This window comes from Gossypium hirsutum, chromosome D08 (assembly GCF_007990345.1).
Source record: "Gossypium hirsutum isolate 1008001.06 chromosome D08, Gossypium_hirsutum_v2.1, whole genome shotgun sequence".
NCBI lineage: Eukaryota > Viridiplantae > Streptophyta > Magnoliopsida > Malvales > Malvaceae > Gossypium > Gossypium hirsutum.
In genome coordinates, this window is record NC_053444.1 from 56,815,357 (window position 1) to 56,938,028 (window position 122,672).

General features: G+C 32.3%; 15 protein-coding genes and 1 long non-coding RNA gene across 32 annotated transcripts; 9 read left to right on the forward strand and 7 right to left on the reverse strand.

The window, feature by feature from the left end:
* The first annotated feature begins 31,186 nt into the window (after window positions 1-31,186).
* On the forward strand, window positions 31,187-33,827 carry LOC107886380 (vacuolar protein sorting-associated protein 55 homolog). 3 transcript variants are annotated; one of them, XM_016810315.2, is made up of 5 exons: window positions 31,187-31,641; window positions 32,259-32,388; window positions 32,493-32,532; window positions 33,204-33,288; window positions 33,402-33,827. In XM_016810315.2, the coding sequence occupies exons 2-5, from the start codon at window positions 32,287-32,289 to the stop codon at window positions 33,592-33,594; spliced, it is 420 nt and encodes a 139-aa protein (XP_016665804.1). In that variant the 5' UTR covers window positions 31,187-31,641; window positions 32,259-32,286; the 3' UTR covers window positions 33,595-33,827. The 3 variants fall into 3 exon arrangements, with proteins under 3 accessions (XP_016665804.1, XP_016665803.1, XP_040954470.1); XM_016810314.2 differs by having other exon boundaries at window positions 31,357-31,646; XM_041098536.1 differs by having other exon boundaries at window positions 31,366-31,641; window positions 32,197-32,388.
* Window positions 33,828-34,324: 497 nt separating this feature from the next.
* Window positions 34,325-34,824, reverse strand: LOC107886381 (uncharacterized). The gene has a single exon (XM_016810316.2). It carries the CDS (start codon window positions 34,717-34,719, stop codon window positions 34,441-34,443), a length of 279 nt encoding a protein of 92 aa, XP_016665805.1. The 5' UTR covers window positions 34,720-34,824; the 3' UTR covers window positions 34,325-34,440.
* Window positions 34,825-36,351: 1,527 nt separating this feature from the next.
* LOC107886383 (18.1 kDa class I heat shock protein) lies at window positions 36,352-37,151 on the forward strand. Its single transcript, XM_016810318.2, has one exon. It carries the CDS (start codon window positions 36,524-36,526, stop codon window positions 37,001-37,003), a length of 480 nt encoding a protein of 159 aa, XP_016665807.1. The 5' UTR covers window positions 36,352-36,523; the 3' UTR covers window positions 37,004-37,151.
* On the forward strand, window positions 37,122-39,602 carry LOC107886382 (pentatricopeptide repeat-containing protein At3g29230). The gene has a single exon (XM_016810317.2). It carries the CDS (start codon window positions 37,342-37,344, stop codon window positions 39,202-39,204), a length of 1,863 nt encoding a protein of 620 aa, XP_016665806.1. The 5' UTR covers window positions 37,122-37,341; the 3' UTR covers window positions 39,205-39,602.
* Window positions 39,603-41,364: 1,762 nt separating this feature from the next.
* On the forward strand, window positions 41,365-48,594 carry LOC107886386 (haloacid dehalogenase-like hydrolase domain-containing protein Sgpp). Of its 8 annotated transcripts, none has more exons than XM_016810325.2 (7): window positions 44,220-44,390; window positions 44,786-44,952; window positions 45,306-47,032; window positions 47,290-47,404; window positions 47,665-47,816; window positions 47,916-48,180; window positions 48,280-48,594. In XM_016810325.2, the coding sequence occupies exons 3-7, from the start codon at window positions 47,004-47,006 to the stop codon at window positions 48,469-48,471; spliced, it is 753 nt and encodes a 250-aa protein (XP_016665814.1). In that variant the 5' UTR covers window positions 44,220-44,390; window positions 44,786-44,952; window positions 45,306-47,003; the 3' UTR covers window positions 48,472-48,594. The 8 variants fall into 8 exon arrangements, 7 of the variants coding, with proteins under 7 accessions (XP_016665814.1, XP_016665815.1, XP_016665813.1 ...); XM_016810326.2 differs by having other exon boundaries at window positions 45,316-47,032; XR_005916892.1 differs by lacking the exons at window positions 47,290-47,404; window positions 47,665-47,816; window positions 47,916-48,180; window positions 48,280-48,594 and adding exons at window positions 41,365-41,649; window positions 41,995-42,702; window positions 43,028-43,808; window positions 47,405-47,563 and having other exon boundaries at window positions 43,913-44,390; window positions 44,786-47,032.
* LOC107886385 (expansin-like B1) lies at window positions 42,206-44,326 on the reverse strand. Its single transcript, XM_016810323.2, has 5 exons — window positions 44,126-44,326; window positions 43,934-44,040; window positions 43,619-43,800; window positions 43,307-43,439; window positions 42,206-43,160 (listed from the first exon to the last, which is right to left on the reverse strand). Exons 1-5 carry the CDS (start codon window positions 44,268-44,270, stop codon window positions 42,957-42,959), a joined length of 771 nt encoding a protein of 256 aa, XP_016665812.1. The 5' UTR covers window positions 44,271-44,326; the 3' UTR covers window positions 42,206-42,956.
* A 523-nt stretch (window positions 48,595-49,117) lies between the features above and the next one.
* LOC107886384 (uncharacterized) lies at window positions 49,118-50,709 on the forward strand. 3 transcript variants are annotated; one of them, XM_016810320.2, is made up of 3 exons: window positions 49,118-49,246; window positions 49,727-49,971; window positions 50,056-50,709. In XM_016810320.2, the coding sequence occupies exons 2-3, from the start codon at window positions 49,729-49,731 to the stop codon at window positions 50,596-50,598; spliced, it is 786 nt and encodes a 261-aa protein (XP_016665809.1). In that variant the 5' UTR covers window positions 49,118-49,246; window positions 49,727-49,728; the 3' UTR covers window positions 50,599-50,709. The 3 variants fall into 3 exon arrangements, with proteins under 3 accessions (XP_016665809.1, XP_016665811.1, XP_016665810.1); XM_016810322.2 differs by lacking the exon at window positions 49,118-49,246 and adding an exon at window positions 49,293-49,465; XM_016810321.2 differs by lacking the exon at window positions 49,118-49,246 and having other exon boundaries at window positions 49,501-49,971.
* Window positions 50,710-53,177: 2,468 nt separating this feature from the next.
* Window positions 53,178-54,561, forward strand: LOC121219881 (uncharacterized). Its single transcript, XM_041098538.1, has 3 exons — window positions 53,178-53,376; window positions 53,644-53,861; window positions 53,950-54,561. Exons 2-3 carry the CDS (start codon window positions 53,691-53,693, stop codon window positions 54,454-54,456), a joined length of 678 nt encoding a protein of 225 aa, XP_040954472.1. The 5' UTR covers window positions 53,178-53,376; window positions 53,644-53,690; the 3' UTR covers window positions 54,457-54,561.
* Window positions 54,562-55,899: 1,338 nt separating this feature from the next.
* LOC107886387 (uncharacterized) lies at window positions 55,900-57,381 on the reverse strand. Of its 3 annotated transcripts, none has more exons than XM_016810334.2 (3): window positions 57,118-57,381; window positions 56,641-56,822; window positions 55,900-56,556 (listed from the first exon to the last, which is right to left on the reverse strand). In XM_016810334.2, exons 2-3 carry the CDS (start codon window positions 56,809-56,811, stop codon window positions 56,014-56,016), a joined length of 714 nt encoding a protein of 237 aa, XP_016665823.1. In that variant the 5' UTR covers window positions 56,812-56,822; window positions 57,118-57,381; the 3' UTR covers window positions 55,900-56,013. The 3 variants fall into 3 exon arrangements, with proteins under 3 accessions (XP_016665823.1, XP_040954473.1, XP_016665822.1); XM_041098539.1 differs by having other exon boundaries at window positions 56,641-56,842; window positions 57,118-57,266; XM_016810333.2 differs by having other exon boundaries at window positions 56,641-57,269.
* A 2,097-nt stretch (window positions 57,382-59,478) lies between these two features.
* LOC107937958 (uncharacterized) lies at window positions 59,479-66,811 on the forward strand. Its single transcript, XM_041098540.1, has 9 exons — window positions 59,479-59,581; window positions 59,731-59,779; window positions 59,918-60,064; window positions 60,132-60,239; window positions 65,285-65,344; window positions 65,474-65,569; window positions 65,660-65,713; window positions 65,809-65,847; window positions 65,933-66,811. Exons 3-9 carry the CDS (start codon window positions 59,948-59,950, stop codon window positions 66,533-66,535), a joined length of 1,077 nt encoding a protein of 358 aa, XP_040954474.1. The 5' UTR covers window positions 59,479-59,581; window positions 59,731-59,779; window positions 59,918-59,947; the 3' UTR covers window positions 66,536-66,811.
* A 13,774-nt stretch (window positions 66,812-80,585) lies between these two features.
* Window positions 80,586-82,191, reverse strand: LOC107886388 (kinesin-like protein KIN-UB). 3 transcript variants are annotated; one of them, XM_041098541.1, is made up of 3 exons: window positions 82,101-82,191; window positions 81,776-81,961; window positions 80,586-81,234 (listed from the first exon to the last, which is right to left on the reverse strand). In XM_041098541.1, the coding sequence occupies exons 2-3, from the start codon at window positions 81,929-81,931 to the stop codon at window positions 81,097-81,099; spliced, it is 294 nt and encodes a 97-aa protein (XP_040954475.1). In that variant the 5' UTR covers window positions 81,932-81,961; window positions 82,101-82,191; the 3' UTR covers window positions 80,586-81,096. The 3 variants fall into 3 exon arrangements, with proteins under 3 accessions (XP_040954475.1, XP_040954476.1, XP_016665824.1); XM_041098542.1 differs by having other exon boundaries at window positions 81,776-81,963; window positions 82,083-82,184; XM_016810335.2 differs by having other exon boundaries at window positions 82,066-82,184.
* A 249-nt stretch (window positions 82,192-82,440) lies between these two features.
* LOC121219882 (uncharacterized) lies at window positions 82,441-83,652 on the reverse strand. Its single transcript, XR_005916893.1, has 4 exons — window positions 83,380-83,652; window positions 83,088-83,251; window positions 82,636-82,736; window positions 82,441-82,527 (listed from the first exon to the last, which is right to left on the reverse strand). It is a non-coding gene; the product is annotated as an uncharacterized lncRNA (long non-coding RNA).
* Window positions 83,653-84,361: 709 nt separating this feature from the next.
* Window positions 84,362-85,202, forward strand: LOC107888056 (putative cytochrome c oxidase subunit 6b-like). Its single transcript, XM_016812229.2, has 4 exons — window positions 84,362-84,659; window positions 84,749-84,819; window positions 84,890-84,971; window positions 85,045-85,202. Exons 1-4 carry the CDS (start codon window positions 84,471-84,473, stop codon window positions 85,093-85,095), a joined length of 393 nt encoding a protein of 130 aa, XP_016667718.1. The 5' UTR covers window positions 84,362-84,470; the 3' UTR covers window positions 85,096-85,202.
* A 2,229-nt stretch (window positions 85,203-87,431) lies between these two features.
* On the forward strand, window positions 87,432-98,160 carry LOC107886389 (regulator of nonsense transcripts 1 homolog). Its single transcript, XM_016810336.2, has 29 exons — window positions 87,432-88,198; window positions 89,538-89,789; window positions 89,862-90,032; window positions 90,151-90,201; window positions 90,326-90,418; window positions 90,565-90,660; window positions 90,838-90,888; window positions 90,971-91,089; window positions 91,667-91,775; window positions 91,876-91,998; window positions 92,073-92,144; window positions 92,390-92,461; window positions 92,549-92,615; window positions 92,885-93,027; window positions 93,104-93,175; window positions 93,267-93,395; window positions 93,497-93,652; window positions 93,846-93,959; window positions 94,041-94,139; window positions 94,218-94,295; window positions 94,563-94,697; window positions 94,856-94,930; window positions 95,067-95,181; window positions 95,380-95,750; window positions 95,853-95,915; window positions 96,009-96,080; window positions 96,816-96,938; window positions 97,013-97,132; window positions 97,355-98,160. The coding sequence occupies exons 1-29, from the start codon at window positions 87,683-87,685 to the stop codon at window positions 97,487-97,489; spliced, it is 3,792 nt and encodes a 1,263-aa protein (XP_016665825.1). The 5' UTR covers window positions 87,432-87,682; the 3' UTR covers window positions 97,490-98,160.
* A 226-nt stretch (window positions 98,161-98,386) lies between these two features.
* LOC107886391 (protein-lysine methyltransferase METTL21E) lies at window positions 98,387-100,242 on the reverse strand. The gene is made up of 2 exons (XM_041098543.1): window positions 99,685-100,242; window positions 98,387-99,324 (listed from the first exon to the last, which is right to left on the reverse strand). Exon 2 carries the CDS (start codon window positions 99,179-99,181, stop codon window positions 98,519-98,521), a length of 663 nt encoding a protein of 220 aa, XP_040954477.1. The 5' UTR covers window positions 99,182-99,324; window positions 99,685-100,242; the 3' UTR covers window positions 98,387-98,518.
* Window positions 100,243-101,234: 992 nt separating this feature from the next.
* On the reverse strand, window positions 101,235-111,484 carry LOC107886392 (vacuolar protein sorting-associated protein 53 A). Of its 2 annotated transcripts, none has more exons than XM_016810338.2 (25): window positions 111,058-111,484; window positions 110,610-110,685; window positions 110,380-110,474; window positions 110,147-110,203; window positions 109,772-109,922; window positions 109,498-109,568; window positions 108,612-108,736; window positions 107,876-108,036; window positions 107,635-107,776; window positions 107,220-107,283; window positions 106,525-106,707; window positions 106,375-106,416; window positions 105,701-105,805; window positions 105,553-105,612; window positions 105,227-105,304; window positions 104,559-104,666; window positions 104,399-104,464; window positions 103,767-103,844; window positions 103,558-103,691; window positions 103,381-103,474; window positions 103,172-103,249; window positions 102,787-102,849; window positions 102,071-102,139; window positions 101,888-101,983; window positions 101,235-101,806 (listed from the first exon to the last, which is right to left on the reverse strand). In XM_016810338.2, exons 2-25 carry the CDS (start codon window positions 110,656-110,658, stop codon window positions 101,501-101,503), a joined length of 2,475 nt encoding a protein of 824 aa, XP_016665827.1. In that variant the 5' UTR covers window positions 110,659-110,685; window positions 111,058-111,484; the 3' UTR covers window positions 101,235-101,500. The 2 variants fall into 2 exon arrangements, with proteins under 2 accessions (XP_016665827.1, XP_016665828.1); XM_016810339.2 differs by having other exon boundaries at window positions 110,989-111,105.
* Window positions 111,485-122,672: the final 11,188 nt, after the last annotated feature.

Sequence of the window (122,672 nt, forward strand, 5' to 3'; positions counted from 1 at the left end):
TTAAATTAATTGTTAGATGCATCTCATTCAGTATAAGTTATGAAATTTAGGTTAATATTTGTTAATATGTGATTAAATCGAATTGTTAAAATGATTTATGTTTTATTTCCATTGCTATTTCTAATAAGTTAAAGTAGAATATAAATTGTAAATCACCTTTATAAACTTGAGATTTAAAAGGAAAATTAGTTTTGATAAAGACTGAGCCACTTCAGTGGTTAATGTAATCCCCAGAATTTGGGTCTACCGTGAAACACCTCTAACCCGTATCCATCACCAGAACAGGGTTACAAAGCATTACCAAAGTTTATAGAACAAATAAACATACATTTCATATCATATAACATTTATGTTAGAAATCAATCGAAATCAAACATATTGTCCCTTACACGATCCCTTGGGGACCAAAACAAATCAGGACTAGATTAGATCTCAAAGATTTTTTCAAAAAAATTGAAAATTTTCAAAGTTGCAGGGGTCACAGGGCCGTGTGACTCACAGGTCAGGAGACACGCCCGTGTCTCAGGCCGTGTGGGCATTCGAAATAGGGACACATAGTCGTGTCCCAGCCCGTGTAACTCCCTAAATTGGGTTACACGGCCAAGCCACATGCCCGTGTGCTAGGCCGTGTGAGCATACTGACTTGCACTCTTAAAAAGATACAGGAGGCACACGACCGTGTCACCTGGCCGTGTGTCACACACGGTTGAGACACACACCTGTGTCTCTGCTCTTGTGGACGAAAATAGGTCATTTTCCAAGCCACATTTCTCACCCAATTTGACACCAACCTAACTCAACATTTTTGCACATCAACAAGCCATAACAAGGCATTCAAACAAGCTAAAATCAAGTCTTAAATATGTATTATCACCACATACAACCAATATGCCCTTAGGCACTTCAAATGACAACTTAAAAACATGTCAACCAAGCATCCAAGCTTACCTAAATAATCAAATACATATACGCATAACCCCAAATGGTATCAATATACCATTCTAACAAACATCAATATGATAAGACCACATATATATACATCAAATCACCCCAAACACAAGCCATTTAAGTGTCTAATCTCAACAAAACACTTATATGCCAACATTGGCCAAATTAACCTATACATGTCATTATAACTAGAAATCAATTTTCTGAAAGTACCAAAAGAGCCGATAGATAGTGTGATATAGCTACGACAAGCTTCCAACCAGAATGAGCTTCTGAATACTATAAAACACAAAAAATAACACAGCGTAAGCATTTAAGCTTAGTAAGTTCGTATAACAAAGAAATTAACTTACCATTTAATCACATTTAAGGTAAGCATACAAAACATATCCAAACTAATTTGGCCAAAAGTCTAAACACATATGCTCAACATGTTAGCCATGTAAAACACATAATAGCCAATAAACATGGATGAACATAATCACTAAGCAAGTTTCATATACATGTATCATCCATTTCATGTTTCAACATATCATGTAATATCATTTCCATGTATTTCATGTATATACCTGTAATAGTTCGTATCGAACTCATATTGTCTCTTATAGAACATTACCCGTTGAACCATTTAAAATATCGTCGGATACATGGGTAGTACACACAAGGTGTACTAAATTGTAATCTGTCAATTCATATACATGTATGCTCATACAAGCTATGAATCGGTATGCTCTCACGAGCTGTGAATTGGTAACCTCATACGAGCTAAGAATCGGTAAGCTCTTACAAGCTGTAAATCGGGAAACTCATACGAGTCGTGTTGTGTCCGCAACACATGCAGGACTCCAACCAAATCGGTAACCCTAATGACATGCCATTTGTATCTTACGAATTTCTAAGGTTCAAACGGGACTCGGTAATCGTCGGATATACTATCGGTATTTATACATGGAAATTATACATATCACTTACATATAATTCAATTTAAAACATATAAATATACAATTTAATTACACGAACTTACCTCGATAAGTATACGTAGATACGGAGGCAACTAATCTGATATTTTCTCTTTGCCTCGATCTAACTCTGTACAAGGTCTAACAAGGTCTATACGAATGAATTTAACTCATTTCAATTTAATTCTCATTCAATTTAATTCAACATGGAAATTTTGGCAAAATTACCATTTTACCCTATACTTTTAATTTCTTTGTAATTTGGTCCCTAGGCTCAAAAATAAATTTCATGCAATTTAATCCTTACTCAAGCCTAACCAATTTTTATACATATTAATAGCAGCCCATATAATTCACAAATTTTAACATAAATTTATCACCTTTTTCAATTTAGCCACTAATTGATGATTTCATCAAAAATCTCTTTACAAAAGTTGTTTATATAACAACAACGATTCATTTTCTATCATCAAACTTCAAAACTCAAGTATGTTCATCAATGAAAAAACTTTAATACTTTAATAGTTTTGCAAATTAATCCCCAAGCTAGCTAGATTAAGCTACTACGATCCCAGAAACATAGAAATCATAAAAAATGGATACATACCTAATTGAACAAAATAAGCTTGCCTAAATTTCAAACTTCCATGGCTAGGTTTTCCTTTTTTTTATGGAAGATGATGATAATGAATGTTAATAGTTTATTTTGTTTTATTAATTATAACTTTAATCACTAATTTCCAAAATTAACCTTAACAGTTCATTCAAATTCCAATGATGACTATTCATGCTTATTCACTAACAACTTTAATGGCTAATTACTATATAAGAACCTCCAATTTAAAATTCTATAGCTATTTAATAGCTTTAGCTATTAGAACTCAATTTTGACACTTTACGCAATTTAATCCCTTTTATCAAATTAAGTATGTAAGCGGTAAAATTTCTTAACAAAAATTTTATACGGTTTTTCTATCATACAGTAGAACATAAAATAATAATAAAATAAATTTTTTGACTTCGAATTTGTGGTCCCGAAATCACTGTTCTGATTTCACTAAAAACAGGTTGTTACATACTGTCTAGGCCGGGTTGGGGAGGTTACATATGTTCATATTGGCTCGATACATATATCGATATAACAATTTTCATTTCAATCCATTTTTCTCACATTGTACCAATTTTAGCATTCAATTTTACATTCAACATCCACAATATATAGAATTCGATAAAACATTATCAGAATACATAAAATGCTTATCATGGCCAAACAGTAGATAATAGTATCAGTGACTAGTCAACAATTTTCTCTTTTCCACGATTATCTACTGGTTCTTAATCTATACATTAATTTATTTCAATTTATTACTCCCAATTATTAAAACATATAATTTGATTCATATGATTTCCTATGAACATTTTTCACAATTTCCCTAAAGTTTTACACTTTGTTTAATTTAGCCCCTAAAATCGAAACAAGCTTGTTTTTCACATTTAAGCCCTAAAGCATAGTGCCAAATTCAATATCGTCTATACAGCCCTCAAGTACTTGAATTTAAAATAATTTCAATCAAATTTTAATATTTTATCATTTTAGTCCCTAAACATAAAACTAATCGAAATCACTTTACAAAATAGTCATATTTCATCATAAAGCTTCAAGCTCAACCATTAACAACTAAAAAGCTTCAATAACATTAATGGTAAGTTTTCAAAACTTTAATAGTATTTCAAAATAGTCCATTGGGCTAGCTAGATTAAGCTACAACGATCTCAAAAACATAAAATTCATGAAAAACAGGTGTGGAATTGACTTACATGTAAGGACATATGCAAGGTCAAACTTCCTTAGCTAATTCAATGTATTTTTGGTTGAAAAAATAAAATGAAATAGGGAAGATGACCTTGTTTCCTTATGTTTTATTATTATTTTAACATTATTTCTTAACATTTTTAATTATAAAATTCAATTAACTAAGCTTAAAACTGGCCACTAGCTTTAAAATTGGCTTAATTGCCATATAAATCCATTCAATTATGCTTTTGCACTCAATTAGCCCTTTTAAACTAATAGCGATTGATTTTTATAGTTTTTATAATTTAGTCCTTTTTCTTTATTTAACTATCCAAACACCAAAATTACCTAACCAAATTTCACTCTATTGACCTCGTAAACTCACACATCAAAATTGTGGTCCCAAAAGCACTATTTTCAACACCACTAAAAATGAGTTGTTATAGAGGTTACAATATGATGATTGAGTTGGAATTAAATCATGTATTAAACAACGAGATTCATAGCGGATTACCTTTTGGAAAGTTCCTATAGATGTAGGAAGTTTTCGAATTGCATAACCAAACTTCTATGTCTATATCGTATTGTATATTGTTAGTAAATAAGGCCTATTCTAACTAGACGTAGAACTAGAGGGAAAAACCAAAAAACTTTAAATTGTTATTAGAACTAGACACTTGACACACTAAGTGAAGATCTTTTCATTGATTTGATGTAGAGATGGAAGGTACATTGATCTCAAGACTCCCTATGTCAGATGGCAAATAATGTGCCTATTAGAAGGCAAAGATAAGGGCCTTCATCAAGTCCATGAATAAGAAAGCTTGGCATCCAATATTGACTAGTGAAGAACCTCCAACAGTTGATGTCGATGGTGTAAAGGTTGGCTTGTGTACACATGATGCAAAAGATGATGTTAAGTATTTACAGTGCCATTAGGGGAAATATGCTTTTACTAACTCTCGCTTTAGCTTTCTTAGATAGGTTCATTATGATAGTTGTCAAGTTATATATTGTAGAAATATTTCGTATGGTAGTTTTGATATAATTGAGAATCACTTCAGTATCTTTCAGGTTGTGATTGATCAGTATTAAGTCTTTTTGTACTTATTTTAAGTTATTTATTTAAACATATTATATGATACGGAAATCAACTTGCTCATTATTTGATTATCTTTGTTAAGCTTGAGGTTGGAAATGCAGGGACTTGGTGGAATCGGCTTTCTAACTTGTATTAGTTTATGATTATATCCGATAATTCTAATTTTATTCGAATGTAGTCCTTTTTTCACTTTTCATTCCAAGAAATAACTTTTTTAACCTAAGGCACCTCTTTTTTAAAAAAAATATATTTATAAGAAAGAATCGAAGGTTTTTCCTAAATTTTAAATGAATACAATGAGATTTGAAGACTCTGTTCTTTTGTCAAAATAGAGAAAAATCTTGCATAAATAAATTTAAGATATGATAAAAAGGACTTTTCTACGTACTCACAAGTCACATGTATGTACTCAAGTTAGAAAAGAATATGAACCTATTTACAACTTTTCTTCTTCATCATCGTTGTCTTCATGTTTTTGAATTTATCATCATAATCGCTAACTTGTTGGTTTATGTACTTATTTTTGATTTGTGATATTCTACAATTTCAAATTTAAGATTTATGATATTTTTTATTTCAAATTTCATCATCTTTTATATTAAAAAATTCATTTTTTATTAGTTTGTAATAACTTCTGATTTTGAAACCATGATTTCATTTATTTAGATAGTAAAAATGTGAATTTAGCTAGGCAAGCCTAACATATAAAGTGGTTTTATTTATATAGTTGTAAAACTAAAGTGGTTTTATATTCTTTCGCACTTTTTTTATATTATTAATTTTTTAATAATCCAACCATTATGTTCCATACTCCATTCACATAGATTATATATTCAAGTTTGACGTAAATTAAAATTTTGTATTTGTTTTATGTAAAATACTTTCAACAATATAAATAATATTTTAGATTGTAATGATAAAGATATTGGATTGATTCAAAAATTTGCATGCATGACAAGTATAAATATCTTGATAAATTCAACGATTGAGTTGTTAAAATATTAATCGTAAAAAGTTACGAAAAAGTGTAAAACCACATTAGTTTTATACCGATGTAAGTGGATCCCTCCCAAGCATGTTATATATATGCTATCATAGTATATAATTTATGCTTTATATGGTTAATTGAAATAAGAAAAGAGTTAATTGCACGTGACATCCCCAAACTATAATTTTCATTCTAAACCTGTTCCAAACTTCAAAATGTTCTAATTACATCCCCAAATTATGATTCTCATTCTAAACTGGCCCCCAAGCTTCAAAATATTCTAATTACAACTTCAAGCTATCAATGTTATATCAATTAGACCATTTTATTATTATAACCGTTAATCACTAAATGATACATCAAATCTTATGTGGCATAATTTAAAATGACAATATTAAAGAAGAGTAAAACTTTACCTCATAACCTTTAAAAGTTAAAACTAAAAATAAGTAAAACCGAAAAAAGAGATAGCGAACAATAAAACTTTTGTAAAAGTTTCGAAAATCTCAAAACCGAGATATTTACAACATCCATTTTTATTACAATGTTAGTTTTTCTTTTTAAACTATGCCACGGTTACATTAATGGAAGGACCTTACTGATACAATCTTGATAGTTTAGGGATATAAATAGAATATTTTATAGGTTGAGGACCAATTTAAAATGAATGTTATAATTTGAGGATGTAAGATAAAATTTAGATGATATGTTGTTTGATTAATGGTGAATAAAAGTATACTTTTTGTTTTTTTTCAAAAAGAAAATAATAATGGGTTTAAGAAAAAATCAAGTGATTAAGTAGGTGTAAGTTGGGCCACAGTGCTTTCAACCAATTTGTTGGAAGAGTCATAATTGAAAGTCACCATGCCTTAAATGCCTCACACTTTGACCACCATATTCACATTATTCTTTCTCAATGCCTTCAAATTCTATCTATATCCATTGGAGCCACATCTGTTCCAACCTCGACTTTACATTCATTTCCGTCTACATTAATTCATTTTAAGATCTTTAACAGGTTAAAGCATCACCACAACTTTTGAACCTTCACCATTACATAATATGGTTGATTTAACATTTAAATGCTTTTCTCTAAAAAAAATATATATTTAATTTTTGATTGTCTTAATTTCTATGGAACAATAGATTCATTTAACACGAATTCAAATAGTGTGACTCTCATACTCTTAATATTGTATTTAATTTCCTATTCATAACTTTATAAAATAAAATAATTTCCCTATTCACTAAATTAAGTTTGAATTGTTTTTTTTTCTTTTTTGGATATTACTATCGTATTCAATTGATGCATTAAAATATAAACTTAATTTAAGATTGCTATAAAAAGAACCATGGAAGGTTTTATGATAAGAGTCAAATTATTTTTTGCCCTCTCTATAGGGGCGAAGTTAGAGGAATTAAGTTGTATATATTTATGAGAGTTAAAATATAATTTCACAATTTCATTAACTTATATATTTGTAATTTTTAAAGGATTAAATTAAAATTTTATCATGTTGGGGAAAAAGTGTAATTTTACTTTTTACTTGATTAAGAACTTGTAAAAACTTAAAAGGCCGATAGAGAACTTTTACATTTTAGGCGGGGTTGGGGCTCCTGCCAGTCTCCTGGTTTCACCCCTACCCTTCTTAAAAAATGGGGAAGCTAGTCCTTATACATTAGATTAAAGAGCAAATTGGTCTTTTTGTTAAAAATGCATTCATTTCTACTGTTAAAAATTGATTCTTGTATGTTAAAATGAGGTACACATGGCACACCATGCCACGTGTAGTTGTCTACTTATTTTGTTAGTCAAACTAATTTTTAATAGTAAAAATAGATAAAAATTTTATTAGAAAGGATCAAAATGCAATTTAACTCTAATACAAAGCCTCCATGATATTTTAACCTCGGAAATGATTTCATAAAAGAAAATAAAACATTTCTATATATATATATTCTAAAATCTCATTATTTTCTTAGTTTGTGTAAAATGAAAATGATATCTTTAAAATAACATTATAGTCCAAGACAGATATAAAAGGTACAGTCAGATATATTACTAAAAATGTTGAATATGTTGGATGAAAGCAAATTCAAATTCTCAACAATTTTCTTGATGGAAAATTTCAATGGCTAATCGAGAAATTTCGGATTAAATTGACGCAAACTTAGCCTCAATAATTTTCAATCATAAATTATTTTTGAAAAGACACAATATAATAATATATAAAATAGGCCTCTCTTCGCCTTTAATAATAATAATAATAAAAAACAGAGAATGCTTATTATTTTGTACAAATTTTATATAGAAAAATAAATAATATAGATAATGGAAAATAAAAGAGCCCAAACAGCGGTTGCTTTCTGCTAACATTTAATCTTAAGATAGTGGGAAACCCCACAGGATCAAATGGGTAGATCTTTGTCTCCTTCTTTCAGTCTCTTTTCATTATTGTTTTTGAAACTTCAAAATTGGTTCATACCCTTTGTATTCTTTTTGCAATTTTTGGGCCAAACCTAACAATATTTCGTAAATAGTTAATTTTTGCATCAATAATGAGGGTAAATTACACGTAAAAGTCTTATTTTTTAAAAATTTACTGAAACGAGCCCGGTATTTTATTATTTATCAGAATGGGCTATTTTCCCTGAAATCACGTCCACGTCAGCGCGATGTCAGGGGATGTGTCAGCAAATCGCGTCCTCGTAGGCACGATTTGTGTCCATGTAAGCAAATCGCGCTGACGTGGACGGATTTGCTGACACGTCCCCTGACATCGCGCTGATGTGGACGCGATTTCGAAGAAAATGGCCCATTCCAGTAAATATAAAATACCGGGCCCATTTCGATAAATTTTTAAAAAATAGGGCTTTTTTGGTATTTTGTCCCAATAATGACATCTTAATTCATATGCGAAATTTTCATTTCTATTATTTACCGATTATCAACGAAAATAAATATTTTTCTACTGGAATTTATGTGTATCGGTATCGATTTGTTTTAAATTTATCAATATTTTTAAAAAAATTTAAATATATCAAATGAATTAGATTAAATAATTTTGAATATAAAATAGTAATTGATTATATAAAATACTTCTTAATAAACTTCACAAATAAAATTTTATCATTTAATAAATCTAAATTAAACAAGGGAAAAACATCCCACACATTAAACAATAAAATTATCCGCGACATCATTTTTAAAAAACTAAAATAAGATCATCACATACTAAATATATAAAATAAAAGTTTAATAAAAACATACACATAAAATTGTGTTCGTGAAATTTTTACAAATTTTGTCTTTTTTAGTTTATTTGTCATGGAAATTCTTTACTTTTTTATTATTTATTATTTTTACTTTAAATTTCAAAGCTGCTCTTTTACTTTTCTTAAAGTTTAAAGTTTAAATTTGGTTGATAAAAAAATTTAAAAGTTAGTAGAAGAAGAATAATTTATATATTTTTTAATATTATTCATGCACCGTCCAATATGTAATGTTTTTACTAACGTAACCGAAATTGATCGAAATGAGTTAATATAATCGGTACGGAAAAAAATTTACATTGGTGTAGAAAAAAAATAATCATTTTGATTTATTACTAAAATGATACACATTGATCGATATAACAAAAACCAGTGTGGAACTGACCACATTGGCGAAAACACAATCCACATCTTTTTCAAACAAATTAATGTTGAGGAAGAAAAAAAAGAACTAACATCTAATAATCAAAGATTAACTGCAATGAACATTATCCTCTATTAAAACATTTTAATTACTAAAAGCAAAAAAAAAATATGAGGATATAACCTCAAACTTTAAAATAAACAATGGGTGTTTAGTAAACAGAGTTTTAAATATTTTTTAGTTGATTTGGATAAAAATGGAGGATTGGGTAGTCAAACCCTTTAATTGTAATGTTTGGTGAATAAAGGTTTGCAAGAGTTTGTTGAGTTAAAACCTCCAAAATAAAAAAATTACTGGATGGATAACTTTTTTTCATAGCTAATTGAGAATGAGATATGTGGTATAATGTATCTGACAATGTTTGCTGAAAAATTACTCCACTTGTCACATGCTTGCTAAAAAATTACTCCTTTCGCCACATGTATCTATTTCTTGAATATTTATGTACTCTTAATTTATTTTTAATTTACTTGTTTAAAATGATTTCTTATGCAACTTTATATTGATTGAAATATGCTATTAGACAAATTTATTCAGAGTACAACATAATTATCACTAATTTATATATTAAGAACATGACATAATTATCACTAAGAATATAATTTACAATTATATTGATACACTATTAATATTTATCACTTTCTACAAGGTTAGTATTTGTAAATAAGGAACTTAAGAAATTTGTTTATTTAAATTTTCAAAAATATTCACTAATTAATTTTTAGAATGGATGTTTTAATTCATTGGTAATAGTATTTTATTTCAATAATTTCATCCAGTAAAGACTAAAGTATTATAAATAAATATTTAACAATAAAATATATCGTGCCATTATTTGTCATTTTACACATATCAACTTTTAGCTATCAACTAAATTTTACCAAACACTTTAAAATAAACAGTTAATAGAATCAGTCGGTCAAATCAGTCACCGCAATCAACAATCAACCAATTGCCAAACAAGGCCAATACATCATAATAAATAGTCTCGATAAATCTTAAGAAAACTAGTTCCCCACTGTGAAATCATAATAAATTTTTTTTAACTCTAAGTTAGGATTTGGTATTTAAATTTAAGTTTTAGGTATTATATATTTAACTTTTTTTAGTCAAAATATGTTGGCTTGTGAAAATAATAATAAGTATTTAGTAATAATAGATCTTAGTTTTCTTTTTATTATACAATGTCTAAAAATTATTTATAACGCTTTCCCAACTCTTAAATAAGAGGATAAATGCATTTTAAGACACTTAAACCTACATCCTCATACACTAACAATAATAATTAATTAAAAATTAGTAGCAAAATAATATATAAAATAAAAATTGGTGGCTTAATATTAATAATATAAATATATATGGTTAATGATTAAATTAAAAAATTGTTATTATCTTATGACAACTACTTTGATAAAATTTTAAAAATTATAATCCTAGTATTGTAATAATATTTTAAATCACAATCATATACACAAATTTATATCGCTACAAGTGACACTTCTCCCCCTTTTTTCGTATAATTTTTTAAATAATTTATTTAATTATTCATTATCCATTTGCTTTCTATAATTTTAAAAATATTTTATATTTTTCTAACCAAATTATCCTTTCAAAATATTTAATTTTAAAATATATTTATCTTTATATTTTGATATATATATATAAATTTTCCTATTAAAATTTTAATTTTTTAAATTACTCGTTAAATGTTGTTTTTAGATAAATACTCCTTTCATAGTTTATTTTATTTTATTCTTTTCTTATAATTTTTATATAATAAATTGGAAATTGGGCTAAATTTCAATTCATTATTTTTTTTTCTATTTACACAGCTATTTTTTACTTTTTCGTAGTTGACGTTTTCATACATGTATTTGAACAAGAAGAAAAATCCTAAAAAGGAAATGGTCAATTTTTTTTTAAATAGATAAAAGAGATTTTTTAAAATTTAAATGTGAATTATCTATCTTTACGAATTTGTTTTTGAATGCTTCTTTACAGCCAAACATTTTAGTTTTTAAAAAATATATATTTTTAGGGTTTTTTTCTTCTGGAAAATGATTTAGGTAATTAAAAAACATTTAGATTATTAATTGTTGAACCTAAAGTGTAAAATTAATTTATTTTATATCAATAATGCTTTTTATAAAAAAATAAAATAAACAATGATTTAAAATATTGATAATTATCACAACATATATTGATTTAAAATGATAAACTTTAGGTGATAAAACACTGATTTAAGTGATAAAATTTAAAATAGATTTCAATTAAAAGTGATAAAAAAATACGGATTTATAAAGAAATTTAGGGTTTGACATTTACCACGTTTAAGATATATAAATAGATTTATTATCATAATTTAGTGTTTAAGGTTTATATCTTACAAAATATATATAATTAATTTTATAAATACTAAATACTAAATTCGAATCTTAAAAAAAAAAAAGAAGATAAGTTCCACTAATACTTACGGATTGTGAGAGTAGAATTATGGCTCTTAGATCAATCATTTGAATCCTTGGAGTGCATCTACAATTGAAGACTTCACCACTAGCATCCAAATAGCAGCATGTAATATGGCCGTGTATAAATGGAGAGCTGCATCTCATCTTCTTCAAGCGTACTGTTTGTAAGTTCAGACGTACGTCCCTCGATGAGCCACAAATTTTGTAAAGTGGGTGCCCATATTATGCTTCTTTTTGTCTTTTCTTATTGGAGTTTGTGATTTGGTAACATGATTAGATGCATTTTCAGCTTCTGTATATTTTGTTCATTAAAGTTGATCTGCTTTGTATGTTATTATAATCATTGCAGGCACCAAACTGAGTGGGTTTTGATGTGCTTTTAGTGACCTTAAATCAAATTATGAGTGAATTAGTTTGTAACACCCTAACCTTTATTTGTGCATTGTATATAGCAAATTCGTAAATATTGCACAGTTTCCAAGTGTCGGTTCCATGTTAGAACGAGTGTGGGGGCGGAAATGTTAAAGACATATATAGATTGACATAAACGTTGGATTTTTTTCATGAACGTGGAGTCTCGATCAACCAAATACTTTGCCTACTTATTCACCACAAAATACCACACATTGCAGATGCTAGTGGACAAAGATGAACGATTTTGTTCAAAAACAAAGACTGGGAATTCCGTAAAACAGGAAACACCCTTTGAAACAGAAGAGAAGGAGCCCATAGATTAGAGAGGGTGACAGGGTTGTATTGAAATCAAAGACCACATCATTTGATGTGATCAAAATCGTGAAGGTGGAATTTTATCATAACAGTGATGTGTTGTTTGAAGACGGTGGACACCATCAGGAGTTGGGTGAGGATAACTTTTTTTCTTTCAGGACACTGCAACAATAATTTGTTCAACCTTTGTCTTTGTCTCTCCCCTTTTCTCTTGTGTCTTGTTGTATTTCTGTTGTGGAAAAGGATAGTTTAGGTTTAAAAAGATGATGAAAATTTTAATTAGTTGCATTACAGTGTAAATATTGTGAGAAGATGTTAAATTATTTTTAATGATGTATAAATATGTTATAAAAACAACTTAAGAAAAAGAAAACGAAAAAGAGTATTTCATTGGAACCACACTTTTAATAATTTTAGAATTTATAAATTTATCATAAATGCACCTTTAAAATACACTAAAAAATATAGGATATACTCGGAAATGTTTTGCAGAAACCAGATGAACTTCAAAACCGACTTTTGCATTGATTGTATGATAGATCTGTCGTGGGCTCACTGACAGCTCTGCAAGTATGTAAATGGCGAGCACAGGCTGGACATGGAGTACCCTACCAATACCATGGGCATTGAGCAACAGTGAACATTAGAAGTGAGTATCATTATCCAAATTCCAAATCATACAGGTCAAACGTGGGTGATGATGTGAATATCTTATGCATTTATGCTAGTGGGTCAATAGAGATGTCTTGTCGGCCATCCCATAGTAGATTAGTTGGGCTTAATGTTCAACACCAATTCGGCCTTAGTCTTAGGTGAAGTGCAATGTTGTTGATGGGTTTAGTCCACCACACACACATACATGCCATTATTATTGAGTAGCTACACCAACTATATTACAGTATTTTCTTCCACAATCACATCCCAAAATAATGTAACTTTTTTAATCATTAGCTGATATCACATTTTTCCATCACAAACCTACCAAATTATTTTCAGATATGGAGATTTCTTTTAAAATAATTTTTCAGTTCTATAATATCTTTGCCCCGTATCTGAAGCATGCTCTTTAGTTTTGATTTTGAAAGGTTCCAATGACAGGGGAGGTATACGTTGAATGATTTCCTAATGAAACATGGCCCCTGGGATAAAAGATGACTTTTTAGAGACCTATGTTTCTGATACAAGTTAAAGAAACCATTGGCATGAATAAGGTAGGTAGAAACATCTTCACACCTGTCACAAATAAGGATAATGTCAATTATTGTTTGTGGAGTTCATTTATGAAGTTTTCACGACTTGTATTCCATGCAAACGAGTAACCATAAAATATAATATGCATAAGGTTTTGTTTATAATTTTTTTTTGTTTTAGTTCTTTATTTATTTATTTTTGTCTCTTTTAATCTTTAAATTTGTTTAGTTTAAATGAAAATGTTAATGTTTGTTAACTTTGTTGACATGACATACATGTAGATTGTCACGTGGATGTCATGCCACATTAACAATTAACTAAATTTTAAAACTTAAAAATTTCAAAAAAATTTATAAAAACAATATTTAAAATATAAAAAAATATAAAAAATATTTTTTAAAATATTTTAAATTTTTTAAAAAAATAATTAATTGCTGATATGGTATACACGTAAATTGCCACATGGATGCCACGTTAATAAAGTTAACAAACATTAACTTTTTCATATATTTGACAAACAATACAAGTTCAATGATTAAAAGAGATAAAAAATTAAATGAAAATCTAAAATTATATTTTTAATAAAATTAGAGAGCTAAATAAAACATTATATCGATATAATATCATTGATGATTTTCAGTGCCCTCGAATTGTCACTAATTCCACATTTGCCAAAGTACTGAAGTATTTGACAATGCCTTCACCTATGTTACTTTTTATTCTCTTTCTATGATTAAAATCTATAGTAATTTATTTGACATGTCACATGTCCAATTATCATGATGATGGTGTCGGTGGTTAACAAGTTACGTAGGAAGTTATAGACCATAGAGAAGATTGCTGAGATATACCAGTCATAAGATATTCCAATTAGACCTTTTTTCATAGATAACTCCTAAGATGTTCTTGGCATTTATGGGCACAACATTCATCACCCAAGAATTTGGTGATTTAAGTCCTGTTGCAAATTGTCAGAGAATTTTTTTTTAATCGACTTTTTATTTAAAAAACGAAAAATGAGAGTTATCATTAAAGGTGTTCATGGGTCGGGTCGGGTCGGGTTTGGGTTGGGCTCAACTAAAAATTTAGGCTTATTTACTAGGCCCGAGCCATGTTCGGCCCGAAAAATGGGTCTAAAATTTGTTCAAGTCTGACTTAAATAAAAATGCTAAAACTCGGACCTAACCCGGCCCGCTCATATTAATTTTTATATTATTTTCATATAATTTTTAAATATATATAATACATCAAAAATACTAAAAGCATCAAAATAAATATTTCCAAAAAATTGAAAATAAATTTTAAAAAATATTTAGACTTAAATAACACTAAGATAAATGCAACTTAACAAGAAAATGCCTCTAAAATAATAACAAAATTAACAAACGCCTTTAATATAATAACAAAATTAACAATAAAATAAGTTTTATACAATATCTAAACAATAACAACAAAATAGTAGCAACATAATAGTAAAATGGTAGCAAAATAGGGGAAAAACAACAAGAAAATAACATTAAAAAAAGTAGTTTTTTTTTTGTTTTTTAGTGAATTTGGGCCAAAAATGCCATTTTTTAAACGGGCCTTATTTTTTTGTCCAAGCCCATCTTTCGGGCCTATATTTTTTCCAAACCCTCCCACATTTCGAGTGGGTCTTCGGGCCAGGCCAGGTGACCCAACTCATGATTAGGTCTAGTAGCCACCAATCTTTTTTATGAGGTGTGATCGGATCACCTCATAATTCAATCGTTTTAATAAAAAGTTTGATTTATTAAAACAATATTTTCGGCCTACAAAAATCCAAAAAATGGGTTCGGGAGTCGGTTACGCACGAAGAAGGATTAGCACCCTCGTTCCGCTCAAAATTGGTACCTAATTGATTACTTGATGTCTTTAGTGTCGAAAATTAAAAATTTGAAGAGAATTTAAAATACGATCCCTTATTAAGACGTTGCTTAACTAAATTAGTTTTCACGAAAAGGGGCTTATTTCAAGTTAATCAAGAAGAAAGGATCATGTCCCGTAAGTTAGGACACAATGCCTTAAATCCTTGAAAACGAGAATAAATGTCAATTAATCGCTACTTAAATCTCGTTTTTTATTTATTTTAAAGTAGATATTCGACTATGTCGGTTTTCGAAGGAAGCCATATTTCGTAAGTTAGGAACACAACTTTTCTAATTTCAAAAATAATGAACATTGCCTCGATTTAAAATTTTTCTTTTTTATGCATCGTGCCAAAACAAACATAACATTTGACATAACTTGTATTTAATTTATTCAGGTATAGTACAGAAACGAGTAAATGTATTTAAATACGGTTTGTGACATAGTTGTAGCAATAATCAAATACCAGCGTGCATAAACGAAACGATGATATACGAAAAAAAACAAAAATATCATACTAATAAATGATAATGACATATCTATAATACTAAAATACCAAATAAACAATGTCAATATTCATATTATAATTACTAATTCTAATACTAATTAAATAATAATAGGAAAATAAATAAGAATGATAAGAATAATACGAAAAATAAATGTATAAATAAAGAAAATATAAATATCATTGTACAAGCCCAATTTTTAGCACAAAACCCAATTAACCCTAAACTAAACAAAAACAATTAAACCCCAACTACCCAATTACAAACCAAAGCCCAAATCAGCAACCCAATACCCAACTAGCCTAACCCGAAGCCCAAACCTAGCCCAACTACCCAACTGGCCCAATCCCCCCAAAGTCAAACTAGGGTTTCAGAAAAGAAACCCTAGCGCCGCATCTGCTGACCAGCCGCCACCGCCACGGTCATGTCGCCCACTTGCCCTGCCACCGCCGCCTCTGACCAGCACCGCCACGGTCACGTCTCCTCACCCACTTGCGCCTGCAGCACCTGCAAAACAAAGACCAACCAGGGCAAAAAGAAGAAACAACAGAGAAATGAAAAAAGGATGAAGAAAACGATTGTAATACTCGGCTATAAAGGCCATTTTTTTCGATTTCTTTGCGGATCTCCCATTTTTTATGAATTCTAAGAAATAAAGAGCAAAGAAAACCAAGGTGATATCCTGGTTTTTGATTTGAATCTTTCGTTTTTTTCCTATTTCTTATCATTTTGCTTATTTTTATTTTTATTTCTTAAAACGAAAATAAAAAAAGAGAAAAAGAGAAACTCACCGGGGGGCTTTAAAAACCCGTTATCGCGCTTCGTCAGCCGTCGATCTGGTGGCAGTGCGGCAGATGTGAGAACGGTGGTGGGAGGCCGATCGTTGGAGAGGTTTTGAAAGGTTTCAGCTTTTCTTTTTCTGTAATGGGGAAGGAAATAAAAAAAATTAAAAATTGAGTTTAAGTGGAGGAAATAAAACGACGCCGTTTCATTTTGGCCCCCCCAGATGCCAAAACGGCGTCGTTTTGGAGGGGGCCGGTTCGACCCGACCCATTTGGCCAGGATCTGCGTGTTTTGACCTTGAAGGGTTATTTGCGCGAAGAGTCCCTCCGCTGTTGCAGCATAGCCGACCCGATCTTTTTTATCTCAGCCCGCGAATTTCGTTTATGTTTCGATTTGGTCCTTGGACCATGTGTGTGAAAACGCTGCGTTTCAGGACTGGGGATTATTTCCCTGCAGGTCCATTGCACTTTGGGCGCGTTTTACTTCAGTCCCTTATAACACTATTTCATGTATTTTCAGATTTAAACCCTGATTTTCGTTTTAATGTTGAATCTAATCCTTTTGCTATTTTGTTTATTTTCCTAATAAATTTCATATTATTATTATTACTATTATTATAATCGTTTTATATATATGTGTGTATTTTTATATACATTTTTGTACATACACTTATACACATACCTTTTTTTGTAATATATATATACACATATAAACATACCTATTTTTATAATATATTTATACATGTATATATTTATAATACATGCACATATTTCCTATTTTTATAAACCTATATGTATATATACTTACACATATTTCATAATTTTTATATATATCTATGTACATATACATATTTTAATTGGCATACGTATATATGTATGTATATGCATGTATATTATATAATAATTTTAAATATATACTTACATATATTTTTCATATTTCCATTATTTTATATATATATCTTTTTCATTTTTATAATTTTATTCATTTTCTTTATTTATTTATTTACATGTCTATTTTGATGCTTTAGTTTTTTTTATATTTGCTTATTTATTTGTTATTATGTATACATGATTCACTTGTCTTTTATATTTATTTCATTTTTTATGATTGTTCGTATTATTCATACTTACATTACCGAATTCATTATATTAACATCATGTTTTATTTTTACCATTTTGTGTTAAAATTGTCTTTGTTCAATGTATAAATTATGACTTTTTGAATAAACAAAATTTCGTGTTTAGATTTGAGAAAGTCGTGCCCTAACTTATTGGGTTTTGATTTTCACAATAAATCTAAACACGTGAATATTTTCAAACTCAAGTTTTAAACGATATCGGAAATTAAAAAAGGATCGTGTCTTAACTTACTGGTCGTGATCGCTTTTTTAATCCAAGATAGTTAAATATCTTTTAAATAAGTATTTTTCATTCGCGTATCGGGAATTCGAGACATTGTATCCTAACTTACTGGATATGATTCTCTTCCTCGATTAACGTGAAATATGCCCCTTTACTCAAACATTTTCAACATTTTAATACAAGGATCGTATTTTTAAAATTATTCAAAGTTTTCAATTTTCGACATTAAGACATTAACTAATCAACTAGGTACCAATTTTGGGCGTATCGAGGGTACTAATCCTTCCTCATGCGTAACCGACTCCCGAACCCGTTTTCTGAATTTCGTGGACTAAAATCGTTTTTTTAATAAAATTAAACCGTTTATTAAAAACAACCATGTTTTCGAGGTGATCTAATCACACCTCATAAAAAAGGATTGGTGGCGACTCCCATTTCATTTTCAAAACCCAAGTCGACCCCGTTTTCATCCAAAAAAATGGTGTCAACAGCTTGGCGACTCCACTGGGGACCTAAAATAAGAGAGTCAAGCCATGTGTTGATTACTTTATCTTTTTGTCAAAGATTGAAAACTTGACACGATCCTTATGTTGCATTTCATTCATCTTTATTTTAGTCTTTATCATTTTGCTTATAATTACTGCGTTTAGATGTATATTTTTGCATATTGCATTGCATGACCATTGGTCACACCCTTTTAAGTGGGAGTGAGAAACTACGCCTTCGTGAGGTTTTCACCTCCGCATAGGATAGTGAATCGCTTTCGGGATACATCCGTACCTATGTCTTCGTGAGATTTTCATCTCCGTATGGCCATAGGGAAATGTATTCCCCTGAACCGAACTCGGTCTGTATAAGCCTATAATGGGTGAAGATCGAGGAATCTACTGGTTCAGGTACCTTATCTCTAGAGCCATACCACATGTAGTGAACCCTAGGAGCCCACCCTAGGTAGAGCCACTCCAAATCCCTAGTGGTTACCCGACTAGGTAGTTTTGTTTCCTTGCTTGTTTATGTTTTGTACTAACCCCTCTTGTTGTGTTTTGATCGCATTCCATTTGCATATTAGGAAAGAGATATTGATTCAAGTTTGATTACTAACTTAGAAAGCTTGTCATGGAATACGAATTCTTTGATAAAGTGGAAAACAATACGACTGTCTGAATATATTCTGAGAAACACAAGAAGGATGATGGAAGAGTTCGTGACCTTGCTTCGTGGCCTGAAGATTTAAGGCGATTGTCTAAGAGCCTTCGATGTTCCAACTCCCTAAGAGAAGCTGACGAGCCTTATGAAGATGGGCAGATGATGGATCGCGATTAAGATAAAGAAAAGGAGCTAGCAGTGGCATCTATTGGAAATTGGTGAGATTATCACAAACATACGGATAAAGGAAAAGATCGATGTTGTCTCTTGGAATATAAGGGCGAGGCCGTACATGCATCTGCTTTATGTATAGGAATTTGCTTTTTAGAAAAGTTTCCTAAATGTAATTGAATCAGAATCAACGTCTCTTTAGGCATGCATTTCATACATTGCATTACATGCATTAAAATCCATTGAAAGAGTCTAAACGAGTAAATTTATTTCAGCTAACCTGGAAAACTGACCAACCAAACACCTTTACGGTACTCGTCGCAAAAAGAAATGGATCAAAGATTAGAGAAACTGGAGCAAATGCAGAAAGAAATGCAAGAACAGCTACAGAAGCAAATGAAGGAGCAAATGGAAAAGATTCAGCGAGACATGACACAAAAGGTGCTGGAATCTCAAAATGACATGATGACGAAGTTAACGCAATTATTAACTAAATGAGTAAATAAGGGGAAAAGTCCTATGGCTAATAATAAAGAAGAAAACAATGACGAATCTCTCTATCCTCCTGGCTTTACGCCACTGCATGGGCAGACCCAAACTGAGGTGCACCCGCGCAAATCCTCTGTCACGATCATGCCTCAGCAGTTTCAGGGCAGTGCCCGAATGAACTTCCAAAATAAGCAAGGTTCTAACATTGAGAAAAACTTTGTTAATCTCGCTATCCCTAATTTTGATGAAATTGCTGAAAAGGACAAAATAAATGAAGAATTGCCAAAACAGTGGGAAGATAGATGTAAATGGTTAGAGGAAAAATTCAAAGCCTTAGAAAGTGCTGATAGTTATCATAGAATCGACGCTAAAGATCTGAGCTTGGTACCAGACTTAGTACTTCCTCACAAGTTCAAAATGCCTGAATTTGAAAAATACAATGGAACTAGTTGCCCCGAGGCTCACCTCGCCATGTTCTGCAGAAAGATGACTGGCTACGTCAATAATGATCAACTGCTAGTACACTGCTTCCAAGACAGTTTGGTAGGGGCAGTGTCTAAATGGTACAATCAATTGAGCCGTACCGAGATTAGTTCATGGAAGGACCTAGCACAAGCATTCATGAGGCAATACAGTCATGTAACGGATATTACCCCTGATAGAATTACATTACAAAACATGGAAAAGAAACCGAGCGAGAGTTTCAGGCAATACGCACAAAGATGGAGGGAGGTCGCTATCCAAGTTCAGCCGCCACTCCTAGAGAAAGAAATGACGATGCTCTTCATCAACACATTGAAGGCCCCGTTCATCACGCATATGTTGGGAAGTGCTTCAAAGAGTTTTTCAGACATAATCATGAATGGCGAAATGATTGAAAATGCCATCAAAAGTGGAAGAATAGATGGTGGAGAGAGTAACAAAAAGTCAGTCTCAAGAATAAAAGAAGATGATGTGAATAACATAGGTAACTTAAGATCAGTTACTGTAAGTCATCCAGGAAAAGGAGTTGCTGGTCAACAAGGCTCAAAGATTTAGTAACAAAAATGATGCATGCTTCGTATTCTGCCATATTATTCGTACAATCAAAATCTAACTTACTAGTAAAGTAATAATGATCTCTGTTTAAGGATACCAGTTCTGCCCTGATTCTGTTACCCACAGCGTTTGAAGCTCCATCAAAATTTAATTTTCCAATGATGTCTTTCTTGAGCATCTTTCTTAGGGACGGGGACTATATTAGCTACCCACTCTGAGTATTTAACCACTTGTAGGAAACCAGCATCAAATTGTCTCTTGACCTCTTCTTTTATTTTCAACAAGACGTTGGGCCTCATTCTTCATAGTTTCTACTGAATTGGCTTGCATTCTTCCTTTATGGGGAGGTGTACCACGATATCAGTACTTAGCCCAAGCATGTCTTGATACGACCATGCGAAGACATCTTTGAATTCTTAGAGTAACTTAATGAGGTCTCGCCTTGTCTCTGCGGTGATGCCAACTCTAATCTTCACCTCTTTCTTTTCTTGTTCGTCTCCTAAGCTCACGATTTCTACTAACTATTTATGAGGTAGAATCTGTTTCTCCTTTTATTCTACCATTCTTAACAAATCAGGAGATAGGTTATAGTCTCGGTCATTTTCAAAGTCCTGAGGTTCCTCTAGACACATATCTTGCTCAAAAAGAGATTTTAAGTCAGTAGCAGTGTCGCTTATATCATTGATATCTGGAGACATGTTATAGGAACGAAGGAAAACCCAAAGAACAAATGAATCTAAGAATAATTATCTGTGTGGTATGAGTATGAATGAAATGGAAACAACAAAAGAATGTTTGCCAAAATGAGACACAAAGATGCATTTTATTGAAATAAAAATAATAGACATATGTCTTTTTCACAAAAAGATTCTTATTGCTCTCAGGTTTAGAGCCATAAGTGTGTTTTAAACATTACTCTGAATTACTCCTAAAAATTACAGGGATCTCTTTCGAAGTCCAATTGTTCAAAACACTTTCGGGGATATAAGGACGAATGCCTGACAGGTTTTCCCCAATTCATTCTTCAAATATAGCATTGATGCTCAAGTTTCCCAAGATTCCTTCCAGGCTTTATTTTTCTGCCATTCTTCGTTCAGGATAATTGATTTTTCCTAACACAAATATTTTGCATATATGGGGAAAGGTCATCGGTTCCCAATTGACCTCTCCCCCACCTAGTCACGCTCTGGTTTTACCATAGGTACTGTAACGATATTCGGTTGGTAAATTCTTGTTGGTTTCCAAGGTAACTATCATAATTTTGATTAATTAAGGTCCTTTTATGAAACTTAATGCATATGATGAAATGTAATGCTGATGAATACAAAATGAATGCAAAAAGAGGCATTAATTCTGATTCAATTCTATTAGAATAACTTTACTAGAAAGTGAATCTCTTTACATAAAACAGAACATTTTACATATACGATATTGCTCTAATACTCAAAGCAAATACATCGACCCTTTTATTCATATCCGGATGTGCCAAGATCAAATCCTGCAAACTTTTCCAAGGGATACCTTTACTATCTCCCTTTTGTTTAATCCAGGCCACAACCTATTGCTCACTTATTCCAGTGATGCTCATTAGTTTCTTTAGGAAAGTCAGGATGTTGGCAACTCTAGAACAAGCTTTGTCGGCTTAGATCCTCGGGCAACAAAGCAAAGTTATGTACTCCTCTACAATAGGCACCAAATCTACCTTCCCAAAAGTAAAACAGCTATAGGCGAGATTCCAATATTAGAAAAGAGCTCAGAACAAGTGCTTATCCACTTTGACATCGAGTAAATAAGGTAAATCACCATAGTTATAGTGGAATAACTGCTTGATTTCATCATCCCGTTGGTACCATATTTCTACAATAGGGACCGAGCAGAAAAATATCCCCAACTTCCCTATGTGCATCATCTAAAAGGACCAAAATAAAAAAAATTAAAATTAAATGGGATAAATTTAAAAAGAAAAAAAACATAAATAGGACTATAATGAAAAATGCTTAAAAAGCGAAAGGACCAAAGGCACAAATATCCCCTATTTAAAAAACATGCAGATCCTACTAGGGTTGGGTCAGGTTGGCAGTTTCAGGTCCAAAACGACGTCGTTTTGACGTCTAAAACTCGGCCCAAAACGGTGTCATTTTATATCACCTATTTAAGCCACCAAACCTTAAAAAAAATTTATTTCTGCCCTTATTTAAAAAAAACTAAAACTCTCTTCCATTTTTTAAACGTCCATTGGCCGACCTTCAATTCTGGTGATTCCACACGACGGCTATCGGTCGCCAGCAACGGCTTCGTCGTTCCCAGTGGCTGGAAAAGCCAAAAACTCCCACCTTGGGCGCTTTGACTTCCAGAATCTAGATCTAGGGTCGGTGCTCACCGGAGACTCACCGATAGCCGCAAAAAATACAAAAAAAGGCGCTTTAGTTTCTGACGGTAAAATAACGAAAGCCAGGTGAGTTTTTCCTTTTCTTTTTATTTTTTATATATAGATAATAATAGAAAGAAAAAAGGAAAAAAATAAAAAAAAAAAGAGATCACCTTTTAATTTTTTTAATTTTTTTTCAATTTCTATTTTAGAGAAAAACCATCTCTTACAATCTGCTTTTGGCTTTTTTATAGCCATTTTACAATATATTTTTTTATTATTTTTCTACTGTTCTTGCCACTATTGTTTGCGTGTTTTTCTTCTTTTTGCAGAGGTGGTTGGCGGTGGAAGGGGCTAGGGTACGGTGCTGACGTGGGAGGAGCTGCGGTGACAGGCTAGGATTAGGGTGCGACGCTAGGGTTTCTATTGAACACTATTTAGGTTTTGGGCCATTAGGTTATTTTGTTTTGGGCTATTTGTTGTAATGGACTTAGACTTCAATTATTTTCTATTTTTTTCTGTTTGGTTTTTTGGTTTGGGCCACGACGAAATTGGGCTTTCACACAAATCCTTCAAAGCTTGCTTTCATGTTTATCATGTTTCGGTATCGTATAGTACCCGTTAATTTTATTTATCCTTTTTAGGCATTTACATGCTTCTTCAACTTTCTTTTTGCCACTTCATTTGCACTACTTACTTTTGGGAAAGAAGTTAGGCACATTTCCCTTTTCATTTGCCTAAAACATGCTAAGGAAGAAAGAATTAAGAGACAACATGAAAATAAAATAATAACAACATTATAAATTGAAGATCATAAGTGAATAATAACATGACATGTCATCATTAAGTAAAACAAAAAAAATTATAAAGGACTCAAATAAATACTAAGATTTTTATTTGAACATAATCAAATATTAGTTAGATATATTATAGATAAATATTAATAACTTTTGAGTTTAGGATTTATTAGGGTTTATGGTTTATGATCTTAGATTTAGGATTTATGTTCTTGTATTTAAGGTTCAAGGTTTATTATTGTAATTTAGAGTTTAGGAGTTATGGTTCTAGGAATTAAGGTTTAAGCTTTTGGCTTTAGGGTTTATTATTTAATATTTTAAGTTTAAGGTGTAGTGTTTAAGGTTTAAAGTTTAGGGTTCATGTGTTTTGAAATTATAATTTAGCGGTTGGGTTTTGAGTTAGGATTTATGGCTTATGATCTTGGTTTTTAGGGTATAATTGCTTATGATTTTAGGGTTTAATGTTCCATGTTTAGCATTTGTTATCTCGTATCTAGGGTTAAGGCTTTGTGTTTAAGCTTCATGATTCAGAGTTTGTGGATATGATTATGATTTAGGGTTGTGTGTTTAGGGTTTATAATATTAGAATGAGGGTTTATGTTGTTTGGTTTAGTGGTTAGGGTTTTAGTTTTTGAGTTTAGAGTTTATAGTTTAATATTTATGCTTTAGGATCTTGGTTGGTTGGTCTAGTGTTTAGTGGTTTTAGGGTTTTAAGATTTGAAGGGTCATATTTTGGTTTAGGGTGTTCGGTTTCGGTTTTGGATCTCTAGTTTATGGCTTAGGGTATCAAAATTATGGTTTATGATAATGTTTATGGATTATGATCTAAGTGAGTGGTGTTTCATGTTAGGGCGTAATATTTAGTGCTTATTGTTGGAGTTTAAAGTTTAAGGTTTAGAATCTTGAGGTCAAGATTTATGGTTTCATGTTTTGGGTTTATGTTTTATTTTTTGAGTTTAAAGTTTTGGGTTAAGGTTTATTATCTTGATGGTATGGTTTAGGGTTTAAAATTTTGGTACTAGGATTTTTATTTTTTGAATTAGAGATTTGTAGGGTTATTGTTTTTTTTTGTTATTGTATTGAAGGCTTGGAGTTTTGGGCATATGGTTTTTAGATTTTTGGGTTGAGGTTGAGGAGTATGATTTTTAGGTTGGGTTTTGGATCTCATGCTTATGGTTTAAGGTTTAGTGTTGAGGGCTTATAATCTTGGTTAGTGGGGGTTAAGGTTTATATTCTTGAGTATGTTTAGGGTTTATTATTTTATATTTAAGTTTAAGGTCTCTACTTTTTAGGGTTTAGGACCTTTAGTTTAGGGTTGTACATGTTGGCATACCATTTTCTATTTTGTATGTACAATAATTCCCCATGTTTAGAAGAAATGTTTTGAAAACTCATATAATTACAAGCATGAAGCAATAATTTATGTCAAGTCAATCACAAAGTCTTGTTTTCAACATAGATCTTTTGGGACCATAAGTGTTGCTTAGTATAGTGTCCTTGAGCAATAAATTTTACCACTATGTTCTCATTTTTATAGCAAACAACCGTTAGATTACCTAAAATCCTTTTTATAAGAACTCCACCCCCAACAAATCTTTCACAAATATAGCAATATCTTGAATTGGTTTGAACTTCACACCTTACCCTACTAGGCAATGCAATTTTTTATTCTCTATTTCACCATTAATTTCTTCTAATACTCCATACTTAACAATATCATCATTGAATTTGGTTAATGAGCATTCTCCCTTTACCTTTGAACCTTTAATATCAACAATAATATTCTTTTCTTCAGTATCATAAACTAGGGTTTCCTTATGATTTTTTGTCCTTTTGTTATGTTTATCATCTTTACATTGGGCCACCCCATATCACTTTTTCGCCCTTGACCCACTTTTTTCCAATATTTTTTCCTTCCATTATAGTGAGCCATAGCTTTTATAATGTAATTAGAATTTTTTTGAATGCATTGAGACGACCAATATCCCTCACTCTTAGCTTCATCAACTTTTAAGAACCTAACAAATCCAAATCTTCTACCATAATTACTTTTAAGGTTGTACAAAACTCGGTTGAAACGACGAAATCAACCCAATTTGGTTTCTCAATTCGGTTTGGGCGATTTCAATTTAAGGTCAATTTACATAGGTGATTTATTCGTTGAACTCAGCTTGGTTTTGGTTTTCAAAACTGAATTAATCGACTTACATACCTTAATAAATATAATATATATTTAAACCTAATAACCCATTTACCAACCAAACCCAAACTCAATCTCAATACTAAGCTCAAATTAAACTCAAACTCATAATTTCAAATATCCAACCTGAACCGGCCAACCCATTACCCAAAATCACAATTCCCAAATAAGAATGTAATAATAATTAAAAATAGATACAACAATAGAAAAAAAAATCTAATAATTATAACTTGCTAAACCTAAATCCCCTAAAAAAACTATTACTTGTTGTTGTAGTTGTTCCTCCCGACCACCGCGTGTCTATGTCCGTTGACACTCCTCACCTTTGTTCTCTATCCATTGGACTTGAACTTTCCTCCTCATATTTGCCTCATCATCTTTGTCATTTGGTTGTCAACCTCTACAAGTCATCTCTGTCGGTTGGTCATCGGCATCCACAAGTCATACTTATGTGTGTGAGAGAAAGATAGAAAGAAATCTTTATTTGTAGAAATATTGCGGTTTTTATATTTTTAAGGTTTGGGCTAATCTCATTTTTTTAGGTATATACGTTAGTTTCTTCAACTGTAACTTCAATTCATGCGTTTTTTTTTATGTTTATGATTTTGAAACTCATGCAAATGAGTATGAACAAGTGTTTCAAATTTTGAAAAAATAAAAAAATATATATTTTGATTCTTTATATTGTAATTTTTATCTATTTCACAGCAATCAAGAAATTGTTTAATCGATTTGGTTTTTTTTGGATTTTCCCAAAAATTTGGTTCGATTTCGATTCCTTAAAAAGTGGAAGCCAGTTAATTCGGTTTTTAATTTTTCTACATCAAAACGCCCCTCACCCGGTCCGATCATCGGGATGCTACTACTATTATCATAGTAAAACATATAAAAATTCATAACCAAATTCATTTAAACTCCAATTCATTCATAATTTCATGTATAATATGATTTTGTAAGCAAATTCGAGACTTAATCGAGCTTACGAAAGCTCTAAAATTGATCCAAGCATGAATAAGGACCAAACTATAAACTTTTCAAATTTTGAGTATAGGTATCGATACCAAGATTTAGTATCAATACCGTTTTGGCATTCAACCAATTTTCAAAATGTAAAACAATTCACTTAGTATCGATACCAATATACCATTATCAATACCCGTCCTAAAAAATCGATACTTATACTAGTATCAATACCAAATTTGCATTCTACCATTTTAAAAATATTGTTCATTTGGTCAAGTATCGATACTTTTATTCTAAGCATCGATACTTTTTTTCAGAAAGGTCAAAATCATCACATTGTAGTACTTATACATGCTCAAATCAAATTATGCCTAAAAAAGTGTTTTAGACACAATCAAAGCTGCACAAAATCATTTATAACCTAATGCATATACTTATCAAATGATCCTAAATTCAATTAACCAATATACCATCATTTGGCATCATTTCACAACAAGATTTCAAACAATCATTCAACTAAATTATACCATTCATATGACTTGTTATTCTGTATACATTTTCATATAACATAACACTATTTATAAACATGATCAAGTTATCATTACAAAAGGTGTTCAACAAGAAGTAAATTCCAAAACAAGTTGATGTTTCCAAATAACATGATAAACCCTAATTACATGCCACATATAACTGAAATCAAACGTTTGAAAATCTATCGAATCTGAGCTAAATAGTGTGAGCTTTTTGAGATCCGATTGGCACGTTCCAAAAATTCAAAATCTATAGAAAAGGAAAACATTGGGTAAGCATTACGACATGCTTAGTAAGTTCATATGTAAATAACAATTAACTTACCTCAAATAACAAGTATGTATGCAAAACCAATATGAATAATCAAGTTTACCTAATTCATCAAAATAGAATACAACAAGGTGAGCTATACTCATATTCAAACTAATCCTAAATCATACATATGTATACATATAATCAAAATTTGTCAATTGATTTAGGATATCTTTGAGTATATACATGATACATCTCAATACATTTTACATTTCCTATTATTGTATTACCCGATGAAACTCAGTAAACAACTCGATTACATAGATATTAATCTCATCAGAGGCTTAACTAAGTTGAGCATACAATCATGTCAGGTTACCCGTTCAGGCTAAACCTTTAAAACAACAACAATTACCAGTCCAGGCTAAATCTGTGTCACATGTATCTTCAAGTCTGCAACAAATGTTGGAGCTCGGTATAATCGAAAATCAACCTGTAACCATGTGTAAGATACGTTTATGAAGTTTCATCAAGGTAAGTTTCTATCGTACAAAATCGTAGTTTTCATTTGATTCCAAATCTCACCCTTTTTTGTACTAAATTGTAAATAATTCAAAGTTTACTAATATAATATATTTTCACATTATAACATGTAAGTAAGGTTCAAAACATAAATATACCATATAAGCATATTAGATTCACATCAAGGACTAATGGACAATTTTTTCTTTTCCCCAATTATCCTCAGCATGAGTCAAATCTCGATCTAGATAGTAATTAATTTCAAACTATCACTTCAAATATCATATAACATCATTTTATAAGTATATGACAATGAATTTCATCTCACTCGACTTGATTCGAGAAAAATTCAAATTGAGTTAGGATGATAAAATAAGAATTGCCAACTCGATTAACTCAAAAATTTTTCATCCGATTCGATTCAATTCGATCGAATGCTTACCCTTACTTTTCATTGGAGGAAGAAGACACCAACCATATGGCCATGAAACTCAAACACCTTTCATAACCTTTTCCATTGCTTCTTGGGAGGGCGCCTCAACAACTTTTTGTTTTATTCAATGTTGATATGTCATGTTATTATTTATGGATGGTACACGAAACCCATACACTAGTTGTGTATCAAATATTCTCCATTTCATTAAGGCTTAATACATCGTTTGATACTTGAGTTTGACACTTTTTTAATGTGGTACCTGTATTTAGCAAAAGTTATACATTTTAGTACTTGAAGTTAACGATGTTAACTTTTTAGTGTTTAATTAGAGTTTTATGGTTTATTTGATAAAAATTCATAATTAACTAATAATATAACAATTAACTTTCATCAAATCAATATGAAAAGCTAAAAAAATCACAATCATCATGTTGTATTTAACATATTAAGTACAAAATTAAATAAATTCACAATTAATACTAAATTTATTCAACTAACAAAATAATGAGAATCCAAAGCTAATAATATTAACAATTAACTTTCATCAAATTAATCCTAAAACTTGAAGTAAATATTAAAAAAGCGAACATTATTATCTTTGAGTACAAAAACGTATAACTTCGCAAAATATAGGTACCGCATAGAACAAAAAAACAATACAAATATCACATTAATAAAGAAAATGTCAAACTCCGATACCAAATAATATAATAAACATTTCATAATCCACTTGGTAATTGATATGCAAATACTATTTTTCACCCTTTCTTAAACTCATTGCATACCCCAAGGCCCAAATTGTATTTTTCTTTTCATGAAAGTGATTAATCATCACGTGAGTATTAACTCCATTCTGGATATGAAAAATTTATTGACTGAAATGAAGTAGTTACAAACAAAGCTTTAATTATGGACGTGGAAGATCATTCAAGTCAAAACAGAAGTCGTATGGTGATTTTCACCGACATTTTAGAGTTTCAAACACAAGCATGAGAGCAGCCTGTACACCATATAGATTACTTATCTGATAACAGTGAAGATGCCAGTACCAAAATCCCAAACTTGGATTCCTATTTGTTGCTGCAACGGAAGAGGAAACAACTATGATCTGTGCAGTACAATGGTTTGCACTTCACAAGAACCATGTTGGGCATTTGGGGTTCATACAATCGACTATAGCTCTACTGTCAAGTGGTAAAACTGACCCCCCCCCCAAAGGTCAATTTTTACCAAACTGTTCCGTTTACCAGTTGGTGAACTTACCAACTGCATGTGCATGTTTCATCTGAGATTGAAGCTTACACAAACTAGTAATGATTGAATATTGAGCATTGAATTTGAGCTGCTTTAGGCTGTTATCACATGTCTAAACCCCCCCCCCCCTCTCTTTTTTCCCTTTTATTAATTCTCTTACTTAATACTATAATAATATGTAAAGGACTTCAAGGATCCATCATTTTCTTCAATGGGAAGTTTTTCTTAAACTAGTATTATGTAGAATTAATCACTAATAGAAAATTTCTCCTGAAATTAATTTTTACATTAAACATTAGCTAGAATTAAGAATTTTGAAATTTTAAATTTGAGTTTATCATAAAATATATATATCTTGTATACAGAAAAATAATTATATAAAATTGGGATACCATATTATTTCTATTTATTTCCAATAATTTAATACTAATTCAATATTTTTATTCTAAATTTCAGCACATCATGTTGGATTTTTTTTTCAAGATGAAAATGTTGAAATTTAATATCAAAATACTGAAATGACATTAAATTATTGATAATGGATATAAATGACATAAAATATCAATTTCATGTAATCCTTTTTCATTGCATATATTCTCAATTTGTATATTATTTCATTTATCGGTCTGAACATGCTTTGTAATAATTAATTGTAATAATTAATTTTTATAGTTGTTAATTTGAATATAATATAATTTTTTTAAATATATTTTTAATAAATTATTTGTGTTATGTTTTTCTGTTTATGGTTTAGTAAAATTTTATATGGTGGTAACTTCAACAAAAAAGAATCTTTTGTTTTGATTTAAAAAAATAAAATAAGAGCAACTCCCATTTGAGTCTTGATTATAAATTATTATTGTAAATTATTCTTTAGTACATGTGTAATTATCAACACACATAATTGTTTAATCTGTTATGTTCTACAGCTGCATCTATTACACACACCCAAGTTATCTGGTAGATTCCTAAAGGTTACTCCTTAAAATCCCAATTCCAGCAGAACCCTAATTTTCCCAAGATTTGATCAACTTTCTCTACCCTACATCAACCTCTCCCGGTAAGGTATTCATTCCAAAATTCTGTTTTTATTCATTTTTATCTGCAGCAATCGAGTACCTTGAATTCAACTTCATTGCTCCGTTACTGATATAAATCAATTTTAGAGAACTTTGAATGTTTCTGTGTTCGTGGTAAAATTATATTTATGGGTATTTCAGATTCTATATCATGCTTAATTTTGCTTTCTTGGGTTTTAATGAAATTTAACGAAAGGAATGTTTATATCGTAAGGGATGGGACTTAGCATGAAATTAGCGTAAGATCTACTTCCGGGGAAAAAAAAAGAGAAAAGAAGAGAAAATTGTCTCCTTTAAGTTCTTAAGCATTTAGATGCTTGAAGTCTGAAACTGATATTTGCAGTTAGTTTCACGGGTGAACTTTGAAGGTTGTATGGGAAATTGGGAACCACCAGAATCAATTTTAATTAGGTTTTAAACTACATCTTTTATTTTATGTTTTTTGGGGAGAGGGGCGGGGGATTGCCAGAAGTTTGTTGAACTAATTGATTCAAAGCGAATAATGTTGAAATATGGTTGCCACTCTTTATTTGCAGGAAGATAATGACCTACCAGTGTTATATGAGAGTAGTCTAACTTGAGAATACATTCATTTCAGGGGCTGTCTATGAGGTGAGACAAGTTGGATGATGGGAAACTTACCAGGTCATCTGCGCACCTGCTTGCACACTGGAAAACTTGCACTTTTGGCTATTTTAGTTTCAGGAGGAATTGTATTGCAAATCCTGGTTGGTGATGCATTTCTCTGTTTATTAGCTACCTTTGGATTTTCTCATCTAATATATTTTCAAACTACACCTTTGATCTGATTCTTTGTTTTACAACGTTTTAGGCGTGTGCTCTATACAATAATTGGTGGCCAATGCTGACTGGTTAGTGACCATCAAGCTTGTGATCTTAATTTTCTGTTTCTAAGAATTTACTTATTCTCAAATGAATTTTGTTGTTCTTTTTCCAAGTTTAAGATTTTTCACATTTGTAACTCACCATGGTTGCCTATTACCAATTGCGTACATGTCCCTGTCTGTCTACCTCAAAAGCTTATGTTTATAATCCAATTTGTTATTCCTGTTTACTTGAATTCACACAGTGATGTATCTTAGGATTCAGCTGTCGTTTTCTTCTAGGGACATGCATTATGCATGCAGAAAATGAATCATCCCCATGATTCTTTGGATTAATTCCTTGTTGTGTGGCTTTGCCCTGCAATTTGTTACATTTCTGAAGAGTTTGTTGGTTGCTGTGCAAATGTGCTTAGAGGTAATTGTTGCTTCAAACTGAAGCTGTCATATAGGGACATACATTGTGCATGCAGAAATGAATCGTCCTCATGATTCTTTATGTTAAGATCCTTTCTTGTCGTATGGCTTTAATGAGCACTTTGTTATATTTTTCAAAGAGTATGTTTGTATGCTGTGTAAATGTGCTTAGAGGTAATATTTATGGAGTGTGAAACTTATTCCGCGTGTGAGCAAGTGCTTGAGATTTTGGTTATGCATATTACTTCATTTCCGTATTCTGACATGCTTCATTTCTGTTGCAGTCATAATGTATGTGCTTCTTCCAATGCCTTTGTTGTTCTTTTCGGGCTCTGATGCTTCTTCTCTTTTATCTGAATCCGACAACGGGTAACATTTTTTTGTCCTAAACTTCTTCACATATAAGATTATGATCCTCTTTTTCAGTTTAAGCTTGAGATTTGGAATACTCTTGATTGTCTTCCTAATGAACAATGTAACAGTTGGGTCAATGCAACAAAGTTCTTGACTGGAGCTTCAGCAGTTGGAAGCATTGCTATACCGGCTATCCTAAAGCACGCTGGAGTTATCGGTTGGGGCGCACTGGCAATGGAACTTTCATCTTATTTTGTATTTGTACTAGCCATAATGTGTTGTATTCGAATGAATGATGATGATGATTACAGTTTCCTCTGAATCATTGATCAATTCAGTTCCCCACCTGCAATCATGTAAAGCATTTGTCAAAGTTAATTCAGATGAGGCTCTTTCATTCCTGTTTTGACGAGCTTCATTTCCATTGTTTTTGTAGATGATTGGATCCATGTAATTAGTGGGATTGTTGTGCTTGAAGTTTGAAACACTTATGTGGAGATTGAACTTGCTTTCAAATTGAAGCATCATTAGATGGAATGAAAGTGATTTACTGATATGCTTGTTTTCTTGGGAAAACCCACTTTGAGATACCAGAAATGAATTGTGTTTAATCAGGGATTAAACAGGTTCCAGTGGCAAGTAACTTTTGGTCATAGCCAGCTAATAAAACAGTACCATTTCCTCATCATTGTGCAACTCTTGTTAGGGCAAACTAGAAGAAACTAAGCAAGACGAGAAAAGGCTAATGCGTTCCAAATCCATAAAAGACTTGCACGTAAGCCATTTGGCTTTTAAGAGGCACGTTGAAAGGGAGGGTTATATGATGCAAATTTACAGACCACACAGTGAGTCAGTCTCGCAGATGCACCAAAATCTAGTTTAAGAAAATATTCACACATTAGCGAAGTGAAATGAAAGTTAATGAATCGAAAACCTAACGGACCCAATGATTAATTTTGAATTCCATTTCATGCTGTCTCATTATTGGGCGTTTTCTTCGACTCTAAATTTCCCTTCTGATAAATCTAATAAACCAATCAGTCAAAAGTCATAAGAATAACGCGTTTCACATTAACTAAAATTACAATAATCTCAGCAAAGAGTCTCGCTCAACTTCCTTGAAACCAATTTTGTTTTTACCCACTTACAATCCACTTTTTTTCGTTGTCAAAAGACGACGCGAAACTGAGGAGCATCGGATCCATTGGCAGGCAGAATTTCCCAGCGGCATGGCTCGAGGTCGTCAGACACAGGGCAGTATCCGGCTAAAGTAACCTTATCTGCAGTAGCAGCTACGGACCCGAATTCAAACACCGTAACACTCTCCGGTCGGGGCACTTCAACGGCTCCGTTCATTCCTGGAACGGGCTTTGGGGTGTCGTTGGGCTTGGGTACGGTTAGGGTTTGAGGTTTGGAGCTGCCAGTGAACCAAGAGAAAAGACCCATGGTTTGGTTTTGCGAGCTTCTAGGGTTTTACTTTTTGGAGAAAGGAAATTGAAGAAGGTTTTATTTAGATGACGGAACTGGAAAACTCAGTGAAAGTACGAGGATGACCCTCTTGAGTTCTTGGAATTTAAGACGGTGTTTGAACAGAACGCGGCGTTTTGGTTAGAAACTCTACTTGCCGAATGGACCGTCAAAAACGAGGCGCAGCCCGTTAAACGTTACCAACCATGTTGGATCCAGCCTGAATCGAGTGATAAGCATAAGGGTTGAATCATCTTTAGTTAGGAGAAGTTTGTTTTTCTTTTAAAATGTCTAATTCGATTAAATTATAAATTAAGTTTGACTCAATGTGATAATCAGACATTAAGATTTCAGGAAAATAAAAAAAAAGTCAAATTATGTTTTAATTCTTGTATTATGCATTAGTTTTTATATTCTAATTTCACTATTTTTAATCTTTATACGGGTTAATACTTTTTTTTTGTAATATAGTACCTATATTCTTTTTTTTAATTTAATACCTGTATCTAAAAAAAAGCTAAAAGTAATAATGTTAACTTTTTAGCATTTAATTCGGGTTGTAAGTTTAATTTGATAACAATTAATTGCTAATATTATTAAGTTTGAATTTTTCATAATTTTGTAAATATAATAAATTTAATATTAAAGTTGTAAATTTGTTTAATTTTACATCCAGTTTGTCAAATTCAATTTGATGGATGTGATTTAATTTGGGTTTCGGAGTTGATTTGATAAAAACCAGAATTAAACACTTAAAAGTTACACTATTATTTTTAAATACCTAAATGTATAACTTTTGTCAAATATAAATACCATACTAGACCAAAAAGTAATACAAATACCACATTTAAAAAAAATGTCTAACTCAAATACTAATCTTACATTAAGCTCAGTCTCAATCTAAATGATAATTACTAAATTTTGTTACATTAAATTCTATTATTTTAATATCTTTATGTAATAAATATATTAATACATGTTTAATTTCATATTTTTTTTTGACATGGATAATGTCATGTGAATATGAAAATTTGACATAATACTTAACAAAAAAATTAAATTAAGATTGAAAAATTAATAATTTTTTCAGATTTTTTTGAGAGAGTTTTGTAATTTTGAGATTCTTTGGACGATTGTTTATAATTTTGGCTTTGGATGCATTTTAATTTTAAAATTGTGACGTTTGACAAACAACGGTTTTACGCAAACAAATGTGTTTGAAAGTACAAGCTTGATTTTCAACTATAACGATTTACAAACTTCACCGTAAATTTACGTTTTACTTAAAAGGGCAATAAATAACGATTTCATCAAAGAGATTAATAATAACTTTTTTTCGAAAATTTGAACTCTTTTAAAACAATTAATACGAGAAGTTTAAACATGAAATTTTTATTTCAAAACCCTTCTTCGAAATATTTTCAGATTCGGCCTGACGTCTACACTTACACCCGGACATGAAGAATAAAAAAAAACATACTTATAAAGTTAAAATCTAGAATAAAAACTAAAAAAAATTGAAACCTTGTTGCATGCAAAATAGAGAAGAACAATCCAGAAGATTCTAAAACATTTTTGAATTACCACAAAAATCTAAAGTTTTCTTGAGGCCCAAAAAACATGTACGAGAAAGTACTAGATTTCTCTTCAGCTTGTTATATATACCTGACATCTTCTTCTTCCATGCATCAAGAACAAAGCAACAGAGTTAATCTAGTAAACAATCAAATTCTCAGCCACTTCGTCATCAAATCCCTGAATTTCATTGGAGAAAGTAAGAAAAATGGCAATGATCCCAAGATTCTTTGGCAATCGAAGGAGCAGCATCTTCGATGATCCCTTCTCCTTTGACATATTGGATCCTTTCAGGGGCTTCCCTCTGTCTTCTTCGTCACTCACCACCACGCCTGTCCCAGAAAGCGCTGCTTTTGCTAACACCAGAATCGACTGGAAGGAAACTCCGGAAGCTCATGTCTTCAAAGCCGACCTCCCTGGGCTTAAAAAAGAGGAAGTGAAAGTGGAGATTGAAGATGACAGGATGCTTCAAATCAGCGGAGAAAGGAAATTTGAGAAGGAAGACAAGAACGACACTTGGCACAGGGTTGAACGTAGCAGTGGGAAGTTCATGAGGAGGTTCAGGTTGCCAGAAAACGTGAAGATGGAACAGGTGAAAGCTTCCATGGAAAATGGGGTCGTTACTGTTACCGTTCCTAAAGAGGAAGTGAAGAAACCTAATCTCAAATCCATTGAGATTTCTGGTTAAAACAACTTGAAAGCCGTCAAACGTTTTGATGAACATTTTTCATTCCCTGCCTTCATATGCATAAATATTACGACTCCATGCTTGTGAAATGAAATTAGTGTTGCTAATGTAAAAGTATCTTTGCTTTAATGTATATTTCTTCTGCTTATTGCCAGTTCTAAACATGTAATTTCCAAAGGATCCGTCTTCCATTCCCATCTCGTGTGCCTTTCAAAGTTGGGTTTAGTCCTATTAATATTAATAACCAGTTCAAATATAAACTCGAAGTAAAGTAAAAATGTAATTTAGATAACTTATATATTCACAAGCTCTAACCTTAACGACTAGGAGAGAAAGAAATGATGGTCGGCTTAAACTTGTCCAAACAAGCACCAGCACACTTAACCTCACTGACCGTCGATAAATTCCTGAAATCCAAGAAAAACCTCTCTAAACCCTCACCAAAGCTATGGCCCAACGATCCACAACTTCGATTTCCACTTCCAGTAAACAACCAACAACAGCCACCATCCATTTTACAAACCTTAGAATCGTGCACCAATTTAAACCATTTCAATCAAATACACGCTCAACTCCACGTCTCTGGGCTCCTTGAACAACCTCGCGTGGCAAGCCGGGCGATAAGGAAGCTATGCAACCATTTGAACTCTCATTCTCATGCTATTTTGGTATTTGATTGTGTCAAAGAACCTGATACGTTTCTTTGTAATATTATATTGGACGGTCTTTTGAATTCTGATGACCCAGTTAGTGCTTTGAGTTTTTACTATGAAAAAATGGTGGGTAAATTTGTTGAGGAGAATCAGTATACTTTTCCATTGTTAGGGAAAATCTGTGCTGAGATTAAGTCTTTGAAAGAAGGGCAAAAGGTTCATGCCCGGGTTTTGAAACTTGGGTTCGAATCTGACGTCTTTGTTAAGAATTCTTTGATTCGTTTTTATTCGGTTTGTGGGCAGATTGAGAGTGCACGTGAGGTGTTCGATGATGGGTTTGTGTTGGATTTAGTAAGTTGGAATTTGTTGATAGATGGCCATGTGAAGAATGGGCAGGTTGGTATTGCGCGTGAGCTGTTCAATGAGATGCCTGAGAGAGATACTTTTAGTTGGAATATAATCATTGCAGGGTACGTGGGTGTTGGGAAAATGGAGGTGGCCAGAGATTTGTTTGAAAAGATGCCGTTTAGAGATGTTGTTTCTTGGAATTGTATGATCGATGGGTATGCAAAGATTGAAAATGTTTCAGAGGCTCGTAAGCTTTTTGATCAGATGCCTTTAAGGAACGTTGTTTCTTGGAACACTATGTTGGCTTTATATGTTCGGTGTAAGACGTATATCAACCAGGCTTTAACGTTGTTTGATAGGATGATGGAAAGAGGGGAGGCTAGGCCCAACAGTGCTTCTCTTGTTAGTGTCTTGACAGCGTGTGCAAATCTGGGGCGGCTTGATAAGGGCTTGTGGGTTCATTCTTTTATTGAAAATAACAACATCAAATGTGATTTATTGCTTTCGACTGCTCTCTTGACAATGTATGCAAAATGTGGGGCTATGGATTTGGCTAGAGATGTTTTCAATAACATGCCAGTAAAAAATGTGGTTTCATGGAATTCCATGATCATGGGATATGGTACACACGGCCATGTTGAGAAGGCCTTAGATATGTTTATTGATATGGAAAAGAGAGGTCAAATACCAAATGCTACTACTTTTATCAGTTGTTTATCTGCATGTAAGAACGCGGGAAAGGTTTTAGAGGGTTGGTGGTGCCTTGATATAATGTGCAGAGTTTACGAGATTGAACCCAAAGTGGAGCACTTTGGTTGCATGTTTGATCTACTTAGCCGGGTTGGTTTGATGGAACAGTCAAACGAGCTTATGCGTAAGATGCCTGCGGAATCAGGACCTGCCCTGTGGAGTGCTCTGCTTTCTACATGTAGAGCCTCCTCTAAGTTTGAGCTTGGAAAGATTATAGCCAAGAGACTAATTGACTTGGAACAAATGGATATTGGGCCCTATGTTTTATTATCTTACATATATTCAGTGGAAGGGAAGTGGGGCGAAGTAGAAAACGTCAGAAAGTTTTTCAAGGACAGGGATTTGTCTGAAAGAAGTGCTTCACCACATCGGAGAACCATCATATATTCTATGTTGATGGAGTTGGGTGTTCAGCTGAAATTGTCTTATGGAGATTCTATTGGATTTTGAGATTTTAGGACAATGAACTGAAGGAAAAACAGCAAATGGAAGTCGAAGAACAAAAACTCCAGAGAAAGCATCTCTGGAAAATGGCACAGTTAGGGCAGTGACTGAATATCACAACTTAATGGGCTTAGAATATTCAACTATGTTTAGTAGGATTAGGCCATGAGAACATAAGCTGAAGAGGTGTGTTGAACCCCTTCATGTTTCAATATTCATTTTATATTTTGCTCGTAACTGAGATATAGAACTCTATGAAGTTGGTTCAGCTACGCTATGTATTTTAAAATCTAGTTGGAGAACTCCCCTTCTTTCTCCACTTGCTTCAAGTGAAGATATTCACCAAATCATGTCATCTTACTTTGATATTATTTGCAACCATAAAAGAATTCATTTTCATTTAACTTTATTAAACCATTGATTCGTTTTTTTTTTCTATTTATGACCTTGCTCTCTTTTCATTAATATGAAATTCATAGTTTTATGTTTGTGTCTAGATACTGTCGAAACCATTTTTTTGAAAATACAAAAAGTTTAGTTGTCGACTTAAAAATAAAAATTGGAGTCGCCACCGATCCTTTATTGGGGTGTGATCGGCTCACCTTAAAATGATTTTGGTCTACGAGATTTGAGAAAACAGGTTCGGGAGTCGGTTACGCACAAGGAAGGATTAGCACCCTCATAATGCCCAAAATTGGTACCGAATCGATTGTTTAATGTCTTAATGTCGAAATTTTGAAAAGATTTAAAATACGATCCTTTGAAAAGAAATTTGAATAAAATGGATTGGAAGATGTGACTCACTTATAAATTGTCACACTCAGTAAGTTAGAGTGCAACATTTTAAATCAAAATTAAGCCTATCTTTCGACATTTAAAACCCAGTAAGTTAGAGTTCGATTTCACAGAATTCCTAAATGTCGAATATTGCCTTTATTTGTTTTGTCAAAAGAATCCTTGTCTCGAGGAAAGGCTATGTCATATCGAATAAGTTAGGACACAACATATCGACTTCCCGAGAATGGATTTATTATTTACGTTTTGAAAAGGATATCCAATTTCTTAGATGCAACGAGGAAGATTGGAATCCAGTAAGTTAGGACACAATCTTTTTGAGGATCCAAATTTCGAATGTCGCATGGCTTTGAAAGTTTTTGAATAAATTAGTTTTGATACTTAAGTAATGCTAGACACAACTTCGAATGAGTAAAAGCGCAATGGAATGACAGTGTTCGATGCGATGTGAAAATTTGTAAACCACAATACATGTTAACGAGTATAAATAAATCAATAAATACCAATAGACGAATACCATACATAAAGATAATAATCTCATGCCATGCACCATTTAAATACTAATATGAACGATTAGCAATGAATTGATTGTATAATACAAAATAAATTAAAATGAAATAATCGTGAAATAAATTTCAAGGAAGTAACCAAACGTTTTTTAAAATAAATAGGATTTAAGATAAGATACGTAAAATAATTTGAATAAATGGTAAATAAAAATTTAAATAGATAACACACGAAAACAAAATAAAATAAAAGACTAATACAAATCGATTTAAAGTTAGTGTTATGGAATAAATTTAAAATTTTAAGTATAAAGCAACTAAAAATAAAACCACATAAAATTAACTTAAAATAAATCATTTGCAAAGTAGGATAAAGTAACACCTAATAAATTAAATATGATATATGAAAGAGGGATTTTAAAATAAATAGATTTAAGGATGATCAAACTTTAAAATGGCATGTAAAACACTTCAAACTAAATAATATATATACGTACATATATTAAAAATAGGTGTTATATACAATAGTTTAAAATATGTAAATAAAGTAATTAAAGAAGGAAATGAAATCGTTTGAAATGTAAAATATATCAAAACAATTTAAATAAAGGTTAAAATCGAATTGGAACTACCACAAAATACGGGTATAAATAATAAATAAAGAAAAGAGGTCAGGGACCATATTAACGTATGCGCGAAGATAACAAGGATCCAAATAGAAAATATCCCAATAACCTCTATGCGCATAAAAATAAAATGCTTGATGCAATTCGAAAATAAAATAAAATAAGGCGAAATAGATAAAATGATTTAGAGATAAATTATAAAATTAAGGGGACCGTATGCGCAAATAGACCAAACACCTAAAGTGCGCGGATCCTTCCCTGGATCGGGTCACCACACGGGTCGAGGGCACCCAGACGACGCCGTTTTGAAGCTATCACATTAGCTACAAACGGCGACGTTTCAAAACCCACCAATAAAACAAAAATAAACCTAAGGAAAACCTAACACATTCGCCAGAAATAAAAAAAAATGAAAAAAAACTAAGCCCCTACTCCGCCGCTCTACTCATCGATCCTTCAAACTGATCTCCGAACCCCCGCTCAGGCTCCGACGGCGACAGAGAGAGCGAGGATTCGACGGTCAGGTATTTTCTTTAGACTTTTTGCTACCGCTCTACCTCTTTAAAACGCCTAATGGAATCTTAAATAAAAAGAACCACGAAAAAAAAGAAAAAAAAGAGAAGGTAGAAGGACCCAGAAATCACCTTTTGGTGCTTTTTGATATTTTTTTTGTATTCCGATCGCTTTCTTTTTTTTCAAAAGGGTACATCGATGGGGTTTTTATAACCCAAAAAGAAAAGAATATAATTTTTTTTCTGTTTCTCCTATTTTCTTTTTCTTTTTTTTCTCTGCCGATGTTTGCCCCTCTTTTCGTTCGTTGTCTGTCTTTTGCTGCTAGTTTACTCATTTCTTGCTGGTACGGAGAGCAGGGCTTGGGACGTGGCGTGTACGGAGGCAAAGCAAGCAGCGGTGGTGCACGTGTGAGGTCGCGCACGCGGGCAGAGGCTCGGCACGTGGGGACGAAGGCCTTGGTGGTTGCGGCACTGGAAGCCAAATGCTGCTAGGGTTTCAGTCTCGGTTAGGCTAGGTGTGGGCCATTGGGCCATTAGGTTTAGGTTAGTGGGTTAGGTGTACGGGACCTCTGTTTAATGGGTTTCGGGCATGTAATTTTGGGTTTTCAAATTGGGTCAATGTAATGGACATCTGGACTTTGGTTATTGGTTTTATTTATTTTAGTGGGCCCGGGTCAAAGTTGGGCATTACAGATACTTTAGCAGTACTTAAGTCTTTCCAATTAAGGATGTTCGACAATCTGTTCTGAGTTGATGGTTTGGTGCTTCTAAATATAAAAATGATAATGCAGTAGACACTGTGTTATTGTTGATATTGATTAGATTTAATCATCTCTTAGCTATTGGGAGACCAGGTCAGCTTTGTTGATTGTTGTTAGGGCCTTAAGAATTGCTGCAGCATTTGCTGCCCGGGGAAACAGGGTATGTTACGGTCATGAAAATTATGAAATTTGCTTGGTACTGCAAACTAATGGATACACTTGTGGATAAAATGAGGAACCTGGCTATAAGTGGAAATGGACGTATGCCCGTAAAACTGGAAAAATATGTCTAGAAGAAGTCAAGGTCTTTCCCTTAACTATATCTGTTTTCTATGTTCACTACTTTGAGAAATCTAAATTTCTTTTAAGAAACATAAAATTTCATTAGTTGACAAAATATTAGATTACATAAGAATCTATCTTGCTAAAGTTCGTCATCCCTCCCTTTGACACAACATAATAAAATATATACTAACCAAAATATTTGAAGAAAGCCGGGAACTTATTCTTTTAGTTATATTGCTAGAACAAAGAACTGAAAGACCCTGGTGTATATTTCTAGACATTAATTTGAACTCCTGTGTCATATGTCTCTCCACCTTTCCAATTTTCTGGTATGTTGTTTACAGGAATAATCCATGACTCATCTCCATCCTCCCCACTCAGTAACATTCTTAAAGACAATGGACCACTTGGGGGTGAATTGGTTGTCCATACTGCTCCATGACTCCTATCCAACAGCTTGCACACAAAGTTCTGAGTCTGCACACATTAGAGGTAAGCTCATTAGTTAACTACTATACTGGTTCTTGTAGATTTGACCACCAAATTTATCTTCCCTTTGCAACTCCATAGTCATACCTGCTGAAGCTAAACAGGAAATCAAGTTTGGAAAGAGCAAATAATACCTCACATAGCTGCACGGCTGTGATATCCTTGTCACCTTGTTGATACCATAAAACAAATGCAAAATAATGAGGGTAGTTGCTGTTCTCATCAATCTTGATTGTAATATTTTTGTTCGGATAGCTGCATGAAACACTGTATAAAAGGAATGAGGTAAGAGACCATGATCTTGTCCAGTCAATATGTGGTATATTTCTACTATCTTGCGATTATGTGGGGATAAAAGTAAACAACAGAATAATGAAGGAAATTTATTTCTCTTCTTGGAGTTGCTTTCTATCTCCTACATGCACCTCAAGATATTGGAATCTTACCGCCTATATTCAATGTCGACCACTCCAAGGGCTAATAGAGATGCAGCTGCATCTTTTGTCTGAGCCATCCTACCAAAGGCTCGTTGACTCAGGATGAAGTCAGTGTCATGACTTGAACCTTGATCAGTTATAACTACAGTCACACCTGTGTCTGAGCAATAGTTGCTGTTGGTGCACCTCACCTTGCATGGTAATAATTTATTTAATGTAATTTGAAGGTGTCAGTGGCATCACGTAAAGAGCATTTTTGGTATTATTCAAGTATAAACCTAAAAAATTTAATGGCATGGGCAGGGGTAAGTCTTTCTTTAATACCTGGTAGCAAGCACCACAACCAACACCATTGCGGTAGAGGTCAGATACTGCCGATACATCTCCACCATTTATTGTTGCTCCAAAAGAACCAAAACAGCATGCGCCAACTGAATTCAATTTAAAGATGTTAGCCAAGTATTTATGTTGGTGCTATGCACAAGAAAAGGTATGTGCATTCCCTCTATCCCTTACCATCTGTTCCCTGTTCATCAGAGTTTGGGTAGTATGCTGCTCGTGAATGAGTGAAACAGTTGCTGCATGTTTCTGCCACAACCAGAGTTTCTTTGAGAAGCAAAGTTGTGAAAAGGATCAAAAGGGATTGAATAGAAAGAGCCATAGATGCGCTAATGAGCAAAGATTACAAAGAAAGCAATTGATATAAGGTGGTAGTGCATGCAATATCGGGGTCTGCAGCTGGAATTTATAGTGAAGCAAGCAGCCACAATATCTTAATTTGGTAAAACTTTTGCCAACTTTGACATTCTGTAAATAATATTTAGTGGAATTCTGTTAGGATATTTTCTTTCCGAGCTATTTTTTAGACTTAGAATTACTCGTTAAGGAATTATGTTGAGACACCCCTTTGACTTCTCAATTGTATAAATCACTTTCCTTCCCCTACTGTATCTCTTACCAATATTCAGACAATAGTCATTCAACTATATTGTAGTGTGAAAATTAGTAGATCAAATCCAAGGTTTCCTCGTTATTTCGCCCTAATCTGTGTTTTGGATGAAGATTTTGTTTTGTTTGCAATCTTTACTAATATCTTTCGTTCACATCAAAAAGAAATATTACATAAGATTAATGTGGAAACTTTGATTCTCAATACATTCTCTCTCTGATTTGCAGATTCAAGCTACTTGAACATGACAGGTTATTGTCAGAGGGGGGGGCCTCAAGGTTGAAACTATAAGCTAAGTACTTTGAATGAGAATCATATAACAAATGGTTTGTCTGCGTCTACATGGAAATCAGAATGATGAGAGTTTGGTAGTTTCCCACTAAACCAACCCCAGGTCAGTCATTTTTCTTGGTCCCCCCTTTGGCTATGATCATAGGGCCTGCGATATCCATGTTTGAACAGCTTGTTGCTGAAACTATGAAGGGTTGTCTAAAGAAAGAATTATATTTATACAATCAATACAAATACATATCATGTTTAGAAAACACACCACAATGGAGTCTAGTTTATTGATGATATTATTAGATTTGGATGATCACTCTTTTGTCAATAAAGTTCATTTTAAACATGACCTTTCTTGACATCATTCAAGAGCTGATTTTTACGTAAAAGGGTTGGCTTAATTAATCCCAAATAGACGTTTGAACCCAGAATCCAGTTAGGTGTACTAACCCCAGAAATTCATAGGATGCTGCAGAACTGAGTGGGGAAATTTTCTTCAAGAGGGGTCAAAGAAATGACACTTACACAGCACGCCGATGTAGACCGACATGAAAAGAAATCCATTGAACCACATCAGCTGTGACATGGAAACCATTTAGGCTTAGGGACCCGCCATGCCCTAGTTGGCATCAATTTCAGTGGAAATAGCGTGGTAATAAAATAACCTGTGCTTTAAAGACAACTTGCAGTTCCTGTTCTATTGACCATAAGTCATACAAATGAAGTTACAGGTCTAAAAGTTCTTTGATGATACCAATATTTTATATTCTAATCTCTTCCTTTCATTAAGAAGAAAGAAAACATGCATGGCGTTGTTTCCTTCCATTGCACCCAGTACTCTCTATATATGTACGTATACAGTGTTAGATATTTGAATGGTCTTGTGGTGATATCTTGTTGGTTCCTAGAACTGGTATTACTTTTAGGTAAATGCAAAGGGCAGACAAAGAGAATTTTTCTTATTGGTACTTGTTAGATTCTCCCACGTTTCCGTTTTATGCTAAAGTTTGCAGAAAGCAATCAGTCAGTTGAAGCGAAAGCAACAACCCTGGAAGTGCTCCACTTACTTTTATGCATTCCCCATTTGATTTCTAGCTTTTTTTGTTATCCTTTTCCCTTCTAAATCTCACAAAGAGAATGACATACCCAAACTACTTTTAATTTCTCCTTCCATTTTTCTGTTTTTGATTGTTATATCGTCAATTAAACACCTGCATTGGATTATCTAAGGGGAGTATCTGGTATTATATATGAATTCTTTGTTATCAATTATTGAGATATGATTTGATGGCAAGGTTAAGGTTTTAGAAACTTTGATATTTCATCTTGTTTGAAGTTGATCTGTGTGGGTTATTTTTAAATTTATTTTAATTAATTTTTCAGTTAAGTATTTGTAATGTTTGATTCTGATTAGAAATGTTGAAAAAAAGGTTTTAAAAGCTTTTCAAAATATCTTTGGGAGTAGAACTATATGTCTAAATATTATCTTGTATAAACACCCATCAACTTTTTGGATTAGTTTGAAAAGTTGACATGAATTGATATCACGGTTTTTGTATAGTGTTTTGTCCGTCCTCATGTCATTGTTAGTTGAATGTATTTTGTCACAATCAAATCCGGAAAATATTTTTTAAATTTATTAATTCAAATAGTTCATTCACAATCTGGTGCATTAATATTCCTAAAATTTTTAAATAAAAAATAACAAAAATAAAGAATAACATTTATTCACAAGGAGGTTGAAAAATGTCGTATGCCTCACTATTATGTTATTCATAAGGATATGTTTATTGATTTTTTTTAAAATGCAATTGGAAATTGAAAATTGAGATATTATCACTATCAACATATTGATGCTCACTATTTTAGACCATAATTTAATAATAAATCATTTCATTTTTTCAAATCACATCTTTAATTCAATTTTAATTACAATGTCGGCCGGGTCCTATTTGAAAATTTGTACAACATTGGCGGTCCCAAGTAATAAATAAATTGCTGACACTCGAAAAGGAAGTAGAGAACGGACATTTGAGGCCCTGTTTCGGTATCTGGATCTGGATTCTTTGCTACATTCCTTCTCTCAGACTTCCATTTTTCTTTGCTCTTAAACTCAATAACCATACTTGGAAACCAGATTTTGCTGAAGAAATTTCTTTCACAATGACGGCTGGTGAAAACTCTGTTCAGATGTGGGTAATTCCTTGTGCTTTAATTCGATATATGTGGGAGCATTTGTGTTGGATTTGAGATGGGTTGTTCCAGATATATATATATATATATTCCAAGTTTTCAAACATGAGTTATCGTTGATACAATGTAACAATTAGGGTTTTTTTTTTCTTGCTTCTCTTATTTCGTTCATGCATAGCTAGCAGCGAATTGGTTTCTTTCTGGATAAGTAAATCGTTTACTTTTTTTTTGGTTTTTTTTTGCGTTTGGAAATCAGCAAGAAGTCTGTTCCTGATCTTGCTCCTTTAGAAGCAGTATTATTTGATGTTGATGGAACTTTATGTGATTCTGATCCTCTTCATTATCATGTCTTTCGTGAAATGCTCCCACAGGTACTTGTAGATTTCTTCACTTTCTTGTTCGACTCCCAAATAAACAATCTTTTATAACTTAGGAACTAAACCATCATCTTCTGACTCGGGAGGGAGGGAGGGAATGTTGGACACGAGTCGGTTTCCTATTTATTTAGAGACTCATATCTCCATTCCTATGTCTAAGTATGTTTAATTCACAACATGATACCTATTTGTACTTGCAAAACTAAGAGCAATTTGGGGTTTCATTTTTTAATGATGCTAATATAGTTTAACAGATTGGTTTCAATAATGGAGTTCCAATCGATGAAGAATACTTTATCAAAAATATTGCTGGGAAGCACAATTCTGATATTGCTGTTCTTCTCTACCCTGATGATATACCAAGGGGGATAAAGTTCATGGAAGATAAGGAAGCCATGTTTCGTAGGTAAAGAAACTAAGAATGTTTGATCCATTTTACAAATTATTGAAGTTTCCGATTGATATGTACATACCATTATATAATAACTATTTTGTTTGGATGAAGTAGGTTGGCCTTAGAAAACTTACCACCAATAAAGGGTCTATACAAATTAACGAAATGGATCGATGATCGTGGGTTAAAACGAGCAGCTGTTACTAATGCTCCAAAACCGAATGCTGAACTCATGATCTCAAAACTCGGCCTCAAAGATTTTTTCGATGTTGTTATTTTAGGAAGTGATTGCGAGCGCGCCAAACCGTATCCAGACCCTTACTTGAAGGCACTTGAAGTGCTGCAGGTGTCAAAGGATCACACATTTGTTTGTGAGGTATGCCTTGTCCCCCCCCCCCCCCAAATAGTTTCTACATGAAGAAGTCATTAGTTGAACATTATTTTGAAAGCTTGATCTGGTTTTTCAATTGTCTAGGACTCTGTATCAGGGATAAAAGCAGGAGTTGCTGCAGGGATGCCTGTTGTGGGGCTAACTACCAGAAACCCTGAAAGTGTACTTATGGAAGCTAATCCAACTATTCTCATAAAAGATTATGAAGACCCAAAGTTATGGGAGGCCCTGGAGGAGCTTGATAAGAGAATAGGCTCTTCTAAAACATCAGCTTGAACTCTAAAGCTATGTAGGAGATGATCTGACAGTTTGTGTATTCATGCCATATTTTATGTGTGGTATCCAAATGTACCCACAAGATAATCATCAGTCAATGACGAGATTAATTATTTCCATTTAGATCATTGGATTCAAACCAAGGCAAACAATGTAGCTAGTAATGGAAGCACGATCATTTAGATCGTTGGCCCAGTCACCTTGTGCATAAGTTCAAAGATTGATCTCTTTGTTCTTATTAATATGCAAATCATATCGAGTTGTGTTCTTGGGACAAAGTAGAGTTTAGCTTTTGCTTATTATTCTTAGAACTTGAATAATGTTGGGAAAAATTCAACCAGTCAAATCGATTTTGACATCACTATTTTTAACTCTCTACATTAAACATATTTTTTAATTTTTTTTCAATTAACTACAATTTTCTAGATGGATAAATTTGAGTATTGCATCAATGAACTTGAAACTCATAAAAGACGGTCTCTGAATGGGTAGCTTGTTAACACTTACGTCTTTGTAGTATAATTAAATTAGGTTTGAATTATAACAGAATTATTAAAAAGATTCTAAAGTTATATTTGCAGTAATGACTCTATATGTATTCGTGTAAATAAATTTATTTATATGATACACTAGCTGAGCGTAAAATTATAAATTATTTTTGGTGGTATTATGGAATCATTTACGTTGGGTTTAATTCTCGCGCTTCACGGTGGTCGTAGGTAGGCAGGCAGTAAGCAGAAAGAATTATTTTGAGTCGCGCGGTTCCCCATCAAAGGTCCTCAGGCTTTAAGCTCTTTCTCTCACCCAAGAATAAATAAATATATTTGCTACAGTTTTAGATGTTATGTGTAACAGTTGTCGCGCGCTACCTTTTTTTATATTTTTTCTTTCCAACGATCATCTATATAAACAAGTGTGGGAATGTTATTGATTCAGTAGTAGTCTTAAGTTTGTTCTCCAAATTCATCTTGGCCTTGCTTATTTTGCAGTAATGGTAATTATATTCTTACAAAATTAGCTAATTCATTATTTATGATTTCTGCTTCACTGATTGATTTTTTTTTTTAGTTTGTTATGAATCAATCATGGCTTGGTTGGTTGCTTTTTTGTTTAAATTTTGATTAATTGAATCTGTTTCTGTGAGTGAGTCTACAAAGATTCAAACTGGTGATTGAAGCTGGGTTGGCAAAATGGTGTTCAATCTGGCTGTTTTTGTTTTTAAATTTGTGTTATGATTTATTTTTGGCAACAATAGATATGGTGAGATCTGGCTGTGCTGCGGTAGATAGTAGAAGAATGACGGAAAAAAATCCAAATCATAAAGAAAAGAAACCAAAATTGGCAGCAGAACAGAGAAGAAGAATGAGAGAAGAACATGAAAAGCTTACAGTGACAGAACAACCCAAAAAACAGATGAAGGCAGCCAATTCGAACACAAAGAATACAATAATAATGGAAGAAGGAGACGCAAGTATATCTTCTGCTTCAAAACATGGAAAGGTGTTGTTCAAATCTCTTTTCATGCTTCTTATTGGTGGGTTTAGACTTTAGAATTGATGTGCATCTCCATGACTTAAACTGCAGGTTGATGATGAGTGCGTAGAAAGTTTTATGGAGCAACTTAAAGCCAAAGTGAAGAGTGAAGTAGATTATTCAGACTTCCAAATCTTAGAAGAGGATTTAGGGAAGGATTTGAGAATGGTTGGGAGATTTAGTGTTCCGCTACGCCTGGCTATTATTGCAAACAGAATAAAAGATGGGTTTGGTGATATTACTTCACGCAGTTCACAAAGTGACTGTGCAGCTAAGCCTACCTATCTTCTCTTCTGTGCTGCCATCAAAGAGATGGATGATCTCAAACTAGACCAGGTCAACGAGACTAAATTATTGTTGTGGCGAGATGCAATTAACAATGCCCTCAACCTTCAATTCAATGTGGATTTCGCCATTAAGCACCTCTTTAAAATTGCGCGTGCATATTTTGGTTTCAAAGTAATGGAAGGGAAAAGTGGTGAAGAGATGCTCAAGCTCAAGAATGTAGATGGGAATATGGAGGTCCCCGAAGCTTGTTTACGTGAAGCTGAATATTTTTGCGGCAAGCCTCTTAGCACCGGTCTGCTCCGTTAGTAATTTTCTACCTAAAGCCATTACCTATGCCACTTATCACTATCAGCTACTACCTTTTTCTTTTGTCATATTTTAAGTCTTTCTATGTTTAATAAACTATCATTTATTCAATGTGTGCATCATATATAGCTGGGAACTTTGAAAACCAAGAGTGATGATCATATTGCTATCTTAATACTCATGGTTTCGGTGACACAGATTTTTTTCATATAAACCTCAACTTCCAAGACAAGATTCATCAGGGTAGGGTAGAGAAGAACAGCAATATATTTTTTATAAAGAATTCTTTATCCATTGGAACTTCATTATTGAAACCAATATCTTAAAAGCCAGTTTAACATTTCTTCTAAGAAATAATTTTAGGATAAAAAAGCACGTTATTGTTTACAAGATGCTTTTTAGCTTTTCAAAAGTATTTTTGGAGAAAAAAAAACTTTACAAAAACAATTTTATTTAGCCAAAAGTAGAAGTAAAAAAAATTTAGCTTTTGTTTAAAAGTGCTTTTTAATCCAAAAGCACTCTTGAGAAGTAATATTAAATTAAGCCTAAATTATATTAGTTTTATTAAAAATGTAACCCCAAATTATACTGTGGTTTAGACCGCACTTCTAACTTGGATTTGGATTCTCTAATTGGCCCAACTTGAACTTGCATTTGGATTCTCAAAATAAATATCAATTTAAAAATTAATGGGATAAATCTTAAAATTATACATGAATTTTAGTTTAATGTGCAATTATATATATGAACTTTAATTTAGTGCAATTATATACACGAAAATTTGATTGTAGTTCAAATGTATGCATGCAACTTTAGTTTTGATTCAATCATAAACATTTAAAAAATAAATACTTCAATTTATTTTTATATTGGATAAATATAATTATTTCTGTAATATTATAAACATAAAATGATGTTATATCAATAATTGTGTTAATACTATGTGAGAATTTGATTAAATCAAAATTTCATATATAAAATTACACAAAATCAAAGTTCATGTATACAAATGCATATTAAATAAAAATTCATATATAGTTTTGAAATTTATCCCAAAATTAATCTAAAACAAAACCATATTTTCATTTCAAAAATTTGATTTTATTTTGGAAATCAATTTCTATCTTTTCTAGACTTAAAATACATATTTAAATATTCTAAAGTTAAAATTTCACCAAAATATCAGTCAATTAAATCAAAATTATTTTTCAACCGGTTCTAAAATAAATAAATTTTAATTTAATCTAAATAAGTTTAACTATTTTATTCGGGCTTTTTTAAATGAAAAATCAATTAAACTTCAACTATAATTCAAAATTAAATAAAACATTCAATCTGGTCCTAAATTTAAACATGAGATTCTAGTTTAAACCTTAAAATTAAATCAAGATTTAATTAAATCTAAAACCTCTCAAAATTTATTCTCAGCTAATTCAATCACCCCGTAATTTGAATAAAAAAATCCAGACAAAATTAAGGGTCTACACCCGAATGCTTTTTGTTCATCTATTCATGTTTTGTTTGTATATATTTATGATTCATTACATAAGATTCTTCAAATGAAAATATCAAAATTTGTTTTGAATGATATGTGTTTTGTAATATAAATAAGTCTTACTTAGTATAATTACTAATTGGACAATTCGAAATATATGTATTGCTTTACTTCATAGTATTACTATGCTTTGATGCTATTAACATGAGTTAAATGTTGGTTATGTTGACATATTAATTGTGATGGTAATATGTTGAGTCAAGTAACTAACAAAGAGGAGAAGACACGAGAGAAAAGTATTTGTTCATGCGAAGAATGAAAGTAAAGAGAGGGAGAAAGAGACTCCTAAAGTTGATGTGAAGCACTTTTAGAGTAAGGTTGCTAGGTTGAAATAAGATTGTTGTGTCGATTCTTTAGATTGGCTCAGGCAAAATATAAGGGAGTTATTTGCGGACCTCTCCCAATGAAAGGCCATCTACAGGCTGCCCTATATCTTATCACGTGCCATGCTAAGTTGGAGGTATAACAAAATCGATTTCAATTTATGCTACCAGTTTAGCGAGGAAGGTTTATATATATTGAGATGCAGAATCATGAGTTGCCTTTGATATATTTCTGACCCATTATAATTAAGATTAATTGTGATTTTCATTCTAAATAAATTTCACTAAAGTTAATTGTGGTTTTTGTTTTAACCCACTGTTGTTGAGATTATTTGTGATTTAGACCTATGCCACTGGAATTAATTGTGACTGGAAGATCAATAATATAAATAGTTTTGAGGCCACAAATGGTTTTCTTTAGATGTCATACATATAATGAGAAATTTTTATTAGGTTATTTTATGAGAATATCTTATTCAAGATTTTTAGAATCGGATCGGTGGTCAAACAAATTCAATTAGTTTGATTAAAATGAATGAACTATGTAACATGAGTGCTTAAGTTGTAAGATTTTTATTTTAGATGCTTAAAATGAAAAAAATTTATAGTTGAGGGACTATTTATGGAATTTCCCCTTAATAGAAAGAGTAGAGAGGGGGAATGCATTATCATTTGAAAACGTGCACCATCTTGTATTCCATTGTGGGCTGGAAGTGTTGGCTCGCACGTGTGGATCCTTTAATACCAGCTCGCGTTGTAATAAGAATAGATGAATAGGAAATTTAGCGCGCGAATAGGAGTATGGCGATTACTTTCGAATGGTTTTGGTATATAAGCAGTGTAAATCTTAGACTTCCACAGCCACTTCCTCCATCTTCCTCCAAATTGCTATTGCCCAAGGTAATTTCATTCTTAGAAATTTCAATCATCTGTGGCTCATTAAATCCTGGGATTTTTCTTTATTTTTCACTTTCCCATCAATCATCGTTGGCTAAGCTAAATTTCAGTTTGCTGCTGGTCATGTTGACTTGGGTTCTCAAATTGTTTCTTTCCATCTACAAGATTCCAACTGCTTATTCAAAGTTATAAAATCATGTTATGTTAGTCCTTGGGTCTGATTGCTTTTATTTTCAGTTTGTGTTATATCTTGTGCTTAATTTTCTGCAGCAATAGATCAATGGAATGTGATACTAGTGGAAGCAGAGAACATAACAATGGCAGAAGAAAATGCAAATCATAAAGAAAAGGAAGCAACGCCTAGAAGAATGAGTGAAGAATATAGAAAGCCTAATGTGACAGAACAACACAAAAAGCTCAAAGCAGAATTAGAAGAAGAAAACGCAACGGTGTTTGAAGAGATATCTTCTGCTTCAGAACAAGGAAAGGTGCTGGGTCTCTTCTTCCCTATCTTTTAAATTTTCAACACCGGAATAAACTGTTTTATTTGGATAATTTATTCCTCTTAAACTGCAGGTTGTAGAAAAATTTATGGAGCAACTAAATGCTAATGTTAAGAGTGAAGTAGACAATTCCCACTTTGAAATCTTAGAAAAGGGTTTAGGAAAGGACCTGATAATGGTTGGGAGATTCAATGTTCCACTTCGTCTGGCTCCCATTGCACACCGAATCTATGATATTTATGGTGATATTACTGCTAGCAGTACGCAAAGTGATTGTGCAGCTAAACCTAGCTATATTCTGTTCTGTGCTGCAATCAAAGAGATGGATGATCTCAAACTAGACCAGGTCAACGAGACTAAAATATTGTTGTGGCGAGATGCAATCAACAATGCCCACAACCTTCAATTCGGAGTGGGTTTCGCCATTGAACACCTGAAACGAATTGCTCGTGCATATATTGGTTTTAAAGCAATACTAAAGACATGCTCAACAACAAAGATGGATTCGTCGAGGATTGTTTCCGTGCAGCTAAATATTTCTTGGGCATCGGTCTGTTCCATTAGTATTATTCTAGCATAAGCCATTAGCCAGGCCGCCTTTCTCTTCAATTCTCTTTTTATGTTTTTGCCTTTGTAACATCTTAGTGTCTTTCTATGTTTAATCAAATAGCATTTACGATCTTCAATTTATTCCCAAAATAACTTGTAGTATTTCTTCTTCTTACCCTAAGCTGCATGTAGATTCAGGCACTACGATGAAAATGCCAGCGTTGTTGCCCAAGGAGAGCATACAAAAATGGCTGCCCTTCCAAAAACATAACACCGTCTTTTTAGTTTATTGAGTGTGACTCTTTCTAGATCTCATTGCTATTTAACTTGAAACATACTCACAACATATTTACTTCTCATGGAGGAAAAAGGTTGATTTTCATTTAAAATTTAATTTAAAACAAAACCATATATTCACTTCAAAATTTTGATTTTATTTTGAAATTCAATTTCTGTCTTTTCTAAACTTAATAGACATATTTAAATATAAGTCAAAATTTCGCCATTCAATTAAATTAAAATTATTTTAAAATTGGATCTAAAATAAAATAAATTCTAATTTAATCTGAACAAATTTAGTTATTTTATTCTGTCTTTTAAAATAAAAAATTAATTAAACTTTAACCAAAATCCAAAATTAAATAAAAATTTCAATTTGGTCCTAAATTTAAACATGAAATTCCAAATTAACCTTAAAACTAAATCAAAATTTAATTTAGTGATTTTAAGATTAAATAAATTTTCAATTAGGTCTGAAAACTCTCAAAATCCATTCTCAGCTGATTTAAAGCTCAATCACCCCATAATTTGGATCAAGGGATCTGAAGAAAATTTGGCATCTATACCTGATTATGTTTTTTGTTCATCTATACATGTTTTGTTTGCATATATTTATATATATTGAGCCACAAAAGCATAGTTGTCGTTAATATTTTTCTGACTCATTGCAGTTAAGGTTAAATGTAATCTTCGTTCTAAATAATTGTCACTAAAGTTAATTATGTTCTAACCCATTGTTGCTGAGATTATTTATGATATAGAACAATGCAACGGAAATGAAGTGTGACTGGAAGATCAATAAAATCAATAATTTTAAGAAATTTTACTTAATTTTGTTATTTGAAATATCAATTTAGTGGAATGTCAAATTATCCAATTTTGTGTGTAAATAATTATTGTGTGGCTTACTTTTATCCTAAATTTCGATACATGTATCTTTGTTTATTCTGTAATATAAATTTTATAGAGATATAAGATTAGTGAAGTTTGGTAATTTGGATTTTGGTTTACGACGACATGCCTTGCATTGTCGTGGGATTTGTCCCAAATGGGCAGCAAGCCAACAACGGCAACATCTAAGGGTTTTCTTTTTGATAAAAAAAAGAAGGTGAGATTATGAGAAAAAGCAGTGCCTGAATCTACATGCAGCTTGGGGTAAGAAAAAGAAATACTACAACTACAAGTTGTTTAGGAATAACTTTAAGATCATAATTGCTATTTCATTAAACATAGAAAGACATTACAATGTAACAAAGACAAAGACGAAAGGCAGAAACATAAAGGTGGCATGGCTTAAGGTAGAAAATCACTAAAGGAGCAGACCGGTGCTAAGAGGCTTGCCTCTAAAATATTCAGCTTCACGTAGACAATCTTCGAGGACCTCCATATTCCCATCTACATTCTTGAGCTTGAGCATCTCTTCACCGCTTTTCCCTTCCATTGCTATGAAACCAAAATATGCACGCGCAATTTTAAAGAGGTGCTCAATGGCAAAATCCACATTGAATTGAAGGTTGAGGGCATTGTTAATTGCATCTCGCCACAACAAGAATTTAGTCTCGTTGACCTGGTCTAGTTCGAGATCATCCATCTCTTTGATGGCAGCACAGAACAGAATATAGGTAGGCTCAGCTGCAAAGTTACTTTGTGAACTGCCTGAAGTAATGTCACCAAAACCATCCTCGATTCTGTTTGCAATAGGAGCCAGGCGTAGCGGAACACTAAATTTCCCAACCGTTGTCACATCCTTCTTTAAATCCTCTTCTAAGATTTGGAAGTCTGAATAATGTACTTCACTCTTCACTTTGGCTTTAAGTTGCTCCATAAAACTTTCTACGTACTCATCATCAACCTGCAGTTTAAATCATGGAGATGCACATCAATTCTAAAGTCTAAACCCACCAAGAAGAAGCATGAAAAGAGATTTGAACAACACCTTTCCATGTTTTGAAGCAGAAGATATATTTGTGTTCGATTTGGCTGCCTTCATCTGTTTTTTGGGCTGTTCTGTCACTGTAAGCTTTTCATATTCTTCTCTTATTCTTCTTCTCTGTTCTGCATCCGATTTTGCTTTCTTTTCTTTATGGTTTAGATTTTCTTCCGTCATTCTTCTATTATCTGCCGCAGCACAGCCAGATCTCACCATATATATGATTGCCAAAAAGAAATCATAAGACAAATTTAAAAACAAAAACAGCCAGATTGAACACCATTTTACCAACCCATCTTCAATCACCAGTTTGAATCTTTGTAGACTCACTCACAGAAACAGATTCAATTAATCAAAATTTAAACAAAAAAGCAACCAACCAAGCCATGATTGATTCATAACAAACTAAAAAAATAAAAAAAAAATCAATCACTGAAGCAGAAATCATAAAAAAAGACAGGTAATTTGTAAGAATAGAATTACCTATTACTGCAAAATAAGCAAGGCCAAGATGAATTTTGAGAACAAACTTAAGACTACTACTGAATCAATAATATTCCCACACTTGTTTATATAATGGTGGATCTAAGTCTAAGTCTTGACTGAAGGAGTCGTTGGAAAGAAAAGCGCGCGCCAACAAAGAAAGAAACGCGAGAGGTGTTAAAGGGCGAGCGTGCGCTGTAAACATTTGTCCCACCAAAGATTTTATTATTGTTTTATAAAACTCTCGCGCTGCATGTTGATTGGTAGGCAGTGGGCGAAAAGTTTAATGGCTTCTTTTAACTTTCTCACTTTCAATTATTTGTTCCCTGTAAGATTTAGATGCTCGAACTCACTTTATCCTCAACTATTAATATTTAGTATAATTATAAATTTAACCCCTTATACTTGACATTTTTATCATTTTGATCTATTTTTTTGGGCATTTAAATTTAATCAAATTATATTTTAGAGAAAAGTTGACTGGACACGATACTTATGTGGTATTAATATGGATATATGTTTTAAAATAAATTTTTTTAAAATTTTAATAGTTTTATGTATTTTTTTAAACTTTTATGAACTATTAAATTTTAACTACAAACAGACAAATATATGATCCATCTTTTTATGACTTCAGCTATAAAAAACTTCAACATGGATAGGTATGATGTATTTTTTTCACGGGTCATCATTAAGTGGTTAAAGTGATATTAGAGGAAAGAAATATACAAGTAATAAACTTTTTTTTCTTGAATTCAATGATAATAATACATTAAATACAAATTTGGCGAATGCATAGTGTAACTAAAACAGTGTCTGCATGTTTTAATCTCTTTATTGGCTTGCACCTGATCGTGATTCGTGAACATAATGGAAGTCCACTATAACATGCTTTATATGACTATGAAATACTGCGTTTTGGCACAAGTTGGTGACACCAACATTGTCATAATAAATTGTAGGAGGTCTTGGTATAGGAATGTGTAGCTTAAGAAGAAGGTTTGTTTTACCCATATAGTCCCTGCAAGTTCGTTGGCAACTGCTTGATACTTGACTTAGGTCGAAGGTCGGAGTCAGACAATGGTGGGTTTCTTCTTTGAGGACCAACTTATTGGATTCAAACCAAAGTAAACAATGTAGCCAGTAATGGAGACACGATCATTTAGATTGTCGACCTAGTTAGCGTCTCTATGTGTTTAAAGATTGGTTTCTTTGTTCTTATAGTTATACGCAAACCATATTGTGTTGTGTTTTTCAGATAACGTAAAACCCTCTTAATAGCTTTCTAATGTATTTGGGATGGGGGGTGCATAAACTATGAGAGCTTATTCACAAAAAAGTAGACGTCAGGTTGCAAAAAGACAAATATTGCAATTTGCCAATCACCTGTCAATAGTGAGTAGCATCTATAAGCGATGTTCCATCATTTGTTTGAAGTGCTTATGATACTCTTATGGGTGTTTGAACTCCTTCGCTTACATTCATACCCTGTTAACCAAAAATGTAATTTGATTGTAATAAAATGAGACCATCTGAATTCTTTAATACCTTTGAGGAAATAGTGCAACTGATCGACATCTTTAATGGAAAATTGTTTAGAAATTGAGGAAATGACCTATGAGAGCTTTACATCAATTATGTCATACCATGATATAAATTGTTGTATTGGTAGAATGATATATGAAGAGCGATGTGTCAAATTTAGATTTTAAAAAAACCAAGAGAAGCAAATAGTAATATTTCCAACTCTAAATCAATCGCTGTGATTATGGAAAGGGGCACCTACAAAATTTGGACTCTAATATTACAAAATCAAAATTGCCAACTCTTAAAAAAACAAACAAACAAACAAAAAAAACCCTGATGCACCTACAAAACTTGTGGCAAATGTAAACAGTTTATAAGTGTAATTTCCCTTGAAAAGGTAAGCCATTTAAGAATATTGTGAGAAGTGAGGGAGTATTTTTAACGACTAATGATTGAATTCATCAAACAACTATTTTTTAGAATGACCTAGTTCAAAGTTAAACCGGTTAAATCAATTTTAACTCGCTAGTTTAAATATATTCTTGATTTTTTTTCAATTAATTACTTTAATTGTCAAATTTGGACACAAACAGTTAGAATTCTGAATATAGCATCATACAAGACATGATCTCTAAATTGGTAATTTGTTAACACTAATTTCTTACTAGTACATTTAAATTATAACAAATAAAAATTATTTAAAAAATTAAATTTATATTTGTGGTAATAACTCTATATGTATTTGTGTAAAATAAATTTACTTTTAGAGATAATATCATGTGTTCATAAAATTATAAATTATTTTTGGCAGTATTATGGAACCATTTATGTTGGGTTGATTTATTGGGATTAACTCTCGCGCTTCACGGTGGTCGTAGGTAGGCAGGCAGGCAGTAAGCAGGAAAAATTATTTTGAGTCGCGCGGTTCCTATCAAAGGTCCTCAAGCTTTAAGCTTTTAATCTTTTCCTTCTCTCGCGCAAGAATAAATAAATAAATATATTGCTACAGTATAGTCGTTTTAGATGTTATGTGTAGCATTGTTCTCTATATATAGATATTAATTTACATTTTGTGATTCCTAGCAGCTAAAGCTAAAGGATAAGGTGTAGTCCTAAAGCTTCTGGGTGCATCCTTGTATGTTCCTCATTCAGCTAAAGGCTAAACCCTCTTCTTGATTATTTAAGGAGGATTTCTGCTTCTTCCCTAGTTATGATCATGACGTAAAATTCCCAAACAAACTTGAAGGTCATTTATATATCCTCACTTTTGCAGCATCTACTTCGACTGCATTCCATCCAAAGCATGTCTGGAGAATCTTCTGAGCAGCCGAAGCAAAGAGGTAGACCAAGTCATTTTCTAACCGACAACCAAAAGAAGAACAAGAGAGTCACCGATCAAAAAGCTCGACAGGAAAACAGGGTTAGAGCCTTTTGCTTTCAGGTTTCAGCTTTGAATAAATGTATGACTAAAAAATCTTTACTCTCAGGACATTGTAGTGGAACTTACAAAAGCAGCCCCGATTCTCAAGCAGCTCTTGGAAGCCTTTAGCAGCATCAATGAAGGCAACTTGCTGCAGACACTTACAGATATACGGGTAAGTCATGATGCCTTATTGGTAATATATTAATACATGATAATAAATCTAAGGCTTTAACTAGTAATCAAGTTGGGTTAAAGCTTCAGTAACTGATAATACACAATCATTTTTCTTATTTACTATACTAGTATTTAAATTAAAATTATTTAAATGTATATAAATTTAAAAAAAAAGTACTTACTAATTTACGTAATAGTTTGCTCTTCTTTTTTATTTTTTATTTTTTGTTTTTGAAAGAAGTTACGTACATAGTATACATAGTTGAAAGAGACGAGTGAAGTTTGTTTGTATAAGTACCCGTGAGTGTAATTAATGAATAGTTATTTATTTATATATTTTTATAAAAATAATTAATTAATTAAAAGAAAAGTATAAAATAGTAAAAAAAACGATGTTTATTTATATAATTTATTTAAATATTTTTATTAAAAAGTAAAAATATATTTTATTTTCTTAAAAATAAAATTATAAATATATAAATATTTTTTTCTTCTTTCCTAATTAAACAGGTATCACCAAGTCCAAATAACTGAAATTTTACAATAGTATAGATAAAGATACAAAGCACAAAAAGATGACTTCAGATCCATAATTGCCCCCATAACATAAAAATTAAATATTTTTTCTAACTTTACTTATAATATTAAAAATGTCATCATCGGTTTGTATTAAAATGAAGATCCATTTGAAGACTAATTCATTTATTCATAAAATAAGATTAAATGTTGAACAAATTATGTAGGTACAAGTATCATTGAGGGAGTTAGATTGCATTTGTCACTCTTTACTTAAAAAATTGACAAAATAATTTCTGTACGTTAAATAAAAGAGTAAACTGGTCTTTTAGTTAAAAGTTTCGTCTATTTCTACTATTAAAAACTGGCCTTTATATATTACTGTTTAGTTATTCCGTCAATCATATCAATTGTAACACCCCTTACCCGAGACCGTCTCCGGAATCGAGTACGAGATGTCATCCAATTTAACTTACCGATTCGGAGCATAAAAATTTGCTTTTAAAATTAAATTCACTGTTCATAACAACACTGTCCACTTGCGCAACTGTCACTAATTTAATTATAACTTGAGTTACGAAACTCAAAATTTAAATCCGTAAATTTTACGTAAAACTAGACTCATATTCCTACTTACCATAAAATTTTCAGAATTTTTGACTTAGCACATTAGTACAGTTTATTCATTAAAGTATCCCCTGTTTCACAGCTCGACAGATCTGACCTCTTGGCGCTAAAAATCAAATATCTAATTGTACAGAATTCATATAAGGTTACCATTAATTTATTTTGAAAATAGACTCACTAAGGAATCTAAACATATAAATTATGACCTATAATTATTTCTGTACAATTTATAATGATTTTCTAAAGTTAGAACAGGGGACTTCAAAAACCATTCTGACCCTGTCTCACTAAAATTTAAATATCTCAAAATCTAAAATTCCTTTGCCTACACCGTTTCTTTCATGTAAAAATAGACTTGATAAGCTTTAATTCTATATATCATTCACCCTCTAATTCCATTTCTACTATTTATGGTGATTTTTCATATTCACATCACTGCTGCTGTAAAAGAAACTGCTTCTTTGAATTAGTTACCATTTAAACATACATAACTCCAAAACATATTCTTTAATAACTACTTCAATAGCTAACATTAGCCATATCATTTGGACATGCCCAAAATGATTAAGACTCTATACATGCCATAGTTTAAACATTTTGAAAAGCACATAATACCGAGATGGTTATGATAGTGTGATACGAGCTCCGACGGTCCACTATTCGATCAAGTTCAAATCACTATAAAACAAAGGAAAGAAAGAGATGTGTAAGCTATAAATAGCTTAGTAAGTTACATGTAAACAATAATTACTCATTTAATAATTAACACTTTTAACATATAACTAATCAAAACATTTCTTAGCAATTTCAATCACTTACACATACACAATCTTACCAATTCACTTGCATATACATTTTCACACTTAACATTTCATATTCACTTTAATTCATTATTAATCCCGTTGAACACTTGGAATATACACGGATACGTAGAGATTTAGCACATAAGTGCCACACTGATATGTAGCCGAAGCTACCACTGATATGTAGCCGAAGCTACCACTGAATGTAGCCAAAGCTACCACTGAAATGTAGCCGAAGCTACCACTGATCAATAACACTGGAAATGTCCACGGGCCTGCTCACACAAGCTGTCAGGTGTCTGCAACACATGCTAGATCACCCAGCACCCGGGACTCACTGTAACACTGTAACACTGTAACACTGGTCTCTAGTGACATGTCACTTGTATCCAATTCTATTCCTAAGTTCAACCGGGAATTTACACTTAACACTTTATTTTCAACACTTTATCACTTGAATAATTCATGAACAACTTTCCTTCCACATTCAATATTAATTCACATATCAAATATAATTCACAATTTATACAAATATAACTATTATTTACATATAACTTACCTCGGATGCAAAACGACTATTTTTGTAATTTAGTCGATAACTTTCTCTTTTCCCCGATCACTTGCACTATTTCTTCTTTCTTGATCTATATTAACACAATTTAATACATTTTATCAATATTCCATTCAAATACAATTCATACACAACATTTTGACACATTTACATTTTTCCCCATAACTTTTCAAAAATTCCACTTTTGTCCCTAAGCTCGTAAAAATAAAATTCACTAAATTCTTAAATTTCAAACTTCACTAAATCATATTTCATGCTCATAACAGGCCTCAATTTCACAAAATCACAACTTTATGCACACTTTACCATCTTTCACAATTTAGCCCTTTTTCAACATTTTTCATTGAAATTCATCTAGTAAAACTTATAATTAACACTTCAAACATTCATTATCTAACATCACTAATCAATTTACAATTATATCATGAATGGGTCAATTTTTAAACTTTAATTTCATTTAAATTAAATGGTAGAAACATGAAATTCAAGCTTCAATAAGCATAAAAATACGAAAATAATTAAAAACGGGGCAAGAAATCACTTACAATTGAGCTTAGGAAAATCAAAACCCTTAACTATGGTAACCTGAAACTTTCGGCAGCAAGCTTCTGATTTTTGAAGAAGATGGACACTTATTTTCTCTTTATTTTGTCTTTTACCCAATTTGGACAAAAATGCCCTTGACCCATTACTTAGATATTTTTCTAGAAATACCCTTTTGTGTCCATAACACTAATTTATGGTCTAATTGCCACATAAACACTTCCAATTTCATGCAATAATTCAATTAAATCATTTAATCACTAATTAGACACACTTTGCATTTTTCTCAATTTAGTCCTAAAAATTCAATTAAGCACTAAAGCATTAAAATTTCCTATCCATATTTTCACACAATATTTCAATCAATCAGTAACTAATAAAAATTTATAAAATTAAACTATTTCACTTTGGATTTGTGGTTACGAAACTACTATTCCGATTAGGCCCTATTTCAGGCTATCACATCAATTTTTAACAGAAAGGATCCGAAACTAATTTATCGATGTTTTGAATAAATAAAATAAAATGCAACTTGATTTTTGGTACACCTATCTCCATCAACTTTTTATGAATTTATGTACAAAAAATTGTGTGTTTTTGGTTGAAAACATGTGCCCTTATTTTTTAACTGCTCAACTTCCACTAAAAGTTTTTGTCCATTTTATCTCTATAGATGAAATTTTATTGTTTAAGAACATTTCTTCTTCTTTTTTTCCTTAAGAAAAAGAGAGACTTGGGGTTGACTTTTGACTTTGTGAAGGTAACATTTTTGCTTTGGATCTAACAAAGTTTTGTCATGGTGAAATAAATATGTAGCAGTACATACGTGTCCTTTTCTACCTAACCATAATTCAATTTATAAGTTCTCAAATGGTTAGAATTAAAATTGAATCAACATTTTCAATATAATTTATTAATGGTTTAATTCATGATTTAGTATATTCGTTTTCTCATTTTCATATTTAAACTATTTTTTTTGTTCTATTTATTAGATTTTTTTAATCCATTTATTTACAGACGTTTAAAAAGAATTCTTATAGCCAATCACAAAATGTCACGTGGCTTCTTTATGTAAAATAAATAATTATTTAGAAAATATATATAATCTAGAAATAAATTATAAAAATAAAATTTATAAAAAAATACGGTAATTGAAAAGAAATTAGTTGAAATAAATAATATTATTAAAAAAATGTAAAAACAAATTTGTAAAAAATGTTCAAAAAAAAGGTTTGTAAATAATTTTTTTATAAAAGTCTAAAATATAAAATTTTAAAAAGTATTTAAATTTCAATTTTTTTTCAATTACTTGAAATTTAAATACCTTTTTAAATTTTATATATTTTATTTTGAATTTTTAAAATTTATATAAAAAATATTTTTAAACTTTTCCTTAAAATTTTTTATATTTTTTATCAATATAATATGTATAATATTTTTTAAAATGACACGTGGCGTGTTCTAATAGCGCCACATGGATGTTCAAAATTAAAAGTGTTCTTTAATATCTAAATATTTAATATATTTAAATTTAATTTTTTTTATTTTAAATAAACCTAATTGTCACGTGGCATTTTTTTTATTGGCCAAAACATGTCACGTGACGTTTTTTCATTAGTCAAAGTTGTCTAATAGTGTTCTTTTCTAGCATAGACCAAAAATGGAGAAAATTGATACTTTAGATATCAAAATGAGAAAATAAGTATACTTTAGATGCTTAATCGTGAATTTAGTTAAAATAATTATAGAGGTAATCAAGATGTAACTTTTGAATTGCCTAAATAGTTTAATGAAATTGAAATAACTAAAATTATTTTAGTCCAATTTTCTAGTTATCTAATTATTATTTTTATTATTTGAAGGGCGCAACCTAATGAAAATTTACAAATATTATTAAATGGAATAGCAACAAAAAATAAATTAATTATTTCGATGTCTATGTGATTATAAAATATTGAAAAATCTTTCCTCATTTACATAAAGGATACAATAGCGAGATGGAATGAAGGGGGAAATAGTATGCGGTGCATTCAGGAGGTTAAAGTACGTATACTGCAATTTCCACATTTATAATCACTTTTATTGTACTGTAATGAAAAGATACTTAAATAAAAAAATAGAATCCAAGACTATGGCAGTAATATTTCTTTTCTCCCTGATTTATATGTGAAGGACGCAATACGCGAGGCAGTAAGCGCAGCAGTAAGCAAGGCAGTAAGCGAGGCATCGCCTCTTCGAAATGACTTGCGGAACGTTATGCAGACTGTGGTAGGAGAAAGATTTTTCATATTTTGTCCTGATTTTTATATTTCCTTCCCAAATCCCAGTGTTAATTTGTTTTCTATTCTATAAGCGAAGCCCTCGTTTGAATGGGATGATCCATACAATCAGAATCTTGTGCTTGCTGGCCAGGTAACCAAACGTTTTCACCATTATCATTTGTTAATGCATTTTTTCAAACTTCATTTGTTTATTTCTTTTAACTAAATTTGCAACAAAATATTCAGGACGACGTCCCTATTGATTTCGATCTACTTAACGGGCCGGTATGAAATCCTTTTCCTTTAGCCTGCAATATTCACTGATTATTATTTAAATAGAATCCTAATTTGAACCCACCATCATGTTCAGATTCTAAACTCCCCGGCCGGGACTAACATTATGTTTTCAACAAGTGATGAGAATGGAGAAAAGTTTGATGCTGAGCAAGTGACAATATTTCTCCAGGAATGTGATGGTAATACTAAAAGAAATGTACAATATTCAAACTTCAATGGGTTGGAAGAGGAATTGAACAAAGTGGAGCACGGTTGCTTTCCTTCTTTTCTGGATCCTATAATTCAGAAAATAAAGGATACACATGGGAATATTACAGAAAATAGCAAACTCAGCGACTGTGCAGCTCATCCTACGCTTGTCATGTTCTATACCACGATAAAGGAGATGAATGAGGTGAAAGAGGTAAAGGATTTTGACATAACTAAGTTGAAAGTTTGGAGAGATGCAATCTGTGATGCTCTGCAGATCAATATGGAGGTTGAATTTGCAAAAAAGCACTTGATCAACATTGCTTATGCTTATTTTGCTTCAAAGACAATTGATTATGATGAAAAAAAGCAATTAGAGGAGAAGTTGGGGCGGATATCTACGATGATTGAACTGCATAACAAGTGTCAATCTGAAGCCAAATCATTTTTCAGTGACAAGCCTCTTAACACGGCTCTTTTCGAATAGTCTTTACTTGCTATATATGTAATAATCTTAGCATTAGGCATTGTCTTTGGCTTTCGTTGAGAAAGGATGATATGAAACTGTGATCTCGCGTTATCCCTATCCCTTACAAAATTAGATTTTTTTTCCTGATTTTCAACTTTTTTTCTTTTGAAAAAATTCAAATCCAACAAAAAATACTAAAAATCAGGAAGAAAAATCCAATTTGTCGTGTTTCTATTAAAAATGGATAAAGAGGGCATGGAATAATAGTTTCATACAATCATTTCTCGGCTTTCATTTTAGTCTACTTAATACCAATAACTTCTAACATCATTTTAGTTATTATTATTATTTTGTTTTGTTACTTAAGCCTCATTATCTTATTCCTATCTGATTTTTCAGTTCCATCCGAATTAGTTATGCAGCCTCTTTATTTTTTAAATGGATTGATATACACATACATAAGCAAAATGCTAATAACACAAACACATGCTCTTTATTGTCTAAAATGTATTAATTCTCTCAAAATGCTTTTTATGCTCCAACTCAATAGCAATTTCTTGAGCAAGTTTCACATCGCTGTAAGAGGGCAGTGTCCGTACAGTCTCAAAAGTTCCAAGACGATTCGAAATTTGTTTCAAAAGAGAAGACTGAGTTAACTCGATTACTCTAGATCGAATCCTAATATAATGCAGAGCAAACAAATTCCATATTGAAAATATTTTCGTCTCTTTACTAATAGCTTTCGTTCACATCAAAAAGAAATATTACATAAGATTAATGTGGAAACTTTGATTCTCAATACATTCTCTCTCTGATTTGCTGATTCAAGCTACTTGGACATGACAGGTTATTGTTAGAGAGGGAGGGGCACAAGGTTGAAACTATAAGCTAAGTACTTTGAATGAGAATCATGTGACAAATGGTTTGTCTGCGTCTACATGGAAATCAGAATGGTGAGAGTTTGGTAGTTTCCCACTAAACCAACCCTAGGTCAGTCATTTTTCTTTGTCCCCCCTTTGGCTATGATCTTAAGGCCTGCGATATCCATGTTTGAACAGCTTGTTGCTGAAACTATGAAGAGTTGTCTAAAGAAAGAATTATATTTATACAATCAATACATAAACATATCATGTTTAGAAAACACACCACAATGGAGTCTAGTTTATTGATGATATATTATTAGATTTGGATGATCACTCTTTTGTCAATAAAGTTCATTTTAAACATGACCTTTCTTGACATCATTCAAGAGCTTGATTTTTACGTAAAAGGGTTGACTTAATTCATCCCACATAGACGTTTGAACCTTGAGTCCAATTAGGTGTGCTAACCCCAGAAATTCATAGATTGCTGCAGAACTGAGTGGGGAAATTTTCTTCAAGAGGGGTCAAAGAAATGACACTTACACAGCACGCCGATGTAGACCGACATGAAAAGAAACCCATTGAACCACATCAGCTGTGACATGGAAACCATTTAGGCTTAGGGACCCGCCACGCACTAGTTGGCATCAATTTTAGTGGAAATAGCATGGTAATAAAATAACCTTTGCGTTAAAGACAACTTGCAGTTCCTGTTCTATTGACCATAAGTCATACAAATGAAGTTACAGGTGTAAAAGTTGTTTAATGATACCAATATTTTATGTTCTAATCTCTTCCTTTCATTAAGAAGAAAGAAACATGCATAGTGTTGTTTCCTTGCACTGCACCCAGTACTCTATATATATATATGTACGTATAGTGTTAGACATATGAATGGTCTTGTGGTGATATCTTGTTGGTTCCTAGAACTGGTATTACTTTTAGGTAAATGCAAAGGGCAGACAAAGAGAATTTTTCTTATTGGTACTTGTTAGATTCTCCCACATTTCAGTTTCATGCTAAAGTTTGTAGAAAGCAATCAGTCAGTTGAAGCGAAAGCAACAACTCTGGAAGTGCTCCACTTACTTTTATGTATTCCCCGTTTGATTTCTAGCTTTTGTTGTTATCTCACTAAGAGAATGACATACCCAAACTACTTTCAATTTCTCCTTCCATTTTTCAGTTTTTGATTGTTATATCGTCAATTAAACACCTTTGGATCATCTAAGGGGAGTATCTAAATTCTTGAATTTGACATTAATTAATCATATTAAGCCTTGGGTTTTATGAATTCTTTATTATTAATTATTAAGATATGATTTGATGGGAAGATTAAGGTTTTAGAAACTTTGAAATTTCATCATGTTTGAGTCTGATCTTATGTAAATATGGAGGTTATCTGTGGGGCGTGCCTTGCACTTTTGTGTAAACCAAAGACAAAACAAAATCAACGTCACGATAAGGAGGAGCACAACGTCGCGACGACAAGACGAACGACTTCCTGACGAGGTGATATATGTCACGACGTGGCGACGTTTATTCAACTTAAACCGGGTTTTTTCTCCTAGTTAAACTCTAATATCTTTTCTCAACTGAACTCTGATTATTCTAGGGATATCTTAGTCATAAATTCACATGAATTTCGACCTATAAAAAGGCCTTAGTAACCTTAGAATTGACATATTCATCACATTAAGATTAAGAGAATATTAAGAGAGCTTTTAAGGGAATTTCGTGTTTTAGCTAGAGAGCTTTGTTTTTCCGAGGTTCAGGGTATTTTTGTTTTGGTTATCTCCATATTGTACAATTTCAAATTATTTGCTCATTTAGTGAAATCTACTTTGCTCATGGTTTTTATCCTCTTCGAAGGAGTTTTCCACGTGTAAAATATTTGTGTTCGATCTTCTCTACTTTTCTTGTTCGTCGTTGATAGAGGTTGATCCCAACATTATTTCTAAATTTATTTTAATTAATTTTTTGGTTAAGTATTTGTAATGTTTGATTCTTATTGAAAATGTTGGTATAGCTTTAAATTTAAAAGAAAAAAAAGAAAGAATTATTACTCTAAAGAATTTAAAATATTTCAAAATATCTTTGTAAGTAGAATTATATTAATTTTTCTTGTGAAATATTCTCTTCTATGGTAATTGTAACAATAATCTCAAATAATTTCTTTCTTCTTCTTACTTGTCGATGTATAACCACATATCATACGCTATAGAAAATTCTTGGAGGTGTTGGGTTTGGCCTAGGAACGGAAGATTAGGTGACTCGTGAATCCAACAAATTAGTTTATAATAATTTATGGAGGAAATTATCACATTTTCGCAAGTCAATTAGATGCGAAATCTAAAAATTGACTTTTGCTCATACTTGCACAACAAGTTTTGTTTTTTGTTGGAAGCCCTTTCTTTTTTTTTAAGGATTTGCTTAGCTGTCTAGTAGCAAGTAAGAGTATTTGTGATATAGATTAAAAAAGAGAGAGCAAGAAATAAAAAAAAATTCTACTAATCAGTATTTGTGAGCCGGACTTTCTTGTATTCTTGTATTAGATCTAAAGGTATTTTCTTGACCTAACTACAAAGAAGATGAATCGACTTCTTTTTCTTTTCTATTCTTGTTTTGCCACTCTATTTTTGTAAATAATGTTTATAATGATTGATATGAATCAAAAAAATTCAATTGTTATTTTTGCTTAGCCCCTCTCATTTAAAAATTGAAACTTAGGTAACTACTCTACAAACATATGTATATAAAGAGCATATTTCAGTTAGCTCTTTCATGCTTAAAATAACTAGTTATTTTAGTTTTTTACTAGTGACTTTAGCTATAACTTCAACTTTATTTATTAGTCTGAGTAAAATAAGACTTATTTGAAAATTAATTGAATGAACGAACAATTCATAAAAACAAAACTTTAGATCATATTTCATATATTTTATAGCTCCTTAACGTGTTAATTATCAATTATTAGTTATTGATATTCATGAGTAATAGAAATTAATATTTAGGGATAAATATTAACTTTCTTTTTCTCATTTCAAATAAATTGATTTGATTGAAGTTTTTCTATTTGGAATCATCTTAGGTCTAATTCCTTTTCCTTTAAATGGATTATTCATAACCGCATATTTACAATATAGACATGGTGATGAGTTAGTGTAACAGCCCGATTTTGACTCTAATTGGACATAGTGGTTTCGGGACCACAAATCCGAGTCTGAAAAATATTTTAATATTATTTTGTGTGTTTATGATGTGTGAATTTAAATGTGTGTGAAAGTTTCGTGAATTAATTTTGTTGTTTATGTGTTTAATTGACAAAAGTATCAAATTGCATAAAATGTGAAGTTTGATTATTAAGGTGTAAAGTGCTTATTTGATGGTGGCTTTTAAATATGAGGTTCTTAAAGGGCAATTAGCCATTTTAAAAGATAGTGGACGGCAATAATAGTTAATATATACTTTTTATATATTAAATATAAAGTTATAATAGTAATAGTATAATATTATATTATTATATCATTAAAACATAAAAGAAATAAGTTTTCTTTCTTTCTTCATTGTTTGTATCACCGAAACAAAAGAAAGAAACTTTGTTCTTCAAGCTTTAGCATTCGGCCATCTTAGGGATTTCAATTCAAGGTTAATTTGATTTTAGTTTTTGATAATTTTTACGTTTTTGAGATCGTTGCTTTGAATACTTCAAAACCCATGTCTTAATTTTGTGAATTGATGAATATTTTGAATTATGCCATTGATGAATATTTGTGTTTTGGGATGTTTGATGATGAATAATGGAAGATATGTCTTAGATTAACATGTTTTGTCTTGGGATTTTGATGAATTTGAGTATTTAGGGCTAAATTGTGAAAATAAATTTTTGAGGGACTAAAATGTGAAATAAATGCAATATGTGGACTTGTATGAGAACCATGAATATTCGGCCCTTGTGTGTTATGGGCAAATTTTGTGTATTTGGTGTTTTGTGCAAAAAGGACTAAATTGCAAAAAGTGCAAAATATTAGGGGCAAAATGGTAATTTTCCCATTTATGTATTGTTGGACTCAAATGAATGTTTTGATGAATAAAAAGGTTAAATTTGACTATGTTTAGATCAAGGAACGAAGAAAACGAATTTGGATCGGGGGAAGTCGAAGGTAATCGAATAGTCGATCGTGTTTGCTGATATCCGAGGTAAGTCTATTAGCAACTAAAAGTTATTAAGTTAATATTTATACATGCATACTAATTTTATCTTATGATTGAGCTATAATTTAAAGTATAATAGTTGAATAAACTTTGGACTATAGATATTGTATATAACATGTTCGAATATACAAGTATGATCTTGTATAAATTATTGGATTAAACAAAGGTATGTATAAGATATAGGTATATATATATATATATGGTTTGAATGATTATATAAGTATGTATATATATATATAAAGTCGAATAAGCATGCAAATATACATGTATGCGTTGTGTATTGAATTTAGTTATGTCATTATATAAGTATGCGAGGATTGATTGTGCATTTATATATGTACAAGTTTTTGTTTTGAAATTGAGTATGAAATTATATATTCATATGGTAGATTCGAATATGTATAAATGCACATGTATAAATTCTTGAATCGAAATTTGGTATGGAATTATATATGTATGTGAAAGTTTCGATTTTGTATGTATATTCACGTAAAAGTTTTTGAATGGTAGTGAAGATATGAAATTGTTAGTTTGAATTATTATAAAGTGATTGAATATAATACAGACGTTACGTCTAGCAGGCTAAATGCCGGTGATACATTTCAGACTATATGTCTAGCAGGCTTAATGCCGGTGATACATTTCAGACTATATGTCTAGCAGGCTAAGTGCCGGTGTACTGAATCAGGCTTTAAGCCTAGCAGGCAAAATGCCGGTGAATCTGTTTAAATTGTGTTAGAATATGCAATGGATATATCTATGATTTGTGATTATATGAAATCGATGAATACATATGTACATTAGATATATGTGATTGCTGAATTTATAAATGCATATGGTGATATGTGGTAGTTAAACATATATATATTGAGCCTATGTGTTTGATAATTAATCATGTATGCATTTGAGATATATATATATATGTGTGTATTTCGAATGTATGTGTTACCTAGGTATTCAGGTATAAATTCATAGTGGGTATATTTATATATAAACAAATATAAGATGTGATTGATGTATATATATTTGTGTTAGATTTGAATTGATTTAGAACATACCATGAGTGTACATATACAATCGGTTTGATATGTATATAATATGTATATATATGCTCGGTGGTATACATTCAATTGTAATGTTGTTTTGTATAATATATATATTAAACTGAATTCATCCGACAGGTATACATATCTGACTATAAATGAAATGGTCTGAGTAGAATAATGTATGAATGTTAGTTGGTTGTGTTAGTTGAAATTTCAGTAGAATAGATTAAAAAGGTTATAATAATTATGTGTTTATAATTATACATTTAGTTATGCTGGAGACTTACTAAGCTATAAAAGCTTACTTCGTTTGCTTTCGTTCATTCGTTTTTATAGATTTGGAGACGCGTTACGAGCTCGAGGATCATCAACACAGTCCATCACACTATCGACTTCTTTTGGTATTTTGTTAAATATTTGAACTCGATCTTATGGCATGTATAGGCTTGATAATGTTTTGGTTAGTTTTGAATCCTATATTGTAAATAGCAATGGGAAAAGAGTTTAGTTTCCATGCTGGAATTTGATTATATATGTTCATGAATTGGACTTGCATTTGGAATTAGATATTAAAGTTATGTTTATGTGAGCTTGGTTTCGTAATGCCTCGTAACCCTGATTAGGCGACGGAGACGGGTTAGGGGTGTTACAGTTAGACCTTTGATTAATTAACATACTTTTTTTTGGATTAGTTAACGTCTCTCTTTTGACTGACCCCTTTAATTTTATAATTTTAATTTAATTAATTTAATAATTTAATTCAAAGAGGTCAATTTTGAATTGTTGTTCAATTTTTTTTTCAATTCAGTGTAATTTTTGACCTAATAAGAGCTGAATAGAGGTGATCATGGGCCGGGCGGCCCGCCCGAAATATGAGAGGGTTTGGGTAAAAATATAGGCCCGAAATATGAGTTTGGGCAAAAAATGAGGCCCGTTTAGAAAATGGGTCGGGCCTCGGGCACCACTTTTTTGGCCCGGGCCCGGCCCAGCCCGAATATATAATAAATATTTATTTTTTATTTTTTAAATTTTAAAATATTTTTAAAATACTTTTCATTTTTTTATTTTTAAAATAATTTTTTTGGTGTTTATTAAAAAAATGAGTCAGGCCGGGTCGGGCTTGGACAAAATTTTAGACCCATATTTCGAGCCGGGTCGGGCTCGGGCCTAGGACGCGGGCCGAAATTTTTTCCTGGGCCTGACCCGGCCCATGATCACCTCTAGAGCTGAATCACGCTCTGTAGGATTTGAACCTACAAAATTGAGTTTTGGAAACCCATATTCTACCTGACTAAACTAGAGCGATTCCTTATCATAATAAACAAGATTGTAAAAAAGAGGTTTCTTTTATTTTATAATTAACGCCAATCTATCGCGCACACCTATAATATCATATATAAAATGATAAAATGATAGATTATGTATGCTTAATTTTAATCAATCTAAAACGACTCTCTTGTTACTATTTAAAAGAGCAGTAATAAGTAGGGATGACAGAATTTGAACCCGTGGCATTTTGTACCCAAAACAAATGCGCTACCAAGCTACGCTACATCTAAGGGTGAATCTAGGGGGCTGGCAGGGGCCCCGATCCCTCCTAAAATGGAAAATTTTTCATTTTAGCCATTTAAAATTTTAAATTAGTAAAGGTAAAATTACACTTTGGCCCCTAAAAATGATAAAATTTTGATTTAATAATTTAAAAATTACTTTTTTACTGTCGTAAAAATTACAATTTAATTTCGACCCCTGCTAAAAAAATTTTCTAGCATCACCCCTGGCTACATCCCTTTCAATTGGCCTACAATGTCATTGTAAAGAATTGCTATCTTGTTTTCCACTACCTTATTTCATCTATTGGTATATTAAAATTATCTTTCCATTTCCTCTTTTTGGTCTCATATCATATAAACAACCATATAATGAATAATAAATGAATATTTTTAGAGGGAATTCTTAGGCAGTAAGGGACCTATTTTGTTTTGTTGTTTTAAGAAAGGGAAAATATTATTTATCGAATCATTGTACATTTGAATTTTGAATTTTGAATTAGGAATTTTGGGTAAAAATAAACAAATACAAGTGGTCTTTTTATATATGTATTACCATAATGTAATACGATAAAGGAGGATTTTAAATGTGAGATCCAAAAATATATCTTTTCGTAGCACTAGTACTAAATACTTTCTAATTCGATTCTTTAGCGGGTTTATTGATAGAGGTCAATCGTTTCTTCCCAGATGCGTTAACATTTCCTTTTTTTTTATAATTTTGGTTATTGCTACGAGACAGAGCGAAAAAGATTAGATCGAGATTCAATCAAATATTTGTGACCACTCTCTCACCCCTATTTTATTTTTATTTTAGTTTTTTTAAGAATTATATAAGAATTAGATAAAATAAATAAGGAAGGTAGAACGAAAAAAGTGAACTCAACCTCATTGAAACTTAGGTTCAAGCTCCAATTAAACTACTAGTAGAGCAAAACAGTATCCTACAAGATACTTAAGAAATAATTGTGTAACACCCCTAACCCGTATCTGTCTCCGGTACAAGGTTACAGAGCATTACTAGGGCTTACAGATCAATCAGACAAAAATTTCAAACGTTTCATTACATGTCAATATTCATAATAAAACCAATCAAAATCATATATATTGTCCCTTAAACGAGCCCTCAAGGCCCAAAATACATATTAGAAACAAGTCGAGACCAAATCGGAAACTTAGAGAATTTTTCAGAAATATTTAAAATTTTTAACACTGCAAAGGTCACACGACCGTGTGGCCAAGTTGTGTGACTCACACAATTAGGAGACACGCCCGTGTCTCAGGCCGTGTGTCGTGTGGGAATTCAAGATAGGGACACACGGCCGTGCCTCAGCCCGTGTCCGTGCCCATGTGAGTATACTAACTTGGGCCACACGGCCAAGTCACACGCCCGTGTGTTAGGCCATGTGAGCATACTGACTTGCATTCTTAAGAAGATACAGGGGACACACGGCCACGGTTGAGACACACGCCTGTGTCTCTACCCGTGTGGACGAAAATAGGTCAGTTTTTAAGCCAAATTTCTCACCTAAATTGACATCAACCTAACCTCAACAAAATGCACATCAACAAGCCATAATAATGCACTCAACACAAGCTAAAATTAAGTCTTAAACATGTATTATCACCACATACAACTAATATACCCTTAGGCACTCAATTGATAACTTAAATACATGTCAACTAAGTAACCAACCTTACTTAATTAACCTATCTAACCAAGTTACCAAAGTTCACTTTAACTCAATTATATACATACGTATATAACCTATACTAATATCACAATCATACTTTAATTTCACACCAATATGTATGTTGGTTATATAAACAAAATATTATTCATAATATTTACATAAACTGACTTTGATATATAAACAAAATATTATTCATAATATTTACATAAACTAACTTTGATGAAGTCCATACAAAAGCCTATACATGTCATATAAACCGTATTGAATGTTTCAAAAACTACCGAGATAAGCTGGATAGTGTGACTGGAGTGTTGATCCAATCGTCCAACCTTCAAAAAATCTACAAAGTCATTAAACAACACATATAAGCTTAATGAAGCTTAATAAGTTCAACGGTTTAAACAAAATCTTACCGAACCTACTATAACAAGTCAAATAAATAAAATCATTCATGTCAATTCCCTGTCATTCACTGTCAATTTCCTGTCATTCTTAACTTCTATTAATAAATACATCCGTATTCAAATCAATATATAAATAAAAATAAATAACATGTCTTTCAAATTCATTTAATAAATCACTTTACCAAAATCTTTCCATTCGAAGAACGACTTACGGATAAGAGTACATCATCCACAGAAGCTCATAAGAGCTGGTTCTCTCGAATACGCCAACAGAAGCTCGAAAGTTGAGCAGAAGCTCGTAAGCTGAACAGAAGCTCGTAAGAGCTGATTCACCCAATTATGCCAAACAGAAAGCAAAACACGAGAGTTTGCAACAAATACTGAACCCCAGTTTACTTGGGAAAAATGTCGTTGTCTCCTTCCAATTTGATATTGCACCAAATTACGAATGCACTCAAATCCTGCGTTGCATTCAAATCGAAATCCAATTCAATATTATAATTCCAACCATAATTCATTTCCAACCATAGAATAAATACATAATACCATTTATCAATTTATACAAATATTAAATTTTTTTAATCGTACGAACTTACTTGGACTGAATTATAGTAATTGTAAAAGTTTAGGGACTATTCTGCTATTTTTTTCTTTTTCTTGAGTATCTACAAGATCTTGATCTAAAATATAAAATTATTCATTTATTAGCATATATTTCATTTCCAATTCATTTTACAATTAATACCCTTTTATTTTTTGAATTTACACAATTACCCAACAATTTTTGTAATTTAATCTCATAATTAGTTAATCTATCAAATTAACTAATTTTCTCAATTAATAATCTATCCAAATACTCTACGCCTCCATTCAACACCTAATAAACCCAAAATTCACTATCAAACACTAATATTTTAACCTTTTCAGAATTTAATCCTAAAATCAATATTTAACAAAATCACTTTATAAAATCATCATACAACATAATCAAAGCTCTAAATCCATGTTATTCATCAAAAACATCTAATATTTATCAATGAAAACTTCCAAAATTTTATTAGTGTAACAATTTTAACAAATTGTTAAAATTGTAACAAAGGTATGGTTTAGTTGGACCTAATTGTAACAATCTCAAAAACATAAAAATTACAAGAAATGGGTAATAATTGAACTCACATGAAGCAAAATTTGAAGAACCAGCTTAAGCTCTCTTCTGTGTTTGTTTTGAACCGAAAATTGAAGAAGAAAATGTCTAGAAACTTTCCAATTTCAATTTGTTTTATTTTTTATTTCACCAAAATTACAATTTTGCCATTGATTGGCTTTATTTTTTTTTTCTCTTATGCCGCCTCATCCATTAAATTTAGGTACAATTATTACTTAGGCCCTTCTTTTTTATTAATCAAGCCATTTAATCTCTTAAATATTATAATTAGCAGGCTTTGCATTTTTTCAATTTAGTCTTTTTTAATTAATTAACTATAGAAACGTTAAAATTTTTCAACGAAACTTTAATACTACCTTAATAACACTCCGTAAATATTTTTATAAATATTTATGGCTCGGTTTATAGAAACGAGGTCTCGATACCTCACTTTCTAAAACCACTTAACCTAATAAATTATTATAAAACACAATTACCAATTCAAAAACTTTTTTAAAACTATATTTAACTCGCAAGTATTAAATAATAATATTTACGAACTTACTTACCGGATTTGGTGGCCTTGAACCACTGTTTTCGACACCACTAAAAAATCGAGTTGTTACAAATAGAATTGCAGTTTTTGTATCAATTTAAAATTTCAATTGTTTCGTAAGGTCTTAACAAGGGACTTCCTATAAAAAAGAAAGAAAACAATAATAAAGCCACATTTTATACAAACAACAAAACAAAGCAAAGAAAAAGACACAAGTAGGCAAATAGAATATTCAAGATTCCTGTAATGATCAATATAATGACAACTATGCCAACTTGATTTTTTGGCATTATCTCTTTTGTGTCTTCATATAAAATTGAATGGAAATATTAAAAAGTTTCAAACTTTCTATTCCATACCTATTTTAGCTATTAATTGGGTGTTTTTGTTTGAGTTGTATGAGATGAAATTCTCATATAAAGTTCTTTGGGGTCCTCTTAATTTACTTATCTCAATAAAGTCTATGATTAGTTCAAAGAGCACCTCGAAATTCAGGTGATTGCAGATGAGATAACTAGTAATATGTTTCTCCTCATGTTAACATATTTTATTGTTTAGGAGGAATTATGCTTACTTGCTTTTTTGGTACAAGTAGCTACAAAATTTGGTATGACCTTTTTTCTATCATGAAATTGTTACTAAATTTGCTTCTATTCAATACATAATGACTGAAGCTAACTTTGGTTGGTTAATTGATTAGTTCATCAATGGTCGGTAAGTATGATGACCTTAATGCTGATCCTATACGTATTTCATGTCTATCTCATTGGTGGTTTTAAAAAACCTCGTGAATTAACTTGGATTACAGTTGTAGTTCTGATTGTGTTAACCACATCTTTTGGCGTAACAGATTATTCCTTACCTCGAGAGCAAATTAAATATTAGATAATCAAAATTGTAATAAACATTTAGAAAGCTATTTCAATAATAAAATCACCTTTAGTAGAGTTATTGCGTGAAAATGCTAATACGAGACAATCCATGTTGACTTGTTTTTATAGTTTACACTTTTTTTATATTATCCCTTCTTACGGCAGGCACATGTGCCTTAGCCCATACCATATTATTTTTGGAATTTCCTAATAAACGATATTTACTTATGTTTGTCCAAATCAGAAGGATTATCATTCAATATTAATTGAATTGACAGCGATGATACCGTAAACTTCCGAAGACGGTAAACTAAAGGTGCGTTTGGTTCGCTGTATTGGATTAGAGGTGTATTGGGATTAGAGGTGTATTGGATTAGAGGTGTAATAGCTAATCCACTGTTTGGTTGAATGTAATGGAATAGAGGCGTAATAGTAATCTTGTGTTTGGTTGAATGGAATAGAGGTGTAATAGCATAATGGAAAAAACTAAAATGACTAGAATACCCTTAGCATAAATTTGTTTTGGTAAATGATTATTGTTATTGTTATTTAAATTATAATAAGATTATTATTATCAATAATAAATAATTTAATCATATTTAAACATAATTATTATTAAATATATTTTAATTAAAATATATAATTTAATAAAATTCTTAATAATTAATATTCTTATATTAATTTACTGAAATCATAATATATGATACTGTAAAATATAAATTAACATAATTATTATTAAATATATTTTAATTAAAGTATATAATTTAATAAAATTCTTAATAATTAATATTCTTATATTAATTTACTGAAATCATAATATATGATACTGTAAAATATAAATTAACATAATTATTATTAAATATATTTTAATTAAAATATATAATTTAATGAAATTCTTAATAATTAATATTCTTATATTAATTTACTGAAATCATAATATATGATACTGTAAAATATAAATTAACATAATTATTATTAAATATATTTTAATTAAACTATATAATTTAATAAAATTCTTAATAATTAATATTCTTATATTAATTTACTGAAATCATAATATATGATACTGTAAAATATAAATTAACATAATTATTATTAAATATATTTTAATTAAAATATATTTTAATTAAATATAATTTAATAATAATATATAATTTCATAAAATTCTTGATAATAAATTTTCTTATATGAATTTATATAATTTAAAATAATTAATATTAAATATAATTTAATAATGATATATAATTTCATAAAATTCTTAATAATAAATATTCTTATATAATTTACTAAAATCATAATATAATTTGAGAATTATATTCTGCATAAACATTATTAACTTATATTAAGCCACTTCACTTGTTTGATATCATAGTAAATAATTTACCTTTTTTACACTACTTATAATCATAAGTTTGTATAAATTATTAACAATAAATAAACACCATAATTAACTTGAACCCTATATTAACTTGATGGATAAAGTATTTATCACCTCAAATATGATTTGGGTAACCGCAAATGTGATTTGAGTTCAAATTAGATTCATAGTAAGCTCAAATTTTTATTAATGCCAATGCCAACACTACCACATTTGGGTTCAAATTATACTCATAGTAAGCTCAAACTTTATTAATGCCAATGCCAACACTACCAAAACCTTTTGGACAATTATTTCGAAGATTTAAACCAACAAAAAGAAAATCAATAAGTAATAAAACCATAGAAAATAAAAAAAAATTGCCTTTGAAGCACATTCAATTGAGCACTTGATTCTCTTTGATATCTACATGATTTCTTCATCTTTATTCATAATATCAAACATAGGCAAACAAAACGATAACTGTAACCCCCTACCCCTACCAACATTTTATTGTAACTATACCTAACATAGGATAACTAGTTGGCCTCTTAAAACAGTCAAAGACCAGACCCCAAACCAAACCAAACTGCTAAACAACAAAGCAGACATCATTAAAAAGACCCCATCCCCAGATTGCATCATTTTCAATTCTTAGAAAGGAGGAGCATAGAGCTGGAGAACCTTCTGCCAGGACGGTCTGCTGCTAATGTCATCCCACCAAGCACTCACATGCTTACTGTTGGTTGTCATGTATTCCTTTCCCATTTGACCCACCAAGTACTGCGTAAATGGTAGGTGGCTCAGGTCAACAAGGCTGAAGAAATCACCAGCCAAGTACTTGTTCTTTGACAGCCTCAGAAAGTAAGCAAGCAAAATAGCTAAGCCACCATATATCTCAAATTAGCTAAGCCACAATTTAAATCTCTGGTTGCGGTAAATTGGCTGATGCAAGAATCTAACAAGGTCTTGTGCAGCTCTGAGAGGTAATGGTTGCATCGTGAACGTCTTACCACTACCTAAAATCACAAACATATAACCATCAATTATTAGTGCAGAAAATAGCAACAATGCAGGACAACATTAAACTGGAAAGACAAGAAATGTAGAGCAAGAATAAGGACAAGGAAAATGAGAAAATGAACAATCATGTCTTAGGTTTATGTGATCTAGTTCAGAACAGAGTGCTGCTTCTCTTTTTCCAGCACTAGTTGTTCTCCTAGCAGTAATTCATTAATCTAATCAAACCTTGTGATATCTAAATTACAAAGCCTAATCATCTGCATTAATTAAAGCATACAAAGTAGAATGCAAAAATATAGCACATGGCCCATTCAGGAAGAATGCAGAAACTTTGGAGAAAATTTAAAATTTTCAATGAACAGAGCTATTAGGCACATTAAAATTTAAAATTCTTGTAACTTTGGAGAAAATGATAAAAAAAATTCTAAAAGAAAAGTAAGCTTAGACCAATTAGCACAATTCATGACAATATCAGAAATCAAACACCAAGATCTGCAGTAATATGTATCTCCTAGAAAAGAATATCTAATATGCAACCTGCAAATAGGAGACCAAAACAGAATCAATTTCTGGTGAAACTTCTGCCAAAATGTCCTCCATAGCACGGACCATTGTTCCACGATTAGCTGTATCTTCCTCCCCAAGTCGACCAAGAGTATATGTTTTGCCAGTACCAGTCTGACCATAAGCCATGATTGTCCCATTGTAACCATCCAAAACACCCTATGAACACAAATACACAATGACCTTGTTAATAAAATGAATAACTAATAACAAGTAAAATTCTAACAAATTCTGGTACAATTAGAAAAGCCCTGTACTCAAACCTCAACAACTGGCTTTGCAACAACTTCATACACACGTTTTTACGATGCAAACTTTGTCAGCGCTTCATCAAACTCATAGGTGTCTGTGTCCCAGTTGTTTTTGCGAAGCTTTAACCTTTTAAGTTGAAAGAGAAAAGTTGAAGCATTGGTGAGAACTTTACCAAAATCAAGTAATAAACACTTACAGAAACTGGATGGGAGTTAATTTCAATAAATCTAAAAGCTAGTTAGGTGAGCTACGTGAACAAGTACAGGCATGTCGACTTCACTTTTTCTTAGGTGGTTAGAAACTAAATCCTTCTTGACTAATTGAAATGAAGTGATAATTATTCAAGAATTTGCTACTTTTCTCCATTTTCATTTGAATAAACTCACTTTTAGGCTGATGCATCCCTCAAGATGCCAACCCTGACAAAATATAATCGATATGCCCTTCTCTTAGCTTTTCCTCAATCATTTGTACTTCAAGATCAAACAGATAAAAGAAAGTAGATAAAGACATCTAACAAAATTAAGGTCACTGAGAATTGTATTCCCTGCATATCCAACTGTCAGATAGCAACATAATACCTCTGGTTGAAGTTCTACACAATCAGCAAAATCAGCATCTGCTACTAACTCTTCTACATTATGTGGACGTAATCTCACAGCCACTCAAACTCTTCCAGGAACTGAAGAGAAACATAAAGGCTTCAAATTAACAAATAAAATATACAGAAAAAGCAAAATAATAGAGTTTCTTTTCCCAAAGATACAACTTCTGCAATGTAGAGGAAAGGTTTCTCTGTTTCTTGGCCAATTCTTCATTGAAGTCTAGAAAAGCCGGATCAGTATTTTTAGCCGATGAATCAGTCTTAGAAGTAGATGGATGAGATGATACTAATGATAACGAATGAGTAACTACTTGCAACATCTTCGAAGCTGTTGCAGAAAAGTTACCAAACCCCGCAGCTAGTATTACTATTAGAGCAAATAGATAAAATAACACAACAATCCAGTAAAATAATGATGAAAATCATTACCATGTTTACGGTGATAGGAAAGTGTTCCCACCGCAAGCAACTTTACAATTTCACTCCCTGACTCAGAAGCTTTAACAAACTGAACCTGTATCTCTCTAATCACCTCAAAAACATTCCTTGGAGGGCCTTTTGATCCTCTAACTTCGAACTAGAACATCCCATCACTGACGAAAACCAAAAAAAAAAAAGACCCAGCAAAGTATAGCAACTGCTTTACATGAAGGAAACGAAAAACATGATAAGAGTGATTGTTTCTGGAGAAAAGTTCAGGGTAGGAGAAATAAAGGCTTACCAATAGTGCTTTCCTTGTGCGTCGGTGTGTATATTGCTGGAGAGTATTATAGGCAGAGGGACAGAGGGAGCAAATAGGCAGAAACCCCAAGCTAGAAGGAAGGACCAGAAGGCGAAAAAGGGATGTGTCGATTGGGAGGGTAAACAGGGTATAAAACTTGAAGCAGCACCTAAACTGAGCTAAAGGCAGGGATTAGAAATCGGTGGATTTCACCGATTAGGTCAGTAATGGTTTAGCCCCGTAATAACAATACATTGAACCAAACAACGGATTAGAGGCATAATAGGTGGGGCCCTCTAATTAGGAGTGTATTGGCTATGCCAATACACCCAACCAAACATAGTGTAAGTGCTTAATGTTTTCTTTATTTAAGTATAAATAATTTGACTAATATTTAATGTATCGATGATATATAATTTTATACATTAACACGTTATTTGAAATGAAATTAATTGAATTTACTTTTAAAAACTTTACAAAATATATCATTATCTAATTTATTGATCACAATGCATAAATATTATACTGCATCAAATATAATATAATATTAATTAAAGTTTTAAAGGGTTTAAGAACAATTTTTTTTAAATATAGAATTCACTACCATTTTTAAAACGTTTTGAGATAGTTTCGGATTAAGCCCAAGGTTTTTGGTATATATGATGGGGCATTGTGCTATAGTCCGAATGTATGCGACCTTTATCCCTCCCGAGCTGTCCATATTTGAGCTTGTAGGCCGATTCCCCAAATGTTCACCCAATATCAAATTAAGCATAAGTATTAACGAGCTTCCCTAAAGTCTAACAAAAAAGAATTACCAGTTGGGTTATGGCGGCGAGCGGCAGCTATCCACTGCATGCAAAGGCAAAGACACATCAGTAACCTACCAATAGCACAAGTGTCTCCTTTTACTACTACGTGTCTCCATTCCATGTATACTCCAATCAAAATGCTAATCATTTATCTAACCTCATTCTTGAAGGGAAAAAAAAGAAGAAAAAAAGGGTACGAGAGAAGTGTTTCTCTGTGTTTGAGATAACAAACTGAAGTAACATATTTTCCAGCAAAAAAAGTGAAGTGATCAAATAGCCATGTCGAGTACGGGCGCCGCTGTAGATCCCCGCGATAAGATGAGGGCAAGAGACGTGAGCAGGGTGGCCAGAGGTGAGCAAGCTCCTAGGCCTGTCCACGAATATGGCACCGTTTCGGCACCGCCTAGTCCTCAATCCACCTCGCCACCTCCTGCTCGTAAAATAGCTAACAAAGACATGGCTCGCAAGGTTCATGCTTATCTTTTATGAAAACCAATATTTGTTAGTGAATAAATAAATGGGTGATGATAGGATATCGGTGTTCGATAAACATACAGGTGGCGGAGGGAGAGGAGGACGTAGCACCAAAAGCAAGCCACTGTTACGACTCTTACGTTGAATATCATAAGTAAGGTTTAATTTATACAGACGTGGTTGAAATGAGTTAAAAATTAACGAAAATTTAACTGATATCCAAGGTGCATTAAAGAAAAAGGCAAGGATGCTCCCCAATGTGACAAGTTGGCAAGGCATTTCCGGTCACTATGTCCCGTTGAATGGGTAAGTACAAGGGTTTTGTCTTTATTTTGCATAGATGATGATATGCCTAAACATAATTTGTTTATTCAATTAGATTGAAAGATGGGATGAAGCGAGAGCGGTTGGAACCTTCCCTGCCATATGAAGACGAGAATATCATTATTACTACTTGCTTTGTTTTTTTACTTGAGATGATGTGGCAAACTAATTACTATCCTGTAAGATTAGATCAATATTAAATTCGTTTCTTAATCTTAATGGTATCTTTTTAAAAAAATTCAAAAAGCATTTGGTATTTATAAATAAAAGAATATATATTAAAAATAATTCTAAATCAAATTTCCATTTTATGTAATGATCAGAATTTTGTAATAACATGATAATTATAATTTTCATTTGATGTGATATATTTACGGTATAATAGTAAGAGTCTTTTTTTCTTACCTTAACCAATGGTTGAAGGTTCAATCGTCACCTTGAGTATAAAGCAATTTTAAAACTCGCTGTCAATATTAACAAAATTTTCTAATTTAGTATCTAAATTTGATTCAATTTAGAATTTAAATTTGATAAATTTTTTAATTTGGTATTTAAATTTAATTTGATACCCAAATTTTTTAAATGATATAAAAGTTATTAAACATCAATTGTGTTAAAAAAATTATGTTATAAAAAATATCCTTAATATTAAAGGAAATTTGTGTTAAATTTTATGCATTGAATTATATTTAAAAACATAAGAGTTTTATACTTTTCAATCGAATAGTGTTTGAAATTGATTATCAACTCTATTCCCTTTCTCAATTATTAAAAAAATTAAATATGTTTTAAAGAAAGTTTAAATATTATTATGTACATAAATTTTAATTGATTTTTTATAAATACAAAAAAAAAATATGCTCATGACAATGTAATTGATTTAAAAAACATTTTAAATATTGTATTAATTTAATCAAACTTTTAAATAATAAAAAATGTAGATGAATGTATACATTTTATCTGAACATTATAATGCTGGACAAATTATTTTAAGGACTCGTTTAATATTTAAGTTTTAAACTTTTTGCAAATTCAACAAGAATTTTATGGGTCAAATTAAGTTATTAGTCCATTTAATTTACAATTATGAATTTTGTTCTTGTACTTGGAAATTTATTGTTTTTGTATTTATAAATTTTAAAATTACTGTTCCCGTAAAACGAAAATTGTTAACTTCATTTAATTAAGTTTTGATATTTTTAAAGTTTGATGTAGAAAAACATAATATCATATGTGTAATGACATGTTAGTTTGTTATTTTCACATATTATTTACTAAATTTCATTTAATGGATTGACGACGGTCATTTGCTCCAATACTAATATTTTAAAATTTGAAAAGTATAGGGATTTAGAATAATTTAATTGGAGAATATGGACAAAACTTACAATTGTGCGCATAGTATATAAATTGTAATTGAATTTAATCAAACAAATCTAATTGTTACTACTAAGCTTAGGATTAAAATTTCAAAACTCTTAGAGTATAGAGACTAATATTGATCAATTCAAAAAATATAGAGATTAATTTTAATAAAATTAAAATATAAGAATTAAATTCACAAATTTTTGTGAAGTTAGTAGGAGAGTTTAATCAATTTTTTGTTTACAACAAATTGAGAATAAGTTGTGAGTTTTTTTTTTTACTCTAGCCAATTATAGATTTAGGGTAATGTGAAGGTCTATATTGGTTTTTTTTCTAAGAAAACTATCCTCTACAAGCTGAGTTAAGAGTGTAAAAATTTACTTGTAGAGAGTTTAAAAAATTCCATATATTGTGTATAAAATAATTACCTTTATATATATTTTTATGAGAAAATATTTAGTAGATATATATATTTGGTACATAACTAATGGATATTTTAGGCTCCATAAATAGAGTTAGAATGATGACAAATGCTTAATAAAATATATTAAAATATAAAAATAAACATGTATAAGAAATGGGATGTGTGATATTTAATTTTTTTTCTAACTCTGGCTATGAAATTAAAAAATATATTGCAAAATGCAGCAAAAAAAAAATCATGAATCAATCTCATCGTCTCCGCCCCGTAGTATATTAAATATTAACTCCTTATTTATTAGTTTAACATTTTCTTCTTTTTTGTAAAAATTACCTAATTAAATTAGTAAGTTACTTACTACAAGTTGGGTTAATAAAAAAGCGCATTGCACTTTTAAAATGAGACACATGTTCGAACTTGACATGTCATAAATCTCGAATATAAATCGAAAAACGAAAACTTACCTAAAAACAAATTCACATAATAATATAAATTAAATTGGATCTTTTTATTAGATTAAGTTTATATTTTTACAATTTAAATAGAAATTTAAGATAAATCAAATTTTAATTTAAAATAAAAATAAAAAAATATTTTTGATATGCTGTTTTACGTTTTCCTTTAATATGATTTATCACTAGAGTGTTAATAAATCTGATTTTAATCAAAACTCTGAAGTGATATATGTATTTCTATTTTGGAACAAAATTGACATATGAATGTAACTTATAACTCCAAACTGAATTTTTATATAAAGGTCTAACCTCTTTCCTTCTTTCAGTTCCATTATTCTATTTTTTTATTACTATTTTTCCTAACCAAACCCTAACCATAACTCAGAAAACAAACATCAAAAACCCTAATCTCAATCTTCAACATAACGCTTCGGCATTGAAAATTTTCTTCCATGGATTCTCAATACGAGACGGCCTCGCAACCTGACCCAGCCACCGACGCTTACACCTTCCTCGAATTCAACACCCAAGGTGAGTCCGATTTCGAGTACACGGACTTCCGTGATCCGATTCGTTCATGGCCGACACCCTCCGACGCCCACTCCGCCGAACGATCCGGCTCCGACCACCACTCGGACACTGCTGCTTCCTCTTCTCCCTCTAGCGCTTCGAAAGGCGCTGGCCGTGGCGTAGCGAGCAATAACAACAGCCATAGCAGTAGTATTAGCAATAGTGCGGCCGTGGTCGATGCGTTAGCCACGGGGATCAGTGGATTGAATTTTGAGGAGACGGTCGGGGATGAGGATGGCGGGTATGACTACGGAAAAGGGGATTTCGCCGAGCATTCTTGTCGGTATTGTGGGGTTTCAAACCCGGCTTGCGTGGTTCGCTGTAATGTCCCTTCGTGTAGGAAGTGGTTTTGTAATTCAAGAGGGAATACATCCGGCTCGCATATTGTTAATCATCTCGTAAGTTTTCTCCTTTTATTTCTTATTTTAGGAAAAAATGCACTGGTTAAGTCTTAGTGGGCGTGACATTGATGTAGATTCGCATGTTTGTGATCTAGGTTGAAATATTGAAGGCATGTGTTAGGGAGAGAATGCATTAACTAGGAATGGTGCTTTTATTTTAGGGTATTGGCTTTGGATTTTGTTGAGCTTTAAAAAAAATGCATGTAGGTTGAGAAAGGGGATGATTCATGTGATTGTTTATGCTTTTAAACGGTTAAGTTTCATACTAGGTTTATAGATACAGTTTTGAAAGTTTAAAGTAGGGATTTCTGCAAAAAAATTTGCCTAAATTTTAAAAAGCAAGCTTAACCTGAAATCAACATTTATTGTGAATAAGCACATGAAGTTATGGCATTATTCATAGTCTTCCTTTTATAGGCTATCCTGAAATCAAAATTAGAGATGTTGGGTTTTGATTGAAAGCATGTTTTGACTTTCGTTTCTATTGAGACTGTTAAGAAATTCTTACAGCTAGTGTTACACTCCTGAGGCTGTTATAGAATCTGTTGTTTTTCCCCCTTAATTTAAGGAGTTTGCTTATAAGACAATCAGAAGTCAGGTGTTACTCTTAATATCTTCAGACAGAAACTTTATTATTTATTAGAAGTCAGGCCTTCATTCCAGATATTGTCTTTTGTTCCTGTTGGAATTTTAACATTGATTACCATTTTGCTTGATTATAGGAATCAGTTTTGCTTATTGTACTTTACACAGGCTGAGGACCACTGTTGATGGTTGCCAATGTTATGCGCACCATTCTATCTTGTACTTTAAGCATCGTATCTTCTTGTAGCTTGGTAACTGCCTTTCATAGTCATGCAGGTTTTGTTGCATCCACTTGTTTTGCAGGCGCATCCATGTCTGTTTTCTCTTTTCCCATCTTGCATTCTTGAACCCAGAAGATCTGACAACACAAACTGCAATCTAATAGTTTGCTTTTTCATGAACAAAGAAACAACTGTTTCTTGCTTGCTTCAGACTAATAATGCTGCAGGAAAATGGGCTTAACACAATTGGGACTACATTTAATGTTTGTGACTAAGTTTTCAGTTTGTACCTTGTCATTCAAGCCTGCCTAGGAAAGCAGTTTCACTTAACCATGTTATTCCGTTTGAAAAAGTTCCTTTTAGTTGTGTGTTTCCATATTTTGTTGAACATCATCTGAGATGCTTTTACTACATGCGTGTGTTATTAAGAACGAGATTATTGAAAGTATTAACTAGTGTGCTGGATAAAGCAGTTGGGGTATTCACTGGAAGTTGTTGATTATTGAGTTTGTTTTTTTGTTCCTTTTTAGGTGAGATCCAAACACAAGGAAGTCTGCCTTCATAAGGATAGTCCTTTGGGAGAAACAATTCTTGAATGCTACAACTGTGGATGCAGAAATGTTTTTCTTCTTGGTTTTATATCTGCTAAGACAGAGAGTGTTGTCGTTCTTCTTTGTAGAGAACCTTGTTTGAATGTCAATGCTTTGAAGGACATGAATTGGGATTTGAGTCAGTGGTGCCCCCTTATTGATGATAGGTGCTTTCTGCAGTGGTTGGTTAAGGTTGGTGTTCCTTGAATCACATGAAAATAAACTAACGGTTTGAGGACTTACTAATACATTTCACTTCCACAGATCCCTTCTGAACAAGAACAGTTAAGGGCTCGACAAATAAGTGCTCAACAAATAAACAAGGTGGAAGAGCTTTGGAAGACAAATCCTGATGCCTCCTTTGAAGATCTTGAGAAGCCTGGTGTAGATGATGAACCTCAGCCTGTGGCATTGAAGTATGAAGATGCTTATCAGGTACCCGCACTTGCAACAATTGCACTATTTGGCTTTGCATTATTTTTGTGAAATTACAGGAAGTTATATAAAGTCTATAAATGTGGTTTACTAATCATGTTGATGGTTTCTTTTGCAGTATCAAAATGTTTTCGCACCTCTTATTAAGCTTGAAGCTGACTATGATAAAGTATGGATCATCATGTTCACTCTCCTTATGTCCAACCAGCTGCCCTCAACTGTTTATGGGATATTAAATTATTTGTTAAAATTTAATCTTCATGTCTAAATCAATATTTTGCATTTTTTGCCAGATGATGAAAGAATCTCAAAGCAAGGACAATGTCACAGTTCGTTGGGATATCGGGCTAAACAAGAAACGAATTGCATATTTTGTCTTTCCAAAGGTGCGTTACTGTAGTGTTTTTTATTAATTTTCTTCTCTGAATTTATTCCATGATGTAATTGTGTTTTTGGTCAATGCCCCACTTGCCCCTAATTGACAAGGTCTCTTTTTATTTTTGAAGTTAATAGAAAAGTTGTGGTGCTGTAGGAAGACAATGAACTCCGTCTTGTACCTGGTGATGAGTTGCGACTGCGTTATTCAGGAGATGCTGCACATCCAGTGTGGCAGGCTGTTGGGCATGTGGTATGTGTCCTTAGTGAGTTTGTGGTTCAGTTCTGGTTTTGATGTGTGCTTGTACATATGTGACATCGGTTCTGTGTATTGTTTGTGGAAAACCTGATTTATCGTATTCCTCAGCAAGGTTTGTGCAGTTGGTGCACCTGAAGAGCACACTTATGAGATATCTTTCTATTGTTTCAGATCAAGCTAACGGCACAAGAGGAGGTTGCACTTGAGCTTCGTGCTAGTCAGGTAGTTCTCATGTTTCCTTGTTTTCTCGATTGATTTTGGCTTTTGGGGAGGTACTTAAAAATTTGTTCTTGTTGTGGTGTAGGGAGTTCCTATTGATGTGAACCATGGGTTTAGCGTTGATTTTGTATGGAAAAGTACAAGTTTTGACCGGATGCAGGGGGCAATGAAAACATTTGCAGTTGATGAAACAAGTGTTAGTGGGTATGTTGGCTCACTTTGTTTTCTTTGCATTTGCTTCTTGTTATTCTAGATTGTAATGTCAGATATCATCATATGTTTTCTTTGCGAGTTTTTTGTGTTAGTATTTTCCTTTTGTACATGTACCATGGTAGCAATTTTAATGGTCAATAAAAGAAATAAAATTTTTTTGGGAAAAAGGTAGGTCTATTTAATTATTTGACTTGCAATACACCAGTCACTAGATGCCTTTGAGTGTCTATGTGTACTATAACCTTCTTTATATAGTTTCTTATACATATCTTAAGATGGATTAGATACATGCCATGCATGGGTTGAAATATAGGTCTGTCTGACATTAACCTAAAAAAACTGTACTGCTCAGTTGGATGGCATGCCTTAATTGTTTTTCTGTTCTTTATTCAAGGAAAAGATGGCCACTTTTATTTCAGCTAGGTGTCTAGCATTCAAAATTTTTTTCCTATTTATTTCAAAGGTCATGCATTTGTTGAACTTGAAGTCTTTGTCCCTTCCAAGTAAGTAATTTGTTAATTTCTTGCAGATATATTTTCCAAGTAAGTAATTTGTTAATTTCTTGCAGATATATTTACCATCACCTTCTCGGCCATGAAGTTGAGGTTCAGATGGTTCGTAATACACTGCCTCGTCGTTTTGGTGCACCTGGTCTGCCAGAATTGAATGCATCTCAAGTATGGACCCATTTTTCCCACATTCTTCGCTTAGATGGATTTTGTTAAATAACATTTCTTTTTGGGTATCAAGTTGTGTTGACCTTCTTTTGTTGGAAAGGTTTTTGCAGTGAAGAGTGTTCTTCAGAAGCCTATAAGCTTGATTCAAGGCCCCCCTGGCACAGGAAAAACTGTGACTTCTGCCGCCATTGTCTATCACATGGCCAAACAGGGGCAGGGGCAGGTAGCAACTTTGAGGCTCATATATAGTTCGTATTTTGTTCTGTCTATATTTCTGATATTTGATTCTCATATCAGGTTCTGGTCTGTGCTCCAAGTAATGTGGCTGTTGATCAGCTAGCTGAAAAGATAAGCACAACTGGGTTAAAGGTAGTGAAGTTAAACTCTTCTAGTCAGATCGTGGTTATGCTAATTGTTCATTTCTTCAAAGGTGTATATTATGATGCATTAATCATATTAGATTCAAGGGAACTATGTTCTAGTATCTTGAAGGTTTAACTAATAATATGCATCAGTCTTAGTTTTCTGGGCAATTATGATTAAGTATTTTCAAGGCTTAACTTGTATTTATCTGTAAATTCATACTTGTTACTAATGTGTTTTTTGGTCCGAAGGTTGTAAGGCTTTGTGCAAAGTCTAGAGAAGCTGTCAGTTCTCCTGTTGAACATTTGACATTGCATTATCAGGTTTTTTGGTGTCTATTTCTTCCATCTGTTGCTCTTCAACAGTTTTTTGTTCATAGCATTATTCATATTTGCTATTTCTGCATGCAGGTCCGACATCTTGATACATCTGAGAAGAGTGAACTTCACAAGTTACAACAATTGAAAGATGAACAAGGTTGGGATACTTTGTCCTGTTGACAATGATGAAAAACCTTGTTTGCTGGTGCTTTTTTTCTTCTTGTTACCTTGTTTTCTGGTGTTTTTTTCTTCTTGTTGTCGAAATGTTTTTAGTTAGAGTTTACAGGGATATGACCCTGCTTATACTGAGATGAAAAGGAACCCTTCAATTAACTTGCAAAGTAATGATGAATGTGCAAGTCATTTCTTGAAATTGAAAATTTTAAAAATGCCACAATGTTTGTTATTCTAATCCCAAATTTACAGGTGAGTTGTCAAGCAGTGATGAGAAAAAGTACAAAGCATTGAAGCGAGCAACAGAGAGGGAAATATCACAAAGTGCTGATGTCATTTGTTGCACTTGTGTTGGGGCTGGAGATCCCAGACTTGCCAATTTTAGGTTCCGCCAGGTGAATACATCAGATATGTGATATTTAATAACCAATAAACAAATAAACCTACTGACACTCTTTTGCCTTTATTTAGGTACTTATTGATGAGTCTACTCAGGCAACAGAACCTGAGTGTCTCATTCCTTTAGTTCTTGGAGTGAAGCAGGTATGAATGATCAAAATTTAATGAGATAATTTTTATTGCGCTGCTTGAATGCTTCTTTTTTGTTCTTCTAATGTTATTATTTTTATTTTAGGTTGTCCTTGTTGGTGATCATTGCCAACTTGGTCCTGTTATAATGTGCAAGAAAGCAGCTCGTGCTGGGCTAGCGCAGTCTCTTTTTGAACGTCTAGTTTTACTTGGTGTTAAACCTATTAGATTGCAGGTGATGTCCTTGTATGTTTGCTGGTTTTGCCCTTCATTTCAATGTGATTTGTAGTAGAAAACGTGCATTTATCTGATGGTAAATGTTCTGTTCTATTTTAGGTTCAATACCGTATGCACCCATGTTTGTCAGAGTTTCCTTCTAACAGTTTCTATGAAGGCACATTACAAAATGGAGTGACAATCAATGAAAGGCAATCATCAGGCATTGATTTCCCTTGGCCTGTGCCTAATCGTCCCATGTTTTTCTATGTACAGGTATTGGATCTTTAAGTAACATTGTAACAATCAAAATACAATTTTTTTTCACCCCCCATTCATATTCTTCTTTATCCATCACCCTGTGGCGCTAAGTGTGGGTGCGAATGGGAAGAACATCATATATTACAAATTTTGCTAATAGTTTATTTATTTCATGGTTATGTTTTGTAATTAAATAGTTTTGTTTTAGATGGGACAAGAGGAGATTAGTGCTAGTGGAACATCATATCTCAATCGAACTGAGGCTGCAAATGTTGAAAAGATAGTTACCACATTCTTGAGGAGTGGTGTTGTTCCCAGTCAGGTGATTTTCTGGACTTCTTTTTTCCTTTTCGTTTTCAGATTGATATCAGGTTGTAAAAAAAAAAAATTTAATACTTTACAGATTGGGGTCATAACACCTTATGAGGGACAACGGGCATATATTGTGAACTATATGTCAAGAAATGGTTCTTTGAGGCAGCAGCTTTACAAGGAAATTGAGGTAATGTGTTTATTTGAACTTTAGGAATAAAAATCATAATATAGTTATTTGTTATTTAATTTGTGGGATTTACATCAGGTTGCAAGTGTTGACTCATTCCAAGGACGGGAAAAGGATTACATCATTGTGTCTTGTGTGAGAAGTAATGAACATCAGGTTAGTTAACATATTGATTCAGGATTTTGAATTAAACTTGCAGCATATGCTTGAATGACTTTTCAGTCTGACTGAATATTATCTGTCTGTCTTGTATATAACTAATGTTTTAATTTTTTGACTCCATAATTTTATTCATTTGTTTGCTGGATCAACCTTTAGTTATGATGTTCGTTATAAGCTTAATGCTTATATTTTACCCTTCTCTGACTCTCTTTGCTTTAAATATGAGAAGAACTAGTTTTAACTGTTTTATCTATTTTTTAGGGTATTGGCTTTCTAAATGACCCTCGAAGGCTTAATGTCGCCCTAACACGTGCTCGATATGGTATTGTAATTCTTGGAAACCCTAAAGTTCTTAGCAAACAGCCTCTATGGAATGGTTTATTGACACATTACAAGGTACCTTTCAATTTTTCTTCAAAAGCAGCTTATTAGCATATTATATGTTCGTTTTTTGGGTGCATAGCATATGTAAATGTTAAAGGTAGCTTAATGCTAATTGTACTACAGAGAATCTTGCTGTTCTTGTCACTGATCCTTTCTGCTAATGTTTGTAGGAAAATGAGTGTCTGGTTGAAGGACCCCTCAATAACTTGAAGCAGAGTATGGTTCAATTCCAAAAGCCCAAAAAGGTTTGTGTATGGAATACAAAGAAAGTGCTTGTTATCTGTTCAAATTTTTATCTTTTGCTCCTTGCCTCCCAATTGATATTTAGTTTTTAGAGGTTGTCAAGGATGATGTGAATATTAATGTTTGTGTTTCTTATAGATCTACAATGAACGGAGGCTGTTCTTTGGTGGTGGACCTGGCATTGTACCTAATGATAATTTTGGGGCTGCCTCATCTAGTCCAAACATTGATAGAAGAAGCAGCCGTGCCCGGGGTAAGCGCTTGAGCATCTTGAGTCTACAAATTGTATGCCATTTATATCATTTGCACTGAGACATGCCACTGATATTTCTTTTACTGAGATGCACAATAGCAATAGAGTATGCCTTTGGCACTGAATTTTTGATGTTGAAGAGGGTGATTCTTAGCTGCTTATAATATAATGTGAGCCTTCTCATGTTGGTAACTGCAGGTACTTATATGCCTCCTGGTCCACCCAATGGTACACATAAGCCTGGAGTGCATCCTACTGGGTTCCCAATGCCCCGGGTTCCTCTTCCACCATTTCCAGGCTCTCCTTCTCAGCCTTATGCTATTCCATCCCGTGGAGCTGTACATGGACCAGTGAGAGCTGTTCCTCAAGTCCCTCAACCAGGAAGTCGAGGCTTTGGGGCTGGTCGGGGTAATGCCAGTGCTCCTATTGGCCATCATCTCCCACATCAGCAAGGCACACAGCAAAATGTCGGTACTATCGGATCTCCTTTTAACTTCCCTCCTCTGGATATCCCAAACAGCCAGCCATCTGTAGGTGGTCCATTATCTCAACCTGGATTTGTTAACAACGTCAGTACTTTATCCTTTCCCTTCTATTATGGTTTTAGTTTTGTACATTTATTATGTTCTTTGATATCATGGGATTCTGACCATGCTTGTCATCTGAAATAGATGCCCGTCCAAGGGGCAAGCCAGACAATTCGTGATGGATTTTCAATGGGAGGAATGTCCCAGGTACGTTGTCTTGCATGAGTCTTCTAATTTTCTTCCATAGTTGCAATTTATGTTCTTGGTAACTTATAATTGGCTTGTTTGACCATCCCACAGGACTTCTTGGGTGAGGACTTCAAAAGCCAAGGCTCACATGTTCCTTATAACATTGCTGATTTTTCAACGCAGGTAGAGGCTGTTTACTTCTAGCATTGTCATTATATTAATATTATCATCTCAATCCTGTACGTCATACATCAGTTAGTGGGGTTGCTTGGTATTTGCTTTGAATTTTGTTGGAGATTGCTCTAGTGGCTTATTGCCAACCTGCCAAGCTCCCAAGCCTTGACCTTATGGAAAGAGAAAGAAATATCAAGGCAATTTGCTAGATGTTTCTTTGGGGCCTACCTTACAGAATGAAAGTGGTATTGAAGATGTTAAAGTCCCATATGCCTACCTCTTGTACCTAAATGTGGTTTATATACGCTATTAGATTCTCCACCTTAAAAGTTCTCTTGCTTTTGAAGTTAGGTTTGAGTTACTTTGTATCAAAGCTATGTTCTTTGCCCTTTGCTTTGGTTTGCCTGTTCTTTGTTGATTTTGTCATGTATGCTGAGAGGTGGGCTTATTGTCAAAAGCCTCACATTGCTTCCTTTATCTGTGTGTGGTTTGTATATCCTATTAAATTCTCCACCTTAAAACTTAAGATATTTAAGTTCTCTTTGAAATTTTCTGTAATTAAAAAAAGGAAGTTTCTTTTGTTGTTTGACTTCCGGTTTGATAATGTGGGTTGCTTGATGATGTATTTGCTTGAAGGTATTTAGATTTTCACATTAGTTTCCCTTTATTTTGTAATTATCTGTATATAGAAAAAAATGTTCCTTATTTCTGGCTTGATAATGTGTTTTTATGTTGGCTTCACAGGGTGGCTATGCGGTTGATTATGCTTCACAAGGAGCTCAGAGTGGGTTTCCAGGGAACTTCCTAAACCAGAATTCTCAAGCTGGGTATTCTCGTTTTGGTGCTGGAAATGATTTCATGACTCAGGTTGCTCAAAGTTCTGTGCTGTGATTAGCTAATGTTTTTCCCTTTTTTTTTTCTAATGAAGTTATGTTTTACAGGACTACATGAATCATGGATCACAAGGCCTGTTTACTCAGGCTGGCTTTAATGATCCTTCACAAGATGATGCATCACAGAGCCACTTTGGTGCGGCTAATCCCAACCAGCTTCAGTCTCAGGTTTGCAGGATTTAATAATCCTTTTCTAACCATAAAGTTTTCTGTTAATGCTTGTACATTTAAGCCACTAGTGGTAGTCTTGGTCTTGTTAATCTGTCTAAAATCTCACATTGTGATGCGGTTACATATTTTCTGACCATTTAGTTTTGGCCCATGCATTTTGTGACCTTGTTAAGTTCTTTTCTGCATTATAAATTGGAGTATTTGGCTATCTATTTGCAGGGTTTGATGAACTCTCTCTACTCCCAGCCCTTTGCACACTACAACACACAGCCACTAAACTTGCAGTCTCCTCAACAGCAGCAACCACAGCAGGGCCAGGGTTCCCAAAACCAGAATCTTCACTATAATGGTTAAGAATAAAGATGTATTTGGCTTTGATGGGTTATGGTCTTTGCAATCAGCAACTTGGTTTGTGCTGTCCTTGTATGCCCAAATATATCCTTCTCTCAAGTGCAAAATGTTTGCCAGTTTGAGGTCAGTTAACTTCCTGTTCGTAACCTGTAAGATGATTCCAGTTGATGGGGAATAAATATAATTGGAGTAAGGATTATATCATTAAGGGGCGTTGTTTGAACACGGGCGGTACATCCAGTGCTGAGAAAGAAAAGGATAACCCCAAATACCTACTTGGAAGTGTTGCATTGTTTTTGAAAAAAAAAAAGAAAGAGAGCATTTACATGATAAGGTTTTGTTGAAAGGGTTTGATGATAAAATGAGGGCAGGTGGGTTTGTTTGAATTACAGGGATGAATAAACCCATTGATGATGATGATGATGATGATGATACAGAGAAAGCAGATACAGGTGACAATTTTTGTAAAGCAGGCTGGGGAAAATCGCCTGATCCTTTCAGCTCTTCCTGACATGTAATTATACATTACTCTTTCACTACTGTTAGCAAATGATGGCGATATGTTAGTGTTTTTCTAGTGCTTGTAGACATTATTATCATATAAAATGTGAGAAATTGGGGTTTGTTTGACTTGGCGTCATTGTTAATGATATAATAGGTGTCTTTTGTCTTGATGAGATTTAGCATTCAATGTTTAATTGTAGAATATATCTTGTAGCGTGAGTTTTACTTCAATTACTTTAAATTGTTCACTTTTATTGTTTGTCTAATTTCAAGTTTTTAATTAAATTTTGTTATTTCAATGTGGTAAATATATTATTATATGTATAAAGTAGTAAGTTTGTTATTTATGTTAAGATTGAAAATTATATGAACTAAATGGGTTAATTCTACATTCAATTGAAAAACATGGATTAATTTTATTTTACAACTTTTATGTATAGTGCAGAACTAATAAGATCTAACCATAAGAACTATAGACACTACTAATAGCAGCAGAATTTGACCATGCATTTAAAACAGAGGTGCTGGTCAGGACTCAGAACTCTCTGCAAGCGTTGGCTTGATTTGAAAGATGGCAAAGAAGGTATCAGAATCTTGTACTGCTGCATGAACACTGAGTTGACTCGTTTCTTGCTCAACCACTTGGAAGCCTTGAGCCATCAACTGATCCAGGCATTCACCAGTCCATGGCCTCATTTCTGTGGCAGCCCAAACTTGCGTAGCTTCTCCACAGACTCTTCTAAGCGCCTTACCCAATCCTATCATATCTTCTGAATCAAAGAACACGTCGCTCATCAAAACTATGTCAAACGTGCTCGACTCCGTTATTCCACTGTCGTCCAATCCCCAAACCAGTTGTTTCACTTCCACTCTGTCTGTAAAGCCGTTAGCTTCAACATTCTTTAAGAGGCCTGGAAGGAGCTGTTGGACGTCAGTGAGTACAACTCGGTTGGCACCTAGCAGAGCTGCGGTCAAGCCAGGGAGACCGGCACCAGCTCCGAGTTCAAGGACAGACTTGCCTTGAAAATTGAGGTGGGTGGGAATCCAGCGGGACAAAACAAGGGCGGAGTCCCACACCCATGAGCCGGTGAGTGGGCGACCCGTGATGGAGTCAATGGCATCGTCCAATTCTTCAACCAAAACTTTGTGGGCTGCTGCTTCTGCTACTGGGATTTCTCTTATTATGCCCATGCGCCTCCTCTCTTTACATAAACAAGAGTTGGGGGTTGCGGTTTCTCACAATATCGGCTTTCTTCCACTTTCTTCTTGGATGCTTGGATGGTAACCATTACGTACCTTTATTCTTGGATGCTTGGAAATCCTTGAAACAACCACTATAGAACAGTTGATAAATTTTATAAAATGTGTTCTGAAAAATTAAAAATTAGCATAATACTATTGATTTTTGACTTTTTTAAATTTTATAATATAATTCTGATTTTCTTTCTTGGGGTGGGGCGGCCACGCTTGATTGTTCAAAAAGTTTGTTCCTCGTGGTCTCATTGACCCTAGCATGGTATGGGGAGTTTTTGTCATGAAAATCATAAAACAGCAAAATGATATGAAGCGTTGGATTAATGAATATAAACCACAACCGTCAACACATAGTGATGACCATATATTTTTCATGCAAAATATGAAGGGATGGGGCATACTTGATTCTCCACCAGCCAAAAACACACACCCACAATTACCTAATCGAATCACGTACAGGTTCATGTCCCTAACCAGGGTCTTGCTTGCGGCAAGAAAAGAAAATCTCTTTTCCTGGGCCAACAATCTAACGATTTACTAATAAAGTTAGGTTGATGGCAGGTCGCAATTGGCCAAGCTAACAATGCCCCTTCAAGTTTGGAAGAGGCAGCGCCATATTTAGAGCCTGGTTCCGATGCCCACCATTTGGCAATAAGACCTTGGTTCTTCGTTTGCAAATAGGCGTCTATGAAGTTCACCCAAAAATCCTCCCCCCCCCCACCAAGTTGACTGCCAAATCTCCATCAATTGATCCGTAACCCAGACTGATCATCCACACCTTTTTGGGTCACAAGAACAAAAAGAAAAGGCGAGACCTGCTTCATTTTGAATTCCTTTGTTGGCGACCCCTTAATAAGCACCGAGGCATTTGTCGATGAAATGCATTTCTCAATCCACGCTCACCAATAAAGCACCGAGGTTACACATATTTGTCTAATTAAATCCCTAATCCATTAATCATTAACCCAATCCATAATCTTAGCTTGCTTGGACATTTCAACACGGTTTCTATCTTGAGTAACCTCCTTCTTTTTGTTATTTCAAGACACGAAGAAAAATATAAATTTAACGAAAGACAAAAAAAAAAAAAACACGGGTAAGTACGGGACAATTCTCTTAATAAAATCAGGCTTTATAAGCTACTTTTATTGTTTAGAAATGTACAGAGTCATCTTATTATATCAGATTTAATGTACACCTGAAACATGTTTTTCTACTTTGTAATATCATTAATAAATCAAAATAGTTAACACCACTAACTACTATAGTTAAAATATTGATTTGAAAGCATTATAAATGCCGAGAATCTAATTATAATTAATTAAAATACAACTAAAAAAGCTAAAATAAAATTTTGATATCTATATTCCCTTAGCCTTATTTATCAAAATTTACCTTATTTACCTAAATAATTATTTAATTGACATTGTTCTTTTCTTTCTTTTTGAATAGAAGGGGAATATTTCGTACTTGACTCAGTACTTTGAGGACTTACTCTCTTTTCTTTTTTTTTGTTTTAATTAATATAAAAAAAATCTCAATTAAATTATCGATTGAACTTTAACACAATTGACATTGTTGCTATTACAACAATTAAGAAGACCTGTGCTTAAACACATTTTTTTGAGAGGGATTATAAGTAAAAAATAAGTTTTGTACACAAAAAAAAAGTCTCAATTTAAATTCAAAATTGATTATTTTTTAAATTAAACATCAAAATCAAATTTATTTTTACTAATTACTAAATATAAAAGATGAATAGAATTTGAACAATTTGAGCCTTGTTTTGATTTAAAATAATAATTTAAAAATAAAATTCAACCGAAATCAAAGTAGAAATTCAAATCTTTATTTTTGAGTCTTCAATTTAAAATAGAAGTTGAGCTTTTGACAACTTAACGTTACACACCTACTTAACCGTCAACACTAGAATCAACAACCACTCCGTGTCTCATAGATAGCGTACAGCGTTTAGGAATCGGCCGCGTCATAGAGAATTTTTGTTAAACCCTTTCAAATCGCTGTCCAATGTTGAAAATCTTGGAGTTAGGAATTTTTTTTACTGTTACTAAAGCTCATAACTAAAAAAAGAATAAATGCTGCTCCTGCTCCACCTTTGACATCATAATACATTTTGTTTCCTAATGCAAAATTGTATGAAAGAAAAAAAGAGGGGGGGAGGGGGAAGAAAAAAGGTTATAAAAGAAACATGCCAAAAAGAGAGAAGAGAATATAACAGAGGCATATTTGCAATACTCATGCATTGAAGAGCTTTCTGAAAGGTCCATCTTTACGGTCCTTGGCAGCTTCGGTTAAAGCAAGGAACCTCTTGAACCCTGTTGTCGCAGCACCACGTCCAAGAGCAGCCGCTCTTGTTAGCACATCTTCCCGAGAAGCAATAAATCCAGCTGAAGCGGGATTTGAAATGGCTGGAACTGTACTGGCAGGCGGGGCTGGTGCCATCGATTGCCCAACTGGTGCTGCACTAGAAGGTTGTGAGATTGCTGGCGAACCTTTGTTGAAGTCATCTAAGATACTTTGTTGGTCCGATTTCTTGAGGCCCTGCTCATGAAATTTTTAAATTTTTAAGTCATCTAAAGGTCAAGCTGACATTCAGCTAAAACTGAAATCAAAGTCAATCACCTTAAGCTCTAGAATTCGCTGAAACTCCATTGGTGTTCCCTCTGGTAGCAATGCACGGTATGTATCCGCAACCGAATCAACAGGAGATAGTATAACCTGGGTAATGATAAGGAGCAAAGGTGTATTATGATAGATGGCTATAACCTGATAGAATAAGAGCTGACCAGACTTTTTGTCACAAACCTTCAATAGTGCTTCAGCTTTGCTCATCTCTCTACTTACAAATTTTGAATAGCCAGCAGCACCAGATGTCTGCCAATAGAAGTTAAAAGTTTATCAGTTCTTTCTTTTTTGCACCCTCAGTTTCTCCTTGTCTTGCAAAAACAGGAGAAAGGATGATCATGAAAATGCAAATGGAAACAAATGCTTAAGTATATACCAGAGATAACTTCATTATTGAAATTGCAAAACAAATAGAGTACCAAAATGAAGGGGTGGAAACCAATCGAACAATAAGTTTTCAAGCATAAACCACATCTTTACAATTTGTGTACCAGAGACCAGAGGGCCCACTTCAATGGGTCCATAATACAGTAGTGTCCTTTTAAATAATAAAATATACAGTGTCACGCATCTTTCCAACATCAATTTTTTTCCGCAGTGAGAGTGGATTAATTATTGAAATTTCAAAATAGCAAATGAATTCAATAAGAGCTGTGAGAAGCGTGATTTCATGAATAGGCACACTCCACAACTAAAAGGTGATGCAGCCTTGCCGAAAACAGAGATGCAAAACCATGAGTTATGTCAGTAAGAGCTAACTGCAGCATCAAATGTGACACTCAAATGCTAAATAAGGGAAATAAAAATGCCTTAAACCTGGATAACTAGAATATTCGCACGCAACAACCAGTAGATGAACAGGAAATCATGAGTATTCATTTGAATGCATAACTCACCTGTCGACCAAGTGAAGGAATTTCCAAAAGAATTGTCTTTACAGCTTGAGTATCCAACAGCATCTGCAATACAATATACCATTAGTTTTATACATTAATATACTTCAATGCTCCGGTATCAATTATTCCAAATTCCATTTTTGTTATCAGAAGCCATTCAATCACATTCAAATGTTGATACATGGTCGTTATAAGTAATAGTAAATAAGTTAGCGCACATCACAAAGACTTAAACAACTAAGTATCAACATCTCAATTGACCTTGCCTTGCATGCTAATATTCACAAAAAGTTAATAGATATAGTAATAGAGGTAATGGCAATATTAGTATTACATAACCACAAGAACAAGAAGGAAACTGAGAGAAACAATATGTGAAAAGTACTTGTTGAGCTCCAGTTTCTGATATCTGCTTGCATTTGAAAATATTCATGTAGAACCGGGGGCCAACCGATGATGCAAGCTGCAAGAATTAGCAATAAGCAAGCTGCACAAAATATCTATCTACAAAAGGAAAGAGAGAAGAAAAGGAAAATAGTAAGAGAAAACCATGTTAAGAGACATAGTGCAAGACCCCTATTTTCTGGTATTTACCTTGTCCAAGAAGAACTGGAAGTAAATAGGTGAAAGAAGGCTCCCAAGTACAGGAATGCTACTGCTAAGGATCATATTTATGCCATTGACATATCTGCCACAAAGACAATGAGATTCCTTTTAAAAGTTGACCCTAGCCTGGGTGAAATTAAAATCTTAAAAAGGAATGCATCTTACCCTGATTGGTCCCCAACGCTTTCAAGGGTACCCCATGGAACACGGGTCATTGCAGCCATTTCAGCATCAAATTTAGTTTCCAGGCCATGCACCAAGGTTACTAAAGATTTGGTTATAACCGCTGAAAATTCATCCTGTAAAATAGCAAGACCTTGTAGAACCAACAGAAGCAATGTTGCAAAATGAATTTGTTATGAAGTATGCAATACCTGCACTTCAGACATATCCACCCGGTCTGCGAATTGAGAATCGATGATTTTGGATACACTTTCAGCCAGTTCACCAGACTGTCGAAAAATTAGATGTGGGTTACTAAAACTCTAAAATCAGTTTTCATTATCAATGTAAGCATGAATCTAAGTTCGTCTCTAAGAATAACAGCATAGTCAACAACCGCCTACTTGAAATGTTTAATATTGCTATGATGCTCCATGCAGTGAAGTTACCCTACCTCAAGCATCAGTGAGACCAAGATTCTAACTTGTTTAGGGGGAAAAAAAAGGAACTACTAGATTATAATACCATTAAATAGTTGAAGAATGAAGATGAAACAGAACTACATCAAAATTAATGACTGCTGCATAATTATTCACACATGCAGTAGCTATGCTGCAGTTTTATGATGCTTAAACTAAGCAAAACAGACATCAAAGCTGCTGGCTCTAATTCACCCATAGTAAATCACAAAGAAAGCCAATACCCTTTACTTCCTATTGTACCCATAATTCTTTGATATGAATAAATGGTATGGCATGCACAAAGAAGCAGGCACAAGGAATAAAATGGTAGTAGTACATTCCAATATTTGGTAACCAGGGAAGCCATGATTAGAGAAACTGACCGTTTTATGGCAATATTCAGCTGAATTTACAATATAGCAGATCAATCTTTCGTCCCTGTCAGATGTCTGTCAAACATTGCCAATAAATGCAAAATAAAACATTAGCATTTGGCATAGAGTTTACACAAACACCTCAAAGGTTATCACACTGAGACTATACCTTTATCTGCCCATCCATACCAGTGGCTGCAGCAACAATCCCTGTACCACCCTTCGGCAGTCTCCCAAAAAGCTTTGTAGCATAGGCTTTGAGGACTCTTTGAAACACCTGAGGATGGAGAGATTATTTAGGACTGCATTAACCAACCACCTCAAGTTTTTCCCTTGTAATTTGTTCTGATCCTTAAGATCACTTGTATATAGTTCTTGACAGGTAAGAGTTTAATCTAACCAGAAGAATCACCTACAGAACTTTCTTCTACAATAGAAATTATGCACATAATGATCTTGAATCTTTGACGGCTTTATCCATTATTTTCAAATAGACTAATCCTCACCATTCAAATGTATAGGACCCATCCATGAATTGCGGAAATCATACTTGTGAATGGTGATTAAACTTGTATTGGATAGTAATGGAGAGAAAACCAGATATGTTTGGTTCAGTAGTTCAAAAAATGATATGGTTGGCCTTCTTGATAAGTTGGGGTTTTCTTGTCAAATAAAGCAAAATGTAAGTCAAAGATCAAGGAATCAACATGTCCCATCCATCTGAATTTATGAAGCCTTCCTAGCTTTCATTATTATTGAATAAATTATTTTCATTCCAAGAAAGAATAAATGTTACTGCAATGCAAGAAAAAACAAGATTAGATTTGAGGAAAATACCTTGAACAAATTATATAAAGTTTGGCTCTTTGTCAGAGCACTGCATCGCTTTAAGCTTCTCTTGATTATAAGAAACAACTAGCACAGGAAAGACCAAGTCAATACAAAGAATATACTAAATATAACTGGCAATACATTATTAACCAACAATCTGCAAATCAATATAAGCACATAGTTGCTCTCTAAACAACAGTGTGTACCCATTGTAGGAAACTAGAAAAAGACGTAAGCAATCAACTTGAGTTGTAAAAAGAAAAATACTTAGCATTGTTTAGGAAGACATGATGGGTTAACATGCAGGTAAGTCGGAATATGCAGTTGCTTACCTGCATACTACTGGAAAGAACATTATTCTGACTTCCTTCCTCAACATCCCATGTTTCCTCCTGTCATACAATGGGTCAATGAAATATGAGCGCCAAAAATTAGCAGAAAGTGTGTACTGAAGAATGATCCTTATTATGCCTGAACTACCTGAACAAGTTTCTCGAGATTCTCCATCAGCGTCTTTTCTTCTAATTCTATATATACAATTAAGTGAGGCTCAAAGCAAGATGAAATAATCCCATGGAAGTTGAACTGCCAGAAAATGAGTTAAAGACCGTTTCAGTAGCAAAATTACGAGATGAAAGCTAAAAGCCAAACACTATGGTGTAATGCAATGGACAATGCAAAAATGCAGATGGAAAATATGTTTTCCTATATGCTAATTTAGAAAAATCATAGGCAGATACTATTTCTCAGAATGCAAGTTCAAAGTGTGAAATTAGATAACTTCTTAGATATAGCATTTTCAAACTACAATATAGAAAAACAAGAGTAGGCAATTACACTTATTCAATTTGAAATAGACGGCAACATGTTACTCCAGCATTTCAATGAGACCCATAAAGACAGTCTGAGATGACGTGCATGCCTCAGAATAAAAGCAATTTTACAGAAAAACATGTAGACATAACCAGTAAATAATCTCTTTAGGCACCAATCACCTTCCAATTTCTCAAGGAAATGCAGAAGATCTAAAGGTAAGACACGTTAAAGTAATCAAATTGTCCAACATAAAGTTTCTGCCATTAGTGCATAGACTCCGCACTTGACCATGACCGAACAATATGTAAAAATAATCTTATAGAAGATTAAAATTTTACCCCAGCTCCAGGTGCAGACAAATCTTTGTTTCCATCCTTTTCCTGTCAACACAACATCCGAAGAGAAAAAAACATGATTCTGTAATTCTCTAGCAGAAGGATTTTTCCATAACAGAGAGAAGTGATCTTTGTGTGGACTGTGAAGCATACCTCATTTTCACTTCCTTGATGTGCAGCAAGCTTTTTCTCATACTTCTTTCGAATATCTGATGCACTTTGACTATTATTCTGCCTACCAATTTCTTCAATTTCATTTCCAATCTCTCTACTCTGAGTACCACCACCAAATTTCTCTGCCAACTCATCCTCAAATTCTAAAGTTCTTTGCAATGCCTGCAAAATCCAAAGCATAAGAAACTTCAGAATTAAAACTAGCTTACAGAAACTCACGGGTAAGGAAGTATGAAATTGAAATTTGCCAAATTAAAGCATGTTATGGTTATTCCAACAACAGAAAATAAGTAAAATGAACAGAAATGTGATACTGATCATCTGAGTCCAACTATCCTAGGATGAGATTGACAATAATCAGCAGAACTGTATCAGAAAAAAGAAATATGCTAAGCTTGAGCAATAATGAGAAATAATAAAAACACTTTTTTCTCTAGTCCTCTTCCCTGTCATTAATTTTGTACTACAATTCCATGCTATAATCCACATTTGCAAGATATAATAAAAAACAGGAGCTAGTTTACTATGGCATCTATAATTAAGTTGTTTTTATTGTACCCAAACTAAAAGCAATGGGAGTCAAACACACTAAGGTAGCATACCAGTTTCTACTTATACTGAAGAGTTGATTATTTTGCAAGACTCTTGCCGAAGATCTAGAAAATATGGCTTACCATCAGCAACGTTGCAACATCAGGCTTCTCTTTCATGTTGTCAAGGATCCCCTCCAATTGTTTCCTGGAAGCAAAATCCCAAGTAAGAAAGTTTAAATCATGTATGATATATGCTGCAGTTTCCCACTCACTTTGGACAACCAATAATTCATTTGTAGTATAACTCAGCATCATCTCATTAAGTCTTTTTTCCAAAAAAAAAAAAGGTTGAAAAACTCTTTTTTTCATTACTTTACCCAGAAAATAGTTCTCTAGAATCTTTCTTGGAAAAAAATTAGAATGTTAACTTGACCATTGTTTAAAGAAAGAAAAGTTGCAAATGCTTGAAACTGTTCCTTCAATTAAATAAAAATGAAGATTATATAAGTTATTGAACCATCCTAGAAGTACTTATGCTGTCCTAGATAATACATACCTTGTCTTCTTACAGAACTGGATACAGAGACGGTACGGGACAAGCCAAGAGGTAGGGAAGATTTTCCATATTTCCTCGTTTGTTCTCATTCTACGCTTGATCCATGCATATCTTCGTTCCGTTTTATCCAGTTTAGCTAGTTCTAATTAGAGAAAAATTCAAAAATCAGTACCATGAAAACTTTGCAAAAGCGTAATGCATAGAAACCATATTAAAGATGGGAGGATGGAGCCACACAAACCAGCTCCTTCAAAGATCTGTTCATATGAAGTAAGCTCTCTGCTGCAAAAGTTATTTACTAACTCCTCTTTCACAGATGGCTCCAAGGCATCGACAACTAAACAAGCATCAGATAAGTGCTGCAGCAAATTTGTCTCTTCGGACTCTTTGCCGGTTCCTAAGCTGCAATTAAAACCTCAAATTTATAAAATACAAAAGGTATATTTAAATAATTAATTTAGCGGGAAGAACCAACAGCTGTAACCATATAAACACAGTAATAATTCTTATTTAATTGTTCAAGAACCATAAGGAGTTCTAGGTTCTCTAAAACCCCCAAAAACACCATGGCACCACCCCCTACAGCATGAGAAATTCTTCCAAAACAACATTTAAAAAGATAAGATTTAACAACATTAAAGATCACCTTTTAGTAAATTTCAGAAATAATGTAAAAAATTACCTTTAGAAGTTATAGTTCTATGCATACAGAGCCAATTTTGTTCTATTTAATTTTTTTTTATTTCATTTGCTTAATACTTATTGAGAACTTGCGGACTTTCAGATGTGTAAGTTCCATATTTTGTCATTTCTACATATATAGAACCACTTTAATTCTATTAATTAAAGTTTAATGAAATTTCTTCATGAATATTAAGATTTTGCAATGTCTCAATGAACTATATTGGCAATTAGCTTCTAAATAGCTACCTTTAGTTTCATACCAAAGGACAGCATCAAATTTATATATCACTTACCTTGAGAAATCAGAGAAGACATGAGATTTCAGTATTTGTTTAATACTCTTAAACTTCTCCCTTAGCTCTGTGATTTTTGGGATATCCCTGTAGGCTTCAAAATGGCTACATAGCTGGTTTACAGCCTGAAATGCATGATAAATTTGACTTCTTAAGATGAACCAGATTTGTTAAAGGGAATGAAAAACAAACTTCAGAAAAAGAAAACAAACAAAACGCAAAAAAGGATACCTTAAATGGATATAAATAGTATGATTAAATAAAACATTACAAAGATAGAATTTTGCGAAGTAAAAAAGACGACATAAACAAACCATAGAACAAGTAGGGACTAAAAGAACTTTTAAGAGAAAAGTAAGAAAAAAGGGAGAGGGAGAGCTTAATGGAAAAGGTAAGCATCTCTAAGCAAAGAAGATCTAGACTGATGCATTCATCTAGTGCCATCCAGAAAACTTTGGTTTTTAGGTTGTCCTTCTTTTAAGCAAAAATTCTCAACATGAGGGGTAGCTTATCCACCTTATACATTTAATAAAAGTCTGAAAACCTAAGAAAAAGTTTAACTCTTCCAAAACACCAAAGCAGAAGAGAGGACAAATGCAGTTGAACAAGCCAAAGAAAAAGTGAAGTGTTCTATCTATACTCATGATAAGGCCCTTTGTAGATTCAGCCAATGAATCAAAGCATGCCAGAATTAGTTTCACCAAAACCATAGGTATTCAGTCATCTCTAGCAGCCATCAATCTCAAATCAAAAAACAAAAGAAATGAAATAGTTTTGACGCCAGTACAAGTAGATCACCGATAAGATATTTAGTACTTTCAATGACAGAACACCATGTAGCTTCTTAAGAGATGGCGAACAAAATATATACTCAGAAATGACATACCTCTAACTGGGCAGCTGCCTCCTTATATTGTCGTTTTGATGCCATAATTTGAAGTTGTTCTACAGCGGAGACTGCCATGACAAGAAAAAGGAATTGATATTAAAAAGCAAGTTCTTTTAAATCCTAAATACCGAAGGCAGCCAAAGGTTAGAACCAACATAGTCTTATGTAAGCATATTTTATGACTGATCACAAATTACATTGCTAAGACTTGGGTGAGGTGTCAGGTGTCACACAAGCACAGATAAAGAAGACCCAAAAAGAAAAGACTGACCTAGCATGGTTAGACGATGAAGAGCTGTAATTGTAGTGGTTATATGCTTCTTAGCAAAGTCCAGCTTCTTGATATCGCGGCATATTTCTTGAACCATCATCTCACTTTGCTCAGCTTTTGTTTTTATTTCACGGATTTTATATGTTAGTTCCTGTTCAGACAAAACCATGAGTTCAGAAAGAAAGAGGAAAATGGCCCAAAGGGGGAGAGGAATTTTATATTCTTTTCCAAGTCGTGCTACTAATCAGAATAGGAACAATTATTTTCTCAATAGTACAACTGAAACCCTATAAAATTGCTTGTATGAGGAAAAAATTGATGCAAATAGTATGAAGGATCTCATCTATAGCATCTACAAAATTCAAACAAGCTAACCTCCACAGCATGTGTAGCAGCAGCAAGATCTTCCTTAGCTTTGGTTCCTGAATTACTCTGTAATCAAAATAGCTTGTCACCTTTTACAGTTACCTCAACTTTCCCAAAGGCAAACTGCAATATATCCTAGTTGAAAGATTTGATAAATTCTCTTGACATTTGATTTTCACATGAGTGAGATGCAAAACCAATAAAAAAATACACTGCATAAATGAATAAGAAATATTTATAACCTGTTGGCGAACAGCAGCCAGTATTCCAGCATCAACTCTACGGATCTCACTTTGTATCTTTTGCATTAGTGGCTCAACGCCAGATAAAGAAGCCTCTGAACATAAAAAATTCATCAATGCCAGTTACAAAATTTTGCATGACTTCGGGATCATATCTAAGGCTAAAATTATCGCAAATCCTGCTGAAATTAACCGTATTTAGATTTCCAATAATCCTTTTTATCAGTTACCTGTGGGAAACATCTGGTTGATGTACTCTAGAGTACTCATTTTGTCCATTGCTTCCAAAATTCCGATCCTATCGACCTGGAAGCCATAGAAACAGTTTTAACCCAAGCTTAAAAGATGGATCCAAATAAAGAGGGGAAAAAAACAACAAAAGCAAGTACGTGCTAAATGTTCTTTTTCTTAATTCTTTTCAAGCTAAAATTGAGAAACGAGAATAACATTACAATAATCTCCAAACTTTAGAGGAAAACATAAAGAGAGCATACAAATTATAATGAAAATCAGATGCAATTCGTTAGATCAAGATTGCTAATGATCTACAAATCACTAATTCTTCCTTAAAAATCAAATTTAAAAAAATTCGTGTCATCAAGTCGATACCTGAGTGAAACTTCTCTAGAGATAAAATAAAATTGAAGAAAGGAAAGAAAATTATTATTTCGTTCTTACCGCTGAAAATTTTTATCGCCGATCTCCGACACCAAGTGGAGCAAGTCTTTTCTGTTTTGGGTAGCTATGGGCTGGATTTTAAATATATTTTGGGTTTCCCGTTACACGTCGGCCTATTAATACATTCATTTTAGTCTAGTAATAGACCCCATTTACATCGGATGAAGTTTAACTTCAAAAGATTGCAAAAATTGAAACACATTCATAAAATCAAACTGCCTAATCATATCCTTCCTTATCTTCTTTCACCATCAAAAATCAATTCTGGTCATGCTATCAACTTCCTCACCAATTTCCCTGGGCAGTTGAGTTGCTCCAATTTTAGCATTTAGTTTAAGGTAAGTCAATTTGATAGGTTTGGTTTGAGAAAGTCGGATTCTTGATCTGGCGAATTTGGTTCATGGATTATTAAATTCATATATGTTCGGTTATGGCTGCATTGGTTAGGTTTATGGATTCAATTTATAGGTGCAGTTCATGGGTCTATTCATGGATTTGATTTATAAATTAACAATTATTATATTTATTTGACATCGGTATTATTATTAGTGTAAAAAAAATTAAATTTGAACGCGTTAAAATACGTATATATTCTTATTTCAGAGTCCGTATTTATAAACATTATTTTTTAAAAATCATTCTAGTTTTTTTAATTTCATTATTTTGTTTTTATCCATTTTAATATTAAATTTGATCTAAATTTTCAATTTTCAAATTCATCTTCTTTTCAATTTTCATCTCTAAAAATTGAAAATTATCTCAAGGTTTAAACCATCAGTTCTTTTTTGTGCCAATTACAATGTCGATTGCATATCTCTAATTCCGACAGGGACTATAACTGGTCTAGAATAAAGTAAGTTCATGATGGAAAGATCATTCATGGCCAAACCATATGTGAATGTTTTCTGGCAAGTGGTATGTTTGTAGGAGTGTTCTTAGCCAATTGGCATGTGTTTTGGCTTTGATTTTGGTTGTAATCTGTAAATTTTGTGTGGCTATTGAGATGAAAGTTTTGTGGAACATAAATCTATGATGAATGACTATTTAAAAAGAGCAAAAAAAATTATAGGAGTTTTATTCGACTTGATGCTTGTTGAGTAATTTTTCGTTATGTCTCATTAAAGAAAACAATCAAATATTTATATACGTGGTAAACTCTACACATGCAGGACAGGTGTACTACTCTAGGCTGCTTGTTGGACCTCGTTGCCCCCACATGCAAACTCATTTGATACATACAAGCTGAGACAACGAGCTCTTGTTGTTGACTTCTCTCTATAAAGCTTGCGTGTATCCATCTAGTAGGGTTTAGCCGGGTTGCGAGTGAGCAACCTAAATCTATCTGATTCTCAGGTTGGTGATCATAAGTACGTAACAATATTATTTGTTATGGTTTGGTTATTATTCAGCGAGGATGGAAATGTTTATGAAAGGAAGGGTATCTATATAGGATTCTGAAATTTTATCAATGCAGTATGCTAAATGAGTTTGTTGGTGAGCTGTATTTGATCCTTCTTTTTTTTCTAATTGTATTTGTACGTGATATGTCTATGATCCTTAATAACCGCAGATTGGTGTTATTGTTTCATTTAATGTGTTTTTGTAATTTTGATTTTCATTAATAAACTTTTCAAATTTGATTAAAAATAAATAAATAAATATTACCTCTTTTTCCCACCTTAAAAGTTTTTTAACATTAAAATATAATATCATAAGGAAAAGTAAAATTATATTAAAAATTGTTATTTAATATTTTTGTATCAAATTTAATTGAGATGATTCATTAACTATAAGTTTATGTTTGAGTGTAATTTTAACCAATGCCACATTTTCATAAAACTACAAAGAAATATGCTATGATTTTTTTACTAGATTTTATTTTAATTTGATTTCGTATCATAAGCATCACCGTCAGCTTGCCATTATTCTAACTTTTAACAAAATTTGAAGTGGTGTGAAAAAAATTAAGTGATATATATATATTTTTAGTTCCAATTTATTTATATTTATGTATTTCTTTTTTTTTTTATTTTCTCCCTCCTAACCTAAAAGTTTTAACTGTAGCTTTCCTTAAAGGTGTTGTTGTTTTAACGGTTGAACCAATATTGATGAGCATTAAAAAAATAAGGGAATTTTTTTAAAAAAAATAAAAAATAAATTTAAGCGTGGAAGAATAAATTTAATGTTGAGTGATTTATTTTATTCTTTTGGTTAAAAATATAACAAAAATAAAAAATTGGGATGATGAAAATAAAAACGTTACGCCATGTAAACTTTGAGATACATAAAAGAAATATTTAAAATATAAAACATGGTGATAGGATTATTCTTAATTTAATTTAATAACCAAATTGGCATTCCTTCAATATTTCTTAATTAGCGAAAAGAAAACCGTTATGCCTGAAACGTTTATTATAGCTATAAAGAAAAACCCATTTTTCATGCGACAATTCTATTTACGGATTTATCGTATTACCTACCACTCTGAAAGGCTTGAATTACGATAATCAACGATGAGTCTGAGAGTGACGCCATCCTTACCAAGCTTAGCAATCAGCAATAGCATCTCTTGGTTCATGCCAAAGTGCGTCTGGCCATGTGCCGGGCCCATTTCCGTCACTTTTGTAATGGAAAATGACTATAAAGCACTTGCCACTCATCACTGCCTCAAGTGGGAAACTGTCTAAAAACGACATTCGGCTCAGCTGCTTCGATCCTTGGAATCTGGGACCCACCTTCACGAAAGGGAGAGCATGGGAATAAGAAACGGTTGGAGCAGTTGTCCATTGGCTCCTTTACGAAACTTCCTCCTTTTTCCCTTAAATTTCAGTTTTGCCCTTATGTTTCTTAAGTCTCTGTTTATAGGCTGTTTTACCTAAATAACCCAAAAAAATATTATATTTACAAAAATAACTCAAGTTTAAAAACAATCACTAAAATAACCTAAAATGAACATTACTCACTCTTTTTTTACACCAATGATTGGCTAATAATTGTGTCAGACTTAAAAAAATTATTTTTTTGGGTTCCGGTCTGTTAATGGCCGGAACCCATGTATTTTTTTTTTAAAATTGTGTAATACTGAAATACAGATATACGAAAGAAAAAAAACAAAAAAAATTTTTGAGTGCTGGCCTGTCAATGGCCGGCACCCAGTGTACAGTACCAAAAAATTTTTTTTTATTTTTTTTGTGTCAGAGTCAGATTTAAAAATACGAAAAAAAAATAAAATAAAATAAAAATTTGGGTGCTGGCCTGTCAATGGCTGGCACCCAGTGTACAGTACAAAAAAAATATTTTTTTTTCGTGTCAGAATCAGATAAAAAATACAAAAAAAAATTAAAAAAAATTTTGGGTGCTGGGTGCCGGCCATTGACACGAAAAAAAAATTTTTTATCTGATCCTGACACGAAAAAAAAATAAAAAAAATTTTTGTACTGTACACTGAGTGCCGGCCATTGACAGGCCAGCACCAAAAAACATTTTTTTTTATTTTTTTTCGTATTTTTTTATCTGATTCTGACACTAAAAAAAATCTTTTTTTTGGCACTGTACACTGGGTGCCGGCCATTGACAGGCCAGCACCCAAAAATTTTTTTTTTATTTTTTTCGTATTTTTTATCTAATTCTGACATGAAAAAAAAATAAAAAAAAATTTTAGTACTGTACACTGGGTGCCGGCCATTGACAGGCCAGCACCCAAAAATTTTTTTTTATTTTTTTCGTATTTTTTTATCTGATTTTAACACGAAAAAAAATAAAAAAAAATTTCTTCGTACTGTGTACTGGGTGCCGGCCATTGACAGGCCAGCACCAAAAAAAATTTTTTTTATTTTTTTTCGTATTTTTAAATCTGACTCTGACACAAAAAAATAAAAAAAAATTTTGGTACTGTACACTGGGTGCCGGCCATTGACAGGCCAGCACCCAAAAAAAATTTTTTTTTGTTTTTTTCTTTCGTATATCCGTATTTCAGTATTACACAATTTTTAAAAAAAAATACATGGGTTCCGGCTATTGACAGGCCGGAACCCAAAAAAATAATTTTTTTAAGTCTGACACAATGATTAGCCAATCATTGGTGCAAAAAAAGAGTGGGTATTGTTTATTTTAGGTTATTTTGGTAATTATTTTTAAACTTGGGTTATTTTTGTAAATATAATATTTTTTTAGGTTATTTGGGTAAAACAGTCCTGTTTATAGCTACGTGTCTTCACTGTTATTGCAATGCGTCACTTAGGATTGATGTTTAGTCTCAATCAATACTATGTATTGAAATTTTATAAATAAAAACAATGTGTTTCATGGATGGTTAGAGTGTTGATTGGTACAGCTAGGGCTAATCATGTTTAGATGTGATTTGAGTTACATTAATTATGTTATTGTGAGGGATTTACTTTCTTTTTGTAATTTAAAAAATGCTTGTATAAAAAGTCCAATTTTTTTTAAGCAAGTAATTAATTTTTTTCTTTACTCAATTGAATATTTAAACTTTTAAATTTTTTAAAAAGGCCCTCACACTTTTTCTGAAAAATAATTAAGCCCATGCTCTTATTAAAAATTAGGAAAAAAATATATTAAATTTTAATAAAAAATAAAAAATTTAAAATTATTAGAAATTAGAAATTAGAAATTTTTTATAAAAATCATAAAAAAATAAAAAAAAATTGTAAAATTTTATAAAAATTATAAAAAAATTTAACGACCCCTAATTTTTTTAATTAAAGTCATCACGTGTCCCAACACGATGTGACATAGAGTGAAAAATGATAAAAAATTAAAATCAATAAAAGTTATAGAAAAGTTATAAAATACTTCTTTTGGTACAATAATTTTTATAAATCTTTTTCACAAAATTTATATTTCTTTACATTTTGTATAATTTCCTTACGACTTTATAAAATTTTACAATTTTTTTATATTTCTTTTACAACTTTATATTTTTTTCTAATTTTTAATATTTGATTTTTATAAAAATTTAATAATATTTATAGCTTTTATTGATTTTATTTTTTTATATTTTTTCTAATTTTTAATAAAAGCAAGGGCTTAAATTTTTTTTGATGCATTTTGAAAGTTTAAGTACTCAATTGAGTGCAAAAAAAATAGGGGCTTAATTGCTTTTTTTGAAAAGGTTTGAGGACTTTTTTGATACATTTTGAAAGTTCAAGTATCCAAATGAATGCAAAAAAAATAGAGGCTTAATTGCATTTTTTGAAAAACTTTGAGAGCTTTTTGCACCCTTAAGCCTTCAAAATAAATTATATAAATAATTTTTAATTAACTTAATTAAAAAATTATATTTGATTTGAATATTATTTTTCACATATTTTATTCATTGGTTAATTATAAATAATAATTTTTAAGTACTTACATGATTTATTTATAGCAAAGAAAAATTATTTTTACATGAATTTTTACTCATCTTTCTAGTTACATTTTTAAATTTGTACTAATTATTTTTTATTACCTTAATATGTAAATTAATACTTAAACTATACTCTTTTTTTCAAATTAATATATTTTTCTTTTTATAAAAAAATAATACTTAAACTATATTCTATTTCCCAATTCACTCCAAAAAAAATTAACGCCATTAAAAAAAATTCACTCAATAATAACACCAGACATCATTTTTATCTACCATTTTTTGGGTTTCTGTAGGATGAATCTAGATCTACAATTTGTACTTTTGACTAGACTTTGATGAGTTTTTGTTTTTATCTGCACTACCAGCGAATTTAGCTCTTTTCCTCTCCATCTCCAACTAGCTTGTGTCAGCTCAAGGATACAAATAGCTCCCCTCGTCTTCGATTTGTCTAACGCAATTCAAAGTTCCAACTTTTATTCCAATTTTCACACATAATAATTCACATACTACAAATACCATAAATAATTTTAAAATATTTTTATGACTCAAATTTGTGGTCCCAAAACTACTTTTTCTGATTAGGGTCAAAATCGGGCTATTACACTCGCTTTGTGTGTTCCTCATTAGTCAAGATTCTCCCGCGAGCCAGCAACCAAAGAAACATACAAACTCTTTATGGTTCCAAAAGTTTCCAAGTGTACTTATCACTAACTAAACTTCTGTTTTCTAATGGAGCAAATGCCCTCTTGTAAGTTTCCGATAAAGAGAAATTACCTGCTGACTTCCATCTCCACGCAAGATAATCCAATCTAGTTTTGAACATTGTGTACGTGTTAAGAAAATCCCGACATGTTGATGTAACTTTCTAGCCTATTCAAATATATATATAATTTTTTACATTTTTTATAATTTTTCATAATTTCTATATATTTTATATTTTTATGATTTTTATAATTTTTTTGTATTTTTCAATATTTTTATATTTGTAGTAATTTTAACTGAAAATATGAATTTTTTTACGAGTAACCAATTTGACAAAAAAATATAAAATTTGAGGGTTAGAAAAGTTGTTATGGCTGATGGTCACTAAACTAACTAAAAATACGACTAAGGCAAGCACACTTGTCGAACAATAGTATAGTTATGGTTTTAAGTTGAATGTTTTAATATGTTTTAAGCTTGTTTAGATGTGTTTTTGAAGGCATGTTAATGGTTGATTTTGGTTTGGCTTGGTACATAAGGAATTGGTATTGTTTTGCCTTGTTTTGGAAGCTATTTTAGGTGCATATGGCCTAGGGCACAGGCTATCACACAACCGTGTGCCACACACGGCCACACTACACAGCCGTGTGAACTATTTAATTTTGCTATAGGTTTGTCCTACACGATCTCAGGTTGTTACACGACCTAGAAACACGACTATGTGACCTTATTTTGAATCACACACGGTCTATGACTTGGCCGTATGACCCTATTTCAGATTGTATACGGTCTAGCACACGACCAAGCGACACAACCGTGTGACCCTATCTTCAAACTGTACACGGTTTGCCACACGGTCTGGCCACATGGCTGTGTGACCCTTGTTTTCAAAATTTTTCATGTTTTTCTATTTTGTTTCAAATTAGTTCATGATTGTTTCTAAACTATTTTTAAGGTCATGTAAGCTCTATATAAGTCTTATATTTGTATATATACCATGTATAATGTTTGGATTTAACATTGATTATTTAAATTAATAGTTGAATGGTTTTATGATGTCGATTGGTTCGATGTGTGATGTAATACTTGTAACCTTAATCTGACGATGGAGATAGGTTAACGGTGTTACACGAACCCTGTAACACCCCTAACCCGTCTCCGTCGCCGAATCAGGGTTACGAGGCATTACGAAACCAAGCTCACATAAACATAACTTTAATATCTAATTCCAAATGCAAGTCCAATTCATGAACATATATAATCAAATTCAAGCATGGAAGTTAAACTCTTTTCGCATTGCTATTTACACAATAGGATTCAAAATTATCCAAAACATTATCAAGCCTATACATGCCATAAGATCGAGTTCAAATATTTAACAAAATACCAAAAGAAGTCGATAGTGTGATGGGCGGTGCTGATGATCCCCGAGCTCGTAACGCGTCTCCAAAAAAATTCTATAAAAACGAATGAACGAAAGCAAACAAAGTAAGCTTTTATAGCTTAGTAAGTCTACAGCATATCTATAATACATATAAAAGAATTATATAATTCTTTAAGTAAATTTATTGAAATTACAATCATCAAATATGATTACTAATCAAACACTACTTTATTGAGTCATTTTGTTTAAGTCTAAAAGGATGTATATTTATCTAATACACATAAACGGACAAATGTATATACATTATATGCATATAATCAAGTTACTAGCATAATCCTTAACAGCATATACTGATTTCTAGAGTACTTATTGTTCGCACTTCATCGAATCCATTTAAATACAACTATTCAACTACATATATCAAAAGCCAAATTTTTATGCTTATCATCCATAAATGCCGAATGCACATATGCACCTATACCCATCTATGCCGAATGCATAGATACATACACTTATTTTCACCTATGCCGAATGCATACACATAAATATATCCACCTATGCCGAATGCAACATATATATATATATATACATATCTATCAATTGCTTAGACCAAATATATGTATATATATATGCTCATCAAGTTAATATGACTAAAATCATGTGATTGAACATTTATGTATACATCGATTTCATATAATCAAAATCATAGAGGTATCAATTGTATATTATCACATGCTTTAAACGGATTCACCGGCATTTAGCCTGCTAGGTTTTAAAACCTGATTCAATACACCGGCTCTTAGCCTGCTAGACTTATAGTCCGAAATGTGTCACCGGCATTAAGCCTGCTAGACTTATAGTCTGAAATGTGTCACCGGCATTAAGCCTGCTAGACTTATAGTCTGAAATGTGTCACCGGCATTAAGCCTGCTAGACTTATAGTCTGAATTATGTCACTAACGATAAACCGAATGATACTGAGCTTTAACAAAAGAATCTCAATTCATAAGAGTTGTATATCATAATGGTATATAGAATTCACATAAAAATTCAGCTCAATAATTTATAAACTATATCCTTAACCCACATCGGTATAAAAAGTTCAGTCATCAAATTCAACTCAATATCTAAATTATACATCCGAATATATATATATATATAACTTAACACATTGAAGCATACTATTAATATCGTACTTTCGAACACATTAAGATAATCCAAGCTAATAATTTCATCTCTTCAACCCCGTTCAAGAACCTTTACAAGAACATACATACCTAATCGAATCTCCCTTTTTCATATATAAGTTTCATACTTAAATTTATCACAAGAACATATACATACATAGTTGCATAGTCGAACCCCTTATAAACTTGTATAAATGGCATACCTAAGTTCAATACGAGAACATATAGATGTAGATTTGCATAATATATAAATAATTCACTCATACTTTTAATTATTTCAACTATCATATTTTTAATTATAATTCATCCAAAAACAGCTCATATACTTATTTATATACTGATTTTATGACATTAAATAGCTAATAGACTTACCTCGGATATCAGCAAACACGATCGACTATTCGATTATCTTCGACTTCCCCCGATCCAAATTCGTTTTCTTCGTTCCTTGATCTAAACATAGTCAAATTTAACCTTTTTATTCATCAAAACATTCATTTGAGTCCAACAATACATAAATGGGAAAATTACCATTTTGCCCCTAACATTTTGCACTTTTTGCAATTTAGTCCTTTTTGCACAAAACACAAAATACACAAAATTTGCCCATAACACACAAGGGCCGAATATTCATGGTTCTCATACAAGTCCACACATTGCATTTATTTCACATTTTAGTCCCTCAAAAATTTATTTTCACAATTTAGCCCTAAATACTCAAATTCATCAAAAATACCAATACAAAACATGTTAATCTAAGACATATATTCCATTATTCATCATCAAACATCCCAAAACACAAATATTCATCAATGGCATAATTCAAAATATTCATCAATTCACAAAATTAAGACATGGGTTTTGAAGTATTCAAAGCAACGATCTCAAAAACGTAAAAATCATCAAAAACCGAACAAAAACTAACCTTGAATTAAGCTTCAAAAGATGGCCGAACCTAGCTTAGGTTTCTTTCTTTTTCTTTTCTCTAGTTTCGGTCAAAATAAGATGAAAAATGTGGCTTTTAATTTGTTTGTCTTTTAATATATTAACATTATAATATAATATATTATTATAACCTTTATACATAATATAAAAACTATAATTTATAAGCATAATGCGATCCACTATCTTGAATAATGGCCTAATTTCCTATTAAGGACTTCACATTATAAAGACATTAGCAAGTTAGCACTTTACACATTAATTAGTCAATTTCACATTTTATGCGATTAAGTCCTTTTATTAAATTAAGCACACAAACAATAAAATTAATTCACGAAATTTTCACACATGTAAATTAACATATAATAAACACATGAAATAATATTAAAATATTTTTTTAACTCGGACTTGTGGTCCCGAAACCACTATGTCCAATTAGAGTCAAAATCGGGCTGTTACAAACCCTAATTGTTTATGACATGCGAACCCTAGGTTATTACATGCAAATCTTATGTATCTAATTAAACAAACCTATATATTATAATATGCAAGCTATGTAATGCGAACCCTAAGTACTATGCGAGCCTATAGATATTGCGAACCCTAAGGAATATGAGAACCCTTTGTATGTTGTTGTGCAAGCCATGTCATGCAAACCCTATAGGTTTTCTATGCGAACCCTAAACTACGAACCTTACTTGCTAGCTCTACACGCGAACCTGTATATGTGCTAGATAACTAGGCAATTCATATGAAAATCCTGTACATATGACACTTTTTTCTTTACTCACACAACTTATATGTGTAAATGTGAAATTGATATGAATGGGTGCAAGAAAACATGTCATTAAATGCCAGTATGAAAATATTGAATCTAGCATCGATTAATGAAAAAAAAAACATTACATGCTAAGTATATGTGCATAATTGCATTAAACATGTAAGGAGAATGAAGGAGTTTCGTAGGAGCTAGTGGCAAATTAAGTCCACACTGAATGTCAGTACTGAATGAAGTCGGTGACAGTGTCATCAAAACTAAATAATTCGGGATGATAGTTTAAAAAGCCATCAAAGGGTGGAGCAATCGGGATGGTAAGTTATTGTAGCAAAAGTCATCGTTATAGATGACAAGTGAAAGACCATCACCACCGAAAATCAAATTCGGGATGGTCAGTTATTGTGATGTGTTTTGAAGTGTCGAGTAATGCTCGAGGGTGGGTAGGATAGATAGATGGGATTTTTAATCCATAAATTGCATTGCCATCATATATAGATTGATTGTATATCTATTGTGTGTACCATGAAGAATGCTTAGTTCCATTACTACAATTTAAATTATATGCTTTATGTTTTTTACAATTATATATGATGATTTATAATTTAGATTGACACTAAGCCATTGTAAGCTCACTCCACATTTCTTTATGTAACAGCCCGATTTTGACTCTAATTGGACATAGTGGTTTCGGGACCACAAGTCCGAGTTAAAAAAATATTTTAATATTATTTCATGTGTTTATTATATGTTAATTTACATGTGTGAAAATTTCGTGAATTAATTTTATTGTTTGTGTGCTTAATTTAATAAAAGGACTTAATCGCATAAAATGTGAAATTGACTAATTAATGTGTAAAGTGCTAACTTGCTAATGTCTTTATAATGTGAAGTCCTTAATAGGAAATTAGGCCATTATTCAAGATAGTGGATCGCATTATGCTTATAAATTGTAGTTTTTATATTATGTATAAAGGTTATAATAATATATTATATTATAATGTTAATATATTAAAAGACAAACAAATTAAAAGCCACATTTTTCATCTTATTTTGACCGAAACTAGAGAAAAGAAAAAGAAAGAAACCTAAGCTAGGTTCGGCCATCTTTTGAAGCTTAATTCAAGGTTAGTTTTTGTTCGGTTTTTGATGATTTTTACGTTTTTGAGATCGTTGCTTTGAATACTTCAAAACCCATGTCTTAATTTTGTGAATTGATGAATATTTTGAATGATGCCATTGATGAATATTTGT

What these genes read in the sequence shown, in the direction of transcription:
- LOC107886386 (XM_016810324.2), top strand. Translation starts at nt 47,004, where the DNA reads ATGACGGCTGGTGAAAACTCTGTTCAGAT. An exon ending in GGTGAAAACTCTGTTCAGAT is followed by an intron (nt 47,033 to 47,289) that starts GTGGGTAATTCC and finishes TTTGGAAATCAG; the next exon opens with CAAGAAGTCTGTTCCTGATC. An exon ending in ATCACACATTTGTTTGTGAG is followed by an intron (nt 48,181 to 48,279) that starts GTATGCCTTGTC and finishes TCAATTGTCTAG; the next exon opens with GACTCTGTATCAGGGATAAA.
- LOC107886381 (XM_016810316.2), bottom strand. Translation starts at nt 34,719, where the DNA reads ATGGGTCTTTTCTCTTGGTTCACTGGCAGCTCCAAACCTCAAACCCTA.
- LOC107886380 (XM_016810315.2), top strand. Translation starts at nt 32,287, where the DNA reads ATGATGGGAAACTTACCAGGTCATCTGCGCACCTGCTTGCACACTGGA. An exon ending in GAATTGTATTGCAAATCCTG is followed by an intron (nt 32,389 to 32,492) that starts GTTGGTGATGCA and finishes ACAACGTTTTAG; the next exon opens with GCGTGTGCTCTATACAATAA. An exon ending in TTGGTGGCCAATGCTGACTG is followed by an intron (nt 32,533 to 33,203) that starts GTTAGTGACCAT and finishes TTTCTGTTGCAG; the next exon opens with TCATAATGTATGTGCTTCTT.
- LOC107937958 (XM_041098540.1), top strand. Translation starts at nt 59,948, where the DNA reads ATGTCTGGAGAATCTTCTGAGCAGCCGAAGCAAAGAGGTAGACCAAGT. An exon ending in AGACACTTACAGATATACGG is followed by an intron (nt 60,240 to 65,284) that starts GTAAGTCATGAT and finishes ATTTACATAAAG; the next exon opens with GATACAATAGCGAGATGGAA. An exon ending in GGAACGTTATGCAGACTGTG is followed by an intron (nt 65,570 to 65,659) that starts GTAGGAGAAAGA and finishes CTATAAGCGAAG; the next exon opens with CCCTCGTTTGAATGGGATGA.
- LOC107886387 (XM_016810333.2), bottom strand. Translation starts at nt 56,850, where the DNA reads ATGGTGAGATCTGGCTGTGCTGCGGCAGATAATAGAAGAATGACGGAA. An exon ending in CTGCTTCAAAACATGGAAAG is followed by an intron (nt 56,557 to 56,640) that starts GTGTTGTTCAAA and finishes TTTAAACTGCAG; the next exon opens with GTTGATGATGAGTACGTAGA.
- LOC107886391 (XM_041098543.1), bottom strand. Translation starts at nt 99,181, where the DNA reads ATGGGCATAATAAGAGAAATCCCAGTAGCAGAAGCAGCAGCCCACAAA.
- LOC121219881 (XM_041098538.1), top strand. Translation starts at nt 53,691, where the DNA reads ATGGCAGAAGAAAATGCAAATCATAAAGAAAAGGAAGCAACGCCTAGA. An exon ending in CTGCTTCAGAACAAGGAAAG is followed by an intron (nt 53,862 to 53,949) that starts GTGCTGGGTCTC and finishes CTTAAACTGCAG; the next exon opens with GTTGTAGAAAAATTTATGGA.
- LOC107886385 (XM_016810323.2), bottom strand. Translation starts at nt 44,270, where the DNA reads ATGGCTCTTTCTATTCAATCCCTTTTGATCCTTTTCACAACTTTGCTT. An exon ending in TGATGAACAGGGAACAGATG is followed by an intron (nt 44,041 to 44,125) that starts GTAAGGGATAGA and finishes AATTGAATTCAG; the next exon opens with TTGGCGCATGCTGTTTTGGT. An exon ending in CAGCCGTGCAGCTATGTGAG is followed by an intron (nt 43,161 to 43,306) that starts GTATTATTTGCT and finishes TAATGTGTGCAG; the next exon opens with ACTCAGAACTTTGTGTGCAA.
- LOC107886383 (XM_016810318.2), top strand. Translation starts at nt 36,524, where the DNA reads ATGGCAATGATCCCAAGATTCTTTGGCAATCGAAGGAGCAGCATCTTC.
- LOC107886384 (XM_016810320.2), top strand. Translation starts at nt 49,729, where the DNA reads ATGGTGAGATCTGGCTGTGCTGCGGTAGATAGTAGAAGAATGACGGAA. An exon ending in CTGCTTCAAAACATGGAAAG is followed by an intron (nt 49,972 to 50,055) that starts GTGTTGTTCAAA and finishes CTTAAACTGCAG; the next exon opens with GTTGATGATGAGTGCGTAGA.
- LOC107886382 (XM_016810317.2), top strand. Translation starts at nt 37,342, where the DNA reads ATGATGGTCGGCTTAAACTTGTCCAAACAAGCACCAGCACACTTAACC.
- LOC107888056 (XM_016812229.2), top strand. Translation starts at nt 84,471, where the DNA reads ATGTCGAGTACGGGCGCCGCTGTAGATCCCCGCGATAAGATGAGGGCA. An exon ending in ACAAAGACATGGCTCGCAAG is followed by an intron (nt 84,660 to 84,748) that starts GTTCATGCTTAT and finishes ATAAACATACAG; the next exon opens with GTGGCGGAGGGAGAGGAGGA. An exon ending in TCTTACGTTGAATATCATAA is followed by an intron (nt 84,820 to 84,889) that starts GTAAGGTTTAAT and finishes CTGATATCCAAG; the next exon opens with GTGCATTAAAGAAAAAGGCA.
- LOC107886388 (XM_041098541.1), bottom strand. Translation starts at nt 81,931, where the DNA reads ATGGCTTATGGTCAGACTGGTACTGGCAAAACATATACTCTTGGTCGA. An exon ending in TTTTGGTCTCCTATTTGCAG is followed by an intron (nt 81,235 to 81,775) that starts GTTGCATATTAG and finishes TTGTGATTTTAG; the next exon opens with GTAGTGGTAAGACGTTCACG.
- LOC107886389 (XM_016810336.2), top strand. Translation starts at nt 87,683, where the DNA reads ATGGATTCTCAATACGAGACGGCCTCGCAACCTGACCCAGCCACCGAC. An exon ending in TTCTGCAGTGGTTGGTTAAG is followed by an intron (nt 89,790 to 89,861) that starts GTTGGTGTTCCT and finishes TCACTTCCACAG; the next exon opens with ATCCCTTCTGAACAAGAACA. An exon ending in AATTCCAAAAGCCCAAAAAG is followed by an intron (nt 94,931 to 95,066) that starts GTTTGTGTATGG and finishes TGTTTCTTATAG; the next exon opens with ATCTACAATGAACGGAGGCT.
- LOC107886392 (XM_016810338.2), bottom strand. Translation starts at nt 110,658, where the DNA reads ATGGACAAAATGAGTACTCTAGAGTACATCAACCAGATGTTTCCCACA. An exon ending in AGGCAGCTGCCCAGTTAGAG is followed by an intron (nt 108,737 to 109,497) that starts GTATGTCATTTC and finishes CATGCATTTCAG; the next exon opens with GCTGTAAACCAGCTATGTAG. An exon ending in TTCTTTCCAGTAGTATGCAG is followed by an intron (nt 105,305 to 105,552) that starts GTAAGCAACTGC and finishes TTCCTGTGCTAG; the next exon opens with TTGTTTCTTATAATCAAGAG.